Raw genomic sequence first — 144,179 nt, forward strand, 5'->3', positions numbered from 1 at the left:
GGTGCCTGGTGAAGTGTCCTGATCTGCTTTCCGCTGGTTGGTGCTCCCCGTGTGCTCTCCGTGCTCCTCTGTGCCAATCAAGGGGAAAGTGGGTGTCCAGATGTGCTCCAAAGGGTGTGGGCTGTCGGTCACTCGCTGCTTTCTGTGGGGATAGGAGAGAGGGGTTAGTCCAGCTTTGCATTCTCTTTGAGAACCTCTTCTCAGTGCAACATGTGCTGCTTTTCACTGTGCTGGCTGATGGGGAGCAGCTGTGACCGATCAGCCGGTGACGAGGGCGTGCAGGTGTTTTGGTTTGGTTTCCAGGGCGACGCTGATTCCTCTGGGAGTGCTCGTCACAAATGTTAAAGGCCACTGAACAGTGATAACTGTAACAATAACTATATTAATGGCCAGACCAATGCACAATAATGAAACAATAGCGTTAAAAGCTTAATCTAAATCTAAAATGTATTGATTACCTAAACATTGATGTATCCAACTTCTTTATTATACACACACACACACACACACATAGGACACAGGCTTATTTAATAACTGTTTTATTTCCTATTAGGTTTCATGTACATGCTTTTTTTTTAAATTGACTGTTTGTATTTTCTCATTAGAGCGATTTATGAGTAAAAAGATGTGCTGAAATCTGATGCTGTGACGGCTGTGATTTAAAATTAAATTATTATAATCTTAATTAAAGTGAAGATGATTTTTATTTTTATATTCAGTCTTGATTGCCACTGTAAGGTTAACCCTGATAAGTTTACATTTCTGAAAATTATTATTTTTTACATTTACATAACGTTTCCTGTGAATGCACTTCAGTTGAATTCAATATACAGTATGTTGTGTTGCTAAGCAACTATAAACAGCCTACAGCTATGAACTATCAGCTCAGAGTCTAGCCAGCTCTGCTTCTGGAGTGCTTCCCTTTTGAAGAGTTCACTCCAAAACACCTGCCTGCAGTGTTTCACCCTCCTAAGCTTTTGAGAAATTATTTTTGGTTAAGTATTCTTGAACTCTTTGGTTAGCTGGTTCATTGTGTCTAATTGTGGTTAAAGCTAAACTCCACAAGGAGTAGAGTTTATTTATTTATTTTTATACAGCTATGAGCAGGAGGTATGATTCGTTTTGTTTCTTGTGTTTGCAGTGTTTGGTGTCTGTGGGCTTAGACTCTAAAAACACAATCTGTGTGTGGGACTGGAGACAGGGGAAAGTTCTGGCAGCTGCTCCTGGTCATACAGACCGGGTAAGAACACACACACACACACACACACCTTTAGAAATGGTAGACAGGCAGTGTAATGTTCTCTCATTATCTAGTGGACTATACAGTCCTTTAGATTCAGTCAGGATATATTTACAATCACGTTACAAATACAAAACTGACAACTATAAGCGTGTTAGCAAGGAAGTGTTAGGATTCAAGGAGTCTGGGAATAATGCACTGAAATACATTTTGTTTTACATAAATTACCATTGGAACTAATGATGGTACATCCTTGGGGCCAAAACATATATTAGCACACACTTTCCCTGACTTTGTCTTCATTTTCTTTCCTGATTTCTCTGGCTCTGTAACAATCACAGATATAGTTTAAACATTAAATAGCATTTCATTTATACAACCATATAAGTAATTTCTGCACAATCTCCTGAGTTTTCTCTGACTACATGTTTTGCATGTGTTTTGTAACCACAAGTACCAAAGAGAAACTAATATTCTGAGTTGGGGGCATTTAATTACAAAATCTGGGTGGAAAATTGAGAATGGGAATGATAAATTACATATTGTAAACACTACAGTTTATACGGAGCCCCGCACATGACATGCAAGAAAAAATATTAGGCTAAATCGTGTGCACGATTTACTAATTAGTTCCCTCAATGTACTTAAATGTGCACATGATTACTATTGCGTTCCCTCGATTTACTATTTCGTTCACTCGATTTATAAATTGTGCACATGATTTAGCAAATCAAGGGAACGCAATAGTAAATCGAGGGAATGCAATAGTAATCATGTGCACGTTTTAGTACAGTGAGGGAACAAATTAGTAAATCCTGGCACTATTTATTTAATTTTTCTTGCATGTTATGTGCGGGTGTTTTTTGTAAAAACTGTATCTCTTATAGCATTTACTCTTGACTAGCTACTAACATTAGTGTGTTTCGAATCTGTTATACCTCATTTGCATTGCCTTTTAGTGCACCAGTGCTAAACAAGCTTATACGTCATTGAGTTCTGAAATACCTACATACATAATATATTATACAGTACTTTTTTTTCTTTGTTTCTTAAAGATATTCGACATATCATGGGACCTGTATCAGCAAAGTAAGCTAGTGAGCTGTGGAGTCAAACATATCAAGGTACTGCCTTTTCTCTCTTTATATTCATTTTTCCTGTTCCTATATATTTTTTTGGCTTCAGATGGGTCTGTATTGAAATACATACTTGAAATATTGTACAATGTAAATTGCTGTTTGTATTGCATTGTAGTTTCATTATTTATATTTTGGAGTATATTAAATCAGATATGCATACCAGAGTCCCCTAAAACATTTGTGAGTAACAGATTTGGAATGTTAACATTATGAAATAAAGGAAGAGCGGGTTATAATTTTTTTTTTATTATGGATTAATAATTTTTCTTTGGATTAATTTGCTTCAGTTATTTATTTACAGTATAATACATTAATATAATACATGAGCAAATATTAAGAGTCTAAATGTTCAGTAATTTTGATTTCATGTTATCTTTCATCTCTAAGAAGATATTCGGTATTAAACACAAAAGTTTTCAGTTTACTGTCAAATCCCATTGAGAAATCGCAGAAACCAAATTAGCTCTTTCAGAAACTGGGACAAACAACGAGTCATTGAAGCACACCTCTTCTTCCCCTCTTTATTTCTTCAACCTCGGTTCTAAGAAGAACTTGAGCATCTCTTCAGAAGTGTTTGTGGAAGAAGGGAACTAGGACTAGTTCAAAAACATTTGATGCCAGTCTGCTTGATGATTCGTCTGAACGTACAGGGCTGGCCTCCCTCTATCTTTACTGTGAGATGGTTTTAAATGGGTTCAGAGAGTGTTTGATTGTCTGCCACCTACACATGCCTTTGTAAGAAGATGTTCACACATAGAGCAATCTACAGCAACAAAGAGACTGAAGTTGATTTTTAACAATGAGATTTCCAGAAACACAAACAGTGGTGATCATGAGTTTTGCTGGCATGTCTAATGGTGCAAAAATTTTGAAATTTGTTTAACTTTATTCAAATGAATAGTGACACAACTTTGAGTATTAGGAAAATTATTGGAGCTCACATGATCCTCGTCCTGCGTTATGCTGTAGTCAAATGTCTATCTATTAAAAAAGTATATAAAAAAAAGGCAGAGATCTGAACCTTGACCTTACACACTAAATGAAAACTATTCTAAAGATTCTTATCATTAAAGAGTTATGAGTTCACACAATTTTTGTTACAATCTTTGGAACACAAATGAAGATATTTTTAATAGTCTCCCATCATTACTGTTCACCCATCACAAGTTCACCCAACCAAATTTTCAAGCTTCAAAAGCAAGCATGGTTGAGCATGGTTACCATATTCTGTGTGCTTTATATTTTTATGTTGATTCATATGGATTACTTTTATGATGTTGTCATGAACTTTTTGATGCGGTGCATTCTGTAATTGCCTTCTACAAGAATTTGACTCTACAGGTGCATCTCAATAAATTAGAATGTCGTGGTAAAGTTCATTTATTTCAGTAATTCAGTTCACATTGTGAAACTTGTGTATTAAATAAATTCAGTGCACACAGACTGAAGTAGTTTAAGTCTGGTTATTTTAATTGTGATGATTTTGGCTCACATTTAACAAAAACCCACCAATTCACAATCTCAACAAATTAGAAATACTTCATAAGACCAATAAATTAGAATATGGGTGACATGCTAATCAGCTTATCAACTCAAAACACTTGCAAATCCTTCCTGAGCCTTCAAAATTGTCTCTCAGTTTGGATCACTAGGAAGGATACACAATCATGGGGAAGACTGAGAGACATGTCAAGAAATTTGGCTCCACAGACAGTTTACACAGACATTTTGGAGCACTTCATGCTTCCTTCTGCTGACCAGCTTTTTGAAGATGCTGATTTCATTTTACAGCAGGATTTAGCACCTGCCCACACTCACTGCCAAATCACCAAAAGTTGGTTAAATGACCATGGTGTTGGTGTGCTTGACTGGCCAGCAAACTCACCAGATCTGAACCCCATAGACAATCTATGGGATATTGTCAAGAGGAAAATGCAGATGAGCTAAAGGCCACTGTCAAAGAAACCTGGGCTTTCATACCACCTAAGCAGTGTCACAAACTGATCACCTCCACACCGAATTGAAGCAGTAATTATAATAGGAGCCCCTACCAAGTACTGAGTACATGTACAGTAAATGAACATACTTTCCAGAAAGCCAACAATTCACTAAAAATTATTTATATATATAAAAATTATTATTGATTTTATGAAGTATTCTAATTTGTTGAGATTGCGAATTGGTGTGTTTTTGTTAAATGTGAAGCAAAACCATCACAATTAAAAGAGCCAAAGACTTAAACTACTTCAGTCTGTGCGCACTGAATTTATTTAATACACAAGTTTCCCAATTTGAGTAGAATTACTTAAATAAATTAACTATTCCATGACATTCTAATTGAGATGCACCTGTACAAAAATATCTTAATCTTTTAAGTTTCCTCATTAAATAAGTAAAAAATTGCATGCTACACATACCTATTATAACCCAGTGGCATCCCTATAAGAGTCTCTTTCTCTCTCATCAGTTACCATTAAGCTTTGGCTTTAGGTTTCTGTCATGAAGTAATCCAAAATCCTCATGGGCTACCTTTTAATCTTTATTTTGTTTTCTCTCTTTCTCTTTATTTCCCTCTCTCAACTCTTTCCTCAGATCACTGTGCATCCCCTATATCTCTTGCTGTGTCAGTATTTTTCTCTCATACAAGCCACATCTCTCCATGTAGTTAGGATGGTGTAGCAGTTGTCTCACATAATTCCTGAGTCTTTACCCCCCCCCCCCCACCATGTGACATCTGCTCCCCGGGCCCTCGCTCACTCAGCGATTACGACTCAGTGCATGCCAGAGATTTAGCACACTGTAATCCCCCCTTTTCTCTCTATCTCTGTTTGAGAGCGCCCCAGAGAAATGGAAAATCTCTGGCGCCAGATGAAAAGCTACATTTTGTTTGGTTCTTAAATTTTTTTCAAGGCTTGTTAAAGATGGTGCTTCATTTATAAAAATGGGCATACTCTACATATTACACACATGAGCATAATAACTGAAATTAAACCTCATAAGCCCTGACACACATGGTGCTCTATAATATCAGGCATAAACAGAACCTATCGAACCCTAACCCTAACCCTAACCCTAAACACCTAAAAAATAAGATTCAGACAGTAAAACAGTTCTAAAATAATAAAATTAAATCAAGAACCAATGATCTCAAAAATATGTTTGCTGCAGAGGTGTGAATGTCAGTGATGAGGGATAAATCTTGGAAAATCTTGGAAAAAGTTTATTAAAACAAAATTGGAAATGTATTATCATCGGATGCATTTTAGTTGCTAAAATGCTTTTGTATTTTGTGCTACACTATGCCGTTACAAAAAAGATATTTAGAGGGCAGTACACATTTAAAATACTTTTTATGTACTTAATATACTAATGTGAAGTATAGATTAAGTCAACAAATCATACCAGTAGAGTTCAATATTAGCATGTTGAACAAATGCTCTTTGTGAATGTTTGTTAGAGAATCGTAAAAGTTAGGGTAAGCGATTTCAGAGAAGCTAGCAATATAGCAAGCTTAAATCGATCAATGTGAAGAGACTTTCAACCTGTATAACAAAGATATTTTTGAACCTAATCACCTACCCTGCCTTTAAGCTATATTGGTAACAATGAAACTTGTCACAATAATTGGCTAACGCCGCTTTCGGGGGAAACTCATGCCTGTTTTAAGGTTTCATTGAAAAGACTCAAATGAAGGATTTCTGCGTGAATCAAACATTGCAGGTTCTGATTCTAAACATGGATTTATAAATAAAATATTGCTGAGGCACAGAAGAATTTGATACTCTCAGAAATAAAGGTACAAAAGCTGTCACAGGGATGGCTACTAATACTAATAGGTATACTTTAGGTACAAATATGCACCCTTTGGGGTAAATAAGGTACAAATGTTTGAAAGGGTACTGCACCAGTGACAGATTTTATACCTTTTTTCTGAGAGTGTACTGCGAACATTAAAAATAATCTAGTGACACATCTGGTGACAGGATATTTAACATGTTGCACAATACCTACTGCTACTAATACAGTTTATACTGTGTGGTTTTCAGTAAATGGAAACTTGTATTCCATTCCGACAATGGCCATTGGTCTTGCTTGTGTGCGAGCTTTTGACAAATTTCCTGAGGTTTTTGTCCATAGCCTCCAGGCTGTTCTCAATCCACTTAACTGCACACAAGTCTCATGATGAGCCCGTGTGTTTGACTGGAGCAAACCGAGGCAATCTGCTCAAAGAATCCCACTCACTGCCTCCCACCACACACAACATAATCACATCTTCACCCACAGTGCCCAACTAAACAACCATATTTACAACATGGCCATCACAACAGTGGTTTAGAAATCAGATGTGTGACAGGAGCCGCGCACTATACAAATAGATGGAAGTAGATTAAGGTGTAGTGGGCCACCCTGGTCTAATTATCCTTTTCCTTCTCGCAGTATGCTAATTATAGTTGTCTTGGTGACTTTAAGGCTGTTTGATTAGTCTAGATGTGCTGGATTTGAGGTGGCTTGCACACACGAGCAGGAGGCGGCTGTCCCCGTAGAGCGGAAAGACGGGGGGAGGACATGCCTCAGGATGAAAGCAGTCTGCCTCTAATGGAGTCTTGGCAGATGAATAGCACTGACTCATTTTGATTGTATTAAAGCTTTACTAGAGCACAGACCTGCAGAAACACAGGAGCCTGTGATTCACCGTGCCTCTGAATCTCCCTGACGTAATGCAGCCTGGCTATCTGGAGCTGTGCCGTCTACCCCAGTGCAATGCTGCTAATGGCCCAGCGACTTTGTATCTTTTCATTCTCTTTCAGCCAACTTTTTGCCAGATGCCCTGGCGTTCGGGAAAAAAAATCCTGCTAAATTTAGAGTAAATAAAAAATAAAAAAACTGGCTGCTGTGATTACCAGAAATTCCCCATAAAAATGCAGTAAAAGGGTATATATATATTTACTATTTTATTTCAGTTCATAGCCATGTCTTTTAAAAGTACACTTTGAAATAACGTTCCCGCAACGATTTTTGGTGCAGATTTTTTCTCACTATTTTGAGTTTCTACCTCTCTTTCCCACTCTCTTCTTGTCAGATCTCCACTGTCCTATCAAGAAAAACACACACACATTTTGTTTTCGAGATTTCAACCTGACGAATAACATCAGAATTGTATGATATAAACTCAACATTTCATGTTATAAAGTCAGAATTGTGGAATAGAAACATGAAATTCTGAGAAATAAATGTTGCAATCGCAAAAAGAATTCTAAATTATTATATATTCGAAATTGTGAGGAAAAAAAAGACAGATTTGCACGTTTTGAGTATATCTCAAAGTTTTGAGTTTCTATCACACAATTCTGACTTTATAACTCGCAATTGCACATTTGTTTTTATATTGAATATAAAGTCAGAACTGTGAGATGTAAACTTGCACTTGGGAAGAAAAAAAACTGAATTATGAGATTATTTTACCTTGAAGAAATTGGCTTCCATAGTTATTCAATATTACATATAGTTAATATATTTGAGACGTACTAAATTGCAACTTTACCATTACAAATGTAGAATTACTAATTTATTTAAATATATAACATACAAATTTCATTAAAATTACAGGCCCCACTGTCTTGGTTAAAACTTAATTTTTCATTCAATTTAAAATGACGTCCTGTTCCACGGAAGGAACTTAGTTATATTGATTTGGAACATCATGACTAAATATATAATGACACAATTTTCAGTTTCAGGTGAACTATTCACAATGAGTGTAAAGAACCTAAATATCAGGATATCAGCCACCAATTTGATCACACTGGAAATATACAATTCAGAAATCCATGTCTTGTCTTTGACAGCTCAGGTTTTCTTACAGGAGGCTGCTGAGGACAAGGTTGAAAGAGATGAAATAGAGCCTCATGAAACAGAGCTCCAAGGAGAGACACACACACACACACACACACACACACACACACAGCTGAACCAGAGTCAATGAGCCAATTATTATGCGCTGGCTGTGGGAGCTTTCTGGGTTTGCTCTGAACTAAGATCATGCCTGTGCATTTTAATGATGTGTTAAACGAGTGTTAGCATTAGTATGTTTGTGAGCTTTGCGTGCATGAATGTTCTCAATGATCGCAAGGAAATGTATCGATCTTGTGAACAGCAGTGCACCTTTATGAATGCTGCTGTGCTTTCACAGTATTAAGCTCAAGCTTAACTATATATTCAGTAAGGCCTTTCTATAGGCTTTTTGCTATAATAAATTTAGCAGGAAACAGCTATTGTCAGTTATACAAATCTTTACATGATATATTACTGCACGGGCATTGAAATCCATAATAAACCAAATAACTTATGAATCATGTTTCAAACCTAAATTTTGTGCAACAGGAAGCACTACTGTATTAAGAGACCAAGGGCCAGATTTACTTAACAGGGCAAATTTTCATTCTCATTAAAGCACAGATGTGAGTGAAAAGTTTTATTATTGATCTACTGACAATGTGCAAATTAAAGATCACTAATGTTTGACTGCTCTTTTTTTTTAGTAAATTAAGATTTTTTTACTGCCTAAAGTGGGTTAACACTTCATAAAATCAGTATATCTGCCGCACGTATGTTTATGAAATTCACACGTTGTTGATTCATACTGACTCTCAATTGCCCTCAGTTTTGGAGTCTTTGTGGGAACGCTCTGACCCCTAAGCGTGGCGTGTTTGGGAAGACTGGAGACCTTCAGACTATCCTCTGTCTGGCCTGTGCGAAAGACGAGATCACATATTCAGGTGCCTTGAATGGAGACATCTATGTCTGGAAGGGAATCAGTTTATTCCGGACAGTTCAAGGGGCTCACGGGGTAAGTGAGGGAACAGTGTCACTAGAATGACCTCTGTCCCGAGTCACATAGATATCTGCTTTTGATCTTCAAAATATCTCGCCTATCATCATTTTTAGGATAATATGTCTTTATTACTCTGTGATCTATGCTAATATTGCTTTTGAATATGTAATAATAGTCATGGACTTTTATTATTATGTACCAGTCTCTGAGGTCCATAATAATTTAGAGGTAATAGGCTCTGTCTTTGACCCCCTGATCAGAATGCTCTGTTTGAATATGGGTGGATCGTAGACTCGGAAGTTAAAGCTCACTGCTTTTGATTGGCTAACACCTGTGAATGTTTAACAGCATATGTCCTTCACATAAATACTAAATATATCAAATGATCTGTAATAAAAGACAAAGCAATACTGACCACGGAATAAACTCACACTTACTCACTTACTCACACTTACTTACTGTCGTGTCTAATATAGTCATAGTAGTTTTACTAGCATCCTTTAATGTGGAGTACGATTTTTTTTTCTTTTAATTATGTTGACCCTTTAAAATCTGCAAATCTTTTTCTACTTGATTTGACCCTTAGTGCCAGTGCTGTGGTTTAAGTTTGAGAGATTCTCTGATTGTTTTAGTTGTCAAAGACGATCAGCCTCTCAGAGCTCCTTTGTGTGTGTGTGTGTGTGTAGTCTGGTATTTTCAGCATGAATGCATGTGAAGAAGGCTTTGCCACGGGAGGCAGGGATGGGTGCATCCGGTTATGGGACCTGAACTTCAAACCCATCACCGTCATTGACCTCAGGGAAACAGACCAGGGATATAAGGGTGAGTCAAGCCTCTACAACCTCCCAGAATGCTTTACTCTACACTGACATTTATTTTGTTTAATCCATTAAGTTGCCACTTATCTTTTGTTGTTAAATACTCAGGATCCCACAATGCAAAAGGCTTTTTTCTCTAACGGAGCTCTATCTCTTTTCTTCTTTTACTTTTTTTCCCTCTGACTCATCAGTAGCTAGAGGTGAAAACTCAAGAGGTGCGTTGGTCAGAGTGGTCAGTGTTCTTTATGCAGGCTGTCCGCCCTGTGTTATCCATAGCTCTTACCCCTGTTTGTCACCGATCCCAGATGTCTTTATGTATTATCAAGCACCCAAGCACCCTCTCCATCCTTGACAGTCGACAGTGTACATCCTTCAGTATGTTTCAGGATCATGTCTGTTTGCTTCCACAGTCTCCTTCATTTGCTTATTAAGTGTTTATGTGGTGGATCTGTGCAGGCCTGTCAGTGCGTAGCGTGTGCTGGAGAGGGGATCACATTCTGGTGGGCACGCAGGACAGTGAGATTTTTGAGGTGGTGGTGCATGATCGCACCAAGCCTTTCCTCATCATGCAGGGTCACTGTGAGGGCGAGCTGTGGGCCTTGGCGGTTCATCCTACTAAACCTCTCGCCATGACCGGCAGTGACGACCGCTCTGTTCGGTAAGAGCCAAAAACAAACTACGGTAATCCTTAAAATACTTGCAATACTGTGAATAACTTAAAATTACAAATCTCTTTAATGGCTCAGTTGTTTTTCTGATATAGAAAATGAAATACAAGAAGATCCCTTGTGAAAGAGAAGTGCACTTAAAGCATATTTGTAACAGTACTTATTACTGAAGTAATGTACCTTGGAGATTTTTAAAAATAAATGTCTTCTCTTTATTTATTTATAACATTTATTTATTTTGCACTAGCCTATATGTTCGGCCCACAACAGAAATATTAAGGAAGTAAATTAAAATATTTAGCTACTGTATATACCATTATCAGCATTTGAAGTAGATTTGTCTTTCGTCATCTTTGTGCGCTTTTAATGCAGTGTCGGAGGCCGAAAGCGCCGCTAGTTTTTACTTTCACTTTCTAGTGAATCGACTGAGATTGAGAGGTTCACCTCATAATTCTTGTGCAAAGTTTGCACATTGCTTGTGTAATATCCATTGGCTCACCTTACTGGTTTAAAACAAATGTGTACAATATTGCGACATAACCACCCTTGAGTTTGCGGTTGGGGGCAGCGGATTTGCACTTATGTATTCAGGCATAATAACAACAAAACTTTGTGCACTTATAACAAACAAGGTGTGCTGTCTGCAGTCTAACGTGTAAACATTTCAGCCTTTGTCTGCGCTGATCTTCATTTAGACACGTGTAATTGAAATTAACTGTAACTCTGTGAATACTCAACGAAGAGACATGAGAGAGAGATCTATAGAAAGCTTGACATGTCTACTTTTAAACTAAACAAGTGGTAACAAATAATCTGTGATAAAGTAATCCATATGAAAACAACGCGATGTCCATTTTTAACGTCTCCCTTCATTATCTTCTAAAGCGACCACGCCCCCGCACTGAACGCGCCATTCAGATTCTAATGTTTCACTGAATCTTGCGGCTTGAATACGCCCTTACAACAGAAGACAACGCAGGGAGACTGTTCAAGTTTTTTTTTATTTTACTGTTTGCTTCACGATGAGAGGAATAAGACATAATTCACCCCAAAAAGATGCGATGTGGATTACCTCAGGATTTGAGATTTGGATATCCTCAGAAAAAAAGAATGAATCGCTTTATTCAGCAGAGATCATAAACATGAGTAAGTCTCTTTTTATTTTTTTATATACTTGTACTAGTTTTCACATAACGTGTAAACATTTTACTAGTTCGACTTTTTCCAAACTATAGTTCCTGACTTAATGTATAATCAAGTGAAACATTATGAAGTTTCAGTAACAATATACAATACTATACCATTCAAAAGCTTGAAGTAAATAATATAAATATAAAAAATAAATGTAAATGTAACAAATGTAACAAACAATGCTGTTCTTTCAATTTATCCCCCAAAAAACCTGAAAAATATTCTCAGCTCTTTTCAATATAAATAATAATAATAATAATAATAATAATAACAATAAATTATTATTATTATTATTATTATTATTATTATTTTTGTAGAAAATCAAATTGTTAAAAGGATTTCCGAAGGACTGCATGACTGGAGTAATGATGCTAAAAATTCAGATTTGAAAGTCAGCTTTGATTGTTCCTAATAAACTGTTTAACTGCACTCGCAAGTGGATATTAAATTATGTTTTGGCATTATTATTTTGTTCTCACATTCTTTCTTGTAACTCTTCCCTCTCAGCCACACACCTGACAGAATGGCTCATTATGCAGCTCATAATGCGGGTCTTTGGCTTCTCAAGTGTAAATCACAATGATATTCATGATTGTTGATGCCTACTCGCATATGACAAACAAAAACTGTCTTAGAAAATTTTTATCAATATATTTGTAAAAGATTTGTGGGTGGAAAGGAAGAGGACGAGGGGTCAGCTTAACTGCTGATGATATTTTTATTCAATACTTTAAGGCACACGGTGTCAATCACACCAGCATAAACACGCTATCGTAATCACTTCCGGGTTACTTCTTCCTTGTCATCAGCAGTCCTTCTTTCTTTCACCTACTTCTGTTTCTCCTGGCGTTACATACTATCTCCACGCCAATTACTGACACAGGTGTTGATTATTTCCATCCAACCCACTCACTCACCGTTCATCTCCTGCTTCTCTCTCCCGCTGCCGACTTCACTAAACCATGTCCCCTTGCCACAATATTGTTTTCTGTGAGTGAGTAAACAAGATGATTTTCACATCATTTAGAAAGAAAAATTTTAGGCTACAATCTCCAGTTCTCAACAGTCCCGGGAACCAATGTTATGTATGTGTTTTATGGCCTTATTCAAGTGATTTAACATTTTTAGTTTTTCACTAACCACGCATACATATTTTCTCTCAAAAACACAATCATGTACATACATGCTGCTCACATATTATTATAGGCCAGTTTGTGCTTATTACAGTGATATTAGACTTTAGCCATTTAGATGTTTATAAGTAACTGAAAAAAGCACAAATGTCAGGGCATGACAAAACTTCTCCAGGGCCCAAAAATACCCTTAGACTCCAGAGGGTTAAAACATGCCATTTTACTCTCTCAGAATATAAATGTTCTTTCTCCATTTTCTAAACTACTCAGCACAGCAAGAGCACATTACTCCAAACTACACGACCCATAAATCATTTCACTTGGACCTATCAACCTTAGATAGTGATCTTCAGCGATAACTCCTATTTCTCTTCTCATTGATATGACTACGATAAGCGTGTGCTTCTGATGCTGTGTGCAGCTGAAATCAACCAGACACTCATCTCAATCAAAAATATCGACCTTTAAAATAATGAACGTGAACATATAATGCTGATGTATATGGCAAACCCTATTGAAATGCATACACAATATGCTTATTTCATTTAACCTGTTTCATGTCCTTCACTATCGGCGTGTCATCAGAGCAATTACATATGCTCTAAACTGCATTTTTCTCCAGCTCTATAAACACGATGCTAAATGCTGCTGCTAATATATTTAATATTTTTCTCCTGTATACAATGCAAACTGCTAACATAAGTTTGAATGTTGAGCAGAGAGCTTGTTGGCTACCAATACAGGAGAAAACCAATCAGCTGTGCTATGTGATAATGATGTCATTAGGTCAAATTGAATTAGACCTATTGGACAGCGCCATCTGGAGTTTCATGCCAGAATTCTGTATTTAAAATCTATTAACATATTTACTGACAAATTGCTTGAGATGCAGTAATATAAAATTATAATTAAACTTTAGTGCGGGTAGTACTTGTGCACAATGCACACTTCTTAACATTAAGCCTAAAATGTGTTTTAATATCACTGTCGATGAGAATTGTATCATCTTTGAATAATATTGGTCTTTAAAACAAGATTTTCAAAGTCTACCTGAAGTATACTTGCAATAGTTCCACTTCAGCACAATCAAATATACTTCAATATATATTTAGTTGGACTTCATCATTACTTCCACTCAATTAAAGTCCATTAAGTTGTTCCAGTTTAGCAGACTTTAAGTATAACAGTCTATACTTAAACTGTTAAAGGTGTATACTAAAAGTAAAATTGCAGGTTATTTTTATTAAGTACATAAATATATAAATGTATTTGTAGTATAAAATAAAATAAATGTATTATTAATAGATTTTTTAAATGATTTTTCACTAAGGCACATTTGTTTTTCACAAGGGATTACTTATGAAGTTCCTTTTGTACATTTTAGTGGCATGAAAAATGAACAGTAATTGACATTACACACTTCATGTGTCATGAGTCGTAATGAAACCTCTGAGCAATAGTGTATTAACCTCAGATTAGATGAAGGCTATTATATTCAATGCACTAATTTGTGTATCTTTATGGGTTATTACTTCCTCTTTTTCATTTTGTATTGGAGGATCTGGAGTCTTGTAGATCATGCACTAATAGCACGCTGCAACATGGAGGAGCCTATACGCTGTGCTGCTGTTAGTACGGACGGTATCCACCTCGCTCTGGGCATGAAAGACGGATCCTTCACAGTGCTGAGAGTCAGGTGATGCACTCAGGCAAAACACAGCAGAGCAGGGATACTTGTCAAATTTAGCCTACCACAAGCTTACCAAAACTGCGTCACTGCTTATTAATATTTGAAAACTGCTTGCCATGCGCAGCAAACAACATGGAGGAAAAAACAGGAAGTGATGTCATATATATATATATATATATATATATATATATATATATATATAGAAGACCCCTACACACCCTCATGTCCCTCAGTTGTTCTCAGTGTGAAAAGATTGATCTCAAAATAATACAGTCATCGTTAGAAAGGGTTCAAATAAACAAAAATATTGCAAAACCAAAGAATTTGTGGGACCTAAAGGATTTTTCTGATGAACAGCGGGCAATTTAACTGTTCAAGACAAACAAGGGACTCATGAACAACTATCACTAAAGAAAATATCATAGCTGTGGATCATCCAGGTGACAACACAGCATTAAGAATCAAGTGTGTGTAAACTCTCAAACAATCTCATTTTCAGAAATTCAGCTAATATTTTCTCTCGTGGACTGTATGTAAATGTCTTTTTTTGGTAAATATCTTATTCAGGTCAGTACTTCAAAAATAATAATGTGCATTTTGTATGATCCCTCTTATTTTGGTAAAATAATTACCATTTTGCAGATTCTGAAAGGGGGATGTAAACTTTTGACTTCAACTGTTACTAAACTAAAAACTAAACTAAAAGGCAATTATTCTTATGAAGATTAAGGTGATTAAAATACGAGGCTGGTCTAAGACTTTTGGTTACTGCACATTTTAAAAAACAATCAAGTATTCACCAAAATCAAGCATCTATTACTATTACCAGATAATTTTACTCAAAGGCCCCTGGTCACTCTGCACTTTCTAAAAGTGAGCTGTGCAGTTTGAGTATCCCTGGTCCAAAGCAACCTTAAATAAGCAAAATATGCAAATGTGTTAGACCTGTACTCATTTTACAGGGACATGACGGAGGTGGTCCATATTAAGGATCGTAAAGAGGCTATCCATGAACTGAAGTACTCCCCTGATGGAGGGCACCTAGCCGTGGGCTCTAACGATAACTCGGTGGACATCTACGGCGTTGTGCAGCGTTATAAGAAGGTGGGCGAATGCGTGGGCTCCAGCAGCTTCATCACACACATGGATTGGTCCACCGACAGCAAGTATCTACAGACCAATGACGGCAACGGCCGGCGGCTCTTCTACAGGATGCCCAGTAAGAGCTCTGTGCTCTCCTAGAATTATGTATTGCTGCTAGTATTCACGCCTTGGATTGGATAATATAATTTCAACTGATTTTGGTATTGTTTGTGTTTAGGTGGTAAGGAAGTGACCAACAGGGAAGAACTGAAGCTTGTCCAGTGGTCCTCATGGACTTGTGTCCTCGGGCCGGAGGTGAACGGGATCTGGCCTAAATACTCTGATATCAATGACATCAACTCTGTAGATGCCAACTTCAATAGTCAAGTTTTAGTTACAGCAGACGATTATGGATTAGTTAAATTATTTCGGTACCCATGTGTCAGAAAAGGTGGGTCCTCTTTACTCTTGGTTCTCTCATTTTTGCTAGTGACAATCTATCAGTATTTATGCTTACCCAGTTTGCCTTTTTTACATCTCTAGGTGCTAAGTTTAAAAAATATTTAGGCCACTCAGCACACATAACCAATGTCAGATGGTCACATGATTATCAGTGGGTGATTACTATTGGTGGAGCCGACCACTCAGTGTTCCAATGGAAGTTTGTCCCTGAGAGGAAGTCAAAAGAAACTCTTCATCTAGCTCCTCAAGGTGTGAATCTATCTATCTATCTATCTATCTATCTATCTATCTATCTATCTATCTATCTATCTATCTATCTATCTATCTATCTATCTATCTATCTATCTATCTATCTATCTATCTATCTATCTATCTATCAAAACAAAATGCAACTTTAAGGACACTTTTAAAAAGTGTGCATTGTAATGTAACAGTCCAATGAAATGTTTTACCTTAAAGTAGATTACCTTTAAGTCCATAAATCTTTGTTTTAATAATCTTTAGTCAAGTTTTTAAAAATTACACTGTATTGTTATTCAATATTACATTTATAAATCATATATTTCAAGTGTACCGAATTGTGGCTTTAAATGTGTAAGTACAAATATATTTAAAGGCATGACATAAACCTTTTATTAGAAGTTACATTAAAGTAATGCTCGGCAACACATTTTGCAGTACACTTTTACCATATTTTAAAGACAATCAAAGTAATTATGGGATATAAAGATGAAAAACCCTAATAAAACATACATTGCTCTAATGTTCAAATATAAAATTAAAGTGACGGTTAAATATTTCTGAAGAAAACTTGGACAAATGCTAACTGAAGAAATCATCAAACTTGTTCATTTATACGAACTGTCAGAACAAACTGATCTTTTGAAAAATGTAAATCTGAAAAGCTGATCTAAAAATCTATTGAAGAAACAAATAAATGTCAAGGCAATGGCTGTGCTACTAAAATACGTGCTGGATTATATAAGCAAAGCACCGTTTTACTAATGCAAATTGATTCTACTTTTTCTTCGCATGTTGCTGCTCAGTCTACCATGTCACTGTTCATTTTCCTAATGGATTTCTCACAGCTCACGATGGCAGTTCTGTTCCTTAGACATCAGCAGTTTTCTTAGTGATAAATCAATAAAGAGGAGGGGCAGCACTTAGAAATGACGAAGTTACTCAGGGTTTCTCTGGAGATCATGATAAATGGAATAGTTGCTAATTTGTTAATTCATTTATTTGTTTTACTTGAGTGGAATGCATAATCAGCGCAGGAGTTCAATTGTTTTGCCCTTTCTGTCTTACAGAGACATTAGTAGACTCACACAGCGAGGAATCCGACTCGGATCAGTCAGACGTGCCTGAGATGGACTCTGAAATCGAACAGGAGACCCAACTTACTTACCGACGACAGGTTGTTTAATACATATGTTTATCAAAACCTGAGAGCAGGACCTCTCGTTGGTCTAATTTCCTTAACACATTTGCCTCAGTTGTGTGTTTGGGGAGTTTTATGAGGTTTTTTGGTCCAGGTTTACAAAGAAGATCTACCTCAGCTGAAAGAGCAGTGTAAGGAGAAACATCGTGCCATGGCTCTGAAGAAAAGGGAAAGAGCTCCAGCCAGTGGATTGAGGTTGCACTTTATACATGGGTAAGTGCTTCAACAGATCCCAAACAGCATTGACAGCAACTTGGTTTGTTATATGAGGAGCTCTCAATAGTACTGAACAGATAGCAAACAAATCATTACTCTCCAAAATCTGTCTCCCAAACATAAACATAGTGTACAGTTTGTGCACAAACCAGTTACCATGTTACAAACAGCTTGACCACTGTGACCTGCTTTTTTTCACAGATTAAAAAAAAATGTAGTATAACACTTGAATAATATAATATAATATAATATAATATAATATAATATAATATAATATAATATAATATAATATAATATAATATAATATAATATAATATAATATAATATAATATAATATAATAACTTGGTTTTGAAGCATGAATTAAATGTTTCCGGTGCGTTACTACATTGTGTACACATACAAAAGGGTTCTGATGTTTCAGCAAATAGTTTTGACAATTGCACTTAAAGTTTAGAGATTCTACAACTATGCCAAAGCAATTGACAAAAACAAACAAACAAAAAAAAAACCTTTAAATCAATTTTACGTTTATGCATATACAGTTTATGGTTTATATGAGGTTAAATTAAATTTCAAAGCCTATTCAGTGTTAAAAACAATGGCTTTAAATTATACTGCAGCACTGAATGGTTGTAATTAATGGCTAAATTGAAGGGGAAATAGAGACATCAGTAACAGTATTAATATTCATTACTAATAGGCTAATTAAGTAAAAAGCTCATTAAAAATGCTATTAAATACATATTTTAAATATACCAACTTTATGTTGTTTCTACATTTAATTTGGAGATTCAAATTGCAATATAAATATAATATATTAATATGCAATTAACTGTGATTAATTCAGAAAAATATGTGATTATTAGCTACACTTTTTTTTATTGATTGACAGCACTAAATAAAATAAAAGCCAGAAAATCCTTTTTTTAATGCAGAAAGATTAAAATTCAAAGCATGATATGTGTAAATAATCCTATGGGGATTGTAATGGGAGTGATTTAATTCTGAACAGACCACACATCTGGTATAGACACAGTGTAAAGAGGTATTTTTCATTATTTACTTATGCACCTGCAAATCAAAAGTTTATTTAACTCAAAATATGCATAACAAAGCTCTGGCAAGTGCCAGTTTCAGTCCCAAAGATGAACTGTAATCACCCTTAGAGACTTTGAGCAGTTTGCTGTCAGTTCACAGATCTTCTGAAGCTTGTCTCCAGGTTGATTTGTTTTGAAGTTACCGATACTTTCAACATCAGCCTGCCTCTCTGACTCAGACAAAGCTCAGAGTGATGCATGTGGACACCCCCACAGTCTGCCTGATCATTAGACCTATCTGACAGCTTCCAGCTGTGTTCTGGAGAAGATGGTGACCAACGCTCAGCTGTCTCAGGAACCGTGCTGTCTGCTTTCCTTTTCACCCTTTACATGGCAAAGTGAAGGTAGTTAAAACTATGGCCACAAGCTCATGCTTTCCAACAACTCTGAGATAAGTTTAAGTTGGGGGAAGAAAGTGAAAGACTGTCTTGTGCTGTTCTCCAGTGTAGAAGTTGTCTTAGAAACTGATCTGGGTTGGACCCACAAAACAGTTGCCCATCAGTTTTGGTCTTTCAACACTCAAACATGCTAATCCTTCTCAAAAACCCTCAGATCAACTCGATGGCTTGCAATAACAGCCACAGCTGCATTAAGATGAACTTCAAATATGTAGCATTTGTTTCAAATGCATCCGTAGGTCATTAGATGGATTGAGGATTACAGATTAAAGTCTGAGAACAGTACAGTTGTAATTGCAATGTTGCCCAGTGAAGCTGTGCATTGGCTGCTAGAATAGACTTGGATCTGCTTTTAGAGGATGAAGATATGATGCTGAGGAAAATATTTAGATGAGGTTAACTTAATGGTTTACAGAAGCAAGGCAATTTAGGTCACAGAATAAAATCCCATTTGTTGGTCTCTATCTATCTGTCCATTTATTGGAATAAGTAGAAACGACACTAATGCATTTCTAGCGCTGTAAGCGGAGGCTAAAAAATTATGAAAAATGAACATGATCATAAACAATGAAAATGATTTAAGGACATCATGAAATGTATTTAGGCTCTTGTTGCTTTACTGAAGCTTGATATGTTATGCTCTGCAGTTTGGATAAATAATAAATAAAAATGTAAAAAGCTTAGTTGTTAGTATGAAATGAAAAATCACCTTTTGCTTTATTTAAAAATACATAATACAGATCTTATTGAGAAAAATGTATCTGCGCATCATCCATGACCTCATCAAAATTACGTAACTAGATGTTTTCTTGACAAAATGACAGAATTTGTAATAAAGTATAATAAGACTAGTTTCATTCATTCATAAAAAAAACAAAAAACAAACAAACAAACAAAAAAACAAATCAATTTTTTTTTTAAACAAGACAATTGAGTGCCTTATTCAGGGGCTTACTCATGATTAAAAAAAAAACATTAACTTGTTGCCACCTACTGGCTTAGTTATGTCATTACAGAGAAAAATGTTTTGGTAAATGGATTCAGAAGATTTGAAAATCTTCAAAGCTATGGTCGGGGTTAGACATTTGTAATGTGTGTGTGTGTGTGTGTGTGCAAATGTGTGTTTCAGTTACAGAGGTTATGACTGCAGAAGTAACCTCTTCTACACTCAGACCGGTGAGATTGTGTATCATGTGGCGGCTGTGGGAGTGGTGTACAACAGACAGCAGAACACACAGCGCTTTTACCTGGGACATGATGACGACATCCTCTGTCTGGCCATCCACCCCGTCAAAGACTATGTAGCCACAGGCCAGGTACAGTCAGCTGCACAAACATCTCTCTTTGTCATCAATAGCACACAGAGCAGAGATGTTTCTCTACTGAATAGAAACACATCACTTTAGTTCAGCTAATGGTCAGGACATATGAATTATCTGTGTTTGTTTCTTATCCAGGTGGGCCGTGATTCTTCTATTCATGTATGGGAGACAGAGTTTTTGAAGCCATTGTCTGTTCTTAAAGGATTCCATCAGTTTGGGGTGTGTGCACTTGACTTCTCAGGTAAGCACTGTGGAAAAAAGCCCCACTGTGAGGTCATGTCTGGTCTCCTGATTATTGGTGGCAACATTACTATTACTATTGATTAGGGAGTTTATTAAAGATTAAAAGAACTTCATGTTTTCAAGTCAGTTGATTCATCGTAATATTTCATGTCAATTTAATGCATCCTCGATAAAAATTGGGATTAAGTTCTTAAGTTAAAAAATTCCTACTGACCCCAAACTTTTGAATTATAGTGTATATTTTTTATAAAGTTGAGTGAAGAACCAAAGTATACTACAAAAAGAAGATTCTAAGTTTAAGGTTTAAAAAACACATTATTTTTCATATGATGTACATTATTGTTTCTCCTCTATGCCCCGCCTTTCTGAAACGTGTGAATTTTTACAAAGCTCATCAGTCTAAAAAGTGAGGTGTGCTCTGATTGGCACAAATTTTGAAATTTAAATCTCCAGTGTGTTGTGATTGGCTGAATACCTCAAGTGTGTGACGGAAATGTTAAGCCCCTAAACACTGTGATACTGTGTGGCGCGACGAGACAAAACAAATAAAACCCATTAGAAACGAGGCATTCTTTACATCCTGTGGGAACATAATTACTGATTATAATGACTTGTACTGTCTTTTAACGCATTGCATGGCTCTGCATTGCAAGTGCTACTCTACACTTAAAACTTTGAGTCATCAGTGGCAAATCCTTTAAATATAAAAAACCTACTTCAGGAAACAGTCCTCCATAAAATGCGTTGCACACATCTGAATATTTGGTTTGAACTGTTCTGGAACAGATACAACTTAACCACTGATTTCTAGTCATGTCCTCTTTTAGAAGGCCAAACAAAGTAATTTTGCTTACACAGTGAAACACACAGCATCTCCACAACAACGACAACAACAATACTACACTGAGAATGAAAGTCACGCCTTCTTTCGGCTTTATGCAAATATTCCCACGTCATAACGGTTTCAGGTGGGGGGGGGGGGCATGGTTGACTGTTAACTTTTATAAAGAATATCTCTTTGGATTTGAGACTTTAGTCTTTGCAACTTTACAGATCTTCTTTATACACCAAGAGCTTGTAACACTCCAAAGATAAAGGAAAAATTTAAATCGCATCATATGACCCCTTTAATTAGTGCTAACACAATTCAAGCCATATGTGTGATTTTCACATACTCTTCTCATGGGATAGCTGGTTGGCCGCCAATTGAATAGCCCTGCTCTAGGAGATTAAAATGATCCTTAAAATGCTAAAATGAACAAATAGCTCCCCTTTCTGACACATCTAAAATTGTATGACTCATAGTCTGAATCAAAGTATGAATAGAATAGTATCTCCAGTCTGGAAAAAATAGGTCAGCCACCCTTTTGTGTGTGTTGTTTTTTGTGTTAATAGAATCTTATATATATATATATATATATATATATATATATATATATATATATATATAGTCACGGGGTGAAGAACCACTCGACAAGAGGTACGTGAAATCAAAAGCCCCGGAGGGTGGGTTTATTGAAAAGTGAAGGGTGCCTGGTGAAGTGTCCTGATCTGCTTTCCGCTGGTTGGTGCTCCCCGTGTGCTCTCCGTGCTCCTCTGTGCCAATCAAGGGGAAAGTGGGTGTCCTGACGTGCTCCAAAGGGTGTGGGCTGTCGGTCACTCGCTGCTTTCTGTGGGGATAGGAGAGAGGGGTTAGTCCAGCTTTGCGTTCTGTTTGAGACCCTCTTCTCAGTGCAACATGTGCTGCTTTTCAATGTGCTGGCTGATGGGGAGCAGCTGTGACCGATCAGCCGGTGACGAGGACGTGCAGGTGTTTTGGTTTGGTTTCCAGGGCGACGCTGATTCCTCTGGGAGTGCTCGTCACAATATATATATATATATAATTTGTTTTTTTTTTTATAATGAGGCATGAACTGTATTACACTCAGAAGACTTTTTATCTATCTGTCACAGCTCTGAATAGGATTTGTAACAATGGATTTCATAGTGAATTTACCTTAGCAGGTTCTCCATATTCTGATTTCTATATGCATTTGGCAGACACTCTTATCCAAAGTGACTTACATTGCATTTGAGGTATACACACTTTTATTAGTTATTGCATTCAATACCCATGACTTTAACATACAGACTTTGCCACATATTCCTGTTCATTTTATAGATTATTCTTGCTATAAACTGTCCATTTATGCAGGAATAGTCCACGTGGCTACTGGGTAAAACCACCGATCACATTGATTTATTTTTGTATGTATTGATTCTGAAATCATTGAAACATTCTTTGTGAACAGATCTACAATTTGTTAAACGAGACACATTTCAGGTTTAAAATCAAAGGGTCAGGTGTATAGAAGAACTTCTCTTGGCAAAGCTAAAACAGCAGGGCCTCCTAATATCTGTCAATGTCATGAGCCTAAGCATAAATGATTATTCTCATTAGATGCCATCTAACTGATATTTCCACTGGAGCGGTGCTGTCACATTGCATTACTTGAGACATCTTGTTTCCTGATTCGCAGGGTGGAGATGCTATAGACTCATTACATGATATACATGCCGTTATTTAGCTGATCTTGAGTATAAACAGAGCTCTATGATGTCTGTCTCTGCAGCGGATGGGAAGAGGCTGGCTTCAGTGGGTCTGGATGACAATCATACCATCGTCCTTTGGGAATGGAGGAAAGGAGAGAAGCTTTCCACCATCCGGTGAGTGAATAATACCTGCTTTGCTTCATTAAAGTTGTAGTCCAAATGATTTTGCTTGGGGCAAATGATGTGCTAGTGTGCTCCTAAAAGATTTTGGCAGATATAAGCATGTGAAAGTAATTATCTTACAAGAAAATACTCAAAATGACTCAAAAATATCTGTCCAATCTTCCAGTATTACCTATATAATTGACTAGCAATAACTAGAAGCGAATCCCTATTGGCTGTTTAAAAAATAGACAAGCAATTTGATATCTCCCATCCTAAATGTCTGTTTCAACAGAACTAGATTAAAAGTAAATTGCATTCGTCAAACTATTTCTTGGGGATTTAAAAGAAAAGTTGTGCTTTCCTCACCAAGTTTTAATGACGCTTTTTAATACTTTGAAAACTTTTAATACTTTTTCCCAGATAAACTTTCTTCTTTTTTTCATGTTTATGTATGTCATCTAAAATATACTGGCATCAATCCATTATAGCAAATGAGTGTCTCAACACTTCTTCATCACATTATCCTGTTCATCAGTCTCTGTCACAGCATGATCATTATCCCTGGAGAGAATCGTGAAACCCACTGCTATCCGTTTCTCTCCCTACAGAGTGATTTTCATGAAACGGCTGGTTTATGTTAACTGAGGGACTCTTTTATCCTTCTGTCACTACATACTGTGTTAGATGTTAATTCAAATTGGATTTAGTGCTTTATTTATTTGCTGTGTTGTGTCTTTGTTTTAAAACTGGCTTTTAAAATCCCACACAGTGAGCCACAAGGGTCCATAGAAAATTTAAATAAATAAATGAATAACTAAATAGACTGGTCCGAAAACACGAGTCTTGCACATATGTATGCTATTTTATTTTTTTGCCAAAAGAAATAGGTCTCCTTTAAAACACAAGTTTTGCTTTTAAAATCTATTTAAACCATGTTCAAAACATTATTATAACTAGCCCTAAGTATTACACAGAACAGCTCTGGCAAGCATCCACAATGTTCTTGGAATGTGATGATAACATAGAAGTTTTTAAGAAAATGTCGAAGTTTTGTGTGAAACAGTTGTAGCTAAACACTGTAAAACACTGTAACGCACATTCTTTCATGGTTTAGGCTACTGTGGTAATATAATACATAATATACCTGCTCTTAGAGTCTGAAGCATAAGTATTGCCCTGTTTGGATGCTCTTGAGTTCTTAGGTAGTGCAGTGCTCCAGCTGACTTCTCCCTCGGGCTTTCTCTGGTGGAGAGGATGCTTGTGCGGGTGGAAGTAAATAGGGCTTGACAGTGCAGTCACTGCTCAGTGCTCTGCCCGCTTCACATCGGGCCTAATGCAAAATCGCAGTCAGCCACTGTCCCCCTCGCTGTTAAATTCCCCGCCGGCAGTCAGACAGTGGAAACAACACAGCAGACAGGTCAATTACAGCCCTACAGTGCCGATTGTAAACCTTTAAACTCTTTAAAACGATTGAGGGTTGTTCAATTCAACTTTTTTGGTGCCAGCAAAAGAATCCCAAATACATTTAACAACATAAATGTCTTTCTTTTCATTTACAGGGGAAGTAAAGACAAAATATTTGTCATTAAAATCAACCCGTACATGCCAGACAAACTGATAACCGCTGGAGTGAAACACATGAAGTTTTGGCACAGAGCAGGTAAGTCTATGGCTATGTCCATATGAATCTGGATGGTACTTACATTTTAAAAGACTCTCCAACCAAAATGTATTAAGTGTTTTCCAAAATCGCTCATTCAGATGACAGGTCTTGGGGGGAATTTACACTCAAATGCATCAAAGTATTTCTGTATAATTACTGTCTTACGTGACTGCGTCACCAAAGAGCAGCCATGCACCTCTACAAGCAATGACCGCATTTATTGTGTTACGTCTGCTCTCTATGAAGCACAAGTAATTTTTTACATATGAAATGTATTATAATCACTTGCTTGTCCTAGTTTTCTTGGAGATATTTGGGGCCAGTTTATCAGGAAGTAACATTTTTGTTCTCTTTGACTCATTGGATGGAAACAGTGCTATATTCACAAATGTTTTATGCAATATTCCTGTTTTGTGCATACAGTATGTTAAATTTGCATCTTGCACATGCATATTATGTGTTTACATGACATCGGCAACTACTGGTATGGCATGCATAATACAGCATTTGAAGTAATTGAATTGGATCATTTTGACAACATTGTCATCTGTAAATCTTACCAATTTTTAGCATATCTTATCATTATATTTATCTTGGGCAAAGTGAATAAAAGTCATCTTCAAACATCTTCAAAAAGGTCAATTTTTCAGAAAGGCGTATTAATGTATACAAAAAGCCAAAACTTAGAGGAAAAGAAGTGTTTTCAAATTTATATGGATTCGCGTGAACATCTTGTGCATGTCTTTTGGAGTATGTGAATTACTACACTTCCCCAGTCAGAGATCATCTTACAAACCATTGCTGTTTTCAGGAGGTGGGCTGATTGGAAAGAAGGGCAGCATGGGAAAAACCGAAACAATGATGAGCGCGGTATATGGCTGGACAGAAGAAATGGTGTTCTCAGGAACCTGCGCTGGAGACATCTGCATCTGGAGAGAAATGTTCCTGGTGAAAACCGTCAAAGCTCATGATGGGCCTGTTTTTAGCATGCACGCCCTGGAGAAGGTATCAGATTTAGCTTCAAATAGGAAATAAGATTGAGTTACTATCCCTTTAAATATTTCAGAAATATAATGTGATTGTGTTGTTAATAAGGGTTTTGTGACGGGGGGAAAGGATGGAATAGTGGCTTTGTGGGACGACACGTTTGAGAGATGCCTCAAGACATATGCCATAAAACGAGCGGTGCTTGCCCCAGGCTCCAAAGGTGAAGACGTCTCTTGCATTATTTCAAAGACAGTCTGTCTGTCGGTCTATCTTCTTTTATTTTGTTGTACAGTTGTACAGCATTTTTTTTTTACTGGAAAACAAGACTAAAATACTAATTAAGACACTGTTTTTGCTGTTTAGCTTCAACAGTGTGAATAACTTAAATTAAAGCCATTGAGGATAAAAACCTCCATGCATTCTCAAAGTACATTCAGTGTGTTTAATAAATAGAAAAGCCAAGGTCATGGATGGGTGTTTATTTATAACACGTCCCTTCCTGCAGGTTTGCTTTTAGAGGACAACCCCTCCATTCGTGCCATATCTTTGGGTCATGGGCATATTCTTGTAGGAACAAAGAACGGAGAGATTCTGGAGGTGGACAAAAATGGGCCCATTACTCTTCTGGTTCAGGTAAGGCACAGATTCATTTGTTAGATTAGCATGACATGCCATTAATCATTGTGTGTGAGTGTGTGTGTGTGGGGGGGAGGGGGGGGGGTGAGTATTGTGGACTCTGCGAAATATGACTATACAAAGGATTGTTTGAAAATTATTACTGTGTTTTTCCCTAATGAACTAAATTGTTGAAAAATAAGAGGCTTAACAGATTCATGCCTTCCCTCAATTACAGTAAATTATGCACTTGTGAATAAGCCATGTGCATACATTAAAGCATTAAGCCCAAGGAAGCCATGGTTTACAGTCATTTTAGGGAAGTTAATAGGCAGAATGTGAAGTTCTCCAGTAATGTTTAGCCAAAGAGTTACCAAGCAACGCACAGAAGCAGCAAGAAACCAATGCAGCTGTGCAGTAATACTGGTGTTTATAGGTCACGGGTATGTGTTTATAAAGGATTTTACAACTACTTGGCCCGGCAATCATTAGACTAGGACTGAAACTGTCTGCATATATCTTGTGCAACAGCATGAATGTTTTTTTATTCAATTCTAAAAAAGCCTCTTTGATATGTCTGACAACACCTGCTTCTGTTTGTTATTATCAGTGAGCTGGAAATATGTATTACACAACCGTAAAAAAAAAACAACCGTTTAAAAATAGCTTCTAGAAACATATTGTGGCGCAAGGAGCAAACGACAGACACATTGGGGGTGGCGTCAGGCCTCGGAGGGGCTTTTATTAACAGAAAATAAAGCAAAACACGGAAAAAAGTGTCCAAAGGGGGAGAGTGTCCAAAACAACAGGGAATCTGGTGTCTGGTGGAGGAAGGGTCCAGGTAAGGGGCGGAGTCCGGCAGACACACGCGCTCCCCTCTTCGGTCCGCGGTATCCTGGCCTGAGGACTGTGTAAACGGGTGTAAATGGTTGAGGTTCTCGTCCGGACCATGAGTCCGTCTTTGGTGGCGCGGGAATCCCTCAACGCACCCTTCCTGGACTTACGAGGAAGCACAGGGAAGAGACCGGTCTCCCGAGGAGAGGCGCGTTGGGCTTTTAAACAGCGGCGGTGATGAGACTCCATTTCCATCAGGTGTACCCCATCACACACCGCTAGCCCTGGGAGCCTTTCGGGATCATGGTGAAGGGCGGTGATTTAGGACAGGGTGCCGATGATAATTAGGGGGGAGGCAGCTGACTCGTCACACTACATTAAAACCTTTTAGAAGGCTGATGTTTTATTGGTTGATCTTGTGGTTGATGGTTTATATACTATTATAACATGGCTCTGTGGAATACTTGATTCTGATTGGTTAATAGTGCCATCCAGCGGTATGTTATTCCCAGATAACAACCACCAAATTGAATAACACACTGCTCACTCCGCTAACATTGACAGTCTGTTGCTATCTTCTGATCGCAAGCAATCAACCACCACATGTACTGTAACAATTGAAAACTTCAGCATTAATTTAAACATATATGGTAAAAAACTTAAATAAATTTTAGGCGTAAATTTTTTTAGGCGTGAAATAAGCGGCATAATGTACATCCAGCCGGTTGTTATTTCAGAATAAACTCCCTCAGCTCAGACTGATACAAGACCTCTCCACTTGGCGTCAGGGGTTCGGATCACCCTGTCAGGGTTTATTCTGAGATAACAACTGGCTGGATGTACATTGTCCCTTACTTAGTATAGTAATTTTGTATAGTAATATATACATTATAAACATTGGTAGGGTGGTTTCAAGACATTTTTTCTATTGTGTTTAATTTTGTTTGAACAATATAATGTTCTTCAGATGTTAAGAACCAATTTTTTTTAGAAAATTCAGTTTTAAGTGCCATTTGTTTTTGTCTTTGCATAATAAACTGTGACTGTTCTTGTAAATCAAATTTTTTTTCTGACTTGTTTTTTTTTTTTTTTACTCTTTTCTCCTTACCATTGTCTTGCAAAAAGTGTTATTCTTTTCTTAGAAATACAAATCTACTTTTAAAGATCATTTTTTCCTTACAGCAGCACCCGTAAATGACCCTGAGAATGAATGAGTCAGTCAAGTGTCTGTCTCTCCACCTGCCCTCACCACTGAACCACTCTGTAATGTTGTGTTCTGCACAACAGAGTTTTGCCAACATCACTGGAACTAAATTGCTCCAGTTCCACTTCAGAGATGAACAAAATGGTCCGAGGCTGTCGTTATGTAATAAATTGTAAACGGCAGTAACTGCAGACTGGGCAAAACTAGTCATTTTCCAGTATTTCTGTACTCAGACTGCCATGGTTTAGCAAAATAGTTGGTTTTTGGGCAATGATGAAATGTGTGTCTTTCTGGCTTGAGTTTTAGAATCAGAAACAGTGATTAATTACAGGTTGGTGCTTATTGAAGTCATTGTACAGTGGTGTCAAAAGTACTGGCATTCATTACTCAAGTAGAAGTATAGATACTAGGGTTTAAAAAGACTTTTGTAGAAGTTAAAGTATCAACTCAAGCTTTTTACTCAAGTAAAAGTGTAAAAGTACTGGTTTAAAAAACTACTTAAAGTATAAAAGTAAAATTAATGTAAGGGGGAAAAAATGCCATTAAGAACAAAAGCTTAGTCCGCACCACAAGGGCCTATTGTGTACTACCCCACCGCCTCAAAAAACATTTTTCTAAAGGCCATAGGCCATAATGACTATAATGTTATATTAAAATGTTCATGTTGAAAAATTTGGGATGCACTAGGCTTCCTGTTTCAGCCGCATATATGAAAATACAAAAATGGTGTGCACATCCCAAACATCCAATTAGGACACAGGTGCAAGACAACTGAATGATATAGACAAATAAAGAAGTGAAGTCTAAACACTGAAAACTACTGCTCCAGAGGAATTTAATCAAGCAACGTTTCGACCTTCAGGTCTTCATCAGCCGCATATATGCCCATTTAAAATGAATGCACTTTAGTACAATGCAAATAAATCAAAGGACTAGAGATATGATGACTAGTTGCCAATAAGTATTGTTATGGTGCAAAAAGTCAAACTTCAGAGGCTTGTCATCAATAACTTTTAATGGAATGTTTATGTACATCCAAGCTTAGCTGCAGGAATCTGCGAGGGCAATGGACAAGAACATTGGTGCAGGCTTAGTAACAATTACACTTGTATGGTTGTCTATTTACAGTAAACATTATAGTGCTGTCAAAATGAATGATTAATCCAATTGATTAATCAAAAACTAAAACTGAAAAAGAAATCATAATCCTGATACTTTCTTGATTGATAGCTTCTTGTATTTGGTACATACGTCTGCTATGTCCAGTGTTCGGGGGGTAACGAGTTACAAAGTTGGTATAGCCTACTTTTCACAACATTGTCAATCGCATCGTCAATAGAAAACGCTAATTTATTAAAACGTCTCGCTACCGAACTACCTACAGTAGCTTAATTTGTCAAGGACGAAGAAAAAGCACTCATTTGGTAAATGAGTCAGTGAGAAATAATAACTTTTAAGTAGGGTCCAGTGCCTTTTCAATACTTTTAAAACGGTACCGGCTCCTAAACGGTGCCTGAACCAATACTTTAAAAAAAAGAACCACAAAAAAACTATGGATAACTTTAAAGAACACTACAAATATTTAAAATAAATCCATAGCTTGTTGTGCAAGTTGTGCTTCCCTTAATCTAAGGCTAATAAATGTATTTCACAATCTGGGTCATTATTTAATACAAAACCACACATAATGTTTCTACTGTATCTCTGTCACTCACTCTGATATAAAAGTTAACATGAGTGCTGTCTGTCACTTTCTTAAATCAGTTCTGTGAATTACTGTATGGTCATTCTTTATAAAGTAGCAACAATGTCGTTTTTAAAATACAGTACTGTGCAAAAGTCTTATGGAAAAATTAGTATTTTCTCCCCAAAAAGGGTTTTAAGCCAGTTATTTATATCTTTTGCTGTAGTGTGTCAGTAGGAAATATCAGTTTGCCATTAATTTTAATAATAATCTAGTGCGATTTTGAATGCACAAGCAGTCTGACAACGGCAAAATTAATGTTTGGAAATGTAAACTGATATTTTATACTGACACACTACAGCAAAATATATAAATAACTGTCCGAACACCATTCTTTTAAGTGAAAATAAAAGTATATTTAAGTAAGTGTAATTAAAGTATGTGTTCGTTCATATGTGTTAAGGGCAAGATTTTCGCTGGAGGAAATGGCTGTGGTGTGATGAGCGAAAACTTTACAGATGAGAAACCGACTGCTACCTCGTGACCTTTTGTAAACTGTATTTATGACAAAGAACTGCACAGATATGGATATTCTAACAATCTATCGATAAACACATACCTTTTGTCCTCTGTTTGTTTAAGTGCGCATGCGCTGCTCCGTTCGCAGTCTGCGCCTCTGCGGATTGAAGAGCGCGCTGAAAGACGGAGAGGAGACCGGTCTGACGCTGGTTTCATGTGAAATTTAAGCGGACTGACTCTGAGGCGATCGGATACCGGTTCCGTACCCAACCCTACTTTTAAGAAATATATTTTTTGATAAACGAACCCAAAACTGTCTATGTCCTGGCTGGACTGTGATGTGATTTGTGTCACGTGCAGGTGCGATGGATCGCGTACAGACCAATAGGGTGTTGGAATGGTATCTGTTTATACTTCTCATCCAACCACAATCAAATTCACTCCATCCGGATGGCGCGATTTATCTGGATAGGTTTTTTTTTTTTTTTTTTTTGAATGATGACAAGCAGGAATGAAAACAAGCCGAAATGAAATAGCAGTAACAAAGCTATTTTTAAAATGTAAGGAGTAGAAAGTACAGATACTTGCCTGAAAATGTAAGGAGTAGAAGTAAAAAGTCGGCTGAAAAATAATCACTCAAGTAAAGTATAGATACCCCAAATTTCTACTTAAGTACAGTAACGAAGTATTTGTACTTCGTTACTTGACACCTCTGGAATGTTTACCTACTAAATGTTCTGTATTGGTTGGTGCAAACCCTTCTTTGCTTTATGTGAGCTTGTTAATCTATCAAGCATTAGTACGGCGTAAAAATGAACAGAAACAACAACAAAACTCTGCATTTAGAAATCCTTAGTCATAGATTTTTATAGGTCCTACTTGCTGCTAGAAAACATTTGAGCTTGATTGAATTCTTATTTATTGCTCTCCGAAATGCTTTTCCGGAAAACTTTTTATGGATCCCTTGGATGCGTCAGACTAATCTAGGGCAAATTTTCTCAAGATGAATTGTGCCTGCTGACAGAATTGTTTATTTGCATGTAGATTATTTTAGCTTCGGATTTGCTAAAAAGAAACGCAAACTAGGTATAGACTGTGAGGTAGAGAATGCAGAGGATACGGCAGACTATCATGATCTGGTGTACTTTACTAGGACTGTACAGCATCACTCCCCCACTGTGTTCCAGGGTCCTGAATCAGCTATTTAACACCATGTGTCTGGATATATGTCCAGTTATAATGGTCTTCTCCATCATTTGATGAATCACTGCCACCAAGCTGACTAGAAAAATGTGGATGTACTCTTTTAAATTCTTTTCTGGCGGAAAAAGCTTGATGTAATTTGCTAACTTATTGTCTGTCATGAGCATAAGAAAGGAGATGTGGTTGTGCTGAAAAGAATGACAGTTATGGTGATGTGTTAGTATTAAATAATGTGTGTGTGTGTGTGGGGGCATGTTTTGGTGTCATATCAGGACACAACTCTGTATAATGACATGGGTATGATACAGGTATTACAAGGAGAGGGTGACATATGAGGACATAACCCATGTCCCCATTTTTCAAAACGCTTATAAATCATACAGAATGAGTTTTTTTTTTGAGAAAGTACAACTGCACAAAGTTTCCTGTTAGGGTTAGGGTTAGGGGTAGAGTTGGTGAAGGGCGATAGAATATACAGTTTCTACATTATAAAAACCATTACGCCTATGGGATGTCCCCACTTTTCACAAAAACAAACGTGTGTGTGTGTGTGTATGGGCTGTATTTAGGGTCACATGGAGGGTGAGGTCTGGGGTCTTGCCACTCATCCGCATCTGCCACTGTGTGCCACTGTGAGCGATGATAAGACCCTGCGCATATGGGATCTGTCCCCCAGCCACTGCATGCTCGCCGTACGCAAACTCAAGAAAGGTAAGAAGATGCTTACCAATACTCATTAGAATCTGCAACTTTTTCCATGTGTTCAGAGGCCTTAATAAAATATTGGGTCACACTTGCTTTTAATGTGTCCGTGTTGCAGTGTAATTAGTGAGTACTGAGCAATAGTAATTAAGAGTGTGTACTAACTATAGGTTTAGGATTAGAGGTTTGTTTAGTGCTTGTTACTTGTAATCTTGTATAAATAAGTGTTATTATTAGCCAACTATAGTAGTGTAACAAGTACAATTACAAATTTAAATGATTAACAAATATTATTATAAGAACAAAAGTAAAGCTCAATAATCTCTTTAAACCGTATACAGTGACAAGAATGATTTGGAACAATGGGCTAGGGCAGTTAGGGGGGAAGTCGTGGCCTATTGGTTAGAGAGTTTGACTCCTAACCCTAGGGTTGTGGGTTCGAATCTCGGGCTGGCAATACCATGACTTAGGTGCCTTTGAGCAAGTCACTGAACCCCCAACTGTTCCGGGTGTGGGTTCACAGTGTGTGTGTGTTCACTGCTGTGGGTGTGTGTATGTGTGTGTGTGTGCGCACACTTTGGATGGGTTAAATGCAGAGCACGAATTCTGACTATGGGTCTCCATACTTGGCTGAATGTCACATCACTTCACAATGTATTTAACTGATACCCTAAAATTAAGATACTGTACAATGTGGTTTTGCAATTAAATAATTTTTTATTTTATCATTAATTTTCCAAAAAAATGCGTCATTGAACTAGTTTCACAGTTTCACTAGTTTCAGAGTGTTGAAATGTTTTTTTTTTTTACTTCAGTGGAAAAAAAATATTGGTAATTTTCCCTTGTGAAAAAGAAGGGACCACAAAAGCTGTCATCATTTACTCACCCTCATGTTTTTCCAAACTTTCTTTCTTCTGTGGAGCATGTTTTGAGAAATGTGTGTTTTCTAGGTTTATTTCCATACAGTAAATGTCAGTGGTAACCAAAATTTAATTTTTATATAGTCTTCTTTTGTGTTCTGCAGAAGAAAGCATGTCATATAAAGACATGGGATGTATTCCATTCTTATAATATTACAACCTTACAGCAATTAAACCATGCTAAGGGTAACTACTATGATGTAACAAGGAGAAATAACTGTATGACCAGCTACAGTTCTTCACTAGCTTGTTTCTCAGTGACATAAATTTCAAAGCACACATGCATTACTGTCTACAAAACACCCCCCTGTCTGATCATAAATATGCTTATCTATGTGCTCGTCTTGTGATTTGTATTCCAAGCTTAGCATACACAATGCTTGACCTCGTTATGCTTCAGAAACTCAATTTGTGCTGAAAAATATAACTTAAGTGAAGAACACTCAGCATGCAAATTAGCCCTAAGAGTATATTGATTGCCTGAGGGCAGAATCTCTTAAGGGGATGGTTGTAGTTCATTTTTGTAAAGTAACGACTGCTGTTCATACATATAGGATACTCTGAAGACCAGTGATTTAATCAAATAATGCTTGATAGACCAGATCCTTAAGATGAGCTATCGACTCTTCATAAAATCTAATTAAATTATTTTATGATTATTATCCTTAGAGTACACTGGGTCTTTGTATATTTACTTGGATAACGAACAACGAAAACTTATTTGACAGCGATTAGAGGATTGTGTAATGGGTTCAAGAGATTTCACCCGAAAATTTAAATTCTGTCCACATAGACCATTGGGATTCAAAAATTCAAAATTCGACGTTTGTTCTTTCATCTTTCTGCCAAAAACAGATCGATATTTGCTGAAAGCTTCCCCTTTAATTTAGTCTTCTTAGTTTCTCATTTGCATTTCTGCATATTCGAACATGCCATGTTGGAATCAATCAGGTTTGGAGTCACATCAGAGTGTGTAATTAACGACAGAAATTCATGTTATGACCAACATTACATTAATGTTATGGCCGATTTTAAAATCCTATACAATTTTTTCAAATGCTACACATGAATTTAGGGATCTTGTTTTACCTTTATGTTGTGTTTTTGTTGTTGTTGTTCACAGTTGTTTGTTACCTTTGTGGCCGAAAATCGCAAGGCCCCAAGGTTTTCATTTTATTTTTTTAAGTTGAACTTATTTTAAATGCTGTGTTATTAGGACACCAAGTCATGAATGAACTCGCAAGATGCGAGTGTGAAAGTCAAGCATGTCTTTTTTAGCATAATACCATAGAAAAACAATGGAAAAGTGTTCTTTGTGAATGCAACTTTACTTTTATTGTTCGGAAGAGAGCATCGTGAACATTCTGCTGAACTTCTCTTTTTACATTTCACGGAAGAACGAAAGTCTTACAGGTTTGGAACAATGTGAGGTTGAATAAATAATGGGTGGTATTTAAACTAACCCTTTGCTTACTACCCTGGCCATTGTTCGATATTCATATGTGGCTATAAATCTGTGTAGCTGTCATGCTTGATGAGACAGAATTTAACACTTAGAACTTTGTGCAGGTGGGCGATGTTGCTGCTTCTCTCCAGATGGGAAAGCTCTGGCTGTGGGACTCAATGATGGCAGCTTCCTCATCGTCAACGCAGACACTCTTGAAGACCTGGTGTCATTTCAGCACCGCAAAGACATCATTTCAGAAATCCGCTTCTCTCCTGGTTAGTTAACACACTAATATCAGTACAATGGAAATGCTTTGAGTACTGAAAAACATGAATTCTTTCATCTGATCTAGTCAGTATGATGTACATTCACATATGCTAATCTAATAAAAAAATAGTTGCAGGAATATATTAACATATTAATAAGAATATGATAGCTGGGTCGTGGTAAGGCTCAAAACTGAAAAACTGACTTTTGTTACAGTAACAGGCAAGTATTTGGCTGTGGCATCAGGTGATAGTTTTGTGGATATTTACAACGTGATGAGCAGCAAGAGGGTTGGTGTGTGCAAAGGCTCCATGAACTACATCACCCATCTGGACTGGGACAAGAGAGGTGAGATGGATACAGGACACAAACGCTGTATTTCAGAGAGCAAAGTAGTCAAGGGAAGTTTTGCTGCAACCAAGCGACCAGAAGTCATTCATCTTTAGTGTGAGTGGGGGATTTCAGGCAACATGATAGTGATGGATACAATGTATCTGATTCATATATAACTTTATGCAATGTGGAGACTAGTTGAAGTAAAAAACATCTCTTGTGTGTTCTTGTCATCCATGTTCTGTTAATTACTATGGTTAAGAGTATGCAAGCTGGAACACTTAATTATTGGATTTTTCAAGAGATTTTGATTCATTGTTGATTTTACATCATCTTGTTGTTCATGATTTGTTGTATTGTGCAATTGTTCATCTATGATTGAGTCTGATTGAAAGGCCCAATCCCAATTCTACCCCTTAGCTTTTCCCCTTTCCCCTACCCCTCCGTTTCGCACGTTCACGTGAAGGGGTAGGGGTGTCTCGATTCTCTTTTGGTTGGAGGCGAAGGGCCAGATAGCCCTTTTTCAGGATCACACTTCAGACGAAGGGGTATGAATTATCTCGGCAACATGGCTGCTACAGCAAACAAAAAGACACATAAATGTAAGCTTTTTTGGCATAAATAAAGATTTTAGCGAAAAGTAATCAATTGTTTTGTTACATTCAATTGTGAGTTCATATTAATTATCATGTTACTCAAAGAAATGTTTGCAGAAAATCGCTAATATTTGCTAACGTCATATCATTACAGACTGCATGATAGTGCCAGAGCATATGTCTGATCAGGGCGATTACTGCCATAGACATTGATGCAGCCTAATCCCCCCAATAATTAAAAATCGCTAAACCATTTTCTCAAATATTGTCGATTCGATTCGATTCGAGAGAGAGATAGAGAGAGAGAGAGAGATGGAAGTTGCGTGTATTCGCGTCTTTTTAGAGTGAGTTTACTTAAAAACAGCGATTGTTTCCTCTCGTCGCTGGAAAATATAATGTAGCGATTCAGTATTTAAACTGTATTTAATAAAAGTCGTGGGGCAGCGTTGACAAGTTTGTTTTCTCCTGGATGTGTGAGCTGCGTGGCTTCCGATCTATGTTTCATGTCATGTGTGTCAGTAAGCAGCTCATTAACACAGAACGATAATTAAAGGCTCTAATGACCACCAGTATATGTGTGTATTGTAAGAGCTAGATGACGAATGATGGCGTGTGACGTCATGGTAGTGGTGTCCCAATCCTTAGGGGAATATTTTCTCCCCTACCCCTCAACACTCTGTTTTATGGGACAAGGGGAAGGGGTAGGCGGAGGGGTAGGGGAAGGGGTATAAAACAGAATTGTGATTGGGCCTAAGTTTAGGTCAAGGGCAATACAATCTACTGTATGTATAAAAAGTCCTTGAACAGTAACAAAAATAAATTAAGACAGGAAAAAGTTTCGTTACATCTGAGCATCTCTTTTCTGTTTTCTTGTATTAGGGAAGCTTTTGCAGGTCAACACATCGGCAAAGGAGCAGCTATTTTTTGAGGCCCCTCGTGGGAAGAAGCAAACCATTCCTGCTACAGAGGTATGGATCCTGAACATCTCACCGTGTGTCACCCTGAGAGGGGAAGGGCACTCTTAAGGGCAAGAACATGGCCCACTTTTCATTAGCTTGTCTCTAAATTTGGTGGCAGGGAATTAGGCCGTGCTTAAGGCCACGGCTACGTTGGGACAGACAGTGAACGCTTATGTTAATAACTTAAGATTTAGTAAGAACTGACAGTGTTTCTGATCTTCAACTAAGTGCACAGCTTCTGTAGGAGGCATTTTGGCTACAGTCTTTGTTGGATTGAATTGGATTTTAATATTGAAATGTATGCTGCCAATTCATTTTTATTAAAAGCGTTGCTCGATGCCAGTTTTTTGTACAACATACAGCTTTAAAACAAACTCTACATATTGTTCTGGTTAGGCGGACACTTGGTTTTATAGGAATTCAATTAGTTTGTGTTTTGATGATTTTTTTTCACACTGCCTTTCTTTCCTCAGGTGGATAAGATCGACTGGAGCACATGGACATGTGTGCTTGGAAGTTCCTGTGAGGGAATTTGGCCTGTGGTCAGTGAAGTTACCGAAGTTACTTCTGCATGTCTTAGCAATGACAGGAAGTTGCTAGCAACTGGGGACGACCTTGGATATGTCAAGCTCTTTAAACATCCAGTCAAGGTTAAGAATATGTTATTTAATCACTTATTATTACTATCCCTCATACTTCATCATTCATCTAAAAAAAATTAAAATCTTTTTTTAAACTGTGAATTACAAAAGAAGAGATTTAGATATACAGTGCCCTCCACTAATATTGGCACCCTTGATAATTATGAGCAAAGACGGCTATGAAAATAAATCTGCATTGTTTTAATAAAAAAAATCACAAAATTCTAACCTTTCATTGAAGTAAAATAAATGATAGATGATATTTACCATGATATTACAATTTTGTTTATTGATTTTCTTTTATTGATTTTTATTTATTATTATTATTATTATTATTATTATTTTTTGGATCAAGATTCATTTGATTGTTAGATTAGATTATTATGTAAACTCTGAAAAATGATACTTTGGAAAAATATTTGTCACAGACAAATATATTAGTTTTTCTCAAATTATATAACAAACAAACAAACAAACAATATATATATATATATATATATATATAATTATCATTTTTTTTACTTAGTTTAGAACTAACAACACTTTGTTAGTCAATGTTTAATTTAGTTTATTTACTGTGAGTACATTTTATCCTGATGTCTTTTTAATGCTTTATATTTTGTTATTTACTAAAAACTGTACTAAAATTCAGAAACCATGATTTTTGGCTATACTCTATATAAAAATGCACTTAAACAAATGACAGATGTTTAGCCTTTTTTGAGTGCAGGTGGCTCTAATTTGAGATATTTTCATATATCATTTACTTTCATACATGTTAACATTTTCTTGATCTTAATAGGGAAAATTTGCAAAGTTTAAGCGGTACATGGCCCACAGTACCCATGTGACTAATGTGCGCTGGTCACATGACGACTCTTTGCTGGCGTCAGTCGGTGGCTCTGACACCTGTCTGATGATCTGGAGCCATGAGACTGAGGGCTGTCGAGAGGCCAGACAGTGTGACAGCGAGGAGTCTGACATCGAGAGCGAAGATGATGGAGGTGAAAAAGATCATTGATATAGAACAGTTATTACTGTCGTCCACTGTCATCTAGATTTAAAGAGGGTAGCCATCCATCATATGATAAAATATTCATTTAAATGTGTGTGTCATGATATAAAAGTGAGGCGTCTCTCCATCTGTGTAGGGTATGACAGCGATGTAACTCGGGAGAATGAGATCATCTATGTAATCAAGGCCTTATCCACAAACATGCGACCCATGACGGGGGTCAAACCCCACTTACAACAGAAGGAGCCGTCAGTAGATGAAAGGTAAGTTAGGAATGACAGCCAATCATATCAACCATGTCCATATCAACCCTCTGTACAGTTATTTATTTAAAAGAGAAGCAATCCATGCTGCAGCCAAGGTTTTTTCATAATTCTGTACATATATATATATGTACAGAATTATGGAAAAACCTTGGATGCAGCATGGATTGCTTCTCTTTTTTTCATGTCCTAACCTTTCTTTGGCAGCTTAATGGATCGAACAGGGTTTAAATAAGTACAGAATTTATATATATATATGTTTAATATATTTTGAAGGATGTAATATATGTGTTTACACCATATTAGTTATCGAGTGATGTTAGTGATTTAATTTAACTGGATATTTATGCATGGCCGTTTCCCCATTTTTACATGTAAATTACTTTTGATAATCTAGCACCAACTTAAAGTGTATCTTTATTAACATCTATTAATGAAATAGCACTAATAAATTCAATTATATTTAATAGTCATCACCAAATGTTAAAGGAAATTCTATCAAAAAATAAATAAATTCTAAGACCTCAATAAACTCCTAATTTACTGCTTATTAATAGTTAGGTATTTAGGGTTAGGGGTAGATATTGGGTTAGGGTTAGGGTTAGATATAAGGTTAGGGTTAGGGGTGCTGGATATGCTTATGCTGAATATTTGCTTTATAAGTAATAATAATTAGCTAATATGTTAATAAAAGGTCTTCTAATAAACAACTAGAAAATAATTGGTTTCCCTATACGGAAGTGTTAGCATGTATTATATATTTATTTATTTAATTTTTACTAGTACAAATTTTTAATATTGGACATTTATCTGTTTCGTAAAATAGTTGTCTGCTTATTAGAACTTGGGTCCCTTTCCCAAAAGTTGTTGTTATCAACAGATTTCAATGGAACTTTCCACCATAGTAAGCTAATGATGCTTTTGGGATATGCACGCCTGGTTAGATTTTTGATGTGTTGGCACTTTGCATACATGCAGTGTTCTATGCCATAAAATACATTAGCCTGCATTTCCAATAACATCTAAAGACTAATGATAATGAATAGATTTTAAGTAAATTAGATTTTGAAATATAGTAACACTGTCAAAGATGTAGCATGAAATACTGAATACTCTTAGTTATCCACTTATTTCTTCTCTAAACTCTTGTATTTCAAATTCACCACAACTCTAGCACTAATATACTGTGTTGAATGAGCTCATGTTGGTGGCACACTCTCTAAAGCCAAATGATTTACTGATACTATTGGAATACCAAACTATCTTTCCAAAGTGGAACATCAAACTGTCTTTCACAGAAAGGTTTCTGATTAAATAATTGTATCTTTTTTCTTTTAACCATAGAAAAACATTTTGAATTGCTTATTGCATTTACAGTAAAGCACTTACAACGGAGGTCTATGGGCATAGGCATTTCACTGTGATTAGAATACATTCTGTTTCAGGGTAAAACCAGGCTCATAGCCAGCTATGAGGGTACAGAGGTTCGGACCTCTGTAAATTTTTAAAGTTCAAAAATTAAATTTGTTTTCTTTGAATGTCTAGATTGCTGTTCAAAACTCTTTATAGGAGTGTCTGCAAGTTTAGACAGTTTGCAAGAAATGTTGAGTGCTTGTAGTATGAAATGATCCAGCTATAATAAGTGTTTTGGGAATTGTCTTTTTTCACTTAGGTTGACACTTTAGAAAGTTAATCAAGTGGGAAGTTGAAGTTTGGGGTCAGGGATTTCTTTATCTTATCTTATTTCCAAGGATTGTAAATAATGTAAATGTATTGTTATTTATTTATCGGTTTTTATTTGTTTAATAGTAATATATGGAAACGGTGCGTTGCCTGCACTTAAACTGACAGTAATAAAAAAGCCAAAGGTTATTGACAGGATACCACATGTGTTAAGGCAAATGCAAAACAATTTAAGGAAATCTGTCAGAAACCTTATCAACGCTGCCAAAACAGTAGCATTTAACACCAGTACAAAGATTTGTAGAACAAGTAGATTACAGAATAAAATGGAATAGCCTTGGAATAGCCAAGTCTATGCTATTTCATTCAATAGCCTATAGTAGTTACATTTTCACAAAGTCATGCTAAAAACATTAATAAAGAGCACTAGACAAAGTTATCCTCAGTGATTATTAATGTAAACTATAACAGTAATATGTATTGTTGCATGATTAATAAACAACTGATAAAATAATCCACCCTCATCCTACAATACTAACAAATTTTGATGCAATAAATATGGTTTTCCTCCAAAACATCTTTCACAAACATCTACCTGTCTGTCCCTTCATATATATTTAGTGTATATAATGAGTTGGATTTGTAGGGCTTATTATAGTAATTCTCAACCCCACCCAGGACTTCACTCATTTTATAACCACAAGATTCAAATATTAAATTGGCTAACATGAAAACTAGGACCTTACTTACCAAAAGTTCATCCACTGAACATTATGGTAAAAGGGAGCCCCAATAAGTCTGAAAATGAATTAAATGTAGTTATATTAACATCATCTTAATTAAAATGCAAAGGAAAAACTACAAAGAATTGATGTACATCATTAAACTGATATCGTATTTTTGTGTTTATTTATTTTTTAATTACAGCAGAAGTTCTTGGATTTTCTTGGAATAGCCTTCTAATATTTTTTTTTGGACAAAGAGCAATCTTAAAGTACAAAAAGTTTAAAAACCATTGATATAGACTGTTTTACAGTTCATATTCTGTTTCAAAGCTATAGCCACAAGATTTATACATGAAAGGGGTTTTATTTACTTTCTTTAGTTATCTTGCCTACAGATTTCCACTGCAATTGCATTACTGCATATGCAATTTTATTTCTTAAGATTAATCAAAATTGAGATTACGTTGTATCAAAAAGTTTTATTAACAATTTTAACTGAAAAAGGGCATTTTGAACATTAAGAGTTGAACACTAGTTAAAAGCATTGAAAACAATGAGTGTGAATTCATGGAACACTTGTGCTTTGAGTGACATGCTTCCCTCATGTCTGTCTTTTCCAATTTCCCTTACTCCTCTGTCTGTCTCTGCACTCCTCTCCTCTCTCTCACCATGTGAAGGCAGGGCGTAGTCAGGTAAGAAGACCAATGAAAGTGTCATTTCTCCTGCTCTTTGGATGTTTACTATACTGCATGGCAACAGCCATCAGATCCATAAACCTACCATAAACCACAGTCTGTTGCAAAGTTTTGCTCTTATTTTAAGCTCAAGATGGTTTAAAAGCAGGTAATTTCAGTCTTAGAGTAGATGGCACTGCATTATTAAAAGTGCTTTGCTGGCAGATATTGTTGTCATTGCTTTGAAGTGACTTTATTATCGCTCTCCACCGCTAATTATTTCAAGTGTAACGCTGCTTTTTTGGCTGCTTGGAACTTTCCTCATGCTTTGCTCTCTGCACTCTCTCTCAGGACAATTAAAGGATTAGTTCACCCCAAAACAAAAATTCTCCCATCATTTTCCCTCTTGCTGTTCCAAACCTTACTTTCTTCCATTGAACACACAGAGAAATTTTAAATAATGTAGTTGGCACTTATATGCTCCAGTATCCTTGTGACATTAGTGATAAGTGGTTTGGATAGATGGTTAGATGAATGGTTTGTTTACTCTTTTTCATGTAGACTGACGTTTTTAAGCTTCAGAAAATAACGCACAACATTGCAAAGTGTGAGAAACAAATAAAATTTAATGAGTTATTTATTTCAAATTTTTAAGTGTTGTTAAAAGGGGGGTCAGAGGGGTCTTTAGATGTTCAGTTGTTGGTGTACAGGGAGAAGAACAGTGGGGAGAGAACACAGCCCTGAGGAGCTCCAGTGCTGATTTGGGTGCTAGATGTGAGTTTTCCCAGCCTCACTAGTTGCTGCCTGTCTGTTAGGAAGCTGTTGATTCACTGACAGACCGAGGTGGGCACAGAGCTAAGTTAGTTTGGAAAGGAGGTGATTTGGGAGCTGAAATCCACAAACAGGATCCTCACATAAGTCCCTAGTCTGTCTAGATGTTGCAGAACATAATGCTGTCCCATGTTGACTGCATTGTCCACAGACCTGTTTGCCCTGTAGGCAAACTGAAGAGGATCCAGCAAGGGTCCAGTAATGTCCTTACGGTGGGCAAGCACCAGTTTTTCAAATGACTTCATGACCACAGACATTAGAGCTAAAGGCCTGTAGTCATTTAGTCCTCTAATTTTGGATTTCATTTGAATGGGGATTATGGTGGAGTGTTTGAAGCAGGAAGGGACTTCGCACAGCTCCAGCAATCTGTTGAAGATCTGTGTGAAGATGGGGGCCAGCTGGTCAGCACAGAATTTCAGACAGGCTGGAGTATACAATCTGGGCCTGGTGCTTTTTTCCTTTTCTGCTTCCGGAAGACCTGGTACACCTCGTCTTCACTGATTTGAGGTGCAGGTGTGGGGGAGAGGGGGGTTTCAGGAGGTGTAAATGGTTGTGTGGAGAGCTGTTCAGGACAGATGTTGGGTGTTTTTTCAAACCTGCAGTAAAACTCATTCAGATCATCTGCCAGTTGTTGATTCTCCACAGTGCTGGGAGATGGTGTCTTGTAGTTGGTGATCTCTTTAAGACCTTTCCACACTGATGAGTCCTTAGTTTTTCAGAAAAAAATTCCTCTTTGCCAATCTGATCTCCTTTTCCAGTGTGTGTTTGGCCTGTTTATTGACTGAAGTCTGAAAGTCTGGAATTCATGGCAGTTTCACTGGCCAAGGCCTGCCCATGAAGCCATTTGACTGACATCTCAAACAACCAATCACAGTTTGTTTCGTTCATCATCACATTTTGGGGTGTAGAAATGTTGCCACAATAACAGAATAGTGTGTAAAACTCTCAGATGTATTTTAAAGATTCTGTGCAGTCTACTTCCATAACTAATACGTGCTTGATACAAGCGCATACTGATAAGCACTTGTCGTCAGAGTTGTTAACACGATGCTTTCTTTTTTCTTGAGGGGGTTTGGCATCACAGCATTTTTGTTTCCAGGTGGAAAGTTAAAGAACCTGACACACAGGTCTACACAGAAATCAGAATTTCTGCATAATTCAACCAATCCGATGACGACTTTGAAACTTCTTATGCCATATGCGCCATATGCATCAGACGTATAGCCAGCGGTCCGTGTGTGTGAGACTGAGACTAACAGTAAAATTTTGGTTTCTCAGTTTATGACCCCCTTTTAAAGTAATTTGACAAGATGTATAGACATTTTGTGTCTACATTTTAAGTGTATTAAGAAACAGCAATTTCTTTTTCCACAAAATATAAATTTAAGTTCTTCTCTGAGGGACTCACATTAATGTGTCATGGAGAGTTAGATGAACAGCAACTTAACTATTTAGAAGACTTAAAATATAGCACATTATGACATTTTTAGGTAACTTTTTGTGATTTTGAAGCTTGGCATAAGATATTATTCAAAAATGCAACTTTTGTGTTATAAGGAAGAAAGAAAGTCATATAGGTTTGTGATGACATGGTGGTGAGTAAGAAGTTTGGGTGAACTACTTCTTTAAGTGTAAAGAAAATAAATTTTGCTAGTTTTATATAGAACTGGGGTCTCATTTATAAAACTCTCCATAGATTTAATCCTGAAAGTGTACGTACCTGTATGCATAAAAGCTAGATTTTGCGTATGTAGAAAATTACCATATGGACGTCAGAATCTGGGCAAAAATCCCTTTATAAATCCCAGTCAGGGGAAGATTGTGTGTATGTGCATCTCCACCCCGTCTCCTCCCCGATATCACCATATATGGAGCTTACAACGTTTAGTTTTACTATGCATAACCTCATCTGCAAAAATTTCAGTGCATATTCCCGTCCACGTGAAACCATGTTTGACACCGTTAAAGGTAAAATACATATTAAGGTAATAAGGACTATAAATGCCATTTGTGTCACACATACATTTTTTCAATATCCTTGTTTTTAGAATAAATGCATCTAAATATTCATAAAAACAAAACTGTTTAAAATAGTTATTGGATAAATATTTTAGAACAGAGTTGATCTCATTCTTTTAAACTGGCCAAATAGTATTTTAATTGTTTAAATAATTCAAATCAAATTAAATTTATGCAATTTTGCTGATGAGGTGAACATCTTTCAGCTCTTTCTAGTGGAAGCATATAAGTATATATTTAATATATGTTTATTGCAGTGTAAATACAATTGTCTGACTTGGCTCATCACTGACAAAGTATTTTAAAAAGGAAACGTGTAAATCTTAAAGTTTTCTTCAAGTTGTGTCCTTTAAATACAGTGGTAGGCTATTTTTCATAATGTTGTGGAGATGTCTTCACGTGACATCAACACCTCTGTGCAGCAGCAGTTGTACAGTAAGCTATTATCATTAGACCTAGTCAAACCAAATCCAACAGTATCTGCCATAATATTTAATATTTTAAATATAAAAATGTTGTGCTTATCTCCATTAACGAGAGTGGAATATTTCAAATCGACATAAAAGCCAAGTTTAAAATTTTTGTTTGCTTCATTAATTTCATCACTCAAGGAAAAAGAGTTCGTAAGCATGGGTCAGAATTTGCGTGCAGGTGTGCAAATTTTCCCGCCAAGTTTGTTATTATAAATCTCATCTTTTGCATTTTAAGTGGCATACGCCTTTTTCAGGACAGGTTTTGTACGTACGCAATGGTTATAAATGATGCCCCTGGTCTCTTGCTCCACCAGTTCATTGGGCCATTTTGTGCTGTCAAGTGAAAATTATCATGGAAAACATTTTATAAATTTTTATTGTATTTTTTGTTCTCAGTGTCCCTGTGTTGTGCTTCTTTGTTTTCTGGAGCACTTGAAGGAACTGCTCAACTGACACACTTCTAATGTTTTCTCTCTCTGTGTTAATGCTGCTTTTAAAGGGGATCAAGGTAAGACTAGACCGATCACTTACACCTCTTTCTACCTGATATGTTTAAAGTTTAATTTTATTTTACATAAACTTAATTTGCAGAATTTTACAAAGGTTTTAACCAAACGTTTATTGTACACCACAAACTATCACATATTAAACTGACTCAGTTACTTTGTATTTGTATTGGGTTACATGTTACAATGAAAACTTAAAGTGAAACTGAATCATGCCAGATGTCTGGTGTCCTTTTCACCTGGTCAATGTCTGACCTTATTACTGCTAAGACTGATTAAGATTTTTTTGTGTCTTTGGGCAGACCCCCAGTGAGCAGGGCACCACCAATGCCAGAGAAACTACAGACCAACAATGTCGGCAAGAAAAAGAGGCCCATTGAGGTGAGTGATAGGCAGATCAGATCAAATATCATTCATTCATTTTTTTGTGGACTTTCCTTTCCTTTCCTGTCCTGTCCTTCACAGCACTATCCTATCCTATCCTATCCTATCCTATCCTATCCTATCCTATCCTATCCTATCCTATCCTATCCTATCCTATCCTATCCCGCCCTGTTGTGTATTATATTTCCTTTCCTTTCCTTTCCTTTCCTTTCCTTTCCTTTCCTTTCCTTTCCTTTCCTTTCCTGTCCTGTCCTGTCCTGTCATGTCCTGTCCTGTCCAATCCTGTCCTTTCCTGTCCTTCACAGCACCATCCTATCCTATCCTATCCTATCCTATCCTATCCTATCCTATCCTATCCTATCCTATCCCACCCTGTTGTGTATTGTCCTTTCCTTTGCTTTGCTTTGTTTTCCTTTCCTTTCCTTTCCTTTCCTTTCCTTTCCTTTCCTTTCCTGTCCTGTCCTGTCCTGTCCTGTCCTGTCCTTCACAGCACCATCCTATCCTATCCTATCCTATCCTATCCCGCCCTGTTGTGTATTGTCCTTTCCTTTGCTTTGCTTTGTTTTCCTTTCCTTTCCTTTCCTTTCCTTTCCTTTCCTTTCCTTTCCTTTCCTTTCCTTTCCTTTCCTTTCCTTTCCTGTCCTGTCCTGTCCAGACTGGTCCTGTCCTTTCCTGTCCTTCACAGCACCATCCTATCCTATCCTATCCTATCCTATCCCGCCCTGTTGTGTATTGTCCTTTCCTTTGCTTTGCTTTGTTTTCCTTTCCTTTCCTTTCCTTTCCTTTCCTTTCCTTTCCTTTCCTTTCCTTTCCTTTCCTGTCCTGTCCAGACTGGTCCTGTCCTTTCCTGTCCTTCACAGCACCATCCTATCCTATCCTATCCTATCCTATCCTATCCTATCCTATCCTATCCTATCCTTTCCTATCCTATCCTATCCTATCCTATCCTATCCTATCCCACTCTGTTGTGTATTGTCCTTTCCTTTCCTTTCCTTTCCTTTCCTTTCCTTTCCTTTCCTTTCCTTTCCTTTCCTTTCCTTTCCTTTCCTTTCCTTTCCTTTCCTGTCCTGTCCTGTCCTGTCCTTCACAGCACCATCCTATCCTATCCTATCCCACCCCTCTTGTGTATTGTCCTTTCCTTTCCTTTCCTTTCCTTTCCTTTCCTTTCCTTTCCTTTCCTTTCCTTTCCTGTCCTGTCCTGTCTTGTCCTGTCCGGTCCTTCACAGCACCATCCTATCCTATCCTATCCTATCCTTTCCCGCCCTGTTGTGTATTGTCCTTTCCTGTCCTGTCCTGTCCAGTCCTGACCTGACCTGACCTGACCTGTCCTGTCCTGTCCTTTCCTGTCCTTCACAGCACCATCCTATCCTATGCTGTCCTATCCTATCCCACCCTGTTGTGTAATGTCCTTTCCTTTCCTTTCCTTCCCTTTCAGTTCCTTTCCTTTCCTTTCCTTTCCTTTCCTTTCCTTTCCTGCCCTGTCCTGTCCTTCACAACACTATCCTATCCTATCCTTTCCCACTCTGTTGTGTATTGTCCTTTCCTTTCCTTTCCTGTCCTGTCCTGTCCTTCACAGCACCATCCTATCCTATCCTATCCTATCCTATCCTATCCTATCCTATCCTATCCTATCCCATCCCATCCTATCCTATCCCTCTTGTGCATTTTCCTTTCCTTTCCTTTCCTTTCCTTTCCTGTCCTGTCCTGTCCTGCACAGCAACATCCTATCCTATCCTATCCTATCCTATCCTATCCTATCCTATCCCACCCTGTTGTGTATTGTCCTTTCCTTTCCTGTCCTGTCCAGTCCTGACCTGACCTGTCCTTTACAGCACCATCCTATCCTATCCTTTCCTTTCCTTCACAGCACCATCCTATCCTATCCTATCCTATCCCGCCCTGTTGTGTAATGTCCTTTCCTGTCCTGTCCTGTCCAGTCCTGACCTGACCTGTCCTGTCCTTTCCTGTCCTTCACAGCACCATCCTATCCTATCCTACCCTGTCCTATCCTATCCCACCCTGTTGTGTATTGTCCTTTCCTTTCTTTTCCTTTCCTTTCCTTTCCTTTCCTTTCCTTTCCTTTCCTTTCCTTTCCTTTCCTTTCCTTTCCTTTCCTTTCCTTTCCTTTCCTTTCCTTTCCTGCCTTGTCCTGTCCTGTCCTTCACAACACTATCCTATCCTATCCCACTCTGTTGTGTATTGTCCTTTCCTTTCCTTTCCTTTCCTTTCCTTTCCTGTCCTGTCCTGTCCTGTCCTGTCCTGTCCTGTCCTGTCCGGTCCTTCACAGCACCATCCTATCCTATCCTATCCTATCCTATCCTATCCTTTCCCGCCCTGTTGTGTATTGTCCTTTCCTGTCCTGTCCTGTCCTGTCCTGTCCAGTCCTGACCTGACCTGACCTGACCTGACCTGACCTGACCTGTCCTGTCCTGTCCTTTCCTGTCCTTCACAGCACCATCCTATCCTATGCTGTCCTATCCTATCCCACCCTGTTGTGTAATGTCCTTTCCTTTCCTTTCCTTTCCTTCCCTTTCAATTCATTTCCTTTCCTTTCCTTTCCTGCCCTGTCCTGTCCTTCACAGCACCATCCTATCCTATCCTATCCTATCCTATCCTATCCTATCCCATCCTATCCTATCCTATCCTATCCCATCCCATCCTATCCTATCCCTCTTGTGCATTTTCCTTTCCTTTCCTTTCCTTTCCTTTCCTTTCCTTTCCTTTCCTTTCCTTTCCTTTCCTTTCCTTTCCTTTCCTTTCCTTTCCTTACCTTTCCTTTCCTTTCCTTTCCTTTCCTTTCCTTTCCTTTCCTGTCCTGTCCTGTCCTGCACAGCAACATCCTATCCTATCCTATCCTATCCTATCCTATCCTATCCTATCCCACCCTGTTGTGTATTGTCCTTTCCTTTCCTGTCCTGTCCAGTCCTGACCTGACCTGTCCTTTACAGCACCATCCTATCCTATCCTATCCCGCCCTGTTGTGTAATGTCCTTTCCTGTCCTGTCCTGTCCTGTCCAGTCCTGACCTGACCTGTCCTATCCTTTCCTGTCCTTCACAGCACCATCCTATCCTATCCTACCCTGTCCTATCCTATCCCACCCTGTTGTGTATTGTCCTTTCCTTTCCTTTCCTTTCCTTTCCTTTCCTTTCCTTTCCTGCCCTGTCCTGTCCTGTCCTGTCCTTCACAACACTATCCTATCCTATCCCACTCTGTTGTGTATTGTCCTTTGCTTTCCTTTCCTTTCCTTTCCTTTCCTTTCCTTTCCTTTCCTTTCCTTTCCTGTCCTGTCCTTTCCTTTCCTTTCCTTTCCTTTCCTGTCCTGTCCTGTCCTGTCCTGTCCTTCACAGCACCAACCTATCCTATCCTATCCTATCCTATCCTATCCTATCCCACCCCTCTTGTGCATTTTCCTTTCCTTTCCTTTCCTTTCCTTTCCTTTCCTTTCCTTTCCTTTCCTTTCCTTTCCTTTCCTTTCCTTTCCTTTCCTTTCCTTTCCTGTCCTGTCCTGTCTGGTCCTGTCCTTCACAGCCCCATCCTATCCTATCCTATCCTATCCTATCCTATCCTATCCTATCCTATCCTATCCCGCCCTGTTGTGTATTGTCCTTTCCTTTCCTGTCCTGCCCAGTCCTGACCTGACCTGTCCTGTCCTTTCCTGTCCTTCACAGCACCATCCTATCCTATCCTATCCCACCCTGTTGTGTATTGTCCTTTCCTTTCCTTTCCTTTCCTTTCCTTTCCTTTCCTTTCCTTTCCTTTCCTTTCCTTTCCTTTCCTTTCCTTTCCTTTCCTGCCCTGTCCTGTCTTCACAACACTATCCTATCCTATCCTATCCCGCCCTGTTGTGTATTGTTATTTCCTTTCCTTTCCTTTTTTGTCCTGTCGCTACGCTACCCTATCTTTTTGTAGATAGTAATGTATTCTTTAAATTACTTAGTAGTGTTTTGGTTTGTAGTTTGGATGTGGATAGCTTGTTCTATTATCTCCCCTGTTCAGTCTATTAAATGTTCATTAAAGACTGCTCTGTCCCCTCAGTGGTTAGATGATCTTTCTTGCCTGTCTTGTTTGAACTGCAAGACAGTTTCTCCATGCATGTCCTTTCACATCCTGATACTCTGTGCTGTTGTCATGGATATGACCTCAGAGATCGCTCTTTTACTTTCTCTGCAGGACCTGGTGCTTGAACTGGTGTTTGGTTACCGAGGCAACGACTGCCGTAACAATGTGCATTACCTTAATGAGGGGGCAGACATCATTTACCACACTGCCTCAGTAGGGGTCGTCCTAAACTTAACAACAGGTGGGGAGAAAACCCTTAGGTACCTGCCATATGTAATGCATGTTTAATGCATTTTAATGTGCCAGAGTGGGCGTAAATAACAAGTGTGCATTAGAAATGGATTTTATTCATCCAGTTCCTTCAAACAGACATGAAGACATGACAAAAATGTTGTGGACAATCATTGTTTTGTTTTTTTTAACTTCAGCCTGCCAGAGTTTCTATCTGGAACACAGTGATGACATTCTGTGCCTGACTATTAATCAGCACCCAAAGTTCCCCAACGTGGTGGCAACTGGCCAAGTAGGTATGTTTGTGAAAACATTGACCTTTTTCTTCTCACTTTGACTGTTCTGGTATGTTTCTCCTAAAATTCAATAAAAAAAGACATACAGTTAAAGCTTAGAGAAGTTAATCTTGGACAGCCAAGATTGCCTTGGATTTTTTTATTTTTTATTTATAAAATAAATATACACAAACCCAAATAGGAAATAAAACAGTTATCAACTCCTGAAACAATGGTGTCTCATATTTTAGAGCAGTCTATAAAAAAATCTATAAAATCTGTATGTGTGTGTGAAAATATTCAGATGTTAACCTCCTTTGTAATTGTTAAGAGTTAGATTTTTGATCACAGAGTCTGGTTGTTTGTCTTAATTAATTTAATTAAAACATTTTTTTTGAGTATTGGATAGTTTGGTGCTACAACATACATTTATGCACCAGTGGTTTTTTAAAAATGTGTCATTTAAAGTCTTTTTCCTACTGTTGTTATCCTCTTAGGTGATGCTGGTGACATGTCAGGTAAGACATGTCAGGTTTTTTTATATAAATACTGAGTTGCCATGAAACATTGTCTCATACTGACACTGGATTATCAAATCTCTGCCATGCTTCAGAATTGAATTTTTGAATACGGCTATATAACTTTATAAATCTAAGCAACAGTGGACAAAATAAAGTATTTTTGTATTTGCAGCCACATCTCCTTCTATCCATGTGTGGGAAGCCATGAACAAACAGACCCTCTCTGTGCTGCGCTGCCATCATTCTATGGGTGTTTGCTCTGTAAGCTTCAGTGCCACCGGCAAACTGCTGCTTTCTGTGGGTCTGGACCCCCAGCACACCCTCACCATCTGGAAGTGGCAGGAAGGTACAGGTCAAAACACACAGCATTCACTTAGTACTCTGCTTTTATAACAGGTCTGGGATCTGAAATTCTTTTCAAAGGTGCCAAAGTAGCAAGTCGGGCCGGACACACCCAGAGGATCTTTGTGGCAGAGTTCCGTCCAGATTCGGACACTCAGTTTGTGTCAGTGGGGATAAAACACGTGCGGTTCTGGACGCTGGCCGGCAGGGCCCTGCTCAGTAAGAAAGGAGTGCTCAGCTCCATTGAGGATGCCCGTATGCAGACCATGCTTTCAGTGGCCTTTGGAGCTGTAAGTATTCTTCTGTTTCTATATGGTGTTCAGCTCATTTCTTATTTGTTGTTAGAGAGGGAGAAATAAAGGAAAAGTTCACCTAAAATTAAAAGGGGGGTTTGCAGAATTTCAAAGTGGCTCTTTTCCATAAAATGAAAGCAATTAAAAAATGATTACTATTGGTGGGTTTTTGTTAAATGTGAACCAAAATCATCACAAATAAAAGAACCAAAGACTTAAACTACTTCAGTCTGTGTGCACTGAATTAATTTAATACACCAAGTTTCACAATTTGAGTTGAATTACTGAAATGAACTTTTCCATGACATTCTAATTTATTGAGGTGCACCTGTATGTATATATTACATAATTTGGTCACACTTTATTTTAGGGTCCAATTCACACTATTAACTAACCATTAACTATAACTTTTGCCTCAATTAACTCCTTATTTGATGCTTACTTATAGTTTATAAGGTAGTTGTTAAGTTTAGGGAATTGTGTAGGATTATGGATGTCATGCATTATATGTACTTTATAAGAACTAATAAACAGCCAATATGTTAATAATAGACATGCTAATAAGCAGCTAGTTATCAATGTGAATTGGACCCTATACTAAAGTGTTACCAATAATTATATATATATATATATATATATATATATATATATATATATATATATATATATATATTGTAGAAAATTAATGACACATATATTTTTTTAACCCTACACCTATACCTACTCCTCTCAGGAAACTTTCTGCAATTTTAGATATTCAAAAAACTTAATTCTCTATGATTTATAAGTTTGTTTCCTCATGGGGACCCACACCCACACACACACACACACACACACAGAATGAGATTTGATAGTTGAAAAATAACTATTTCTATGTTTCACAGTGAAAGAAAGGCATAAAGTTTAGAAACGAAATGAGGATTAGTAAGTGATGGCAGAATTTGTATTTTTGGGTGAACTATCCCTTTAAATGAATGTGGAATGTGTGCAAGTAGATATTTCTGTATACATGCATACGTGTGCATTTGTTTGTGCACTTGTGTGTCAGAGCTTAAATTGACTAAATCAGTAATTCATTCAAAATATTGTTTATGATCATAACTTCAAAAATGATGTTTTGTATCAGTGTACCAGTGTATCAGTGAACTGATATGAAAATGCTGTGCTTTGCCATGTTTGTGCTGTTTTTCTCTTAGAGGTCACTAGATTAGTGCAGGTTTGTTTTCTTTTCAGAATAACTTGACATTTACAGGTACCATTAGTGGAGATGTGTGTGTGTGGAAGGAACACATTCTAGTGAGAATCGTGGCTAAGGCTCACACTGGACCTGTGTTCACCATGTACACCACATTACGTGACGGGCTCATTGTGACGGGAGGCAAAGAACGACCGTAAGTGGCTTGACCCCACTATCTTTAACTGAAATATTTTGTTCTCTGAATCTGCATGAGCATTCTCAAAAGCTGCTGTTGTAAATGAGAGGATTCGTGTGGGCTGCCCTCTGCAGGTCTAAGGATGGTGGCGCACTCAAACTGTGGGATCAGGAGTTGAAGCGATGCAGAGCCTTCAGACTGGAGACGGGTCAGATCATAGACTGTGTGCGCTCTGTCTGCAGGGGCAAGGTACAGCACTTACACAAAATAACTACACTGAAGAGGATGGGAAATGATGTGTACATATAGTCAGATGCATTTACATTGTGAATGTGCCTCAGATGTAGTCAACAGAAACTCTGTTCAATACAATACAATTAGTCTCATAGATAGATCTTCGGGAGAACAGATAGGTGTGTGTGTATATATATATATATATATATATATATATATATATTAAAAATACAGATACCTACATGCATAAATTATGTTTCTAAAAGCAGCAAGAGCCAACTAGCCTTAGTCAGAAATATCAAGCTGGGTATTTTTCCTGATAAATAGTATGGCTCCCTGTGTGCTCCTCCTTGGTGGTTTAGGGGAAGATTCTGGTGGGCACTCGAAATGCTGAGATCATTGAGGTCGGTGAGAAGAATGCAGCCTGTAACATTCTGGTGAACGGCCACATGGACGGTCCTATCTGGGGTCTGGGAGCTCACCCCAGCCGAGACGTCTTCCTGTCTGCTGCTGAGGATGGCACTGTGCGCCTCTGGGACATTTCAGAGAGGGTAAATTATTTAATGCCTGTGCACAGTGGTTTTTTGAGATACCAGATGATTCAGATGCTCTCTTGTATGGAAAAACAGAAGATGCTGAACAAGGTAAACCTGGGTCATCCTGCACGCGCAGTCAGCTACAGCCCAGAGGGCGACATGGTGGCCATCGGCATGAAGAATGGAGAGTTCATCATCCTCCTTGTTACCTCACTCAAGATCTGGGGGAAGAAGAGAGATCGGCGCTCTGCCATACAAGATATCAGGTGAGACTGATGCTAATTATGCAATGTTTAATTTTATTAACATATTTTTCATTTATCATAATTTCAGCTACTAATTTTTATTACATTTTTTATTATTATTTAGGGCTCAAAACTGAAGGGGTCAAGAGCCCTCTTGTTTCCCTAAGGTTTATTCTTCTTCTTATAGTTTTTTTCAAACTTTCGGGGGTTTTGGGGGAGCCTTAACATACTCAGAAACTCACATTGGAATCTGCAGTCATTAGGACGCTGCAGAGACTGGGACCCACACAATACAGCGCCCCCTGGAACACAGTCAGAAATTTTGAACCATAGCTCACAAATACTTGCATGTATTTAAATGAAACTCTGTACACTTATAGATCTCATTGAGCCGAACAACTTTCCCACTCTATGTCAAAGGCTCCACCCAAAAGGAAGTCAGCTATTCAGGGATGTTTAAAAAAAGCATGCTCTGGAATTTGATATACTCCTCTGAGGACTTTAAACCGTTTGCCTCGAAACTTGGTGAACATGATCTCAAGACATTGGGGATGCAAAAATTTTTTCTTTGTAGTCATGTTTCTACTGCAGAGTACAAAAGTGGAATGAAGTCGCAATTATGAACACTTCCATTTCCATTTCAGGCAGAAACAAAGTTCTGTATTGTTGTTTCTAGGTGAATGTTACTTCATTCTGACATGAACATGGTCTATTGACTTTTTCCTCAGGTTCAGTCCAGACTCACACTACCTGGCTGTGGGCTCCAGTGAGAATGCGGTAGATTTTTACGACCTGACATTAGGACCGCAGCTCAACCGCATCAACTGCTGCAGGGACATCCCTAGCTTTGTCATGCAGATGGACTTTTCTGCTGACAGCTGCTATGTGCAGGTACAGCATGTTGAGCTGTGTTTGTGTGTGTGTGTGTGTGTGTGGTTATTTGTATGAGACAATGTAGTACAAGTGATTATACGAAAGATTATAAGTGGACCACAGAGAACAGTACAAAATAAAAAAAACGGAGGCAGGTCATGAGCCCTTTAATGTTATTCTCTGTTCTTTTTAGCATTAGATCAGTTCTATACAAAGTCACTCACTCTGTCTGCATGTTTTGCTCTCTGCAGTTGTCTACTGGTGCTTATAAACGTGTTGTCTATGAGGTGCCTTCTGGGAAGCAAGTCACTGAGCAAGCAGTGATAGACAGAATAACCTGGGCCACATGGACAAGGTAACGGAAAGCAACACAGCAGCACTGCTGGCATCCCGTGAAATAAAAATGAAATGCACTTCTATCAGTAAAGTCACTGTTCTCAATTGCTGCTGTAGTACTGGTTTGGGTGTCTCTGTAGTGTCCTCGGGGACGAGGTGGTGGGGATCTGGTCCAGGAACACAGATAAGGCCGATGTAACCTGCGCGTGTGTGTCTCACTCCGGCCTCAACATCGTCACAGGCGATGACTTTGGAATGGTAAAGCTGTTCGACTTTCCGTGTCCAGAGAAATTTGTAAGTATGCCCCATTTTTGCTGAAATAAAGTGTTGCTTTGTATGAAAAAATACACTTTTTTTGTGATATGTGGTGATTTCAGAATGGAAAATGAAGATTCTGTCATCATTTACTCGCCCTCATGTTGTTCAAATCCAAGTTTTTGAGTGTTTAATTAAGTTGATTAATATTTTGTTGTTAGTTTCAAATGATTTCGGTTTCGGTTATTTCGTAGAGTCTGTTTGTTTGTTCATTTTAATTGAGGTTTTCAGCTAAGTTTAGTTTTAATGTTATTTTAGTTTTTATTTCTGTTTATATTTCACTTAACATACATGAGTAAATTACCTGGCAGGGACAACTTTCATAAACGAACACATATCATAAAACCTGTACAAATAAAAAATCATCACGCATCCTTAACCATGCTTTGAAACGAATGTCTACAAAATATGATTGCTTGTTAATCTTCGGTAACTTTAGATGAAGCACTAATTTTCATATTAATTGCTGTATCACATCTTTTAGTTAGACATGTTGATAAAATTTTATTTTTCTGTTTCTTATGACTACAGATGTGTACTTGTGCATTTTATGGATTTTTAGACACACTGCTTCTCCTCTGTCCTCTTCTCCTCTTATCATTTTATACAGTTTCACAATAAAATATTTTAAAATATTACAACACGCAATAACAGAACAGCTTTGTCCACATTTTATGGACTTGTGGACAACTTAAATGTGTAACAATGTTTGCTTCTGGTGATCCTATGAATATTTGTACAAATGAAGGTGGGCTTGACTTGTTGAAGGTATTTCATAATTGTTGAGCTTCAATCACAATTTTATTGATTTCTTCCATACAAAGAGTGCAACTACATTGACAAAAGCCCCATCTAGAGTTTAAAAAGAAGATGTAAAAATGCACATTTAATAATTCTAATAATGTCAAATTAAAAGATTAAAGGTTTTTAATAATCTTGCACTTTAAATAAGTGCATGTTTTATTAATTTTGTTATTAATTTATACTATATGGTTTTAAACAATATTAAATGGTTTTACAGCATACCTGCCAGCCAATCAGAATCGAGTATCCAGACAGGCCATGATTTATTTAGTATAAGAATTGTATTTTTGTAATAAATTCTCTTTTTTAAAGTGTGCTAAATTGTACTTCCCTCTCCACAATGTCCAACAGTGCTGTTCCTACAGATAGAAACTACAGACTAATTTCCACGAATGCTGAGAATGCAATGAAAATGTGACAGTACATCACAAGACAGTAAAAAGGGATGTGGATGTGACAGTTCTTGCCTACACAGATCAAAACAATCTCACAACAGCCAAAGTTCAGCTGTTTAATTGGATTGTTTTTTATGTTTATACCTATTATATGTCCTTTCTATAACCATGTGCTGCACACATTTCAGCTTTTTCAAAAATAAAATAGCAATTTGTCTGACTAGAGTCTGTTTCCTCAGGCCAAACACAAGCGTTTTCTGGGCCACTCTGCCCACCTGACCAACATCCGCTTCACCAGCGGGGATCGCTTCGTCGTCAGCGCCGGAGGCGATGATAGAAGGTGCTTGTTTTGTGACTCACGCATCTTGCTGTACTTTCTTTCTTCTTCTTCTTCTTTTTCTGGATCGGCATATTGAGACAGTTTCCTTGGTTTGCTTCACTGTGTGTCCAGTTGTCAGTTTAGTTGGGACACTTTTAACAAAAACTATTTTGTTCTGTTTTTAGACCCTGAACCATAAAATCTAGAAAGGAAAGTGAAATATCATTGTATTGCTTCATTAAATTTTGATAGACCTTAAACACTCACACACAAACACATCTATATATACTATACATATATGAATGTATGTACATGCATGTGTGTATACAGACACAAATAGTATAATAAACAAAGTAAAAACTGTAACACTGTGAAATATTATTAGTTTTCACAACTTCTGTTTAAATATTTTAAAATGTAATTTATTCCTGTGATGCAAAGCTGAATTTTCAGCATCTTTACTCCAGACTTCAGTGTCACATGATCCTTCAGAAAACATGCTAATATGCAGTTGTGCTGCTTAATATATTATATATAAAACTTTTTTTTTGTAGCAATGTTGTCACTTGGTCAATTTAATGCATTAAAGTATTAATTTCTTTAAAAAATTAAATCTTACTAACACCACACTTTTGAATGGCAGTGCATATTCAGTTTTTTTTAAATTGGAATGACCCATGACATAATTAGCATCCAAAATGAACTTTTTGCCATATTGCCAAGTGAAATTTGAATGAGAACATGAATGAATGAACAAATAAATTCATAAAAAAACTTCATAAGTTCTATGAAGAAACAGACATGAAGTAGCAATGGTTAATAATACACTTGATTGCAGAACCAAGAATTACTGGGAGCTGCACTAAAATGAGAATTATAAATGTTTCTAAAATGATGTTGTTACATTTGTGATGTTTCCTTGTGTCTTTCAGTCTGTTTGTATGGCGGTGTGTTCACGCTCCTCACTGAGGGCACGCAGTCTCCTCTTCTCTCCTCAAGCCCAGCTGACAGCACGAGTGAACCGAACATCAGACGGTGGATTTCAGTCTTCACCACCCGTCTGCATGAGTCTTAATGAGCCGTCACCCATACCTGAACTCAACCGTTTCTGAATGATAGTTGGGTCAAGGTGACACTTGACCCAGCGTACAGTATAAGATCCATCAGATGTGTATGTGTTTTACCCCTTTTTGTGTAAAAAAAAAAAAAAAAGAAGAAGATGAAGAAAAAAAAAATCCTGAGCTACAAGTTACAGAACGTACTTTATTTTGGAGAATCAGTGTATCAATGTTTTTAAGATTTCAAATGGTAATGAACTTGTAGAAAGCTAAGTACGATTAGCCTTAAACTACCCGTGGTTTTGTTTATTTAGGTGTGTTTTTCTGTTGGAGATTCTGGTTTTATATTTTAACCTGATCGTTTTCTGTTGGTTTGGTTTTTTTTTGTTTTTTTTTGAGAGGTTTCTTCGATCTCCCGTGGCCTTCTCCCTGAATGTAACACTGCCGTTATATTCTAGGATGTCAGCATGCCAAAGCATTCTATGCACTGTATACTTGACCTGCTCACTGTGGTAGTCCAGTGGTCTGTTAATGTCGATCTTGAACGTGATCTCCCTAAACCGTAGACACTCCTAACCTCATATGCAGCAACTTTAGCTCGATTAGTGAACTTGAGATGTCCGTTTGTGCGTCTGTGCGAGTAGGTGACCGTATGCTTTGATCGAAGTTTAAAAGAAAAAAATGGAAATGCAATCCCTCAGAAAATGAATGAAAAGAATTTGTTTCAATGCTGTCTTATCTGAAATCACTGTTCATCTTGCTGCTGAAGCCTTTTACAACATCACATTCATTCTGGTTCTGAATTTTTTTAGTAGTTTTTAGTTTCATTTTACTGGATTGCCGAGGCTCAGAGTGAACTGAAGATAAGAAATGCAACGTTCTCTCCTTCAGTATCGTTCCGATTGAAAGATATGTGCTTAATTCAGATTTAGATTTTCTTGTTATCAATGTAAATATCATTTGTAAAGACATTCTTTTGTATATTTTTGTGAAATGTTTCTTAAAAGCCAAATTTAATTAAAAAAAGCATATACATATAATTCTGATTGATCATTAAGGCTTAATAGAAATCTGTGACATATCAATTCAGGTTTTTTTTAATATATATTTTTTTCAGTTTTTTTTCTGAACCTAGAAGATTTCTTTAAAATCTTTTGATGATTTTTTGGCTTTGATCATCTTCAGGAAAAACTTTTTCAGCATAAAATAAAGGACACATACTGTGATAACGAACTTCCTTACGATCAAGACAACATAAGATTTACTTACACTCATTATAATGTCATCAGGAAGTATTTTGATTCAATTCTGTGATTAATATATCCTTTAATAATAAAAACACATTACTTGTATTAAATCTGAGGTGTACCTTAAGAAATGCTGACCTATACATTAGAGTAATAGTGTGTGATAAGCTACTGAGAATATTCCTCTCAAGAAGAAGAATCTTAACAGGCAATGGAAAACCATATATTATAACTTATATACACTCTTTTCTATATACAACAATTTTGTTTTTCTTCTATTATCTGTGGTCAAATTAATAGATTGCTCAAATCAGAACCCCTAACATAAGCTTATTATCATCTCTTGGCTGATCTTCAATAAGCACATAGCTATGCATGCACTAACAGCTTCATGTGATGGAGAGAATAAGGGTGTCAGATTTGGACAGAGAAAGATGAGCCGCATGAGCAGCCGTGTTCAGCCTGTGGGTTCTTCAGCACCTGGAAGGAAGAACGGATGAGCTCCTGACTGAAGTCAACGGTGGATCCTTTCACAAACTCCAGACTGTCCTGATCAACTATTATCCCAACACCATTCTTTTCAAACACTCTGGGAAAAAGAACGAGACCAAAATAAATACACAAGAGCTACAAACTTGCAATATCACATCCCTGATTACCAACTGTGGTATGAACACCAAGACCTTAAATTTGGTAATAAAGGCACAAACTAGGGGTCGACCAATGTGCTCAGGGCCGCTGCTGATACAGATTATTACAGATCAAGTAGACCGATAACCGATATTTTGAACCGATATACAGTATATGGCACTTGTAAAACTGAAAATTAATGTCAAAATTAATAATGACAAGGGCTCTGACAAAAACTTTCTTTAAATTATTATTTTTTATTATTTTATGGGCAAATCGTTTTTGGAAATAACCGATATTGATAACCATAATTTTATTTTTATATCTGTGGCAATAATCAGTCAACCCCAGCACAAACTTGAACTGTTAGAAATGTTAGGTCAACTAGATTACCATTAGCAAGTTTAAAAATCGTACCTTTTAATTGGTGATCTCACCTCCTCAAATTTGTCCCAAAAATTATATATATATATATATATATAAATCTAATAAAATAATGCAATATGGTATAAAATGTTTATTTAGCAATTGAAATGTTTTAATTAATTAGTAACACAATTTGTACCAGTCTTATTATTGTTAGCTAACACTAAACCCATAAAAAGTTCCTGTACTCGAAATGAAAAAAAGAAAGGTAACTGAAATAAACAGTAACTCCAAAACAAAAAAGAAGAACAAATCCCGCACACTATCCTGACATGCATGGTCATGGACTGAAACATGTTTATAAATATTTCGATACATTTTGCAAATCAGGATAGTGTGCTGGATTCATTTTAATTTAAAAAAAAAAAAAACTGTTTGAAGTTGGACCTTTTTTGGTTGTTTTTCAATGACATACAGGTGTACAAGGGTGACTGTTAACTGAAATGTAACTGAAATTTTTATTTAATAAATGGATTATGAAAAACAAACTTATTTCAGCAATAAAATAAGGCCAAGGCAACATCTTTCATTTTTATTTAGTTTAAACTCAATGTACTAGAATAATAAACCACTTAATGTACCAAAATAAATAAAATAGAAATAAAAGTGAAAAACTAGAGAGAAATATATAAAAGCAAAAACAAACAAACAAACAAAAAACATAATAGTCGACCATTGTACTCTTTCTATAGCATCTGTAACAAAAGCTTTTGTATAAAACATAAAATGCTATTTTTACTTTTTATATGAACAAATTATTATATACAATTTATATTGTACATAAACAATACTTAAACAATTTGTATACACATTTATTAGAATTGATAAACAAGAAATCTGGATTCACTCAGGTTTACTTAATGTTTATAAACCTGTTATCAGTCATGTCTTAACAATTACAAACATATCTGCAAAACTCATAAAATACATGTCAAACAAAACAGGACATTGACCTCTTGAGGTTGATGAGAAACATTAAACATCTTTCACTGACTCCATGTTGAAAAATAACAAATAATAAAATTGACCTTTATTACTAATAATTAATATTGACCCTTTTCCTCCAAGTCCTTTTATAATTAATTACCTGTCGTCTTAATTTTTAACAGTATCCACTGAGAATCTAAACGGGAATCCTGAACATCCGCCTCCCTCCACTGCTATCCTCAGATACTCCCCCTTTCCCATAATGTGCGCGAGCCTCTGCAGGAATAATAATCAACGGTTTGATGATTTATTGTTGTCTACAATGACTGGTTTATCTGTAACTACCAAACATGTGATCCCTGAAGTATTTAAGCTGCATTGCAGGTGTGATGATCAACCCTTGACACAGGATTGAGTGAGATGGAGGTTGTCAGCTGCTGCTGCTAGAGGGCTTCTGGGGCTCTCCATTGGCGCGCGCTGGAGGCGAGAGGAGATCTCTGAACTCCGGACAACAACAAACACACACAATAACACATGGCTGACACGCACATCATATCAACAGGATTTTATTACAGAGAAAATAACCATAAAACAGATTAAAAAGTTTGGCATTGTATGTTTATGTTAACAGAACGGATAAGTTTGTAAGAAACTGAAAACAAACGAGTAAATAGTTAACAAGTTAGCTAGCTTAAATTATGTCTGTTAAATTCTGAAAAGGAATAGCTACTTATTAATTTTAGGGTAAAAATAATAAATAAAGAACGCAAACATAATGATAATGATTTACCTTTCCAATATTTACTTTTCGGACAATCAGGATTTTTCAGTTTTTAATCGCAAATGCATTTTAATGTTTAATTAAATATGCAGGTTTGATTGACAATAATAATAATAAAAAAATAATAATTCAAACGTGTAATATTTTTGGCAAAAGAAAAAAAAAAAACTCCTGCTGTGGTAGAATCCTGTTTAGATAGAAAAAAAGCTGATGTGTGTAATATTAATTATGACTCAAATATAAAATGTTGCCCAATCAAGCCTCACAGATGGCAGATTTCTGTAAAATGTTCGGAGTCGTTCGTTTGCAGCGAGTGCACAACTTTGGTGACACATTTTTTTTAGCTGTCTTTTTTTACAACAATTGAATTAAATTGCACACTAAACGTATGTAATATTGCAGGATGCCTTTTTTGAGGTATGGGAACATACAGATTCAGTAACAAATGAAATCTCTTGAGCGTAATTAAATCTGTGTTTTAAAACAAAACTATAACTTTAAAATTGTTTTCACCCTATATAATTAAATGTACACATATCTTTATTATTTGTTGAAATTTACATTTCATTTAAACCTTTGAAGAGTAGAGGGACACCGAAACTGAGAAACTTTATTCAGTCCCCGAGCGAGTTTAATTGCCTAATATATCAATACCCCCCATTTATATATCTGGCAACAGAAGGTCCTCCTCGTTTCAGACAATTTCATTGCGTCATTGCTATTGGTTAAGAGTTCGCCGACACTGCGTTTACGTCACGAGGACGCCCAGGCAGAGAGTATTTGATTGGGGAGCAGTCAGTCCGCTCTTGTGACAAGGAGCTGAAGGTGTGATAACAGAGGGCTGAAGGAAGGGCTGGTAAGCAAGCCAATTTAAAAATACTTAGTTGGTATTTGTTTGTTTTTTTGTAAACTTTTCCACTGTATTGCTGTTTCCTGTGTTTTGTGTGTATTCGGTATTAAAGTTAACATCTTCTCTAGGAAGCGCAGAGATTCACTGTCATGTGACTGCGATGTAATGCTTGTGTTTGCACCGTGTGCTGCTTCTCTACAGGTTTATTTGAACCATGGATTATTACCGTGTGCTCGGCGTTGTTTTATTTTCTCTTCTGGCTTACACTAATGCCGAGCAGGTGAAATATGCCGACTGTGGTAAGTACTTCGTTTGTGAAGTTCATATATTTAATAATTCGTTTGGTCTTAATTCCAAACTTTATTTTCCTCGCTTTTTCCTTAACAGGCTCAACAGAAGGAAAAGTTTCTGAGGTTAACATCCAGCCCTGCCCATCACAGCCATGCCAGCTTCACAAGGGACAGTCCTACACAGTCAATGTAACCTTCACCAGCAGTGAGTTGCTTTTTCACATCTAGTGACCCCTCAAATAAACCAGATCTAATGCAGGAAATCAACAACTTGTTTATGTGTGCCCTAGGTGTTGCCAGTCAGAACTGCACAGCTGTGGTTCACGGAGTGGTCTCTGGGATCCCCGTCCCCTTCCATATTCCTCAATCAGATGGGTGCAAGTCTGGAATCCAGTGTCCTATCGAGCCACAAAAAGTTTACAGCTACGTCAACCAGTTGCCTGTCAAGACCGGGTATCCAGCAGTGAGTGCTAACTTCCTCAATTAGCTCTTGTTCTAAAAAATGCTGTAATGTTGCATGCATTCACTTCCTTATTTGTTGGTTTGTTTATTAGATAAAACTGGTGGTGGAATGGGAATTAATAGATGACTTCAGCAAAGACTTATTTTGCATCAAGTTCCCTGTTCAGATTGTGAACTGAAGGCCAACAGTGAACCCAAGACACTTTCAAAGGGATACAATTAAGAACCGAGGCATCTGGATGTGTGCCTAAACACTTTTCTATAGACCTTTTATATGTAATATTGGTATGATTTATTCAATTTTTTTTTCTAACCATGACACATTTAGTCATTTTAATGTATGGTCTTTAATTATGCACACAGTGTCCCTCTAAAGAAGTTGCCTAATCCTAGTTTGTTTCTAAAATTGTATTAATGATTCACCAGAACGAGACTCTAACAAGCAAACCGTGGTCCGTTCCGGTGATTAAATCAATTGTGCACGAACTGCTTTGTGGCTAGACCGATGTTTGGATGGGTCTATTCAGAGTTTCTTTAAACCAATTGCTTGTGAACTTTTTACTTTCATTTTAAATCTGCATATTTAATAAAGATTGCATCTTAAAATAAGCTTTTTTTTCTTTTAAGATCTGTAAATCTGGCGACAAGCAAAAAGCCACATTTGACATGTAGCTATGTATGTTAATGTCTGAATTAAATAAACTATTTTTATTTTTATGACAAACCATGATTGAATTCCGTCTTCGTTTTAAATCCTGGATAACAAAAATCATTCCTACTGGCTTTTTTTTTTTTTTTTTTTTATAATCGATAAAAAAAAAAAAACAACTTTAATCCCAAACTTGTGTGTGTATATTTTGGAATCATTAACTAGATAATTTATTTAAATTCATTACTTATATATTAGTGTATTAATTATAGAATTTTGTAAACATGTAAAGCTGCAAAGTTGTGTGGTTACAAGAAAATGCCGTCTGTACAAAGGTTTATTAATTTGTCCATTTAAAGGAAAGTCCTTTTTTTTTATTTTTTATTCCTGTTTCAGTTTTGTTCTCAGGTAGCAACTTTTATATTCATTTTGAGGTCACCTGTCGTGTGTGTGTGTGTGTACAGTTGTGCTTCACCATGTAATACATGAATTTATGATGATCAAACAAGCTGTAAGAGAAGACACCTTTGTCTTTAAATGATTTCTTATGCTCCTGCAACCTGATTTACTGGCTACAAAACTGAATCATGAAGCCAAAATAACATTTGAATGTGTGCTTTTTATTACAAGGAAACAAAAGCAAGCAACATTCCCTCAGGTACAGAAGTTTTTTGTGCCATGTACATCATTTAAACCCCCTCTTACTCGTTTTCCCTTCTGTAAATTATTAGGATGTTTGGGACTGATATTGAGGATATTGTTTCACAGGAATTTACTAAAAGCAGAGGACCACTTCTGTTCACTTGACCCTATTATCACCATCACAAACCAGCTGGATACACATCAATTTCACAGGTCAAAATAAAAACCCAACATGAGGTAGAAACCCATCATACAACCACTTCCTGTATGCATTTATTTAAATGAATCTCTTCACTTTTCTTTACGCAGCCCTTTCAAACAAAGTCAGAGAACGGCTGCTTTATCTCATTTAGTGCAATTCTGTGCAAGATCAAGCATTTTGTTTTGACCGGTCAATCAATGACTCATTCTACACAACATACAATCTCTCTTCCGGAAAAACAAAACAAACAAAAATCATTTAAAACCATATTTTAAAAACACCAATATTGGACAATACATATAACATGATATGCTAGCTGTTGCCACTATAGAACTATCATTAACCATAATAAATGTCTTTTACTTTACAACAACAAGTCGAGCATTGACATTCATACAAACATGCTGCTATGTAATGTAATGTAATTGCAGTGAAGAAGATTTTGCTCAACTCTTTTGAAAGTAAAAGGCATAACGCTTCTGTTTCAGAGCTAAAATGCACTGTTTTTACCCTTGAGTAAGGTTTAAGAAACTGACAAATGTTTCCATTTTCTTAAAAAAATTACAAATAAAATACTTTGGGGCTGGCAGTGGATATCACCACCATGTTTTGGCTTTTCAATCGTTTCTGCTGATTTCGACAGATGAAGCAACAGATGTGTTTTCACAATCAAAAAGGGAAATTATCTGTAGCAAACAAAAGGAAGGGAAGATACTGAATGTATCGGGATTTCTAAATAACTATCTTGTAGACAGGTTTAACTGATATTAAAAGAAAACTGAATTGTTAGACATGTGAATGGACGTAGTAAGGCATCGGATATGTTTTAAATGTTAATACTTTAAAGAGCCATGCTGCACGGTTGATGGAAGTACAGTATGGAGCTCTATTCGGCAGGACCCAGTTCATCCAAAATCGTGTGTTAACACAAAAGACTTCAGTTCAAAAATGTTCCCGTAGTCCTCACAACAGCACTGCTATTTCTCAGGGTTATTTCAAAATGTTAAATAAAAAAAATTGAGTATTCACCTGGGCCCATTGTGGCATAGCAATGATACCTCTCCAAATAATAGTAAAATACTTTAAAACATCACAAGCAAGTCGGTTTGTCAAATCAACACCAAGATCTGTTAAAACATATCACAGACTAAAAGCTGGAAAGGGTAGCACTGATGCTTGAAGCGGAGAGCGGCACAGGACTTGGATGAACTGTTAGCGAGCAAAGATATTGGGAATGATACTGAAGCCCTCACTGTCCGTTCTGTTTGAGCCTCTCCAGTCTCTGTAGCAGAGCGTTTCCAAACGCTTCTCTGTATCCGGGGCTGAGGGAGTCCAGCAGTGAGTAAACGGTCTCATGATACTGGGAGCTCAAGCCCTCATCCACCTGATCGAAGCCGTGTCCCACCACCTACAAGACAACGAACAGAAACAGAGCCGGTCACACTTGTGATCCAAAACAGACCAAAGAAATGGATGTGTTTGTTAATGAAATTAATGTTGTATGTTATAGGTTTCAATAATATTTAGTCTTTAATATTGTTTATTTTACGGGGATTTCATTGAACCACAAAATATTCCCCTGTATTATGCACCACTGATTTACAACTGTTAACTGATTAAAATCCAGACCACTAGATATATCGACAGCCATATCAATTTAACTATAAATATAGGGCTGTGTATTCTCTAGTTGCTTATTTTCTGAGTATTTTCCAAACATAATTGTTTACCTTTTAAGTTTTCCATGTGGATATCAAAAACTACTACATTATGGCTTGTTTTTTAGATTTATTTATTCACCTTTTGACGTCATCCCAGCATTAAGGCTATTTTCATGGTGATCTCTGAACAAATTGTGGGTGATTTGTAGACGGTACTGACAAAAGTTGCTCTGTATATTAGTATGTTTTGTATTACCCATTAATTTTCTACGGCAACCATTTTTTAACTCAAACTGAGCAATGTTTTTTTTTTATTAAACTTTTCTATGGAGTCCCACACATGGCATAAAGTAGGCTAAATTGTTCGCAGGTTTTAATATTTCCTTCCCTCTATTTATAAATAGTCCGCACATTTTACTATTTCCAATTATTACAATTCTGAGAAATGTAAATAAATAAAATATAAAAACATTAAATTATTTGGTCTAAAATGAACAAAGACAACCAGAAAGTTAGAAAGATTATCTTCAACATTGAAATATAATATAATATAATATTAACTAATATAATATAACATAATATAATATACACATACATACATACATACATACAGCTAGTTTGAAGACTGCACTCCACTTTTAAAAATATATATATTTTTGGATATGCCATATTACCTAACTGATCACCATAGGTAATACATATGACCAGCTGTAACATTTTTTTTAAAATACCATATATCATTTTGTAATGATTTCTCACGTCCATATAAATAATTCCATAGACTGTGCAAAAGTCACAAGAGTTTCATATTTTGGTAGAAAATGACCACCAGAGTTAAAAGCATAGAAACACACACGCACTAAATTTCCTACCATTCATATGAAGAAATCATATGATTTGAAATCAAAACTAAAACTTTTCACTCTAAACGTTAAATAAAATAACTGAAGACCAACAGGGGGTGGTAAGGTTCGTAGATCAAAAGTAGTGGACCCCTCCTCATCCTCATCCCCAGGAACACATCAAACTGTCAGTCTTGAAAGCCTTGTTTTCATGTTTGGCATCACTCACCCTTAACCCTGCCTCGGTGAGCTCCAAGCAGTATCGTTTTCCCTCTCTGGTCTCCAGGTTTATGTAGGCCATATCCAGTCCGCTGGAGAGACTGTGAGAGACGTGCATGTCTGTGACCGCGAAGAGCACATCACTGACCACCGCCTCGGCCTCCAGCCGCATGTCCTTCACCTCCCCCAGCTCCACACAGCGCTCCTCATACGAACACTTCGACAGCTCCTCCGGCGTACAGTCCACCTCCATCCCCTGAAACAGCCATCGGTCATCAGACATCAGAGCTGCGCGTTCACAAACATCTGACGCCGCCTGATCTGATTCAGATCTTGAGCGGGCGCGAGCACGAGCACTGTTAAACCACGTTACTTAGCACCTCTGAAGTACACGAAGTACCATTACTTTATAATTTTTTTTAGTACGAATAACACTTAAGGGGTTAGAAACAAACATTTAACACACATTTAAATGTGTATTGTATGAAGTCATTTGCATAAAGGCAATTTGTAAAGCGTTAGCTTATGCTGACGATAGAGGCTCTCGCAGCGCAAAGGTTCCATATAGCACAAGCTCCCGGTCATAGTAACAGAATAATTGTATGACCACATGAACAACAAGGTTATATGTTATATGATACAGTCTGAAACGGTTAATATGTAGTATTATCATCATTTTATGAGTTACTAACCTCCTCCGGGGATAGTTCGCCAGAACACTTCCGGCTCATGCCGGCTTAGGACTCAAGTGTGTCAATTAAGCGCCGCTGTTGCGCAGCGCAGCTTCTGCGTATCCGCCTCGACAAACGTTACAGTATCTATGATTTTATTGGGGAAACATATTTTTAAAAATATAATAGCAATTATAATAATGTCTATATATGTGATTTAGCTGTATATGAGGATACAAAGCTAGTAGATAAAACTGTGCGGGTGGATGCGCGAGGTTTGGGGGAGGAGGGGCTTCTAGATCATTCTTCAATCTCCACAAATAACAACAGTGCTTAGTTACAGTCCAAAGAACTGAACACAGTTTATGAACTTCATTACATTTCATAACTTCGTGCTATTTTCTAACATTTGACTATTTATTGTTATCATATCATTAAACTATATTCCAGCTTCTCCACAAGTGTTACTTCTGAAAATGGGAATGGATTTGATGCCATAAACATTTATTCCCAAACTTCAGAAAACTCGCCAACGAAACAATGGCAAATGCTTATTAAAATGAATTTATTGATAAAATGAAAATTGATAAGCAAAGGAGAATATATTGCATAATTTTGTCAGTTCAGCCACTTAAATAATAACATTGTATTGTGGCATGTTGTTATCAGTTTGCTGTGTGTAAATACAGTGTAACGAATTAGATCACAGATTTAAAGAAATAGACTAATATAAGACTTGACTTCAGATCATCAGCTAAATCAGTCACAGCATGCGATTTAAGACTACTTACCATAAATAAAGCGATTTTCCTGTTCTTATCAGAAATTCTTCCAGTCTGTAGTGAAAATAACAGTCTCCTGTAGCTGCGTGGAAGGACTGTGTAGCAGCTGTGCAGAGCGGATGCTCGTGAACACACCGCGCGTGAGCGAGTGCGCAGTCACGAGCGTGTTTGTAAACATCATCATAAAGACAAACTGTCATGCTGCTTTCACACCAGCCGACAGCCACTCATAATTTGCAGGAGGACTCCCATCTTCAGTTTAATATATCTGTTATTACCGAGCGACGCATCAGTTGAGCAGAAAAACTTGAATGAAGTTGGGTATAATTGATTGTGTTTAGCCAGCATGCTAGTTCACCCTAAGCCAAATAACAACGGTTAGTCAGCTATTTTGTAATACAGGTATGTTATTTTCCTTTGTCATTCTGAATTTAAATAACTACAGCCGAGACGGTTAAATTGTAGCCCTTTTTGGCTGCTGTGATTCGTGTGACTCCGGGATTTTTCATTGTTAGCAGCCAAATAAACTCACCAACCTTTAGGGAATTGCACAAAGTGTTGGTCATCATTATTAAGTCCTTCACATCGTGTTGAATTACTTGTTTTGCAGATGTGATTTGTTCTGGCATCCACATCAGTTGTATATATATCTAAACTTAATTTAAGTTTGGTGCCTAGGCAACATTATTTATTTAAGTACAAAAATAACTAAAACTAAATAAATCTAATAAATAAAAGAAATATTTCATAGACAAAGTAAAAAACAAAAATGAAAAAATAAAATTAAGTTAAATTAAAATATAATCTAATTCAAAATATCTATAAGAACTATATTTATGTTTCAAATACTACATTTACATTTTACATTTAGTTATTTAGCAGACACTTTTTTTCAAAGCGACTTGCAAAGAGGACAACAGAAGCAATCAGAACCAACCAAAGAGCAACAATATGTAAGTGCTGTGACAAGTCTCATTAGTCTAACACAGTACATGTAGCAAGGTTTTTTATATAATAAATAAAAAAGGAATAGAAAAGGAAAAAATAGAAAAGGAATAGAGAACACTAGAGTTAGAGGTCATTTTTATAAACATAGAGTATGCTAGTATTTGAGTGTCATTTTCTATAATAAAAAGAAAACGAGTAGATGGAACAGAAAAAGAATAGCGAACTTTGGTCCTTTTTTAAATAAAAAGAAAACAAGTCATAGAATAAAAATAGAATCGAGGGGGCAAATGTTAGAGGGTCAAGTTTTTTAAATAAATAGATAAAAAGGAAAACAAGATAAAAAATAACTAGAATAGAGAGTGCCAGTGTTAGAGTGTCAAGGAAGAGATGTGTTTTTAGCTGTTTCTTGGAGCTGGCTAAGGACTCAGCTACTTGGATTGAGTAAAATAACACTGATGGGAATATGTGGAATTTAGTGCATTAAATGTCCTCATTTGTTTCAGTACACACTGAACCCAAGAGACGGTCAAGATGCCATGGCCATTTTCGGAGTCTATTAAGAAGCGGCCCTGCAGGTACCTGCTGCATCGATATCATGGTAATTACCTCCAGGAGAAGCTGAGTTTGGACCAGCTTAGTCTGGACCTCTATCAACGCATGGGCTCACTTGCTCAAGTGCCACTGGACAAATGGGTAAGTTCAGTACATTTTGTGTTATTGACCCTTTTTTGAGTCCAAAATCATACTATCATGCACCCAACCAAGCTGGACACATCATTAAACTGATATTTGATTAAAGATGTCTTACCGGATTCTTTCACTAATGGAATCTGACATTTCATTACCGGATTTAAAAGAGAGTGGTTTTCTTAATAGTATTTTCAACCTATCCTCAAGTAATAATTATATTTCATATTACATATTTCATGCTTCTTCAGTCCCTGAGATCCTGGAGTCTGTGGATGCTTCATTTGAGGTGAGCGAGGGCTTCATCCAGGCCGTATCTCTCACTGTGCCATGGGCCTCACTGCTGCAGGACAGCTGCACACTGGAAGTGAGGGGCTTGGAGATGGTGTTCAGGCCAAGACCTCGAATGGGTAGGAAGCATCTTTGAAATCAGAATTCTTTTTCAGATGGCAAGCCATAATTTTGACAAATGTTTAATTGCAGTGCTGTGTATTCTACAAAATGTACAGTGTGTTTTTTTTTCTCATTTAAAATGTTTGCTCTATAATAAGTTTAGTGATATATTTTTCTATCTAATAATTTTATATGAATTTTAATAAATTAAATATTGAAAATATGTGAGTTTTTTATTTTATTTATCTATCCATTGTTTGATGATTCAGTAGAGGGAGATCTGAATGTGAGCTTGCAGTCATTTTAAAGAAAGGGGAAATCTGATTATGACATTTCAATTAAAATGTACAAACATATATATTACAAATTAATTGTTCACAATAATATCATTATGGTTTCTTTCTTTAGATAGAAAATACAAGGGGTGATTTTCCATTTGATGATGAACTTAATGTTGTTTATATCTATTGTCAATTTATTTTAGCATCAGGCATGGAGCACATGTGCTGGTCCAGCTTCATGACCAGCAGTATGCAGCTAGCCAAAGAGTGTCTAAGCCAAAGACTCACTGATGATCAGGGAGAGAGCTCGCACCCTCTGGAGGGTCTGGAAAAGTTTGCAGAGACTATTGAGACAGGTATACCTCTTCCTGTAGGCCGTAAAACCACTTTAATGTAAGATTTCATTATTTTTTGACTGACTGATTGATTGCCCGATTGTTAAATCAGATGTTGACTTTCAGTGACTGATCTTTTCTCTGTTCTCTCTGTTAGTTTTGAGAAGAGTCAAGATAAGTGTCTTCCTGTAAACCGTTTAAACCAGTGCAGATTGGCTGCTTTAGCGTTAAAGTGGAGCTGACCGTGGTCCTGAAGCAAAATGAAGCCATGCCCGGAACTAAGGTGGGTACATGTGCAGTACCACACAGTTACAAATATACAGTAGCTTTAATTATTTCTTTCTATAAATGTATTGCACAGATAAGCCTGGCTTCCTTTGTTGAAATAATAATTCCTTTAGTGAATGTATTCCAGTATGTTTGGCTCTCATACACTTTTAACTTCATACTCATAATGCACTTGTAACTTCGGTACACACTCCTGTCAATCTGACAAAATGTGGGAACAAATGCAAAAGTTCAATCTTTAGTTTTAACAAAACGTAAACTGATGTGTTTTGCTTTATCTGTCTGACCTTTTCTGACAAAATAAATAAATAAAAAATAAACTGGGATATCTGGCTGCAGTTAACACAGAGAAAGTGTACACACTCACTACATTGAAACAGTTCAAAGCTGGTGGAAAATCTAAATTGATCTTTTGTATGTCCAAGTACATTGTAGGATGACTTATTTTTGAATGGATTTGTCACAACAAAAAAAGGCATGATTTCTTCTTTTTTTTTAATAAAATGTAATGACTGCTCTTTTCACAGCTGGATATTGATGGGCAGTTTGATTATCTAATCATGCTGCTTTCACCACAACAAGTTCACCTCCTACAAGACATGTTTGAGGTTTTCTCTAGCTCAGGTGATAATTTATTTTATTTATATATGATTTTTCCTTAAGGTTTCCTCATTAAATACATTTGGCGATAAATAGGTTCCAGTGGATATGACGATTGCTTATATTAAATTGGTTATAAACAGCCGGACAGGAGTGGTCTGCTATAGGAAAGGATAGGAAGAGTCGGCCCATGCAACAGGAGGATGATTCTCGCCTCCAGATGGAGCTCAACCACTGCCTGAAGAAAGACACCATAATAGTTGCCACTGACCAGGACCTATTTGAAAGTCAGACCACCAGAACGGTATCCAGTAGAGGTTAGTTCAGCACAACATGTATTTTAATTCTACATTCTCTTGTTGAATCGCTGAACTCCATGTTTCATAATTAGTGTTAAATGATTGGTTATGTCAGCATTCATTGGCTTATTATGATATTACAAGTGCAAAAATTTTTGACGCATTCCCTAGACGTGTGGGACGAGTACATGGATGTTCCTAGACCGAAGGAGAAGCAGACATTTGAGATGACACCACATCTTTCCAGAGATTCTCAGCTGACACACAAGCTGCTCCAGCAGAGATGTATGTCTTATCAGCTTTGATTCATGGTAATTGTTGACCCTTATGACTATATTTAATAAATAATAACTCTACCCTATGTGTGATCTCTAGCTCATCCAACTAAAGGCCACTGTGATGAGTCCAGGCCTGAGCTGGTTCTCAGGCTCACAGTGGGAGGTCTCTGCCTGTCTGTCCTCCATATTGACCCGCTCCCACCTCCAGACTCCTCCCGCAGCCATCTTGCACCAATGGCTTCAGAGTTTTTCCGTATTCTGTCTGTAAATCAACTCACTGCTGGGAATTTCCTGCAGTCACGAACTGTCTTCGATGAAGCCTGTCCACATGATCATCTCAGGTAAGTTTTTACTTAGAATTAATTCCAGAATACTATAGAATGGATGTTTAATGTTTTGTTGTCAGCCTTCATTCAAATATCAATAATTTAATTTTAAGTCTGAAGTCCTGACACAGTTTATAGATCAGAGAAACATCCTTTAGTTAAATGGCTGACAGTGGATGTCAGAGATGAGAAGAAGGTGGGACAGTAATAACTTTAATCAGTCTTTAATGCCCTTATTGCGCTCCAATGATTGAGAAATCTACTCTTCTAACTGGTCTAGAAGAAATTTAAACCTGTGGTTTAGTAAAATAACAAAAGCAGCATATCAAGTCACATACAGTATATAATATTTAAGTTAATGTGCATAAATGCAGTGTTTCATCACATTATGGTGTATTTAATTTCTCAGGTACAGTGGATGGAGATGCCCCTGAGTGGAGTGTCAGTCTGCCTTGCAGGACGCGTCCTCATTGGCTTGAGCCTGTGATGTACGCTTCTGAATCTGCTCCAGAGAGGGCGTCTCCCTCTGAAGGGCTCAGATTTGAGTCTCACAGCATGCTGTCTGTCGCTGTTAAAATTTCCTCCCACAACACAGAGCGCAAAGTCAAGGTAAACCAAATCAATGACAGAGATAAATGCTTTTCAAAACAATATACCGTATAAAACTTGAAGTAAGTAAGACTTAAACATTTTCAAATATTCAAAACAAAGAATACTTTTATTCAGGATGCATTTAACGTATTATACTGTATATTCATCAAAGAGTGTGAAAATAAATATTAATAAGCACAACTGTTTTCAAAATTGAGAATAATAAATATTTATTGACCAGCATATGAGTAATGGCTGCTGAATGTACAGTTTGCCATCACTAGAATTAAACTTGTAACTGTATATGTTACACATCTTCCTGTATTTTTAGGAGTTTCTCATAGCCATTGGAATGAGGGGAGTTACACTGGAGCACAGAGTCATGCCTTCCAGTCTGGGATGGTATGACCAGGTAAGAAAATATATATTAAGAAACCTCATGCAAACCACATGAAATAAAAGAACCTTTGGGTTGGTTTTTATCTCAATGATAAATGAGAGTTGTTGAATCAGCTGACTTCTAGTTCATTTATATATGTTACACATTACTGCTTGTGTTTCTCCTGTAGATAGTTGACTTTCTAAATGTGTCAAATGAGCCTCCATCATCTGTGTCCAACCTCCACCTGCATCTATGGAGCTGCTCCCTGGATTACAGGTGATACATTTAGATAGATTCTAGCATAACCTGTACATCTATTTAGTATTTAAAGAGGTACATTTGGACTTTCACAATGGATGCATTTCATTGCATTCATTCAAGTGGTATCTGCAAACAAATGAAGCTCAGAACTAACTTCACCAAAAAGTTTCCAAATTCTTTTTTCTACTTGGTTTTCATTTACAAAATAGTAAACCTAGCTGTAAAAAGTCTTTGTTTAAAATAAATACAACTTGTTTTAGTTATTAGATGTTAAGTTTGTTAGTATTCAATCCTCAGTCCCTACGCACATAATGTATTTGTTCTAATACATGCATTTGTGCTAATAAGACCATTTGGATCTAAAAAACACTTTTTTTTTTTCACCTAGGCCTTTGTATTTACCTGTGAGATCTCTGCTGACTGTGGAGACCTTCAGCATTTCTAACAGTGTGTCTTTAGATCATTCGTCCTCCAGTCTGAGGTAAAAGCTTGAAAAAAATAAGTTCCATAGATTGTTTTGTTTCTGTAACCGAACATATCCTTGTTACTTCTCTCTCATACAGAATCATTTTTTTTCTTCACCCAGCCCCTCCTCCTCAGACTTGACGCACATGCAAATTGCTAGATTGAGGACACCAGCAGGAACAAGCGCACTTGATGATAAATGAAATAAAATAAGCCGTGTTTTCCGCCAACTGGCAGCCCGTTATGCTGAAATACAATTGGTTAATCTGTCAGTGGGTGTGTTTCACAAACCAAAACAATGACCGACATTCTGACCCAGCATGGAAGGTAGCATTTTCTTATGTAGTTTCTTATGCTTTAGTAGAGTCAGAACTTACATACAGCACCTTTACAGACTCCTGTAAAACAGGTGAGAAGAGGCTCCGTGCTGGAGGAGGATGGGGCAGAAACCCTGATGTTCTGATGGAGATTCAACTCTCTAAGGTCAGGGAAACATTTGATCATTTTAATCATCGGATTGCAGACACAATAAATTAACTTTGTTCACTGTTGTTTTAGTGGCATTTATTTAATAATATGTATTTTTTGTATACTTATTTTTGGACTGATGCGACTTATACTCAGGTGCGACTTATATCCGGAAAAATACGGTATACAGATCCCTTATTAATAAACTTGTAGTTGTTTAGCACCTGTGTTGCATACATGCCATTACTGTACTGCCATTTTGAGTGTTTCTTCATGGAGCTCTCCAAAAAATCATTTTCATGTTTATAATTTGTATCTACTTGTTCTTTAAATGCTTTTTACAATTCAGAGTCACGCAATTATGTCAATTCTCACAGGTGAAGAATTCGCCTATAAAAAGCTTAATGATTTAAAGAAAAGTCAACTGTCAGTATACTTAATTAAATACTGATAAGCATAGATTAAACCTTTAGATTTTTTACCCAACACTTAGTTATTAGATTATCATGTTGTTCACGAAGCATATGCTGCTTACTTAGAACTATGTTGAAATCAGTGGTTGAGTTGACAAGTTTTTTTCACAGATATACCAGTTTTAAGCAAACATTAGTCTAACACAAAACAAGTTTAAGAAAAGAAGCAGAAAGATTTATCTTAAATGTCTAGTTTGTTTAGTGCTATCAGTTTTGATAATTCGTCTAACACTAAGTTGCTTTCATGGGAAGTATGACAGCTGCGCAACAGAAAGCCCCTATCTGACTGACAGAAACACTTATGTAGAGAGGGAATATTTTGTTATAAAAATGTTAGGGGCACTGGTTTAAATTGGCTGGACTAACACCGTCTACACCGGCATCATAAAGCAAATATAGGCCATTATAATCAGTATACTAACTCTGTCTAAACATAATGTTGAATCACTGATAGTAAACGGTACCCCATTCTGTTTCTGACATCAACACTTTTGCTACAAATGGATTTGAAGCGTTTGCTTTGATGTTTCCATGAATGTGAATAGCGTCAGTAATTTCAGCTCATCTCGCTGTGAATCTTTGGTGTGAATTCATCTTAAACCAGTGTCCCCCTTCTAAAACTATTTGCTTCCAGTATCCCAGATGTTCTTTGAACTCCCCACTGAGAAAGTACCTTGCAGCAAATTTACTGCCCAATTAAAGTCTTTACTACATTCAAACCATTATTAAGCTTTTTAACTTCCATTGTACCATATAAATAATCAACAAATGGAGAAAGTCTATTAGTAATCTGGCTCATGCATCAAATGGCTGCACATTACTTGTTTTTACCAGGACTGTATATTTAATTTCAAGTATTTCATTGATACTTTGTATATTAAACACATTCTTTGAAAAAAAAAAAAAAAGACTTTTGCATTTAGAAGATGCACTGTGGGAAGAGCGCAATACTTTACATCTGTGTTATCTCGAGAACTGATAACGATATCCCTGCAGGCTTATTTATTTTCCAGCAAGCATATTTTCTGGTGTTTTCTATTGGAGAATGTTGCTCTAGGCTGCTGTATAAATAAAATCACGGAGATCACTCACCTACACGTTTCCTCCTGTCCTAAGGCACAATGAAGATCCTGATTCTGGTGGCGCTCTTTGGGTTGGGTTTGGCCCAGCACAACCCAAACATGAAAAATGGTAGGACTTCCATAGTTCATCTGTTTGAGTGGCGTTGGGCAGATATAGCTCAAGAATGTGAGAGATACCTGGCACCAAACGGCTACGGAGGAGTTCAGGTATGTTTACAATGATTTTCATGGCCCCTGAGGCAGGTAAAATGATTAATTATTAAATGAATAAGAACAAATGTCTTTTGAACATTTTTTGATTATTTATTTATTTATTTGTTTGTTAAAATGGTTCTAACAGATCTCTCCTGCAAGTGAGCATGTCAAACTGTCCAATCCTTGGCATCCTTGGTGGCAGAGGTATCAGCCGATTGGCTACAACTTGTGCTCCAGATCAGGAACAGAGGCAGAGCTGAAGGACATGATCGCACGCTGTAACAATGTTGGGGTAATACAAAACTAAGGCTCATAGCATTGCACCTAATGACAGACAGATGACACGCACAAAAAAGTTGTAGTAGCAGTGTAAGCATTGCATTAAAGAGCTTTGTGTGCTGTAGGTGAACATTTATGTGGATGTTGTCATCAATCACATGTGTAAATCAATTCACGGAGAGGGCACTCCTTCCAGCTGTGGCTCAAAGTTCAATGGCAACAAGGAGGACTTCCCCTCTGTTCCCTACTCTTATTTGGACTTCAATGATGCCAAATGTAAAACTGGAAGTGGGCACATTGAAAACTACCTTGACATTTACCAGGTTTATTTTCCATGTTCTTATCCTACAATAAACAGTATAAAAAGTATACCAAAAACTTTTATGTTCATATAAAGGAACATTTTAATCTAAGTTTATGCATCTTGGACAGGTCAGGGACTGTCGCTTGGAAGATCTCTTGGATTTGGCCCTGGAGAAGGACTATGTTAGAGGAAAACTGGCTGAATATCTGAACAAACTGATTGACCTGGGTGTGGCTGGATTCAGGGTCGATGCCTGTAAGCACATGTGGCCTGGTGACCTTACTAATGTCTACGGCAGACTTAAGACCCTCAATACGAAATGGTTTCCATCTGGCACCAAGCCCTTCATTTATCAAGAGGTATTTCAATTCCTTATTTATCCCATCAACTTAGCTTTCTTGTGAATGTTTAATAATGCATTAACACAACTTTTTATAGGTTATTGACTTGGGTGGGGAGCCCATTAAAGCCAGTGAGTATTATGGGCTTGCGAGAGTGACAGAATTCAAGCACAGTGCGAAACTGGGTACAGTGGTTCGTAAATGGGATGGAGAGAAGCTAAGCTATCTGAAGTATGTAGTAGTATATAATACGTAGATCAAATATATCATTAACATGTTACTTATTCTTAGAATCATGCTCAGTGAAGTTTCCAAGCATTATCAGAAGAGTGTTTTGTCTCAGGAACTGGGGAGAGGGCTGGGGTTTCATGCCTTCTGATAGAGGCTTGGTGTTTGTGGACAATCATGATAATCAGAGAGGACACGGCGCTGGTGGTGCTTCTGTTCTGACGTTCTGGGACTCAAGGTAAAATAGTTATGGCAGTCTTTTAAACTAAAACAGAGTGTGTACTGATTCACTGGTTAAACTGTCAGTTGCTTTTCTCCAAGAAATTTAACATTGCATTTTGCAGGCTTTATAAGATCGCCACGGGGCTCATGTTGGCTCATCCATACGGTGTGACCAGAGTCATGTCTAGCTACCGCTGGGATCGTAAAATTGTGAATGGAAAGGTAGTAGTGCTCTCCAAATTTCCCAAAAACCTTTAGTATTATCACTACACAGATAAATAGAATTCTTAACTCCTCATGAGATCATCCGATTTCTCTCATTACACGTTGACACATGGCACAGGATGAGAATGACTGGATGGGCCCTCCCAGCTTTTCTGATGGATCCACTAAACCAGTCCCCATCAACCCAGACTCTACCTGTGGGGACAACTGGGTTTGTGAGCACAGATGGCGCCAGATCAGGTGGGTGAGTTTTAGTCCTTCTGAATTTGATACTAAAAACAATTCTCCTAATACTGAATTCCTCGCCCCAGGAATATGGTGATTTTCCGTAATGTGGTCAGTGGCCAGCCCCTCTCCAACTGGTGGGACAACGGTAATAATCAGATCGCCTTCAGCCGTGGCAGCAAAGGATTCATTGTCATCAACAATGATGATTGGTGAGAAACTTGCAACACTGAATAATGAATGTTATTATCCAAATTGGCTGATAACCACTTCATAACTGTGTTTAATGGATGTCCCAGGGCTCTGAATGTGACGCTGAACACTGGTCTGCCCATGGGTACATACTGTGACGTGATCTCTGGAGATAAGAGTGGGGGCAGTTGCACAGGAAAACAGGTGTCTGTGGGATCTGATGGACGCGCCACCTTCAGCATCAGCAACACCGACGAGGATCCATTTATTGCCATCCACGCAGACTCCAAACTGTAAATTCAGTCTGGATATAATTATAATAAAGCAGGATCATTGAACTGAAATGTTTTCTGTTGTCTTGTGTTTTGAATACAGAATATTAAAGTACTAAATTGATTTCTTGAAAAATGAAGACACCCATGTTTACAATTAAAACTAAACAAGGCAGACTTTTTGAATTAGAATTTTAATTACGACCAAAACTGTTCTCCTCCTCCTGACTAATTCCTAGTTGTTCACCAATCACAAAAGTCCTCAAATTATTTTTTTTAATATCCCTACAGAAATATTTAAATTCCAGTTGTGTAAAATAATAATTTTAAATAATATAATCAGCCTATACCACCAGTGAAAATATTTAAAGCATAATCAACTCTTGCATCTCTGAGCAATGCAGCCATTATTCTTATATAGTGCACCATATATAATATCTGATGTGTATCAGATATTATATTGTGTTCAAAACCAAGGTGGAGATCATTGCACTCATTCAATGTTACATATTCACATGTACATTAGTTTATGGAGTAAAGCACTGAAATAACTTTAGTTAGGAAAAAAACACATAGGGCCTATACTTGTGTGCATATAGGATTCAGAATGAGGACAGACATAAATAGAGGACTCTGAAAGTGGGCAACTTTGCAGCTAGACTATACAAGAGACAGCAGACTCACAGTGATCACTCCTGTCCTGATTATGAAGATCCAGAGATGCTGATATAAACAAATTTGAAGCTCATTAAAGTGCTCCTGAAAGTAGGTATTCAGTGAGTCAACAGTACTGTATGTCAATGTATGTATAAAACGGTATAAAGCATTCTGTTTATGAAAAGGACAGCATTAGTCAACAGGTGGCAGTCTGGTACAAACAATATGCTACAGAACTGTCAACTGAATCAAAATGATTCATATTAAGGGTTAAATACAAGTTATTGTCTGTAGACAGCGTCTCTGGCATGCTTTCAGTTACCATTACCACAGAAAATAAAACCAAGTTGTTTTAAATACTTGAACGTGTTTCACCTCCAGATGGAGGTGGTTTTATTTCCTGCTAACATTTACCAATAACTGGTTTAAGATAATACATTTAAATGTGTAACAGAAATGCTTCTTGGTGTAAAAGTACAATCAACTATTTATATCTATCATAAGGAATAAGAAAAAAAAAAAAATCACATTTTTTAAGCAAATTTTAAATTCATCCCATCCAGGTAACAGCAGCAGAACTTTAAAAAAAGAGAGACTAATAAATAATAATTACAAATATATATATATATATATATATATATATATATATATATATATATATATATATATATATATATATATATATATATATATATATATATATATTTAAATTAAAAAATAATGTAAATGTGTTCTTTTGCAATTGTACATACTTGCAAGGGCAGATTTAGTGAATTGGTGGCCCCAGGCAAATATAGGAATGGGGCCTTATACATTTGCACACATTTACCTGGATCAACCTTGAGGTCCTTTTTAGTCGTGATGCTTGCTGCTGCACAATGATTCCAAATTGTTGTGTCCAATGATTCTACATTTTTTATGTACATTTTATAATGGGATTCTTGCATTCACATTTAAATTGAATCATTTAGCAGACACTTTTATTATTTCATGTTGTAGACCACAAAATAGCAATTAATTTAACATTGTTATACAAGTTTGAACAAAAAACTAAATACATTTTAAAGGGATAAACCTCACAATTAAACCTTTAAACTAATTTTTAAGAAAAGCCATCAGAAGTATAAATTATTATATTATTTAAAATGGTCTTATTTGGGTGAATTTTTACATTGGTCTGAACAAAAACTGCAGACTGGATTATTGAATCCACAATGCCAGTAGGGTGTGCTTTTGGAACCAGAAATAAAGTGTCTTCCCTGGAAACAGCTGTAAACAAAGCAGTGCTCAGCTCATAAATAATACTTGATGCTTTAGGGGGTAACCTAATTATCAACACCCTCACGCTGAATGACAGTGCAGTGTATTTCTGTGCAGTATATTACACAGTGCTCAGAATCACCTCTGTCTGATACAAAACCTCTTTTAAATGGCTTACTTTAAAAAGCGTATTTGTTCATGTTCCTCTCCACACCTGTGGGTTTTGATTCAGTGCCAACACTACAACACCTGTAGGTCTGTGAGTCTTGCTTAAAGTGTTGATTATTATCTTGTGGCATGTGGTCAGTTCAGTTCACATCCCAACTCAGAAACTTCTTTCTTAAATCCAGAATTTTGCTCCACCCTGAAATCATCATGATGTCACATCCTGTATTAGCATTCATCTAAAATTTGAATCATCATAGAAGATTATAATTTGATCCAGCCAGCCTCTACATGTCATGATGAGGAATATGATTCTGCTGATTCTGACACTACACTACGGTCAAGGTATTCAAACTATCTTTATTAAAACATAATAGAATAACCTTTTAACGTTGCTTATATATTTTTTATGCTCAGTTGCAGGTAACAGTGATGTTTCACAAGCTCCAAGTGTTTTAATGGCAGTAAAAGGGAGTTCTGCTCAGATGAACTGCACACATAAAAAGGATTTTTCATTCAACCAGATGTACTGGTATCGACAGCGTCCAGGACAAACTATGACTCTTATTGTGTTCACAAGCACTTTGAGCACTAAACATGACTATGGTGATTTTGATCCAAATAAATTTCCAGTCGTTAAAACTGTTCCAGAGAAGGGATCTCTGACTGTGAACAATGTGGAGTCAGATGATAGTGCCGTCTATTTCTGCGCAGTCAAACAGCACACAGTGCTGTGAAGTTTGGCAAGAGTAGAACAAAAACAGCTGCCATACACAATTACAGTAACAGTGATCAACAGGGGGCAATGTGATTCCATAAATGTGAAGCCTGTTTAACTAAATTTGCTTTAATATGTACAACTTACTCAAACACTGCCTAGTTAAGAAAAGCTCTGGTGATAATTTTAACGTTTTTTTTTAAATATATATTTTATATTTTATATATTTTTTAAGGGATAATTTTAAGACCCTTAAGAATTGTGTTGGCTCATACTATTACTATGTAGAACAGGCTTTTAAAGAACCACTGCATGTCATTTAGTCCCCTTGTAAATATTTAGGAAAATTAAAAACAAATATTGTGAATAGTTAATATAGATTTCAGGATTTCTTAGTATTTAGTGTTTTATACTTTTGCTTTAATGACAGCATGTGATCAAATTGACTTTACAAGCTCAAGCAAACATGTTTCTGAATGTTGTAGTTCATCTTGAGACTTTATATTGTGTACTTATTAGAACATGCAATTACTAAACCTATTCAAAGTAAAAAACTAAATAATAATAATACATTTTTTAAAATTGTAATCTAAATTGGTAACATGTAAAATAGACTTATTTATTCAAGAAATTAATAAAATATTGCTGAATCAACATAAATACATTGATATCACCAAAACCCAAATGCGTGGATTATGTTATGTTTTATATGAAATTTATCTGGAAATTAACAATTGCACATTATTACTTTTTGCAGTTCAGGTGAGGCGGATCATGAGACTTATTCGAGACACATGATTTTTGGTAATGTGAACTCTTCCTTCAGAATCAATCTCTGACCACATGACACGATGATCAACGTTTATGTCACTGTTGCTGCTGCTGTCCTGGGACTCACAGGTATTATATTTATTTGAATAAAAAAAGTAAACCTTATTAAATTCATATCAGTGATGATGTTTATCCTACCAGAATTTTTTTTTTCTTTTGCTTTCTCTCTTATTTTCTACTCAGGTTTTGTCTTCAGTACTCAAGTTCACCAGAGTCCTCCAGATCTGTTTAAAATGAAAGGAGATGATGCACAGCTTGAATGTCAACAGAGCACATTAAACAACAATGCGATACTGTGGTACAAACAGAACCCTGGCCAGGGTCTGATATTACTGGGACATCTCATGTTGGGGATTGGACAGAGAGAAGACGATTTCATAGCCAACGTTGAACTCAAGGGAGATGTAACTAAAAGCAGTTCTCTAATCATAAAATATCTTTCAGATAATGACAGTGCAGTGTATTTCTGTGCAGCAAGCCCACACAGTGATATAGACAGTCAAACTTTAATACAGAAACTCTCTAGTCTTGTTACTCTTACAGCATGAGCTCTGCCTCACCTCCAGAAGGGCTCAGGATTTGATTGGATCAACATTTGATGATCTGAGACCCTGATACAATGTTCAGCCAGAATTACTGTAACTTGAAGTTTTATGCTGCTGTCAACAAATAGAGGACCTAATGTTACACAGTATTTTCTTGATATCAGTGCCCTCGGATATGACATCATTTCCTATATGAAATGGCTTCTAACATTTCATGCATGAATTGTCATTGAGTACATAATAAAAACATGACTCTATTAAGTGTTTGTGTTTCTCTAGTATGCCTCATAGGTAATTATATATAACATTTTTACTGCTTACATCATTTCACACTGTATATTCTCTCATTACAGCTGCATGTTTTGGTAAAACTGTTTTCCAGTCACCCATTGACCTTAAAATAAAGAACAAAGATGAATCTGCAGTGATGGTACAGTACATACACACAATGGGTCTCATTCATGAAACACGAGCAGAACGAATTTTTGTGTAAATCGCGTGTAAAGTGGTTCTGGCGTAAATTTTCGGATTCATTAAAACGTTCGTATTTTCCAAATGTTAGTTGGTACGAAAGAAATCTACACCTGCTCCCAGTCACGCGTAAATAGTGCGTTTAACGTCTGAACGTTTTGCTCATTAATACTGCAGCATTTGAATTCTTAATCGGGTACATATTTACACAGCATTTTGAAAAAAAATATTATATATAGTAATTACATACGGTTTTCCTTTTCACTTCTGGGACTGTTCGATTAACAGATGAAACTCTATTAACATCGTCTGTAATATGCTGCCAAGCATCCTTTTTTTAGGACCTGATACGCCACTATGTACGCTTGAAAATAAAACGTGGCGTTTTGAATGAACTTCTGATAATAAAACTTCAAATTCTGCAGCTGAGAAATTTTAATTTTCATTCGCTTTTGAAAAGACGTGTTGGAATCATTCGTTTGGTGTCATAATATGATGCTCATATATAGTTGTCAGTCGGATTTAATGGGAGGGATTCATGGTAATTGAGAATGAGCGTGCACGCGCGTCGCATTTACGACTGATTGGAATTCATTAACACACACACACATTTCACTATCACATCTGACGTTTACGAAGTTTTTGTGAATCAGGAGAAGAGTTTTCGGGAAGTTCTCTTTACGCGCAAATCACTCACATATTTACTCGTATATTTACGAATGTTTCATGAATGAGACCCAGTGTACCAAATTATGAACGTATACTTTGGTACAAAAAAGAAATCATGGGCTTCATGTTCATGGGGTTTCTTAACAACCCTGAGCTGGAATTTCAAAACAAGATCAAGTTTGATGGAGACAGAAGAAATAATGGCAATCTGACTATCAACACCCTCACGATGACTGACAGTGCAGTGTATTTCTGTGCAGCATATTACACAGTGCTCAGAATCACCTCTGTCTGATACAAAAACCCTATTGTGATATGAAGCTCATTGGAGCTCCCCCCAAAAATTAAACTAAACCAAGACATATGTTTTAGATATTTGTTTTGTGCACACAGGCTGTGAACATATTCTAAACATAAGGTTCCAGTGGAATCAGAGAATAATAATGATATTCATTCATCTTTACACTTTAATAATAGCATATTGTTAAACACTTAAGATCACCTTTCTGCATATTTCACATATCAAAACAGAGAAAATACTACCAAAAACAGGCACTCTGGTACAAAATCTTGATTAAATTCCACTCTGAATTATTTCAGGGTCTGCCTGCATCAGCATACATATGTGTCTGAAACATTTTTTCACTAGAATATCTGAGATCATTATGATTTCATTTTTTTTTTCTTTTTTGTATATATTCAGTGATTCAAGCATTGATTAACAAATATGGAGACAAACATTTTAACATTTTAATTTCTAATCTTTCTTCACAGCCTAAATGCATGGCAGGAAATTGCAGCAATTACAAAACCTGTGGATAGATGGAGCCAAGGGTCCATAATAGAAATTGTTAAGAAATACTTAGGGGTGGTTATGTTGCAACAGTCATAAAGAGATCAAACTGAATATTTCCTTTCACTTAGAGTGTTTATCTAAATCAACATGTTCAGCATTCTCCTTGTCTTGCTGCTTTGGCTTCCAGGTAACTATTTTATATTAAATGATGCTAATGATTTAATAACATAATTACTTAAAATTAAGTATAATGCACTTTTTATTTCTTTTTACAGGTTCTGTTGTTAATGACGGTGTTAATCAAAGCCCCTCAAATCTAATTAAATCAGAGAGAGACACTGCAGAGCTTGTATGTGAACACAGCATACCATCTTACTCTAGGATCTTCTGGTACAAACAAACACTCAGCCATGGCTTAACGTTTCTGGGATATACCTGGAATAGGAATTCTGTCCCAGAGGATAATTTTAATGAAAAAATCAAACTGGATGGAGATGGAACCAAGAAAGGTTCCTTAAAAATCCTAAAACTTGAAGCCAGTGACAGTGCAATGTACTACTGTGCAGCTAGTTTCCACAGTGTGATGAACAGTTATGCCACAATACATAAAGCTCAGAAAGCATTTAACCACAGAAGCTCTTTGCACCTGCTGAAAGTTTTGGTTGAATTTCCTGCTAATATTTGCATCCTTCTGAATTGGGATGCACACTGTAATGGTAACATTCATGTGGTCTAAATATGTGAACTGGACAACATATAAACTGGTCAGCATTTCATAATAGGCCTATATTTACATTTATTTACAGTGATATAGTGCAGTAATTATGTATCTCAATTAGAAAAGCCAGTTTATATTTATGAATCGAAGGTTAAAAAACGTACAAAAACCTATAGATTAATTTGTTCCCCCCAACTTGCGAATGGCTGATATAGCTGACATCACTTCCTCTCACTCATATCATTAATGCACTGCAGAAGCACTTGGTGAAAGAAATCACGATGAACACATTTCTTAGTTTATCTGTATGCATAATGATATTTACAGGTAATAACAAGCAAATCTGCACTCTATACATTAATATATCCTGTTTTACACTGTTATATACTGTTTTTTTCTCTCCACAGCTGCCTGTCTTGGTAAAACTGTTCTCCAGACACCAGACAACCTCATCAAGAAGCAAAATGAATCTTCTGTGATCACTTGTACTCACAATATACCAAACTATTACAGAATATTATGGTACAAACAAAGTCCAGACATGTTGGGTTTCAAATTGATGGGATATCTTAATTATGATAAAGAGAATAAAGAGCCTGAATTTGAAAAAAAGATTAGGTTGGTTGGAGATGGACAGAAAAATGGCACTCTGATTATCAACACCCTCACACTGAATGACAGTGCAGTGTATTTCTGTGCAGCATATTACACAGTGCTCAGAATCACCTCTGTCTGATACAAAAACCCCTTTTAACCGGCTTACTCTTTTAAAGGCATATTTACAGTTCTCTCCACGCCTGTGGGTTTTGATTCAAAGCCAACACTGAACTCAACAGGCCTAACAAATATAGCAATTAATTAAGAAAAAATAAAAATAAAAAACAAATAAATAAAAACGAACTAACTAAATAATCTCCATATAAGGTATTAAGTATAACATATTTACAAATGAGTAAAACTAAAATATGTTATTGTTTTGTTGTAAAGCAATAATTGTTGGGTTGCACTAATTATTGTACTATCGTATGTCTGTGTTCACTTTTTAAGTATTTTAAATTCTACTTTAACATTCTGTCACTTGCAGTCAGTTCGGGAGGTCACATCCTGTACGGACAACTAAATGTTTATCATTAAAATTCCTGATTTGACCCATCCAGCCTCAACATGACACGACAAGGAGCAATATTTAGAAATATATATACATATATATCATGAATCATTTTACAGCATGAGGCTGTATGGTTAAGACTGCAACCCATTTTATGCAGAACCATTTAGCTAAACACTGATGTTTAAACAGTTTGGTAAGATTTGCTGGCGTCTTTTTCTTTCAATAAATGCCTTAAACAAACTACAGCTAGTCCAGAATGCAGCAGCAATAGTTCTTACTAGAACCAGGAAGTATGACCATATTATCTCGGTCCTGTCCACACTGCACTGGCTCCCTATCAAACATCGTATAGATTTTAAAATATTGCTTATTACTTATAAAGCCCTGAATGGTTTAGCACCTCAGTATTTGAATGAGCTCCTTTTACATTATAATCCTCTAGGTCCGTTACGTTCTCAAAACTCAGGCAATTTGATAATACCTAGAATATCAAAATCAACTGCGGGCGGGAGATCCTTTTCCTGTTTGGCGCCTAAATTCTGGAATAACCTACCTAACATTGTTCAGGAGGCAGGGACACTCTTGCAGTTTAAATCTAGATTAAACACCCATCTCTTTAACCTGGCTTACACATAACATACAAAATATGCTTTTAATATCCAAATCCGTTAAAGGATTTTTAAGCTGCATTAATTAGGTAAACCGGAACCGGAAACACTTACCATAACACCCTATGTACTTGCTACATCATTAGAAGAATGGCATCTATGCTAATATTAGTCTGTTTCTCTCTTATTCCGAGGTCACCTTAGCCACCAGATCCAGTCTGTATCCAGACCAGATTGTGGATCAGCACCTAGAAAGGACCTCAAAGACAGCCGAGACCAGGACAACTAGAGCCCCAGATACAGATCCCCTGTAAAGACCTTGTCTCAGAGGACCACCAGGACAAGACCACAGGAAACAGATGATTCTTCTGCACAATCTGACTTTGCTGCAGCCTGGAATTGAACTACTGGTTTCGTCTGGTCATAGGAGAACTGGCCCCCCAACTGAGCCTGGTTTCTCCCAAGGTTTTTTTCTCCATTCTGTCACCGATGGAGTTTCGGTTCCTTGCCGCTGTCGCCTCTGGCTTGCTTAGTTGGGGTCACTTCATCTACAGCGATATCGTTGACTTGATTGCAAATAAATGCACAGACATTATTTAACTGAATAGAGATGACATCACTGAATTCAACGATGAACTGCCTTTAAATATCATTTTGCATTACTGACACACTGTTTTCCTAATGATTGTTGTTCAGTTGCTTTGACACAACTGGACTTGACTGATACGTGTTGAATGCATAGCACACAAACATTTTTAATGAACATCTGAAGAGGAGAAACTTTTATTCCTCTAATATGCCTCACAAGTAATCAAACACTTTGGGAATGCTTCTGTGTGATAGCATACTAAAGCATGTGTGAAATCAGTCCAATAGTCCAAAAGCACACCCGGTGTAAACAGTGTTAGCTTCTGCTTTTTCTAAAAAGCACTCTGTGTGTACTCTCTGTCTGAAAAGGGAGTCTGAGTGTCTGTGTTTATGGGCCAGTGCACATAAATAGCTCTACAGTATATTATGGTGAGCAATCATAGTGACAACCAGCGTGTTCTCCTTCCCTGCCCATGCTATCTGTGCATTGTTTGTTTGGGAATGGAGCATGTGCGGCCATTTCTCGAAAGGGAGTTGGTTGTGCAGATTTTAAATGGCTGCCACCGCACACACTCTGCTCTCGCTGGCGGGCTTTGAGGAGGACACCCAGGTTTGCGATCCTCATGGTTCTGGTCCCCTTGCTGCCGAGGAAGAGCAGGGATTGAGATTGTGGGGATCACAGATATTTTTAGCAGAGTGGTGTGCAATGGGCTCTACCTTTTCTCAGCCCATATTTGCTAGATCCAGTGCTCAGTCAGCTTAGCTAGGTTTAAGTGCACTTGTTTGCATCTAAAGAGACATTGTATCATCCAATCTGGTTTTTCTTCACACACCATATCACACATATCAGGAGGGACCTTCTGACTCAAGCAGGTGGCATGATTGTGGAGTTATGGGAACTATGGGTGTGGCTTCTGAGGGGGCACAACTCATAGATTCTGGTCTGTCAACTGAGGTTGTTGAGACCATTCTCCACTCCAGAGCTCCCTCCATGAGGACACAGCACTCCCTGAAGTGAAAACTTGATGTCTCTTCACTCTATTGGACTGATTTCACACGTGCTTCAGTACATGCTCATACAGAGTTGTTCCCAAAGCTTTACTGACATAGGGGAACGTCTCGGTTATGTATGCAACCCTCGTTTCCTGAAGGAGGGAGCAGAAACGTTACATCAGAAAGAGACTGATGTATGGGATCTCGCCTGAGAGCCCAATCACCTTCGAGTGGTTACAAAACAAGCCAATGGTATGCCGAGTACATTGGTCTGCGGAATTTGCACCGCGAGCTCCACCCCCCAAGAGTGGGTATATAAAGAACAGCGCGAGCAACTCGCATTCAACTCTCCGCTGAGGAGCTGAGACAGTTACACGGCCGTTCAGCGGAACAGCGATGTGGCAAGGGGACGTAACGTCTCTGTTCCCTCCTTCAGGGAACGAGGGTTAAATATGCAACTGAGACTTTCCCTTTCAGTCCGGCACGTTCTACATTACGTCAGAAAGACACTGACAAATGACTTACTGTGGACATTCACACATGGGATTGCCCAGAAAGGGGAATCACAACACATGGAGGCACCTAGTCCCACACAGGGCTGACCAAAGGGCATGTACGCAAGTGCTGGACATCAACAGTGCTGGAGGAACCCAGGGTTCTGAACTGAGGAACTCACCTGAGGGGAATAGCCCATGCATCCAGTCCGTGGAGTGGAATGGTGCAGCAATAATAGATTATAATAGATTATAAAATCTTGCAAATGTGTTAGGTGTCGCCCAGCCCACAGCTCTACAGATGTCTGTTAGTGGGGCACCATGCGCTAGAGCCCAGGAGGGAGCTCTCACCCCTAGGGGGCATGGCAGGTCTTGATAAGCTAGCACAATAGCATCCACTATCCAGTGCGATAACCTCTGCTTGGAGACAGCCTTTCCCTTCTGCTGGCCTCCGTAACAGACAAATAGCTGGTTTGAGGTCCTAAGGCACTGAGTTCTGTCTATTGCCGTGTTTCCACCGAAATTACCCGGAACATTTGTACCAGGAACTTTTTTCACTAGGAACTATTTTCCCCCCAGACCTGTTGCTTGCTGTGTTTCCACCGTGGTGTAAAGTACCGGGAAGATTAGGCAAATAGACTTGTGACGTAGGTCTGCGAGCATTTCTCAATACAAAGTACGCTGATTTTGAACATGCATCCTCGGTAGTGCGGACTTTGTGCATTCGACTCGGGAGTGTGATGTCCGCGACGACGCAAATCCGGTAAATCTGCAAACAGCAGCGTACTTGATAACATCAGTCAGCTCGCCTTGGCTACTGCAATTTCCCTCACTGTATATTCACAATAAAATGAAATGGGATATCAAACACCTCTCCCTCCTTTCATTTTCATTTAAACATAATAACAGCTGCAGAAATTTACTTAATTCAGGGATATGTGTATATATACAGCCATTACAATGAAACAAAATATTATATAAATTTGCCTTTTTTATTTTCATTTTAAACATATAGATAAATTGAATACTGACCAAAGATAACCTGATAGATTTACCCAAAATGATATTATATTTTATGTTTAACCACTAAAGAGACATCAGAGCCAGCGGCACACATCAGAAGGTCTAGTCGAGGTGAGGCTGCTCTCGGCAGATACATAATCTGGACTGAGCTCTCGCTGATTGCGTGGGTTCCTGCAGTGGAAACACACCAAGTACCAGGCCAAAGTCCCTAGTTCCTGAGTAAGGTTCCTGTGGTGGAAACGTGGCATTTGTAGGTGCGGAGCGCACATACTGTACATAGCAGGGCCAGGGCTGGGTCTGCCAAATTCCAGGGCACGCTTCGTCAACTGAAAATGCCTGCAGGTCCCCGACCCTCTTCACCGAAGCCAAAGCCATCAGGAGCGCAGTTTTCAAAGATAGAAACTTTAGCTCTACTGAGAGCAAGGGTTCGAAGGGAGCCCTCTGCAGTGCTGATGGAACCACTGCGAGGTCCCAAGAGAGAACTTGTTGAGGGCGAGGCAGATTGAGCCTCCCTGCCCCTCTCAGGAACCTGATGATCAGATCTTGCTTCCCAAGAGACTTACCTTCAACAGGGTCATGGTGAGCCGAAATGGCAGCCACACAGACCTTGAGGGTGGAAGGAGACTGCCTTCCTTCCAACTCCCTTCTGAAGAAAGGAAAGCACTGACCTGATCGGGCATTTCCAGGGGTCCTCACACAGTGCAGAACACCAAGTGATGAATAGGTTCCACTTAAAGCATAGGCGTGTCTTGTGAACACGGCTCTAGCTGGGGAGACAGTGCCAACCAGAATGGGAGAACCTTGTATTGAAAAGCCTGCCCCTCAAAAGCAAACTGAAGAAACGGTCTGTGTCGAGGAAAAATGGAGACATGAAAATATGCGTCCTTCAGGTTGATTGCTGCAAACCAATCCAACAAATGAATGCATTCGAAAATGTGCTTGTGCGTTAGCATCTTGAACGGAAGTCTGTGAAGAGCTCGGTTCAAGGCATCGCCCATCTCAGGAATGCCGCTTGGCCTGGCGTTTGGCAGGTTTAGGGGCAGAGATGGGCTGCACCGCCCTTCTGCAGCCATCTCTTCGCTGCGGCCGGGGTGAAGGCTGCTGCTGTGGCCGAGCGGGAGTGGAGGAGGCCACAGGGGGCGCCCTCGGCGACAAGCAGGCTGAGGCGGCTGCACTGGCGGCAGAAGTGGGCTGCAGGATGTGTCTGATGGCCTCAGACTGCTTCTGGGTTGCAGAGAACTCCTGGGCAAAGCTCTCTACCGCGTGGCCTAAAAGGCCATCCTGGAAGACCGGGGAATTGAGGAGCTGAGCCTGATCAGACTCCCTCATGTCTTCCAGGTTCAGGCATAGGTGGCACTCCTAGACCACCAAAGTGGGTATCACCTGACCCAAGGAGCGCAAAGTGACATTCGTAGCCCAGAGAGCGAGGTCGGTAGCAGTGCGCGCCTCCTGCAAAACTCCTGGGTCAGCACTGTCCCCGTGCAGCTGCTTGAGCAGTTTGGCCTGGTAGACCTGAAGGGAGCATGGCCTGCAAGGCAGAAGCAGCTTGGCCTGCAGCTCTGTAAGCCTTGACCGGAAGCGTGGATGAGAACTTACAAGCCTTGGAGGGCAGCTTGGGACCACCATGCCATGCGGTGGCGCTCTGCGGACACAGTTGCATCACAACAGAATGCTCCACTCTGGGAAGCCCAACCCATTCAACTGGCAACCTCAAAAATAATCTAAATGAATCTGCAGTGAAGGCATGTACACAATATAGCAAGCTACTGTATGATCTTATGTTTAGGTAGAACCAGAACACATTAGATTTTAAGTACATTGGAAATCCTTTATAGGAAATTAACAAACTAGAGTCTGATTTTGAAAACAAGAACAGTAGGAATGGAGATGGAAGAAATAATGGCACATTAACCTGCAGTGAATGGGTGTTTCAAGGATACACCATAATATGTTTCTAATAGGCTTTTTTATTTGTTGATAGTTTGATTATGGATAAAATCACATGCCGTTGAATGGACCAAATCAGCATTTCTTCACCACCTCTAAGTGTTTTTTACATACAACAAAGTTATCTAAGGCAGGTCCTATATTAAGGACATTAAAGATATATTAAAGATATAAACTTAATAAGCTTTATATGCTATAAATGAATACTTCTCATAAACGACTAATGAGTATCCACCTGGATTATTAGCCAATTTCGCATTATGATTAAATCTTCTACCAGTTTTTACTGTACCGAGCTTTCTCACATTTAGAATCTTAACGATAGCATAAGTACATACAGATTTTGCCTTAGGACTACTGTATAACGACCTCTGAACTGAATCTATGAAATCTTGAGTCCATTAACTTTCTTGATTGGTGAGAACTTGATTGAGTTGAACAATAACATTGGTTATGGTCTAGTGTTTGCATTTACCCAGCTGAGACTGATAGCATTCACAACTTCTTACACCAAACCAGAATATGAAGATTCTGAACAGAATAAATTTGTGGCCAATAAAATGGTTGCTGAGAGTGAATCTCTGACTGTTAACAATATGCAGCCGGATGATAGTTCCACATATTTCGGTTCAGTGAGTCACAGTGTATCTAACTCTGGGGAGGGCTGTACAAAAAACAAACAGGAGTCTTAAAATGAAAGTATTGATCAATAGGGGGCAGTGTGATTCAAGAAATGTTCAGCCTACTCAAAATGCAAAACAAATGGAGCTGTTTGCAATAAATGATGATGAATCACTATCATTACACCTTCTGTAAACCAAATGCATATCAGTTCTGATATTATACAAAACTCATGTGAAGTTTGAATCTTATTTCTCCCTTTTATAACTCTTTTCGCCTAGGTTTGACTAGTTAGAGCCCAATATAGCTGACATCACTTCCACCAACTTATGTTTCATAACAGAAGCACTTGGTGAAAGAAACCATGTCCACGATGAACACGTTCAATAGAGTATCTGTGTCGCTAATTATGTTGACAGGAAATATAATCAGATATGCACTAAAAATATATATATATATATTTATCATTGTTGCTTTAGTCTAAATGTTGTTAAAAAACATTTTACTTCCATGTTATAATGATAATTTTATTTCAAACATTACTAATCAGTACAATGTTATCTTTCTTCATGGACAGTGACAAATCAGGCAAAAACTGTTCTCCAGAGTCCTGATGACCTCATGAAGAACCAAAATGAATTGGCTGTTATTATCTGTTCTCACAATATACAGAGCTATGATCGAATGCTGTGGTACAAACAGAGTCAGGACATGCTTGGACTCAAGTTGATGGGATACCTTTATGTTGATGAGAATATAGCATGAATTTAAAGACAAGATCAAATTGGAGGGAAATGCAAAGAAAAGTGGCACTCTGACTATCATCAACCTCACACCACAAGACAGCGCAGTGTATTTCTGTGCAGCATATTACACAGTGATATAGACAATGAAACCTTAATACAAAAAGCTCTCTAATCTGTTCTTCTGCATCAGCTCTGCATCACCTGCAAAGAGCTCAAGGTTTGATTTACTGCCGACATTGACGTGAGAACATGTTTCCCTGTATAGTCTTGTTAAATGAATAAAATTATAATTTTATAGAAGCTGTACATGTACAGCAGTTTCTAAAAATGTCTGAGGAATCTCATTTGAGAACAGAATTATCCTACCACATTTTGACCTTATTCAGTCAGTCAAATTAATAGTTTTATACTCATCACCTCAGAACAGTAGAGAGAGTCCTTTCTCCACTAATGCTAAATCTGAATGGCACTGCTATTTCTATAACTCACTAATGTATTCTAAGTGCCCCCAGAGATGATATAACTTTCTTCTAGAAGTGCCTTCCTGCATTTAATTCACAGCACTATCATAAAAAGCAAAGATGACTTGCATCATTACAAGTGTTTGTGTTTCTCTAGTATGCCTCATTGGTAAGCATATGTACAAACCCGATTCCAAAAAGTAGGGATACTGTACAAATTGTTAATTAAAACAGAATGCAAAGGTGTGGAAATTTCACATTTCAATATTTTATTCAGAATACAACATAGAAGACATATCAAATGTTTAAACTGAGAAAATGTATCATTTTAAGGGAAAAATCAGTTGATCTAAAATTTCATGGCATCAACACATCTCAAAAAAGTTGGGACAAGGCCATGTTTACCACTGTGTGGCATCCCCTCTTCTTTTTATAATAGTCTGCAAACGTCTGGAGACTGAGGAGACAAGTTGTTCAAGTTTAGGAATAGGAATGTTGTCCCATTCTTGTCTAATACAGCCTTCTATTTGCTCTTAGGTCTTCTTTGTCTCATCTTCCTGTTTATGATGCGCCAAATGTTTTCTATGGGTGAAAGATCTGGACTGCAGGCTGGCCATTTCAGTACCTGGATCCTTCTTCTACACAGCCATGTTGTTGTAATTGATGCAGTATGCAGAAAATACCATCACCATCAGAGATAAGAGATGCAGGCTTTTGAACTGAGCGCTGATAACAACTTAGGTTGTCCTTGTCCTGTGTAGTCCGGATGACATGGCATCCCAGTTTTCCAAAAAGAACTTCAAATTTTGTTTCGTCTGACCACTTTGCTACAGTCCATAGTATGATTTTCTGGCCTTGACCCTTACGCACAGAGATTGTTCCAGATTCTCTGAATCTTTAGATGTAATTATGCACTGTAGACAATGATAACTTCAAACTCTTTGCAATTTTTCTCTGAGAAACTCCTTTCGGATATTGCTCCACTATTGTTTACTACAGAACTGGGGGTATTGGTGATTCTCTGCCCATCTTGACTTCTGGGAGACACTGCCACTATGAGGCTTTTGTATACCCAACCATGTTGCCAATTGACCTAATAAGTTGCAAACTGGTCCTCCAGATGTTCCTTATATGTATGTTTCACTTTTACGGCCTCTTGTTGCTACCTGTCCCAACTTTTTTGGATAAGTAGCTCTCATGAAATCCAAAATGAGCCAATATTTGGCATGATATTTCAAAATGTCTCACTTTCAACATTTGATATGTTATCTATATTCTATTGTGAATAAAATATAAATTTATGAGATTAAGAAATTATTCCATTCCTTTTTTACTCACAATTTGTACAGTGTCCCAACTTTTTTGGAATCGGGTTTGTAATAGAATTTTGTTTATGTTTATGAATGTTGATTATATGTATTTGTTTTACACTGATTGTATATGTGTATTTTCTCTCATTACAGTTGCATTTGGTAAAACTGCCTTTCAGTCACCTGGTGACCTCATTAAAGGAACACTCCACTATTTTGGAAAAGGCTAATTTTCAAACTTCCCTAGAGTTAAACAGTCGATTTTTACTGTTTTTGAATCCATTCAGATTAAAATAGCCCCTAGCTAGTTTGTGTAGTTGCAATAGCTAGTAATGGGTCGTTCTTGAAAGAATCGTTAATTTTGAACAAATCTTTAATGTGACTCGGGAAGAACGAGTAATTTTGGGGAGTGATTCATTCAATCACACATGCTTAACATTTTATGGTATCTGTACAGCAATTAATTCAACTCTTATGAATCTTTGGGAATAAGAGGTTTGTTCATCATGTGACAGCCACATACGCTAAACCTATGCTGTTTTAGCTGGAAAGAGACTTAATAATAATAACCAACTCTTCATTACCTTTGTTACCACATTCAGTGTTATGGAAAATAACCACCATGACAGAAATTCACACATTTATAAACTGTAAGAAATTAAAAACTAGGGAATCAAAAGGTGAACTAATCAATTCTCCTTCCGGCTCAGACTGCATTTGGTTAAGTTTATGGGGCTGTCACATGATGAACGAATGTCTCAATCCCGAAGACTTGTCAGATAAGAGGTGAGCAGAGCTAATCATATATAATCCATATCTGAGACCTTATGAATGTATTTGTTTTGTATATAAAGTGACTCAAACATTGATTAACAAATGTGGAGACAAAATTTCTTCACACTATGACCATATTCTTTGGTACAAAAAACACATCATGGGCTTCAAGTTCATGGGGTTTCTTAATTTCATAAATGACAACCCTGAGTTAGAATTTAAAAACAAGATCACTCTGGATGGAGATGGAAGAAATAATGGCACTCTGACTACCAACATGCTCACTGACAGTTAAGTGTATTCTGTGCAGCATATTACACAGTGCTCAGAATCACCTCTGTCTAAGGCAAAAACCCTATTATGATATGAACCTCAGGCGCCAAAGGTCCATTATAGAATGGGGCAGTCAGGTGACAGCACTCATATAGATGATCATTTTTATCAAACCAAAATTTTTTTGTTAAGTGTTCTCCTTGTTTTGCTGTTTTGGCTTACAAGGTAACTATTTTATATTAAATGATGCTAATGATTTAATAAAAAAGTTACTTAAAATTCAGTTTAATTGTGCATTTTGTTTCTTTTTACAGGTTCTGTTGTTAATGTCAGTGTTAATCAAAGCCTCTCAAATCTAATTAAATCTGAGAGAGACACTGCACAATATTTATGCGGACACAGCATACCATCTTACTCTATGATCTTCTGGTACAAACAAACACTCGGCCATGATTAACAATTCCTTGGACACATCTGGAATAAGAATTCCTCTTCAAGTACTCGAGCTGCAGTCGCAAAATGCTTTGGAAATTACCCTGTGTTCCCATGCTTTGAAAAACATGTGTAATCCTTCTGAGGAAATCCTGGATGACTTCACCAAAGGGGATGAGATAGGGACCAGGAAATATAAAAGCAGTGCTCCATTTATCCTGCTCTGAGGGGGAGCATGATGAGGATACCAACAAAGATGAATCTGTGGTCTTGGCACCACAGTCTGTACTGTTTTAGAAACTTTTGGAGTTAGTGAATAGAACTGTGGCCAAATTAAACATTGACTGGCCGACTGAAGTGCACGAAAAGCGTCCTTAGAACGAACTCAATGAGGAAGGACAGGGTCTTTCTAAGAAGGAGTATATATTGAATATATTGAATGTTAATTATTTGTGTTAGTAGTATATATTTCAATAATGGGTTAATGTTTTTTGCGTTTACAAATGATTGATGTTTTTTGTGAAGTTTATGGTTTAAAATGGGAGTGTAAGATTGAATACTTAACTGCCAATGGTACCCTCCAATGGTACCCTCCCTTCTTATAGGCCAGGCTCAGAACAGGGGCTTGTTTACCAAATCAGCGAGCGTGCTGCTGAGGTGATGTGAGCGGAACTAAAAACTTATTGTGGATACTTATTTGTACATATTATTTGTTCTTTTATTTTTGTTTTGGTACTTTGTTTGGATTTAGCACTTGTGTAAATATTATAAACATCTCGCCACTGAATAATTTTCCGGCACACTGTAAATAAAAGTCACCTTTCATTTACTTCTACGGGTCAAGCCATCATTTACTTTTTATTTTTCCTTTTTCCCTGGACATAAAACGTCCGGCAGTAGGTCTGCAAGGGTCTACTGCATCACACAGTGGCATTCCAACAATTTCTCCCTCGCTGCTCTCATGGGGCTGGTAGGCGGAACAAGCCCCAGCCATGTACAAGCTCCTCTCACAGAGAAGTCCTAAAATGGAGCGTCACCCATCATACTCCCCTACAAAGAGAACAGGAGATGAGGTGGCACTCCAGGCTTACGTCTTCCAGAGATGTGATGAATCTGAATAGTTTTATTAATAGCAGGAAGGCTTAGGCCAAGAAGTCCTGGCATAATAACTTCAGGACTTCCGAGGCAGGCCCCTTTGGGGAGGAGTGGTACACACCTCATCACATGGTGCCCTTTTCTCCACAGTGCCCTCAGGAGATCGTTTCATTAACACTGCCCCTCCAGTGCTTCAGGGAACACCTGTCTCCAGCAAGTGCAGCTCTCAGCCTCCACCCAGAAATGTAGTGGTTCTAGGGGCCCCACTACCTCTAAGGAGGTCTATGGAACATTTAGAATGGCCATTCCCTACTAGTCTTCCGCTTCAGGGCACCAATTTAGCCATTCTAATTACAACAGATGTCAGTATCGAGAGACTGATTCCCTTAGTAGACTATATAGCAGCATGGAAGCTCCTGCAAAATTTGTCACAATGGTTCCTGCACACTATAGAAAGAGGGTACAAAATTCAGTTTGGGTCTTGAACACCTCTATTCAACGTGGTGTTTCCCACTCTAGTGGGCCCGGAGCAGGCTCTGGTTATGGAATGAGAAGTGGACACGCTTTTGAGGAAGAAGTCCATTGAGGTGGTCCCTCCTTGTGACAGAGAGTCTGGGTTTTACAGGCGGCATTTTTTTCCAAACAACGATGGAAGGGTTGCTTCCAATTTCAGTTCTGCCCCTGTTGAACCTCTTAGTCATGCCGCTCAATTCAAAATACTCACACTCAACCAAGTTGTGTCTCATCACGTTCACAATGCACTGCTCCCTCTGGTTTTCCCTCACTCACTTAGCTCCTCTTGGACTGGATTCTATGGTACAGATGTTGCTGAGGCTGTGCTTATATGCTTTCCCCCCAAATTCCTCTGCTCCCAGGAGTTCTGGATAGAGTTAGCCAAGAAGGAGTTTGTCTCCTATTAGTAGCCCCATGCTGGCCGGGCCGTCCATGGTTTGTGGACCTGGTAGCCCTACTTGAAGACTCTCCATGGGAGATTCTCTTCCGGCTGGATCTCCTCTCTCAGACAGGGGGTATCATTGTTCAACCCCATCCAGAGTTGTGGAAGCTGAGAGTGTGGCCCCTGAGGGGCATTTTTTCAATTCATGGTGTCATGAACATCAGTTAGACCCAGTTAACTGCCCTGTTGGTCCATTGCTGGAATTTCTACAAGATTGTTTTGCCACAGGGTTATCCCCCTCCACTTTGAAAGTTTATGTGGCTCCTATTGCTGCTTACTTTGCCCCTCAGTGTGAGCAGTCTTTGGGGAGGAATCCGTTTGTAACACATTTTCTCAAGGATACAGAGTGATACCCTAGAGTGCCTGCTTGGGATATGGTTGTGGTTTTGGAGGCCCCTTCCAAAACTCCCTTTTGAACCCCTGGGGGAGGTTTCATTGAGATTTCTCACTATGAAGACTGAATTCTGCTGACCATCTCTTCCTTAAAGAGAGTCAGTGATCTCCATCTTTCAGTGGCTCCATCTTGTCTTGAGTTTGTCCTGGCATTTCCAGGCCTTTCTGTATCCCATACCAGGGTATGTCCCCAAAGTACCCTATATTGTTCCCATGTCAATTACTCTTCAGGAGTTCTGTCCTCCTACCTTTCGGGACTCTGACCAGGAAAAGCTTAACTGTTTGTGTTTTGTGACATAGTTTGAGTTCCTGAAGGTGGATGTCACTTGGTTATGTGTGTAACCCTAGTTTCCAGATGGAACAAGATGCTGTATCATGTAGCCATACTTCAACAAGTGTAATGATGATGTAACACAGTTACACAGATGTCACACAGACCATCACTGTCCAGGGTAACCAGAAGCCATGGATGACAGGGGAGGTCTACAGATTCCTGAAGATGCGAAACGCTGCCTTCAGGGCTGGAGATGAGGTGGGCCTGAGAACAGCCAGGGTCAACCTGTCCCGCAGCATCAGAGAGGATAAGAGACAGTACTCCAGGAGGATAGCCCATCAATTCAGGGACAGCAGAGACAATCGGAGCCTGTGGCAGGGGATACAGATCATTACTAACCAATGCACTGTACTGTATATCAGAACAGTTGATACAGGTGTAAGCCGAACTGATAAGGAATATTCCCAGGTGGAATTTATGTCAGTCTATAGACAGCTGATAGCTGAAAACCACATAAAGTATGTTGACTTTGACCTCCGTTTGTAGAAGATTTTAATTATTAGTACATATGATTTAATTAAAAAATTCTGTATCACATCCAGATAAAGGTGATTTTGCTTCCTGCCAACATTTACCAAAAACTGAATTAAAATGCAGTTACAGAAATGTTTCTTGGTGTGTATAATTAAATTGTTTATGTACAAAAGGAGGTTAAAACAAACAGACAAAAAAAGTATAAATTAATTTGTTCCCCCAAGTTGAGATCAGATGAGATAAAGCTGACATCACTTCCTCTCACTCATGTCATTAATGTGTAGCAGAAGCACTTGGTGAAAGAAATCACGATGAACACATTTCTTAGCGTATCTGTATGCATAATGATATTTTCAGGTAATAACAACAAACAAATATGCACTCTATACATTAATATATCCTGTTTTACACTGTTATACACTGTTTATTTATTTATTTATTTTTTCTCTCCACAGCTGCCTCTCTTGGTAAAACGGTTCTCCAGACGCCTGACAACCTCATCAAGAATCAAGATGAATCTGCAGTGATCATGTGCTCTCACAAGATATCAAGCTATTATATTATATTATGGTACAAACAAAGTCCAGGCATGTTGGGCTTAAAGCTGATGGGATATCTTAATAATGATGCTAAAAATAAAGAGACTGAATTTGACAATAAGATCAAATTGGAGGGAAATGGGAGAAATAATGGCATTCTGACTATTAACACCCTCACGCTGAATGACAGTGCAGTGTATTTCTGTGCAGCATATTACACAGTGCTCAGAATCACCCCTGTCTAATACAAAAACCTCTTTTAACCAGCTTGCTTCTGTGAAAGGCATATTTATTTCTCTACACACCTGTGGGTTTTGGTTCAAAGCCAACACAACACAACACAACAGGTCTAACAAATGTAGCAAATAATGAGGGGAAAAAAAGGACGAAAAAAAGAGACTTATTTAGTGTAAAATGATTCTGTAATAATTCTGTTGTAAAACTAATAACTGTTTTGTCTGATAATTCCACCATTGTGTGTCTGTCAAATTTCCTTATCATTTCCTTCCCACTTAAATTTCACATTCTTCTGTCACTTATAGGCCATTTTTTAATTAAAAATTTTGCTCATGCATTATAATGATGTCACATCCTGTACTGCCAAATAAAATTTTTGTGAACACAGATCAAGATTTAACTGATCTAGCCTCAACCTGACATGATGAGGGGTATAATTCTGTACATCCTGTTGCTAGAATTTCAGAATTTCTCCTGAAAGACATTATAGAATAAACTATAATAGAGACCAAAAGTTCAGATTATTACAGAAATATTTTAGTTTTCTTCTCAGTTTGCAGGTAACAGTGATGTTTCACAAGTTCCAAGTGTTTTAATGGCAGTAAAAGGGAGTTCTGCTCAGATGAACTGCACACATAAAAAGGATTCAACATTTGTCCAGATATACTGGTACCGACAGCGTCCAGGACAAACTATGACTCTAATCATGTTCACAAGCACTTACTCCAAACCAGAATATGAAGATTCTGAGCAGAATAAATTTGTGGCAAAAAACAAAAAAAACAAAACGGTTGCTGAGAGTGGATCTCTGACTGTTAACAATTTGCAACCAGTTGATAGTGTCACATATTTCTGTTCAGTGAGTGAAAACATATTGTATCAAACTCTGGGGAGAGCTGTACTAAAAACAGGTGTCTTAAAACTAGAAGTAAGCATTGATCAACAGAGGGCAGTGTGACTCAAGAAAATTTCAACCTTCCTACAAAGCAAAAAAGCAAATAAATAAATAAAATAAAACCATTGGCTGTTTGCATAAGAGATTTTAATGAATGACAATGAATCATTATCTCTCTCCACCTTCTGAAAATCAAAAACATGCATAGTCTGAGTTGCATATCAGGATTCCTCTTTTCTCCCAGGTTTTACCAGTTATGACCAAATATATAACTGAGATCACTTCCTCCTGCTGGTGCTTTTAATTAAAAGCAGAAGCACTTGATGAAAGCAACTATTATGTTCAACAGAGTATCCGTGTTACTAATGATGTTTACAGGTTAGACAAAAATTAAACAAATATGCACTCAAATAAAATCATACGGATTGTTTATACACAACTGCTTTTTTTTCTTCCTACAGCTGCCTGTTTTGATAAAACTGTTCTCCCTGTTGACATAAATAAACTAATTAGATTTGTTTAGTTCAAATCAATTCATGTTCTAATATATCTATGTGCTTATTGATATGACTCGTCACTGCACTTCAAATCCCACATGTGTGAGGAGGAGCATAAATATGCTTTTTACTGAATAAAGCCATTTTTGTATTAGACAGAGGGGATTCTGAGCACTGTGTAAGATGCTGCACAGAAATACACTGCACTGTCAGTCATCGTGAGGGTGTTGATAGTCAGAGAGACATTTTCTCTTTCATCTTCATCCAATTTGATCTTGTTTAAAACTGCAGGCTCACTGGATTCAACCTTATGATAACAGATTCTCCATATCAGGTTACAAACACACATTTTTAGTCAAAATACAGTTATGACCAGTGTATTCAAATAGTCACCATAAAAAACAAAAACAAACAAACAAACAAACCTTGGAACTGTTTTATTTTTAAGTCCCTGTCAATATTTCAGTTTGAGCTATCAGTGATATTTCATAAATTTCTAGTGTTTTAAAGGCAGTAAAGCAGGAGTTCTGTTCAAATGAACTGCACACACAAACATTATGACATTTATTGTGTTCACAACTAATTTCAGATGTGCAAAGTGCAAACTCAGTCTTCTGTGAATAGAAAGAGTTTGTTCTACTGCAAAACTACTCATCAGACACTTTAGTTTGAGTGTTGAATGTGTAATCAACCTTTAGGTCTGTTCTTTCACTGTCCGTGTACCCTACAGATGACATCACTTCCTCTCTCTTGTGCCTATACTTCATCATATCAAAGGTACTCACTTTGTTACAAAGAGCTGACACGATGAACACTTTCCTAATCAGATCTGCATGTCTGTTGTGGCTTACAGGTAATAGTTAAAAATATGTAAAAATGTTACTTCCATATTATCATGATAATTTTATTTTAAACATTTCTAACCAGAACAATGTTATCTTGTTTCATGGACAGTGACAAATCATGCAAAAACGGTTCTCCAGAGTCCTGATGACCTCATAAAGAACCAAAATGAATTGGCTGTTATCGTCTGTTCTCACAGTATACAGGACTACAACCAAATGCTGTGGTACAAACAGAGTCAGGACATGCCTGGACTCAAGTTGATGGGATACCTTTATGGTGGTGAGAATATAGAGTCTGAATTTAAAAGCAAGATCAAATTGGAGGGAGATGCATCGAAAAGTGGCACTCTGACTATCAACAACCTCACACCACAAGACAGCGCAGTGTATTTCTGTGCAGCATATTACACAGTGATATAGACAATGAAACCTTAATACAAAAAGCTCTCTAATCTGTTCTTCTGTACCAGCTCTGCATCACCTGCAAAGAGCTCAAGGTTTGATTTGCTGCCAACATTGGGCAGGCAGCGTTTCAAGCTGTGTGTTCATCCCTGCCTGCGTTACATCTTGGGTGGGCATACACACAGTTTGTGCGTTGGCCTAACAGTTAGAGTGTTGGACTTGCAATCCAAGGGTCGTGAGTTCGAGTCGAGTCTATGGCTGGCAGGAATTGTAGGTGGGGGGATTGAATGTACAGCGCTCTCTTCACCTTCAATACCACGACGAGGTGGTTGACATGGTTGGCATCGATGAGGATTTGTCCCCTCAGTCACCCCAGTATGAGGAGCTGTTGGGTGGTAACTCTGGCTCTGGCCAAGTTGATCATTGATAGTCCTGCAGTGAAAAAGGCTGAACCGCAGAAGAGCAATTTGGAAGAGAGCTCAGGAGGACCGCTGATTTGTCTCTCTGCGCTATCCAAGGAGACCGCCCATGCCATTTAAAGTCTTTTAATGGCAGTAAAAGGGAGTTCTGTTCAGTTGAACTGCACACATAAAAATTATTTTTTATTCAACCAGATGTACTAATATCGACAGCGCCCAGGACAAACTATGACTCTAATTGTGTTCACAAAGCACTTTGAGCATTGAACATGACTATGGCGATTCTGATCCAAAGAAATTTCCAGTCATTAAAACTGTTCCAGAGAGCGGATCTCTGACTTTGAACACTGTGGAGTCAGATGATAGTGCCACATATTTCTGTTCAGTGAGTGAAAGCACAGTGTATCAAATTCTGGGGAGAGCTGTACAAAAAACAGGTGTCTTCAAATGAGAGATAATTATCTATCAACAGGGGGCAATGTGATTCAATACATTTTTTTTTTTGCCTACTCACAAAGCAAAACAAATCAGCACCGGAGCTCCCCAGGGCTGCATTCTCTCCCCACTGCTCTTCTCCCTGTACACCAACGATTGCACATCTAAGGACCCCTCTGTCAAGCTCCTGAAGTTTGCAGACGACACCACACTCATCGGCCTCATTCAGGACGGTGACGAGACTGCTTACAGACAGGAGGTTAAAGAGCTGGCTGTCTGGTGCACTCTCAACAACCTGGAGCTGAACACGCTCAAAACAGTGGAGATGATCGTGGACTTCAGGAGAAACCCCCCTGCACTCCCCCCATTCACCATCATGAACAGCACTGTGACTGCAGTGGAGTCATTCAGGTTCCTGGGAACCACCATCTCTCAGGACCTGAAGTGGGACATTCACATTGACTCCATTGTGAAAAAGGCCCAGCAGAGGTCAGCTGAGGAAGCTTAACCTGCCACAGGAGCTGCTGAACCAGTTCTACTCCACAATCATTGAATCCAGCCTCTGCACTTCAATAACTGTCTGGTTCAGCTCAGCTTCTAAATCTTATTTTTACTTTACATGTCTAATTAATTATAAATATAAATATTAATGTTCTGCATATCAGGTAATAAACACAGAAGGCCAAAATACAGATGTAACATACATTTTGAAGTTGATGTTAAGGCTGTAGGGTTGCGTTTGTGTGTGTATGACTTTTCTATCCCTTGGGGCTTGCCGTAGGCAAGGTTGGGAAACGCACATGTTAACGAGAGCACCCAGTTGTGCCATGTGAGTTGCTTTAGGAGTGAAGAAGAATAAAAGTGCATCGTTCATATAATACTTGCATTTAGCTTTCTTTATTTTATTATTTAAGAAGTGTTTAGGCGAACTCGAGGCATAAGGTCGGTCACACAATTATGATCATAATTTATGTTTTGTTGCAAAACCTGCTCCATTGTTTGGCCAAGGTATTCAAATCAGTTTCCTAATAGATAAATTGAAATGGTTTTATTTTTAAGTCCCTGTCAATATTTCAGTTTTAGCTATCAGCGACATTTCATAAATTTCAAGTGTTTTAAAGGCAGTAAAGCGGGAGTGCTGTTCAAATGAACTGCACACACAAACATTATGACATTTATTGTGTTCACAACCAATTTCAAATGTGCAAAGTGTCTTCTGTGAATAGAAAGAGTTTGTTCTACTGCAAAACTACTCATCAGACACTTTAGTTTGAGTGTTGAATGTGTAATCAACCTTTAGGACTGATCTTTCTCTGTCCGTGTACCCTACAGATGACATCACTTCCTCCCTCTTGTGCCTGTACTTCATCATATCAAAGGTACTCACTTTGTTACAAAGAGCTGACACGATGAACACTTTCCTAATCAGATCTGCATGTCTGTTGTGGCTTACAGGTAATAGTTATAAATACGTTGTGCAAATGATGATTAACAAAAATGTTACTTCCATGTTATCATGATCATTTTATTTCAAACATTTCTAACCAATAAAATGTTATCTTGTTTTCATGGACAGTGACAAATCATGCAAAAACGGTTCTCCAGAGTCCTGATGACCTCATAAAGAACCAAAATGAATTGGCTGTTATCGTCTGTTCTCACAGTATACAGGACTACGACCAAATACTGTGGTACAAACAGAGTCAGGACATGCCTGGACTCAAGTTGATGGGATACCTTTATGTTGATGAGAATATAGAGCATGAATTTAAAGACAAGATCAAATTGGAGGGAAATGCAAAGAAAAGTGGCACTCTGACTATCATCAACCTCACACCACAAGACAGCGCAGTGTATTTCTGTGCAGCATATTACACAGTGATATAGACAATGAAACCTTAATACAAAAAGCTCTCTAATCTGTTCTTTTGCATCAGCTCTGCATCACCTGCAAAGGGCTTAGGGTTTGATTTACTGCCAACATTGAGGTGAGAACATGTTTCCCTGTATAGTCTTGTTAAATTAATTTAAATTATGATTTTATAGATACATGTACAGCAGTTTCTAAAAATGTCTGAGGAATCTCATGTGAGAACAGAATTATCCTACCACATTTTGACCTTATTCAGTCAATCAAATTAATACACAAGTTTTATACTCATCCCAGAACAGTAGAGAGAGCCCTTTCTCCACTAATGCTAAATCTGAATGGCACTGCCATTTCTATAACTCCCCAGAGATGATATAACTTTTGCCTTCCTGCATTTAATTTACAACACTGTCACTAAAAGCAAAGATGACTAGCATCATTACAAGTGTTTGTGTTTCTCTAGTATGCCTGACAGGTAATCATTCGTAATGGATTTTATTTCCTTTTCAGGTACTCGAGCTGCATCGAAAAACGCTTCCATCGTGAATGCCTCCAGCGTGACCGACTCTGAATCATGCGTGTAATCTGACTAATGGATGGGTGAGAAGTCATAGGCGGGTGACGTCACAGACCAGGAAGCTTAAAAGCACGTGTGGCAAAGCCGGCATTTAGCCTCTGTCTTTCAACAAGTGTTCTGTGTGTCTGTACCAAATTCGTTTCTGAGTCTTATTTAGTGTTGTTCGGTCCTTCCAACATTTCAAAAGCACCTCAAAAGATCAAGCACAAACAAAATGGCGATGGCAGGCAGCATTTCGAGGTTTGCGTTCCTCCCTGCCTGTGTTACATCACGGGTGGGGATACACACAGTTTGTGCGTTGTCAGCTTCGAAGCAGAGCATGCAGGGTTGTCTCTGGAGGGATCTGGCACTACATCCTCCAGGGGAGCGTGCTCGACGCTTCACCTGTCTTCCTCCGAGGAGGTTGATGTGGTTGGCATCTATGAGGATTTGTCCCCTCAGTCACCCCAGTATGAGGAGCTGTTGGGTGGTAACTCTGGCTCTGGCCAAGTTGAGCATCGATTGGTCCGCGGTACAAAATGCTGAACCGCAGAAGAGCAATTTGGAAGAGAGCTCAGGAGGACCGCTGATTTGTCTCTCTGCGCTATCCAAGGAGACCGCCCATGCCATTGGGCAGTCTATGGCAGCGATGGTGGCTGTGGAGAGACTTTTTGTGGCTAACCGTTTTAGATACAGTATGAGGGACAAAGATAGTGTCTGTCTCATGGACGACCACTTTGTGTCCTCGGGCCTGTTTGGCGACGCCGTTAATTCTGTTGTCGACAGGTACCAGGAGGATTGCAAACAGGCGGCTGCATTCCAGCGGTTCCTCCCTCGTTGCTCTCTAGTTCCGGCTGCCGGGCGGGTTTTGATTCAAGGCCAATAGCACAGTAGGTCTAACGAATATAGCAGAAAGAAAAAAAGAAAGATAGAAATAAAGAAAGAAAAAAAGAAAAAAAAAAGAAAGAAAAGGGTTTAGATTATGCATATTAGGTAATATATAATTAAAATGAAGTCTAAAATAATAACTAATTAATCAATGATTTGAATTCAAAATAAACTAATTATATTATTGTTTTGTTGTAAAACTAATAATTGTTGTGTTGCACTAATGGCGGGTGTCACTGTTGGACATTGTTATTCCTGCTTCCTGCTGGCCTTGCTGCTGTTTTGTGATCGTAGCTCCATGTAGCTTTGTAGAATCTCTATCTTACTTTCACTCTCTGTTGTTTAAAGTGATAAAATATAATTTAATTCCCACAATATTTCTGATATTATCTATCAATCTAATCTGATTAATTTGATCATTCACTTCCGTGAGTGCAGTGCACCTGCATCACGTTAGCACTCGTTAGCTTGTCATTAGCACTTCCATTCATGCCTATTGCTGTTTTCTTTCTCCTCTTCTCTCTCTCACTACTCTCTAGTTTTTCACAAGTTCATCAAACAACTGTGGTAAGAATCTTTCATCAAGCACGGTGAGTAATGGCTTCTCCTGCTATTGTTATTTGCACCTCTTGCCACATGTACAGTTTATCTTTGTCTGTGATGAGGGATTCATTTATGTGATAAATGCAGAGAATTAATAAGGCTGACAGAGAACATTTCAGAATTAGAAAAATGCATCCATACTTTAATTGAGGACAGTAAGAATGTGAGGGCTCTAGATATAGCTTTGGATACGTCTAGCTCAGGGAGTCCTGTACATTGTTTGGTTCTGGTAACAGAGCCCCCTCAGCTGCCGGGCAACTGGGTGACAGTGAGGCAGCAAATCACAGCTCTTCTGTTCCGACCAAAACTTTAAACAGGTTCTACCCACTCAGTGAGGCACTCACTGAGAAACCTGATGAAAGTGCTCTAGTTATTGGCGATTCTATTGTACAGAACGTGAATATAAAGACACCGGCCACCATAGTCAAATGATTACTGGGAGCCAGAGCGCCTGAGATCTTTGCAGATTTAAAAGTGCTGGCTAATGCTAAACATTAATCCAGTAAGATTGTTATCCATGTCAGCGCTAATGATGTTCGACTTTACCAGTCGGAGATCACTAAAAATAACAATAACATTAACAAACGTGTGTGAACTTGCATGCATGATGGCAGACACTGTAATATGCTATGGTCCCCTCCATGCTTACCATGGTGATGAGATACATAGCAGATTGTCATCACTCAATGACTGGATGTCTATGTGGTGCCCCGCAGAATAACATAGGTTTCATAGACAATTGCACAAGCTTTTGGGGAAGACCGGACCTGTTGAAAAGAGATGGTCTTCATCCCTCCTGGGGTGGTTCCCCTCTTCTCTCTAGAAATGTGGCACATAGTCTTAGAGTATGTACTTGACTAACTGGTGCCCAGGACAGAAAGCAGACAGACTGTCTAAACCGACGATCTGCCTCATGTCACAGAAGTCAGTTAATTCTCAGCACACAGAGACTCTTTCACCTAGATATAACACTGTAGAGACTGTGGCTGCATCCGAAAACTTAGGCAGGCGATTTGCTGCCTTGCTGTCATATCAGGCAATAACTTTGCAGGCAGCATTTGTGCACGAAGGCACCTCACAAAACTGATTTTGGACAGGCTTCTGAGGTAGTGTAATGGTTTAATGATTTACAGGAAAATATAGAGAGCTTTGGTTATAACTAAGTGGTTATTTGATTACTTTAATATTGATTTCTCACTAGAAATGACATCAAAAGTTGAAAATGTTGATTAGAAACATACATTTACACACAAACTGACCAGCGACCGCCATTTTCAGGCATCATCTTTATTTTTTTGCTTAATTCTCACAGAATGTAACGCACAGGATTGTGGGATATCAAAGGCAGCGAAAGATACATATATGCTGCCTTCAAAAACCAATTTAAAGATTAACAATTTAATTGAGGTTTAACAATAAAAAAAAGATGCAATACGGATAAACAAATGATAAAGCTTGGCTTATTAAATATTCCCTTTCTACGAAAGCACTTTTTGTAAATGATAAATAATATGATCACTGATTATTATCTAGATGTGCTCTGTTTGACAGAAAATTGGCTAAAACCCTGATGATTACATTATTTGAAAATGAGTCTACTTCCAAAAGTTAAAGGGGGACATGTTGCTCCAATTTATAACATTTTTTCAGGATTTCTCAGAGGGCAGGCTTCAAGTATAACTGGTTTGAAGTAATGGTGCTTCATATAACATTATCAAGAAAAACAAATGTTAATTATAAATCCCCTGTGATGTTTGTACTGGCTACTGAATACCAGCCACCAGGGCACCATACAGACTTTATTAAAGAGTTTGCTGATTTTACATCTGAGTTAGTGCTGGCTGCAGATAAGGTTTTAATAGCTGGTGTATCCATGTAATATCCATGTTGATAATGAAAAAGATGCATTAGGATCAGCATTTATAGACATTCGGAACTCTACTGGGGTTAGGCAACTCATTGTCAAAATCATACTCTAGATTTAATACTGTTACATGGAATTTATGTTGATGGTGTTAAAATTATGCAGCCAAGTGATGATATCTCAGACCATTTTTTAGTTTTGTGCAAACTTCATATAGCTAAAACTGTAATTTCTTGTTACAAGTATGGTAGAACCATCACTTATACCACAAAAGAATGCTTTGTTAGTAATCATCCTGATGTATCCAAATTTCTTAGTATATCCAAAAGCTCAGAACAACTAGATGATGTAACAGAAACTACGGACTCTCTCTTTTCCAGCATTTTAAATACAGTTGCTCCTTTAAGCTTAAGGAAGGTTAAGGAAAACAAACTTACTGGTACAATGAGCACACTCGCACCCTAAAAGGAGCAGGAAAACAAAACCAGAGGTATGTCGTATTGCTTGGTGGGAAAGTAACCTATCCTACAGAAAAGCATTAAAAACGGCTAGATCTGATTACTTTTCGTTTCTTTTAGAAGAAAATAAACATAACCCCCTGGTACTTATTCAATAAAGTGGCTAAATTAATAAAAAATAAAGCATCAACCAATATCACAGCAGTAATGAGCTTATGAACTACTTTACTTTTAACCCCTTACCAGTCGACTCCCATTTTTTTGGCATGGAGACAGAAATGACATACAAAATAAAAAGGTTTTTACTCATGATTCTTTCTGACTAGATACATAATCAACATTTGTTCACAAAGCTGACACTTCAAAGTTTACTGTTCAGGAATCAGAATTACTCGGACTGTTAGGATAATAGAGATTTATAAGCTCAAATATAAAAACAAAAATAAAAATATTAAAAACATTATTTAAACGTATTAAAAAGAATTTTGATGTAGGATATGAGTTTAGGAACACAGTGTAGCTAAAGCCACAAGTCTACCAAAGCTTCAATTGAAATTTCATAATCCAATCTGTAAAACTGTGAATTTTATTAAATACTTTTTAAGGCCTTGTCATGTGTGTTTTTATAGAAGGCTAATCTGATTAATTTATGCCACTTGTCATCTCTGTAAAATCACACATGCAAACACTCCTGTGTGCTCCGTCTGTGTTTTTAGCTATGAATACTCCCACATTCATGATTCTATTGTTCAACGACAAACGAGTCTTTCACACCTCCGCCAGGTATGACACATTATCTGCATTATTATTTTATCATTATTCTTTAGTTTTTATTCCACCTTTATTAGCCTTTGTGGTGGTATTTCAAGCTTTACAAACCCACCAAGCTGCAATCTCAACCCCTTATTTAACCCCTTATCTATCAAAAGTCTAGCTATAAGAACACAACAAAACATTTTCTTACGACGTGAATTATTGTGACAAAAATGCATTATGAAGAAGAAATGCACCTGCTATTAGTAGCATTAGAGCTAACGTTAGCATCGAGCTACATCAGACAATTTATGAATTTATTAGTACACTTTTACTTAAAACCCACTTTAAACCCTGATCGAGTGTTAGTAATAACATCCTTTTGCGATCACAGGTGGAATTTGGTCATTTACTGTTGTAAAAATATGCTATTTATAGCCTTTTACATCGCTGCACAAGTTAGCATTTCAGATGTACATTTTTTCTATTTTTTATAAAAATGCCCCAGATCTCAAGAAAATCTCAAACCAAGCTTTACTATCATAATCGCGGGTTTATTATTCGGATATTTCGTGTGTACAGAGGTGTATCAGTGTTGTTGTGGGTAGATAACAACCAGAAAGTGTACAGGTACCATGTGACACAATTTGGCGGTGTCCGGTTATGTCACTCTAAAGATTGACAAGCCAAAGGACCAATCAGAGTCTTTCTGACACACAGCACGAGCACACAACACTGCACACACACACAGATAGCTGGGAGAGGCTATTTATCATCAGATCGCGTAAATCAGTGGAAAATGAATAGAAATTACGATTCTGTCTGAAGAAATATGAAGTAACCATAAGTAAATATATCCATATATCTCCGCAGATATGCATCTTTGGTCTATAAATTCTTATTGACGCTGTTCATTGAGTTTATGTGAACACAAACAAACCACTGCAGACGTGACTGAATATGAATGAGTGGTGAATTTCTATTCAATATGTGGCATAATACGGATTTATTATTTTGCCTGACATAAATTACTAAATAACTGTCACTGCAACAATGTTTTATGAAAACATTGGTCAAATATAGAAGCTAGAGACTTTAAACTTCCAATTAATGCACAGTTTGTCCAGATCAAGTAAGAGAGTAATGTTTAAAACGCTGTGAAAGTGAAAAAATAATAAACTTGGGCCGTCGCCGATGAAAGAATTGTATAAACTTGTTAAATCATCTAAACCAACAACATGTATGTCAAAACCTATTCCATCTAAACTCCTAAAAGAGCTGCTTCAAGAAGTCATAGATCCTCTTCTGACTATTATTAATTCCTCACTGTTATTAGGACATGTCCCCAAAACTTTCAAACTGGCTGTTATTAAGCCTCTCATCAATAAAACACAACCTGACCCCAAATAACTAGTTAATTATACACCGATCTCAAATCTTCCTTTTCTATCCAAGATACTAGAAAAGATAGTATCCTCACAATTATATTCTTTCTTAGAGAAAAATGGTATCTGTGAGGATTTCCAGTCAGGATTTAGACCGTATCATCGTTCTGAAACTGCTCTCCTTAGAGTTAGAAACGACCTGCTCTTATCATCTGATCGTGGTTGTATCTCTCTATTAGTGCTATTGGATCTTAGTGCTGCGTTCGACACTATTGACCTCAAAATTCTGTTGCATAGACTTGAACACTTTGTTGACATTAATTAAAGTGCATTAGCATGGTTTAAATCATACTTATATTACTGCCATCAATTCGTAGCAGTGAATGAAGAGGTATCAGTGCGATCACAAGTGCAGTATGGAGTACCTCAAGGCTCAGTAAATATATCATCAGGAAACACGGTGTTAGCTTTCACTGTTATGCTGATGATAGTGTGGCAGTACGAGGAAAAAAAGAGGAGTTTTTTTTGCTGTGTGGCTGGATGGAGGAGGGAAATAAATTAACCGGAAATGGGAAACATGTATGTAAGGAGGAGTTATAGGAGGAACGAAGAAAAGAAAAAAAAAGAGAGAAGGGAAGAGAGAGAGAAAACAGATGACCTGAGACAACCGCCTAGTTGATGAGACTGAAAGCATCGCTGCTGTTTGAGCCAGTCTGGGTCGCTGAAGCGAACGTGAGTTTCCGGGGCGGTCTCTGTAGTGCGGCATGCACTCTCAGCTGCTGGTTGCAGGGTGACGAAGTCTTTGGGGCTGACGAGCGCGAGTGAGCTGCTTAGGTGAACGAACTGTTTAAACTTCCTTAGTGTAGAAGACTCCAACCGACAAAAAAAACAAATGACCATTTTCTTCCTGCCATTATCGGCCCGGGCTCAGCGCTCCTCACAAACACACACTCTACACTAACACGCAAACATACCTGAACATTCAAGCATGCCCATTCATCACATCGCACCAAGGCAAAGACTTTTTCCATTTCCTGGTGTTTGGTTCGATTTAGCATGAAAAGGCTTTTTTTTCTTGTAATTATTATTATTTTTTAAGTGTTGAAGACGTATGTTTTTTGTTTATTTTGAATTGAAACCAAGGTGATCACTGTATACTCTTTACACCATTACACCATCCCCTATGTCCACTTGTGTGCATATTGAAGCTCCCCCAGATGTTGCAACCCCTATATGGCCACCTGTCCCACATCCTCAGGTTACCTATGGTCATCCTTCACCATATGTTCCATACACCCAAGTGCCTTCTAGAACTAGCTATCCTTAATCACATGTCCAGTTTAGCACTCCAGTACAAACCTTTTCTGGGGAAGAGGGGCCAGGCCCCATGCAGCTATGCACATCACCTGACCTTTCTTCTTCTTTCTCTGTGACCCAGCAGGATTTGATTTGTACTCCCAACTCCTGGAAGAGAAATGCACCTACTTACTTCAAGGGTTAAGGTAATTGGGATACACCTCGCCAGCCAACTACCCCTTCCAGCAACGCGGTGTCTGCAGCAGCTACACCCTGGCCATCTATGACAATGGAAGAGAGTACCACCACCGGTTTCAATACCCCAAATCAGCCAACTGCGGTACCGCAACAATTAGTAATACCCATTAGTATTGCCACTTCGAGAGGGAAGGCTATGCTGGATACAGGCGCAAGTTACACCCTCCTTCATGAAAACCTTTGGTCAGAGATTAACCAGCAAATCAAACTTCAACCGTGGACCCTTGGACATCTTTATTTAGCTAATGGTGTGCCAGAAGTTCCATTAGGCTGGATAAATCTTCCCATTATTCTCCATGATAAGACTATCTGAGTGTGGGTGGCTGTCCTCACCTCCAAAGATCTTGCTTATGCAGTGATCTTAGGTTTGAACTTTAAATTCTCTAGTTGGCTGCAGATTAACGTGACAGACAGGAAATATTCATTCAAGTCTGCCCCTAATGAAGACTACCCTTTTAAACCAGGTCAGGCCAGTATAGCGGCAGTGAAACTACCACACCTGGAAAAGAGACAACACCAAAAGAGCATTAAGCAAAGCCTCTCCCTGCTTAGTTCCATTCCTCCACTCACACCCCCATTGCTATAAGGCCCACTTGACAACTTGGATGATCAAGAGTTCATTGACCTGGGTGTAAATGGTGCTCACTTACCACTAGATGGAAAACAACAACTACGGCAAATCTTAGAGTCCAACTCCGAGGTGTGTACCCTTCGTCCAGGACAGACGGATGTTCTCCAACACCAACTCTATATCACTCACCCAGTGCCCATTAAACAGCAACCGTATAGCATGAGTCCTTCAAAGCAAGCTGTTGTGAGAGAGCAGCTGGAGGAGATGCTACAGGCAGGTATCGTGGAACCATCTCACTCTGCCTGGGCTTCACCTGTGGTTCTAGTTCCCCAAAAAATGGTAAAATGAGATTCTGTGTTGATTACCGGAAGGTTAATGCTATAACAGAGAGTGATGCATACCCTCTCCCGAACATCATTGAGATTCTTGAATCCCTCTCTGGTGCGTCCATCTTTTCGACCATTGACCTTAACAGTGGCTACTGGCAGGTAACAATGGACCAAGATAGCAAGCCCATGACGGGCTTCATCACTCCATCAGGGTTATATCAGTTTAGAGTCATCCCCTTTGGGTTAAAGAATGCCCCAGCGACCTTTCAAAGATTGATGGAGACAGTTTTGAGAGGATTGCGAGGTACCATCTGTGTGTCTATATTGACGATATTATAGTGTACTCACAATGCATGGATCAGCACTTCCTCGATCTCCAGACAATTCTCCATCGATTGCTGACAGCGGGGTTGACTGTAAACCTAAAGAAGAGCAGATTTTGTCTTCAGAGAATGTGGTGTTTCTCATCTAAAGCAGTGCCAATGGAGAGCTGCATCTTTTGCAAATTCAGAAAATTATTTAACTGAAGAACTTTAAATTTGGGTATACAAAATTTGTGGGAAAAAAAGAGGAAATCTTAAATTTACCCCAGGGATAAAGTATTACTTTTGTCAAATTAAACTCAAAGTAATGTGGTACCCGTCAAGCAGTAAGTCTTTACAGTTTGACTACACCACCCCCTGATGATGGGCAGGAGGACCCACAAGTCTTCCCTTAATGTAGTGTAGCTTACTCTATATTTTCCCCGCAAAGGGACAGTTGACAAGAGGCAGGTATATAAATGTATTTCAAATTTATTATAATTTAGTTCAAAAAGTGTGGAAAAGTTATTAAAATGGATCTTAAATACTGCTGTACAATTGATGGATTCTGCTCAGTCTAGTTAGGTCGGATCAGCCAATGTGAAACCCCTGCTCAGGTGGACCCTGGTGAGACAAAAATAAATAGGAGACAGCAACCCAGCACCAGATAAAGCATGCAACACAGCATTACCACTTCAGATACCACGACAAAAATCTCACACAGTGTTATGGTAATAAATACACCCCAAACCAAGTTGGATCGCTTGGCATTTGACCCCGGCCTTGTACAGGGATAGCCTAAGCAGAAGACATAGTTGCATGGCATGGTTGTTGGTGCCAGACGGGCCGGTCTGAGTATTTCACAATCTGCTCAGTTACTGGGAGTTTCACGCTCAACCACTTCTAGGGTTTACAAAGAATGATGTGAAAAGGGAAAACATCTAGTATGCGGCAGTCTTCAGGGCGAAAATGTCTTGCTGATGCTAGAGGTCAGAGTAGAATTTGCAGACTGATTCAAGCTGATAGAAGAGCAACTTTGACTAAAATAACCACTCAACCGAGGTATGCTGCAAAGCATTTGTGAAGCCACAACATGCACAACCTTGAGGCGGATGGGCTACAACAGCAGAAAGCCCCACCGGGTACCACTCATCTCCTCTACAAATAGGAAAAAAAGACTAAAATTTCCACAAGCCCACCAAAATTGGACAGTTGAAGACTGGAAAAATGTTTCCTGGTTTGATGAGTCTCGATTTCTGTTGAAACATTCAGATGGTAGAGTCAGAATTTGGCATAAACAGAATGAGAACATGGATCCATCATGCCTTGTTACCACTGTGCAGGCTGCTGTTGGTGGTGAAATGGTGTGGGGGATGTTTTCTTGGCACACTTTAGGCCCCTTAGTGCCAATTGGGCATCGTTTAAATGCCACGGCCTACCTGAGCATTGTTTCTGACCATGTCCATCCCTTTATGACCACCATGTACCCATCCTCTGATGGCTACTTTCAGCAGGATAATGCACCATGTCACAAAGCTTGAATCATTTCAAATTGGTTTCTTTAACATGACAATGAGTTCACTGTACTAAAATGGCCCCCATAGTCACCAGATCTCAACCCAATAGAGCATCTTTGGGATGTGGTGGAACGGGAGCTTCATGCCCTGGATGTGCATCCCACAAATCTCCATCATCTGCAAGATGCTATCCTATCAATATTGGCCAACATTTCTAAAGAATGCTTTCAGCACCTTGTTGAATCAATGCCACGTAGAATTAAGGCAGTTCTGAAGGCAAAAGGGGGTCAAACACAGTATTAGTATGGTGTTCCTAATAATCCTTTAGGGGAGTGTGTGTGTGTGTGTTTGTGTATGTCTAAGTTTAACGTGCATTAATTCAAGTTTATTGATTCATGTTCCTTTTGTTTCTTCTGTGCATTTTTATTTGTATTCATTTATTACAATAAATTACTTTATATCCTTATATAAAATTAGGCTGGGATTCGGTTAACAGCTGTAGCTACCGTTATTCTGAGGTAAAAAAAAAATTACAAGCTAAATGTATATTTAGTAAAGGATTTACAAGCCGCCAACAAAAGGCGTGATCTGTGAGCAGCTGACTGTTAATTCAGTCAAAAAAAAAAAAAAAAAAAAAAGCAGACGAAAGCGGTATGAATAACGAAAAACGTCGCTGAAGTTCACTCTGTACAGTGGGCACTTTACATTTTTACGCTGTTGTGACGACGTATGTCAAGTGACAATGTCAACATGGCAGATGCAGTATGTCCGAATTTCATTCATACTTCCCACATTCATATTATATAGAACATCCTTTTCTAACTGTCAAGTAGTACGTTCAAATTCAAATGTAGTACCCAGTACGCAGCATGCAATTTCGGACGCACCGACTGTTTTCCTAATAAATGTTGTTCAGTTGCTTTGAAGCAATCTTTTTTGTTTAAAGCACTAATATATATATATATATATATATATGACATCATGACCCAAACGAGGGAAATGAGCAGGCAGAAGGCAGTAGTGAAGTTTCAATAAACAAACATTTTATTCAAAGGAAAACAATTACAAAGAAAACAAACATGAACATGTTAAACAGATATAGCAGACCTTCAATGCAATTACCCACAAAGGAAAAATGTAAACAAAAACAATAAAAAATAAAGAAACAAGACCTACAGATGGCCACAGGTTACCTAGACTGTGAAAAAAAAAAAACGGAAATGGCAACCGTGCTCCCACTGCAATCAAGCTCACGGCAATCACACTGCAAGCCTAAAGGGAAGAAAAAATAAAGTGACCAAACCACCACACCACTGCTATCCACCAGTGAAGGCAACCCCGCAGCCACCGTCAGGTCAAAAGAAATCTAAAACAAAGAAACACAACAAACAACAGTATTAACAGTGGGTAATGCAAATAGGACAAATAAGGCAACACTGTAAAATAACAATGTTCTACTTCATCCCTTTTTTTGTCTTTAGTGTGACCTCAGTTCTCCCTTAGCCCACTCCGGTCCAACATCCAACCAAAAAAAAAAAAAGAACACAAACAATCTTAATAATTCACCCTAAAAATAAACGGTAATCGTGCATCCCTGTAAGGGAAAACAACCCATTACTAAAAAGATATTTATAGAATACAAAAGGAAATGACATACCCAAAACATTTTTAAAAGAAATAAAACATTCAAGAAAAATATTAAAATCATTAAAACACATTTAAAACTCCCTTTAAAAAAATAAAAATAATACCTCTACCATCCGTTATTTTGGTTTATGACACTCAGGCAACCATCCAGCCAAAATACTAAAAAAATAAATAAATAACATGCTCAATAAACGTGTTAAATACCCATGGCCACGCAATCATCGGGAAATAAAACCTCCTAAATGATGCATCATATGTTCAACACTCAACAACGTTCCAATATTTGATGTATGACAGCACCAACGATCCTTACACATTTGGTCGATCGCCACCATGCAACATAGACAAGCTGCGACTTCAATTTCAATGACCAGGAAGACGTACAACACACAGAGGGGCAGCGCATTATTTAACATCTACATGTGCAAGACATACTAATCTAACATGTATAATGCCATACCTTAGATCTGCCGTGACTTTCATTCATAAATCTTCAACGGAACAAAGGCGGAAATGAACGAACAAATCTCCTTACTTCCTTTTATAGAACTGAGGCTAATGGGATTTGTAGTTCTAAAACACGCCCCGTTACAATCTACCCCCCTAAATTTAAATCGACGTCCCATCGATCACATCACACTACAACCATGGGCGGAACATTTCATGGGGCCTGTTGTTGAACAGCCCCATCATAGGGAGAGCTAACTGACCACTTATTTGGACTTCGCTAGAACATACTGGCCGAGGGAGACGATATAGATTTGCATGGCATCCAGCTGTCGACCTCTTAGTATGCCTTACTACAACTTCTGGTTGTGACGGCTGATGTTCTTTAGTGCAATCCTCTACTATAGTTGGATAGATGTTCTCTTCTTGAGGTCTAATAACTTTCTCATGAGCAGATGTACACTCAGGCAATAGGGACACAATAACCATGTCCCCATCTTCAGAGGTTTCGTGATGGTCCACTAAAACCGGAAGTCCAGGATCATCCAAGGAGGTATGAGCTGGACGCAACTCACAACGGTGAATATGTCTGAGATTACCTCCTCCATTCACAGGGGTAATAGAATACACTGCTCCATTTCCATCTGGACACCGGACCACCTTATAAGGAGTAGGATCCCAGGCATCTTGGATCTTATTCCTGCCTTTTATGTTATGGGCTCTCTGATACACCACCTGCCCTTCTTGTAACCTTTCATGGCACACCTTAAAGTCATTTAGTCGGGCACGATGCTCTATGGCACCCTTAAGGCGGGTTTGGGCCTTTGGGCCTGGAACATCCATTCCAGATTGTCTCTATGGTCCACTACCCAGTCCACTTCACTGTGAGGGTGATTGTCCAATCCTAACATGAAGTCCAGGGGTAAATGTGGCTCGTCCGAACATAAGAACATAAGGACAGTACCCAGTGGCCTGGTGCTCAGTGGTGTTAAATGCATACACTACTTGGGCAAGATGATCTGGCCAATGGCATTTTTCCTCTGGAGGCAGAGTACGCAACAAGTCATGCATTGTTCTATTAAAAGGCTCACATTGGCCATTTCCTTGTGGTCGATAAGGTGTAGTACGAGTTTTTTAAATGCCATACGGTCTACATAACTCTTGAATGAGTCTGCTCTCAAAGCACCGCCCCTGATCAGAGTGAATTTGTCGTGGTACACCAAATAAGTAGAACCAACATTCTACTAGAACACGTGCCACTGTTGATGCAGTTTGATCCTTTGTTGGGATAGCCTGTGTGAACTTTGAGAATACATCAGTCATAACCAGTACATTTTCAAGTCCATTTGAAGCAGGTTCCAGCAAAGTAAAATCAATGGCCAATATATCCAATGGCCTCTCTGCAGTCAAATGCCCCATGAAACTATGTACTTTTGGTCGTACCACTTTAGCTAGGGTGCAACGCTGGCATTTTTTTACACCATTCTTCAATAAACATACCAGGCCAATAACACAGAGTTCTCACCAAGCTTGCCGTCCGCTCATTCCCTTGATGTCCATGATCATCATGCAGACTTGTAAGGACCCTTTCCTTGAGAGCCGCTGGTAACACAACTTGATAAATTTCCCGATGTTCATCCTGGGGCCAGAATCGCCGATACAAAACACCCTCTATTTTCACCAGCTTCGCCCACTGCCGTACCAATTCAAGTACTTCTGATGACTCAAATGCCCTCTCCTGTGCATCTGGTGGCTTTTGGCGATCCCAATAAACAAGGAACCGGCCAATAACTGAATCAGATCCTTGCAAATGGCTAATATGTTCTCTTGGTTGTTCAGGGAGAGCAGAGATGGTTTCACTTAAAACTTGTTGACAATCATGAGTACAACGATATAATTCCCTTGGTACAGCAGTGGTCATAGACAGCTCAGGTACAGAGGCAGCAGTTTTTCGAGACAAAGCATCAGCGTTAACATTGGAACGTCCAGGTTTATATTTAATCTCCAAATCAAAGTCAGCAAGCTGGTTCACCCATCGTCGTTCCAATGCCCCCAATTTTGCGCTCTGCAAATGACTGAGTGGATTGTTGTCTGTATACACCAGGCACTTCTGACCAAGCAAATACTCTAAACTTTTCAGAGACAGCCCACTTTAGAGCCAAAAATTCCAACTTCATTGAGCTGTAATTCTGCATATTGCGTTCGGATGGTCGTAGACCTCGACTGGCAAAAGCAACTGGTCGATATTTACCTCCATGTTCTTGAGAAAGAACAGCTCCCAAACCTTGGTGGCTTGCATCGATGTCCAAGATAAGCAAGGACTGGAGAATTGGTCAAAGCAGTTTTAAGAATCTGAAATACATTTTCACATAAGTCAGTCCATTTAGTGCCCAGATCAATCCTTGGTCGTCGGCTCTTTTGTCCCCTGATCACTTCTGCAACTAAAGTATTCAAGGGTCCAGCAATACAAGAAAAATTAACAAACCGCCGATAGTAACTAGCAAATCCAAGAAAGGATCGAAGTTCTTGAAGAGTTTGCGGACGAGCCCACTTAGCTACAGTAGATATCTTCTCTGGGTCTGTACTGACTCCTGCGGAAGACACCACATGCCCCAAATAACGTACCTCTGACCGGAAGAAGCAGCATTTACTGAGTTTTATCTTCAAATTCTGTTGTCTCAGCTGATCCAACACCAGCTCCAGTCGATGAAAATTGTTTGACAGTAGCTGAAAAAACAATAACATCCAAATAGAGCAATAAGGACTGGAAACTCTGATCCCCAAAAATCCGCTCCATTAATCTTTGAAACGTACTTGGGGCATTGCACAGCCCAAACGGTATCCTATTGAATTCAAAGAGCCCAAACGTGGTGCAAAAGGCAGTTTTAAAATGATCTGCTTCAGCAACCGGTACCTGGTTATATCCACTAGCCAGGTCCAATGTTGAAAACCACTTTGCTCCCGTCAAGGCATCAAATGACTCCTCTATCCTTGGTAAGGGATAGGCATCCTTGCGAGTTCTAGAATTGAGCTGGTGATAATCAACACACATCCTCAGGGAGCCATCCTTTTTCTTCACCAATACAATAGGCGACGCATAAGGGCTGCAACTCTCCCTAATGACTTGGCTGTCCAGCAACTGTCTAATATGTGCCTTTACTTCCTCAAACTGACTGGGAGGAATTCTACGATGTCGCTGCCGTACAGGTGCATTATCTACTAACGGGATTTCATGATCAATTAAGGTTGTTCACCCCAGGTCACTATCATTCTTAGCAAAAACATCCAAATATTTTATTAAAAGTCTTCTAACGGCCTCCTTCTCAGTCTCTGAAAGTCCCTGCAATTCTAAACCTTCAATGTCAATGTTGGAGGCTGTTGTAATAGTTTGACACTGAACATCATGGTATTAGAGTCACAAGATAAATCTTCCTTAAAAAAACATCTTGATCTGATTGTATCACTACCTCAGCACTAACCAGACTACCCAATCTAATTCTTGATGGTAAATATAGGGGTTCTGTGCTAACATTAACCACTGGTATCTGGACTATTCCTTGAATACACTGCAACAAAGCAGGTGAAATTAACACCCCAGCAGGCAGACCCCCATCATCAATACCTTGTCCTAGAAGAATTTGCCCCAACACAGTCACATCGGTTTCAAAATATCCCACATATGGTATTTCAAGACCATTGGCTGCTTTTAATTGAAGCCAATTACTTTTTTTTTTTTAAGTGTATTTGCTCCTAACTGTCGGAAATACTTCAAAAAATGACTCTGTTATTGTGGTCACCATTGACCCTGTGTCCAATAAACCGGAAATATCTACTCCCCCCATCTGCACAGTAACAATAGGACATTTGCCTACAAGACGTTGTACAATAGTATGGCAAACAGGTGTCTGTGAAACTTCCCTACCCCCCTCCACAGTATGACTCAAAACAGTAGGGGATACTACACTATCAGGCTCCTCCACCAATGTCTCATTCACAGTCACTTGAGGTGACCTAGAGTTTGAATCTATAGGCCAGGGTTGTCGACAATATCTAGCTATATGCCCAACTCGATTACAACAAAGGCATCGTCGTGAACTATTTTGCCTAGATGACGTGACAGAGGACTCATTCTTTTGAGACATAAAGCTTTCAAGACGCTGAGTAAGCTCGTTTATTTGTACTTGTTGCTGCTTTAACATTTCTTTAACTTCTTTTAGCTCTGAAGATTCCTGGAATCTAACCTTAGGTTCAGGCTCAACTACCCTGCCGACTACGCCAACTGTGAAATCATGACCCAAACGAGGGAAATGAGCAGGCAGAAGGCAGTAGTGAAGTTTCAATAAACAAACATTTTATTCAAAAGAAAATATAATTACAAAGAAAACAAACATGAACATGTTAAACAGATATAGCAGACCTTCAATGCAATTACCCACAAAGGAAAAATGTAAACAAAAACAATCAAAAATAAAGAAACAAGACCTACAGATGGCCACAGGTTACCTAGATTGTGAAAAAACGGAAATGGCAACCGTGCTCCCACTGCAATCAAGCTCACGGCAATCACACTGCAAGCCTAAAGGGAAGAAAAAATAAAGTGACCAAACCACCACACCACTGCTATCCACCAGTGAAGGCAACCCCGCAGCCACCGTCAGGTCAAAAGAAATCTACAACAAAGAAACACAACAAACAACCGTATTAACAGTGGGTAATGCAAATAGGACAAATAAGGCAACACTGTAAAATAACAATGTTCTACTTCATCCCTTTTTTTGTCTTTAGTGTGACCTCAGTTCTCCCTTAGCCCACTCCGGTCCAACATCCAACCAAAAAAAAAAAAAGAACACAAACAATCTTAATAATTCACCCTAAAAATAAACGGTAATCGTGCACCCCTGTAAGGGAAAACAACCCATTACTAAAAAGATATTTATATAATACAAAAGGAAATCACACACCCAAAACATTTTTAAAAGAAATAAAACATTCATTCAAGAAAAATATTAAAATCATTAAAACACATTTAAAACTCCCTTTAAAAAAATAAAAATAATACCTCTACCATCCGTTATTTTGGTTTATGACACTCAGGCAACCATCCAGCCAAAATACTAAATAAATAAACAAATAACATGATCAATAAGCATGTGTTAAATACCCATGGCCACACAATCATCGGGAAATAAAACTACTACCTCCTAAATGATGCATCATATGTTCAGCACTCAACAACGTTCCAATATTTGATGTATGACAGCACCAACGATCCTTACACATTTGGTCGATTGCCACCATGCAACACAGACAAGCTGCGACTTCAATTTCAATGACCAGGAAGACGTACAACACACAGAGGGGCAGCGCATTATTTAACATCTACGTGTGCAAGACATACTTATCTAACATGTATAACGGCATACCTTAGATCTGCCGCGACTTTCATTCATAAATCTTCAACGGAACAAAGGCGGAAGTAAACGAACAAATCTCCTTACTTCCTTTTATAGAACTGAGGCTAATGGGATTTGTAGTTCTAAAACACGCCCCGTTACATATAAATAAAGGTGACTTGACTAATAATTTGTGTCTGTGTACAATTTTGCTCAGGCATGATAATGATGTCCTGTACTGCCAACTAAAATGTTTTTCATCACAGATCATGATTTGACTGATCCAGCCTCAACATGACATGATAAGGAGCATTATTCTGTTCATCCTGCTTCTACATTGGAGCCAAGGTATTCAAACTCAATCTCCATGAAAGAAATTAAACCATAATAGAAACCAAGTGTTTTATTGGCAGTAAAAGGGAGTTCTGTTCAGATGAACTGCTCAAATAAAAATAATTTTACATTCAACCAGATGTACTGGTATCGACAGCGCCCAGGACAAACTATGACTCTAATTGTGTTAAACAAGCTCTTTGAGCACAATGTGGAGTCAGATGATAGTCTATTTCTGCTCAGTCAAACAGCACAAAGTCCTGTGAAGTTTGGCAAGAGTAGAACAAAAACAGCTGCCATACACAATTACAGTAACAGTGATCAACAGGGGGCAATGTGATTCCATAAATGTACAGAATGTTTTACCAAATTTGCTGTATTGCATAAACTCACTCACACAAATCAATAGTTCAGCCGTGAAACATTTTACAGATAGATGTATGCAGAATCTTCATTTCTCCACCACCTCAAATGTATATCAGGAGTACTTTACAGTATGTACTACTTTATGCAAACTGAAGCCAGCCTATGAACTTTTCTTGACAGATGGCTGTCATTGAGCTTAACAATACAATTGGCCGTGGACTGATGTTTTTTTCTGAGCTGTTAATATTTCATGTTTCCTGTTTATACTGCTTTCCCCCTGTGCTTTTATAACCTATGATGTAATTTCCTGTTCAGCAATGGCTTGATCTTGAATCTTTTGAAAGGTTGGGACTCACTGTAGACCCCACCAAACTCAACATGACCAGGGCCATTATTTCATGGATTCTGTTACTGCACTGCAGTCAAGGTATCAAAATCTCTTTCAAAATCACAAATACCTCCATAGTAATTGAAACAATCTAATCTTATGTTTTAGCCATATTAAACAGTGATTTTTCTACAGGAGCATTAGGTGTTGACAAGGTTATACAAGAGCCTAAGATTCTTTGGGGACAAAAGAAGAGTTCTGTTCACATGAACTGTACACACAGTATGGGTTCAAGCTACAGACAGATGTACTGGTACAGACAGCGACAAGGACAAACTATGAGACTCATAGCATTTACAACCTCTTACACCGAACCAGAATATGAAGATTCTGAGCAGAATAAATTTGTGGCCAATAAAAAGGCTGCTGATAGTGGATCTCTGACTGTTAACAATTTGCAGCCGGATGATAGTGCCACGTATTTCTGTTCAGTGAGTGAAACCACAGTGAATCAAACTCTGGGGAGAGCTGTACAAAAAACAGGTGTCTTCAAATGAGAGATAATTATCTATCAACAGGGGGCAGTGTGATTCAATAAATTTTTCTGCCTACTCACAAAGCAAAACAAATAGAGCTGTTTGGAAGACAGTTTAATGAATGATGCAGAATCATTATCATTGTCCACTTTCTGTAAATCAAAAGCATGCACAGTCTGAGTCTCTGTATAACATATGTATACACACTCATGTGCAGTTTGAATCTTATTTTACAATTTTTTTCCTGTTCTCCCAGGTTTTACCAGTTAGGACCCAATATATTCTTTCAGTAGAAAATAATATTTATGTTTTGATTCAGTACCAATAATACTGATAAAACTACAGTGAAGTGCAACAACAATGTTAGATGAGTCATAAAGAAGTACTTTTTATATTAGCATATTAATTGTTTTGACATTTTTATTTATTTATATAAATATAAATGTTCTGCATATCAGGTAATAAACAAATATGGCCAAAATACAATTATGATCATAATTTATGTTTTGTTGCAAAACTTGCTACAATGTTTGTCTCTTAATAGATAAATCTCTTGAAATTGTTTTATGTCTGAGCTATCAGTGATATTTCATAAATTCCAAGTGTTTTAAAGGTTAAAAAGTGAGAGTTATGTTCACAGTTTTGCACACACAAACATTATGACACTTATTGTGTTCAAAACCAATTTCAAATGTGCAAAGTGCAAACTCAGTCTTCTGTGAGTAGAAATAGCTATGCTAATGTTGAATGTATAATCAACCTTTAGGACTGATCTTTCACTGTCCTTGTACTGTACAGATGACATCACTTCCTCTCTCTTGTGCCTATACTTCATCATAGCAGAAGTACTCACTTTATTACAAAGAGCTGACAGGATGAACACTTTCCTAATCAGATCTGCATGTCTGTTGTGGCTTACAGGTAATAGTTAAAAATATGTTCTTCAAATGATGATTAACAAAAATGTTTCTTCCATGTTACAATGATCATTTTATTTCAAACATTACTAATCAGTACAATGTTATCTTTCTTCATGGACAGTGAGAAATCATGCAAAAACTGTTCTCCAGAGTCCTGATGACCTCATAAAGAACCAAAATGAATTGGCTGTTATCGTCTGTTCTCACAATATACAGAACTACAACCAAATACTGTGGTACAAACAGAGTCAGGACATGCCTGGACTCAAGCTGATGGGATACCTTTTTGTTGATGAGAATATTGAGCCTGAATTTAAAGACAAGATCAAATTGGAGGGAGATGCAAAGAAAAGTGGCACTCTGACTTTCAACAGCCTCACACCACAAGACAGCGCAGTGTATTTCTGTGCAGCATATTACACAGTGATATAGACAATGAAACCTTAATACAAAAAGCTCTCTAATCTGTTCTTCTGCATCAGCTCTGCATCACCTGCAAAGAGCTCAAGGTTTGATTTGCTGCCAACATTGACGTGAGAACATGTTTCCCTGTATAGTCATGTACAGCAGATTCTAAGAGTGTTTGAGGAATCCCATGAGAACAGAAATATCTAGCTATAGTTTGACTTCATTCAGTCAAGTTTTATACTCATCATCCCAGAACAGTAGAGGGAGCTGTTTATCCAGTAATGCTAAATCCAAACAGCACTGTAATTTCTATAACTCATTTATTGTCAGTCCCTTCAGAGATGCATTTAATTTACAGCACTGTCACTAAAAGGAAAGATGACTAGCATCATTACAAGTGTTTGTGTTTCTCTAGTGTGCCTCACAGGTAACCATGTGTAATATAATTTATTTTATTATTGGTAATGTTTATTATGTGTGTTTGTTTTACACTGATAAGACAGCTAATCATTGTATATGTGTAGTTATTTGTCTGTGGTAATATATTAAACCTTAAAATGACCGTAAAAAACACGAGTTACATTTCAGATACAGGTAAAAAAAACTAAAAAAAACAAACAAAAAGAAGAGGTTTATACTTCACATTTCAGCCTTTACACCATTTTTAAGGGAGGAGTCAAAATTATACATTCTTATATTAATTTACACGACTATTATCAAAGCATTATATAAATTTATTAAAATGTATATCTTAGTGTCTCATTTGTTTTCGATTTTTATAATTATTGTCGATCCATGTTCACACTTACAACTGCATGTTTTCTGCTTAAAAATATTTATCAATTTTCATATTGTCTGAACAAAAACAGCAGATGGGCTGATAAAAAAAAAATACAGATTCAATCTCTGCCAGTGACACTTTTGGAATTGGAGAAAACAGTTTCTTCAGTAACCGCAGTACACAAATCTGACAGCGCCTGACTTCGAAATGTGCAGCGCTCATATTGTCAAACACACAGGTCCGCTACAACCCTTCAAAATAAAAGTTCTATTCATCTTGAAATTATGACAGAAATATAACAGCATTTTACAATGTACTTCAAAGTTAGAATAACAACAATAATATATATATATATATATATATATATATATATATATATATATATATATATATATATATATATATATATATATATATATATATATATATATATATATATATTTACCATTGTTTTCAAGGAATATCATGTTTGTCCATATTTTAACTTTAGCAAAAATAAAAGGAGTTGTAAATTTTCATTTAATAATATTTTAAAACATTATTTTTTTTTTTAAATGAAACATTAGTTCAAATGGTTTAAAGTTTGTTGTAATAAAGGATTTGTTCAGTTCTGTTCACATGAACTGCAGACACAATAAGGGTTCAAGCTACAGACAGATGTACTGGTACAGACAGTGACAAGGACAAACTATGAGACTCATAACATTCACAACCTCTTACACCAAACCACAATATGAAGATTCTTAGCAGAATACATTTGTGGCCAATAAAACGGTTGCTGAGAGTTTTTCTGAGAATTTTTTTCTGTTTGCTGTGGAGTCAATAAATCTGTAAATATGATTTAAAGATGAATATCAGACAAAAATACAGAATGTCACATTTTATTAGTGGGTGATTCAACACAAAGATGTTTTACCAGCTAAGAAGATCAATACTTTTAGAGTTTCCTCTCCCTATCTGATGAGATTATAAGTATTGGAACAGTTGCATCACAGGTCTTTCGGAGTGTTCAGCTGTGTTCTGTTGCATTAATTCTTTAGATATTAAAAGCAGGGAATGTGTCGTATCAGTTTTATCCATTGCTTTTGCTTTCTAAGTCTTGCATTCAATGATGACACACACAAACCAGGATGAAGACGAGGAAGCCAATTAGAACTACAGGAAAAACAAAGGGCATGAAGAAATCAAGAGTTTGGAAACTACCGGCGACATCAGCAACCAGTAGAGTTTTGGAACAGAGTTGATGGACAGATAAGACACAGATTAACTTTATCTAAGTGATTGGAAAGCAAAAGTGCGGAGAAAAAAAGGGAACTGCAAATGATCCAAAGCATACAATCTCATCTGTAAAGCTTGGTGGAGACGGTGATCCACCTTAATTTATGTTTTGTTTTGAAAACTTGCTGTATTGGTATTCAAATAATCTCCAAAATAAATCTCTTGAAATTGAAACTGTTCCATGAAGATGACATCATTTCCTCTCTCTTGTGCCTGTACTTCATCATATCAGAAGTACTCAATTTGTTACAAAGAGCTGACACAATGAACACTTTCCTAATCAGATCTGCATGTCTTTTGTGGCTTACAGGTAATAGTAAAAAAATACGTTGTGCAAATGATGATTAACAAAAATGTTACTTCCATGTTATCATGATCATTTTATTTCAAACATTTCTAACCAGAACAATGTTATCTTGTTTCATGGACAGTGACAAATCATGCAAAAACGGTTCTCCAGAGTCCTGATGACCTCATAAAGAACCAAAATGAATTGGCTGTTATCGTCTGTTCTCACAGTATACAGGACTACGACCAAATGCTGTGGTACAAACAGAGTCAGGACATGCCTGGACTTAAGTTGATGGGATACCTTTATGTTGATGAGAATATTGAGCCTGAATTTAAAGACAAGATCAAATTGGAGGGAGATGCATCAAAAAGTGGCACTCTGACTATCATCAACCTCACACCACAAGACAGCGCAGTGTATTTCTGTGCAGCAAGTTACACAGTGATATAGACAATGAAACCTTAATACAAAAAGCTCTCTAATCTGTTCTTCTGCACCAGCTCTGCATCACCTGCAAATGGCTCAGGGTTTGATTTGCTCCCAACATTGAGGTGAGTTATCTTGTTAAATAACATGCACACAAAAGAGTGTTTGAGGAATCCCATGTGAGAACAGAAAAATCCCACCACATTTTGACCTCATAGTTAGCCTCCCAGAACAGTAGAGGGAGCACTTTCTCTGGTAATGCTAAATCTGGACATTATTGAAAAATATACACAATTTAACGATTTTAAAATGAATACACTTTTAAAGGATTATTATTATTATTATTATTATTATTATTATTGGCTTGGATGATAACAAGAGAAAACCATTACTGTTAATTATGATTTTCTCTTTTAACCTTTTTTTTTTTTTTTGGAATTTCTATGACTCACTAATTTTTTGTCGGTGTCCCCAGAGATGACATAATCATTTCCAACTAGAAGTGTCTTTCTGTATTTAATTCACAGCACTGCATGTTTTGGTTTCTGCAGTGATCATATGTACACGCAGAGTACCAAGCTACGCAGAGCCACGCAGACCACGCAGAGATCGTAATCTTTCCTTAGAAACCCACGTTTCTAGCATTTGTAAAACTGCATTTTTCCATCTCAAAAATATATCTAAATTACGGCCTATGCTCTCAATGTCAAATGCAGAAATGTTAATCCATGCATTTATGACTTCAAGGTTAGACTATTGTAATGCTTTATTGGGTGGTTGTTCTGCACGCTTAGTAAACAAACTACATCTAGTCCAAAATGCAGCAGCAAGAGTTCTTACTAGAACCAGGAAGTATGACCATATTAGCCCGGTCCTGTCAACACTGCACTGGCTCCCTATCAAATATCGTATTGATTTTAAAATATTGCTTATTACTTATAAAGCCCTGAATGGTTTTGCAACTCAGTATTTGAATGAGCTCCTTTTACATTATACTCCTCTACGTCCGCTACGTTCTCAAAACTCAGGCAATTTGAGAATACCTAGAATATCTGACTTTGCTGCAGCCTGGAATTGAACTACTGGTTTCGTCTGGTCAGAGGAGAACTGGCCCCCAAACTGAGCCTGGTTTCTCGCAAGGTTTTTTTCTCCATTCTGTCACCGATGGAGTTTCGGTTCCTTGCCGCTGTCGCCTCTAGCTTGCTTAGTTGGGGTCACTTCATCTACAGTGATATCGTTGACTTGATTGCAAATAAATGCACAGACACTATGTAACTGAACAGAGATGACATCACTGAATTTAATGATGAACTGCTTTTAACTATCATTTTGCATTATTGACACACTGTTTTTCTAATGAATGTTGTTCAGTTGCTTTGACGCAATGAATTTTGTTTAAAGCGCTATATAAATAAAATAAAGGTATGTTTCATAATTTATAACCTGTCAAAAGTAACTATGACATTGGTAACAGAGAGATGTTGGCAGTCAAGTTAGCACTGGAGGAAAGGAGCACTGGTTAGAAGGGTCAGGTGTACCTTTTATAGTATGGACCGATCACAAGAACCTACAATATATCAGAACTGCCAAAAGACTCAACTCTAGGCAGGCTAGGTGGGGTTTTTTTTCAGGGGTTTTTGACTTTTCTCTCTCTCTCCGGGTTCCAAGAATATCAAACCCGACTCCTTGTCTCACATTTTTGATCAATCTGAATGCCCGCCCACTCCCGAGTGTATTTTACACAAGACCCTAATTGTCTCCACTATCAGGTGGGAGATTTAATTGAAAGTAATGTTGGCCTTAGAAAGGGTAACGCCTCTGCCCGATTGCCCACCGAATCGGTTGTTTGTGGCAAAGGGGTATCGGTCTGACGTCATTCAGTGGGGACATTGTTCCAGCATAGCATGCCATCCAGGTGTTAACCGCAAAAGTTTTTTGCTAAAGCAACGATTCTAGTGGCCATTAATGACTCGCGACATCCGCAGTTTTGTCTTGGCTTGCTCGGTATGTGCCACTGGTCAAGACTTCCATCGACCCCCAGATGGGTTACTTCAACTGCTGTCAGTGCCTTCGAGACCCTGGTCCCACATCGCACTGGATTTTATTACCACCCTCCCACACTCCCAGGTCAAGACGGTTGTTTTGACGGCCGTTGACCTGTTCTCGAAGGTAGTTCATTTTATTCCCTTGCCTAAATTACCATCTGCCAAGGAGACGGCAGTAACTGTTATAGATCACGTCTGTCGTTTACATGGCCTCCCAATGGACGTGGTTTCTGACAGGGGTCCCAAGTTTTGTAAACTACTGGAGGCGAGTGTCAGTTTATCTTCGGGGTTTCATCCCAAAGTAATGGACAAACCGAGAGAGCCAACCAGGATTTGGAGAGAGTTTGGTTTCCAAGAATCCTTCCAACTGAAGTCAACAACTCTTGATGGCGGAGTACGGCCACAATTCGTTACCAGTGTCATCCACTGGCCTCTCGTCATTTGAATGTAGTTTAGGTTACCATCCACCACTTTTTTCCAGTATGGAATCCGAGGTCGCGGTCTTCTCCGCTCATGCGTTCATGAGCCTGTGAGACTCTTCTCTGGGTGGGGGCGCACACCAAGGCTAAGGCCGATCGCCACAGGTCGAAACCTCCCGTATACATCTTTGGTCAAAAAGGTGTGGCTTTCTACTAAGAACATTCCTCTCCGATCCGTATCTAACAAATAGGCGCCTTAAGTTATTGGCCTGTTCACTGTCACCAAGATCATTAGTCTGGTAGCAGTCTGACTCAAACTTGGGAGGGTTACAGTCCAGAGGAAAGAAGTTGGGCTCATGCTAGGGACATTCTGGATTACTCCCTGCTCGATGATTACAATCGACAGGTAAGTCCGTAAAGGAATGGCAGGAGGCATTCCTAGGGGAGGGGGTACTATCACAGTTCATGAATTCACTGCCTCTCTCTCATATCAAATCAGTAGTGCTCCTTGTTTTGTTGAATTAAACTCGATTCATTGCTAGCACTAACAAGAGAGATACATATATATGGGACTAAGTACAATGAGACTTTATTTATCTTTGATGTTATAGTCCTATTATTATAGAGTAAAAATCTTTTTTAAATCACACAACATATATTTAAAGTATATTTATAAGCAGGCCGTCATAATATTGGTTGTATGGCAGTGGTTGCTCTTTTTAATACTATAAGTGATGATGCTTTTCAGTATTGACATTCAAAAAATCTTAACATCTGCAAATCGTTCTGTAGGAGAAATTAATTGAAACCTTTTTAAATAAAACATACACATTTTTGATTAAGGTACTGCATTAAAGTACTTACATTTTCTGCAAGTATTTTAATATTTGCTACAATATCTCAAAATTGTGAGGAAAATTTCTCTTGAATCTCTACATGCATGGCAGGAAATTGTTGTAAAACCTTTGTGTAGGAGGCGCTAAGTGTCCATAATCAAATCTGTAAACAAATTTCTAAGGGCGTGGTCATGTTGCAACACTACATCGAAATGAGGAATTATATCGAACTGAATTTTTTTCTTCCCCAGACTATTTTTCCAGTCTAAACCAACATGATCAAAGTTATTATTGTCTTACTATTTTGGCATACAGGTAAATATTGTATATCATAGTTAATAATATAATTAAGCAAAAGTAAAAGTTTTCATATTTTCATTTTAAATTTAAGTTTAAGTTTCATCAGATGTCTTAAAATCTGACTGTATTTTTTTATTGTAAATTTCAATGTATTTTTATATAATAATAAAAAAATTCTACAGAATTACTCCTGACCTTTAAACTCGATTTTATATTAAAAAAAATTGAAAAATGCAAACTTTAGGATGTGTTAAAGCACTAAATAACCTGTAGATTGATCATTACTTTGACACATGAAACAAGAAAAACAACACGACTAATAAAAAAAAAATTACCGCTTCAATAATTTACGTTTTGTACTCGAAAACAGTTTTACGGACCTAACTTCGGGAAACGATGAGGAAATCACATGATATTTCTCAGCTCCGTCAATGATTGCATGCTGAACATGCTGTCATAGCTGGGAATGCAAATGCAGAAAGAGGCTCGGAGAAAATCGCTTTGTTACTTTCGTCCCGTGTTACTTTCGCCCCGGTTCTCCACTATCAACCTACACCATGATTCTCTGGTACAAGCAGCACAAACAAGCCCTGAATTTACATTACTAGGATATATCTGGAATAAAAAATCCAGTTGGAGGGACATGGAACCAAGAATGGTTCCTTAAAAATCCTAAAACTTTGAAGCAAGTGATGTCAGGTATTGGTAAGGGAGGAACTCAGGTGCAGACAGGGATTCTCAAAACAAAGGGTTTATTAAATACAAAAAAGGGGAAAACAAAACCCACGAGGGGGAAAACAAGGGCTAGGGTAAACACTAAATAATTCTCCAAAACACAAAAACAAGGTAAACAAAGACTGAACACTAACTACTAACAAACACTCACTGCAGGACAAAAGACTTCAAGGAGTTTCCAGGACAAGGTACAATCACAAATGACAATGAACCGACGCAAGACAGAGCACACTAGGAGATCTAAATAGGGGTACTAATCAAGACACGACAGGTGTTACAGATAGGACAATCAAGACACGACTAGGTTAACAAGGGGGGCGGGGCAAGGGAACGAGACAACACAAGCACATGGCCCAAAGACAAGGCCATGCGCTTGTACACAAAACAAGGGTCTGTCATGATCCTGCCTCAAGACTAGGAAAAATCAAGGACACGAGGGCAGGATCATGACAGAACCCCTCCCTTAAGGAGCGGCTTCCAGACGCTCCTCAAGGGAACATCAAACACGGGACATGACTGACATGACAGACTGGGACACAGACACAAACCAACAAGACATGACTAATAATAACAAAGGCAAACATGAAAACACAATGGCAGGGTTAGGGTGACAAATCAAAAAAAACAAACAGGGAAGGGGAGGGGGCGGGACCACAAAGTTCATGGGGGACAGACCAGGGCGGGGGGGGTGGGGTAGGAATCTTAGGAGGACAGGATGAAGGCTGACGACGGGGGGTACGGGCAGGTCTGGGTGGTGAGGGGCGGGGAGGGGTCTCAGGACAACTGACAGGGGACATGACAGGAGCAGACAAGGGACGCGGGGCAACACTTACGGGACGCGGGGCAAGACTTACGGGACGCGGGGAGACGACAGCTGGACACGGGGGAACAACATCTACTGGACACGGGGGGACAACATCTACTGGACACGGGGGGACAACATCTACTGGACACGGGGGGACAACATCTACTGGACACGGGGGGACAACATCTACTGGACACGGGGGGACAACATCTACTGGACACGGGGGGACAACATCTACTGGACACGGGGGGACATTAACGGGACACGGGGCCACATCAACAGGACACGGGGCCACATCAACAGGACACGGGGAGGCAACGGCTGGACATTTGGGACTTCTGGGGACAGGGTCAGGGGACAAGACAGGACTGACGGGGATTTCCAAAATTTGGACAAGACGGGACAAATAATCAGAAAATGCTTTAGCAGCTAGGACAATTGGCATCTCCTTATGAGATGAAACCGACTGTACAAGAGTCTTTGCTGCAGAGTCGGCCGCGGCTCTCTCCTCCGCTCTCACGACTGCCGACTTGCATACAGCTTTCTTTCCCGGCTCGGGCACGCTAGCGCTCACCACTGCTGACTCGGACACGCTCACTGCTGCTGGCTCGGACACGCTCACTGCTGCTGGCTCGGGCACGCTCACTGCTGCTGGCTCGGGCACGCTCACTGCTGCTGGCTCGGGCACGCTCACCGCTGCTGGCTCGGGCACGCCCACCGCTGCTGGCTCGGGCACGCCCACCGCTGCTGGCTCGGGCACGCCCACCGCTGCTGGCTCGGGCACGCCCACCGCTGCTGGCTCGGGCACGCCCACCGCTGCTGGCTCGGGCACGCCCACCGCTGCTGGCTCGGGCACGCTCACCGCTGCTGGCTCGGGCATGCCAACGCTCACCGCTGCTGGCTCGGGCACGCTCACTGCTGCTGGCTCGGGCACGCCAGCTCTCTCCGCTGCTGGCACGGGCACGCCAGCTCTCTCCGCTGCTGGCACGGGCACGCCAGCGCTCTCCGCTGCTGGCACTGGAGGAGACAGGGTCACAGGACCGGCAGGCCCCCTCTTCCTCCTCTTCCTCCTTGGGCGCGGTGCAGAGACCACAGCTGGGTCAGAGGCGGGTTGGGGGAGTTCGGTCTCTGGCAGGGCTGACTCCGACGATTCCGAGGCAGACTCCCACGATAACCGTCTCCCTCGCTTCCCGGGGAGACCGACGGGTGTGGGAGGCACCTCAGGACTCTGGGGGGGGCTTGCCTGATCCCCCAGGGTTGCCACGGCCAGGACACGACCCTCAGGGATCGTTGGCAGCTGGGTAGGTGGAGGGGACCTCTGTGGCTCCTCCTGGGAGATGCTTTCCCACAGCCGGGCATAATTACGGAGGACCCATTCCCCCTCAGGCGAGTATGGGAGGGTGACCCCCTTCCTGTCGGCGGGGGATGACGTCCAGCACAGCCTCCGGAACTCCGCCTGACGCTGAAGCTCAGAGGCCCTCCTGCCTGCTGAGTTCCTTGGTGGTCGGTTCATTCTGTCAGGTATTGGTAAGGGAGGAACTCAGGTGCAGACAGGGATTCTCAAAACAAAGGGTTTATTAAATACAAAAAAGGGGAAAACAAAACCCACGAGGGGGAAAACAAGGGCTAGGGTAAACACTAAATAATTCTCCAAAACACAAAAACAAGGTAAACAAAGACTGAACACTAACTACTAACAAACACTCACTGCAGGACAAAAGACTTCAAGGAGTTTCCAGGACAAGGTACAATCACAAATGACAATGAACCGACGCAAGACAGAGCACACTAGGAGATCTAAATAGGGGTACTAATCAAGACACGACAGGTGTTACAGATAGGACAATCAAGACACGACTAGGTTAACAAGGGGGGCGGGGCAAGGGAACGAGACAACACAAGCACATGGCCCAAAGACAAGGCCATGCGCTTGTACACAAAACAAGGGTCTGTCATGATCCTGCCTCAAGACTAGGAAAAATCAAGGACACGAGGGCAGGATCATGACAAGTGATGGTGCAATGTATACTGTGCAGCTAGTTTCCACAGTGTGATGAGCAGTCATGCCACAATACATAAAGCTCTGAAAGCAGCAGTGCTGCACAATTAACCACAGCAGCTCTAAGCACCTGCTGAAGGTTTTGGTTGAATTTCCTGCTAATATTTGCATCCTTCGGAATTGAAAACTTCAACAGTTCATACTAAATACATGCAGGTAATAATCAGCCATCTAGTATTGTTTTGATACATCGTATCATTGAATTTCATTTGATTTTATTCATTTATATTTCTTCCTACAGTCAGTATGCGTGTTCTCCAGACTCCTTCTGATCTCCTGAGGAAAGAAGATGAGTTTTTCTGAGATGAAATGTTCTCACAATATACAATATACTAACATGTCACAGTGTTACAAACAAAGCCAGACCATCACGGACCTTCAACTCTGGCTCACATTAATGTTAAACAAGAAACCACATGTACAGTATATGGCTCTTGATTAATTTATGTTCAAATTATGTTGCACTAATCACTTTTAAATGTTATTGCATTGCTCAATAACAATTCAGAATTAAAATGCAAAACACAGACCACTTTGTTTACTTCTCAGTGTTTACTTTGCACAGCTGTATTTACTTGCACAATCAAAACACCATTATTTAGTGCATCTACAGTATATATCATTTGAAATATAAATTGGGCAAATGGCTTTTGCTACACAAATGTTGTTAAAATAATAGTTTCCATATAAATCATGATTATACAGATTTGGAGCTTAAATGAGGGTATGTAGATAATAGACTAAATTTTGTGACAAACCATCCCTTTAACTGCTTCCAGCCATTCAGTTTCCATTGATTTCCTCTTTGCAGATATTATTTGATAAAGCAAGCTTCTTTGCATCCACACATACTTATATTTGCTCTGCTCCTGTAGTTGTGGATTTTGAACACACCCAGAATATTCTACACCCCTTTTGATGTAATGAAAACCCAGATTCAGTGGTAACACCTCTCCGGTTAATGACAGCTCATAAGACATGTCACATTTAGTCTTGTAAAATCAGAAATGGTCATGCTGTTGGCATTACGTATATTGAAACCAAGTGCAAATATGAATCCAGGGTTAGTTTTTCTGATCATATCACTTCAGTGGATCACAGGTATTTGAAAAAATCAACAAAAAAGCATTGAAATCAAATCTGATTTGCACTCATGTTTACTGTTGAGTATTCTTATCTGTATATTCCATACTTCTTTTGTCAGGTTTTGCAGATGTAAATGCTGTTACACAATCTCCAAATGTTATGTTACCTGTTAAGGAAAATGCCAGTCTCATCTGTAGTCACAGAAAAGGTGATACTTTTAACAGAATGTACTGGTTCCGCCAACATCAAGGACAGACCATGGAGCTCATAGTGTACACAACAAGTTTTGACGTGGTGGAATTTGGAAAGCTGGAACAAACGAAATATTCAGTCACTCATAAATCTCCTGCGCAGGGTGTTCTCACTGTGAAGAATCTGGAGTCTGATGACAATGCGCTGTATTTGTGTGCCGTGAGTGAACACAGTGAAGCAGAATCATTTCACAGATGTACAAAAACCCCCTTTTTAATCTGTCATGACAACTGATATAAAAGATCACACAGACAGATGGCACTCGTGTTCAACACATCCAGTCTGTCAAAATACAGCCTTATAAAAGGACTTACTGTAGATCTTTATGTATTTTGCAACTCACAGCTCACTGAGCACATTCTTTTTGACACATTCCGTTTAAAAATAACCAAATTAATAGCAAAACCCGAATACATTTTCTTTACAACATGCCTTAAATGTGACTGGTTGTGTTTTCTATATAGACACTGCAAGATCACCCATTAATTTCGTAAATGATCACAAAATTATCTTTACACATTAGGTTGAAAAAAATTTTTTTTTATTTTTTTTGTATGACTATTTTGTATGACTATTTTACTTTTAATTATTTCAACTCAAATATGACACATGAACAGCAGGAGGTGGTGTTAACCCTTTCTTAGGAAACCCAACTTACTATTACAGTCATCAATCACACTATGGTAATAAGAAGGTGACGTGAAGGTTGATCCACACACACATCTCTTCTTTGAACATTCAAGTGAACATGATCAGGACTGTCCTCAGTGTTTCTTTTCTCATCTGTCTCTCAGGTAGAAAATATTTGACTATGCTCATCCTTCCCATTTTTTGTGAAGTCATTGTTTAACACACTATTTAATAAATAGCTAAGTATTGCTAATATATATATATTTTTTTTATTATTCTTATTATTAAAAATAAAAATGAATAAATAATTATTCAATAAATGTATTATGTATGAAATTATTAACATGTTTCCAAAATTTTTGCAGGTTTTTCCAATAGTCAAGATATCCATCAGACTCCCAAAGACCTGATCAGAGATCCTGGACAATCTGAAGACCTCCACTGTTCTCATAGTTCATCTTACGATGTCATGCTCTGGTACAAGCAAAAACGTGGAGAAAGTTTGGAGCTGCTTGGATATCTTTTGGGTTCTAGTGATTCAGTTGAGGATAAATTCCAAAAAAAATTAACTCTGGGAGGCAATGCAAATAAAAACAGCGTTTTGAAACTAGAGAGACTTGCATCCGATGACAGTGCTGTGTACTTTTGTGCTGCTAGTATTCACAGTGCTGTGGCTTCCCTTCCTCCTCAGCAAAAACCCTGGTGTATTTCTTCACCACAGTGTGTAAACTGTATACCACCTCCTATAAGTGAAATACAAAGCATAGATACATTTATAGCCAATATTAAGGCCAATTGTAATAAATGTTAATAATTTCAGTTAAGTTATGTTATAATACTTTATGTTTGTCTAAAGAAATACATCATTAAAAATAAATAAATAAATGAATATTATAATATATATATATATATATATATATATATATATATATATATATATATATATATATATATATATATATATAAAACCAATAATTTTCTTCTATTGACTACAAAAGGGGAAAAATTTCTTTGTTATGGTAACCTTTTCCCCATTCAGATAAAATGAGAAAAAACAGATCTTTAAAAACTGCACAGAAGCATTATAAAACTTTTCTTTAAGGTGTCCGTATGACTACTTTCCAAGACCAGACCAGCCAATTAATACATTTGCAGCCTGATATGTATATGTATATATATATATATATATATATATATATATATATATACATTTTTTTTTTTTTTTTGTCATTTGGGCTCCATAAAAAAAAAAAAAAAAATTATGTATATATATATATATATATATATATATATATATATATATATATATATATATATATATATATATATATATATATATAGAGAGAGAGAGAGAGAGAGAGAGAGAGAGAGAGAGAGAGAGAGAGAGAGAGAGAGAGAGAGAGAGAGAGAGAGAGAGATTTACTGGTTTAAACATCAGTGAGTTAATATATTTTAAAATAAATAAATATGGTAATTCATTTTATAGTTTGAAATATGAACAACAGAGGGCAGTGTTTCAATTGCAAATATTTCAGATTTTACCCAGAATCCCGTTCTCTTTTTATTGGCATGTAATAGCACACATCACTTTGTTTTTAAGGAAGAGTAACTTCTGTCAACATGAGTCAAATTCTGGTTAAATTATTTTTTGCATCCTCTATTTGTTCTCCACTCTGGATTCAGGGTATGCATTGCTATTATTATTATTTATATATGATTAAATAATAATAAATGTACAATTATTAAATTAAATTATATTAAATATTAAATATATAACATTCATTCACTTATATGATAATAGCTAAAGTACAGTACCTCACAAACCCAATCTGTTTAAACTGCCTCAATCATTTCAACCAATTTTTCTTTTATTTAAAAGTTTTATTTTTTATTTTTTGTAGGTTCCACTCTGAGTGATAAAGTTGTTCAGAAGCCTCGTGACATGATAGTGAATGTTACAGATTCTCCAGAGCTGCAGTGTTCCCATAGCATCTCAGGCTATGACCGTATCCTGTGGTATAAACAAACCCAGAATGGACAGCTCGTTTTTTTGGGATACCTCCTTGGCACAGTAGTTCAGTTAGAACCTGAAGTCCAAACAAAATTCAGTTTAGGTGGAAATGGGAATAATAATGGCAAATTAACCATAAAATCCCTGGAGTTTAATGATACTGCCATGTATTTCTGTGCAGCATATACACAGTGCCACACATGTGGTCTATCATCTTTACAAAAACCTGCCGACAGGCTACATTTGACTACACAATGCTTATCAACTCACATTTGAATTGCAGTTGTAATGTTTCATGATTTAATCTGCATAATGTGGATTTCCATGCAAACATCTGCTGAGTCTGATGTCACATCCCGTGTCTCTTACTTCAAATGACTTCTGTTCAGACTGTAAAGTAGACTGTTTGAATATTTTCCAAGTCAACTTTTAAGCCTCAAAAACTGTACAGAAAATTCAATTAACTGCTCTAGAAATGTTCCGTATGACTATTTTCCAAGTTTTTGAAGCAATGCT

The 144,179-nt window shown here is 38.1% G+C and overlaps 5 protein-coding genes and 1 pseudogene across 10 annotated transcripts; 4 read left to right on the top strand and 2 right to left on the bottom strand.

Moving 5' to 3' along the window:
• Positions 1-971: 971 nt before the first annotated feature.
• LOC127976120 (echinoderm microtubule-associated protein-like 5) lies at positions 972-60,068 on the top strand. The gene is made up of 43 exons (XM_052580282.1): positions 972-1,240; positions 2,296-2,364; positions 9,041-9,226; positions 9,898-10,033; positions 10,221-10,244; positions 10,486-10,687; positions 14,580-14,717; positions 15,674-15,930; positions 16,033-16,245; positions 16,338-16,505; positions 17,567-17,673; positions 17,792-17,910; positions 20,539-20,725; positions 20,867-20,972; positions 23,587-23,680; positions 25,231-25,331; positions 26,146-26,339; positions 26,430-26,541; positions 26,827-26,954; positions 32,950-33,091; positions 35,572-35,724; positions 35,933-36,064; positions 37,525-37,613; positions 38,078-38,254; positions 39,048-39,249; positions 39,397-39,523; positions 42,609-42,623; positions 46,428-46,436; positions 46,737-46,815; positions 50,990-51,119; positions 51,307-51,405; positions 51,882-51,902; positions 52,078-52,251; positions 52,329-52,537; positions 53,774-53,931; positions 54,048-54,162; positions 54,510-54,698; positions 54,777-54,949; positions 55,657-55,819; positions 56,053-56,156; positions 56,278-56,431; positions 57,891-57,991; positions 58,903-60,068. Exons 1-43 carry the CDS (start codon positions 1,100-1,102, stop codon positions 58,937-58,939), a joined length of 5,634 nt encoding a protein of 1,877 aa, XP_052436242.1. The 5' UTR covers positions 972-1,099; the 3' UTR covers positions 58,940-60,068.
• A 621-nt stretch (positions 60,069-60,689) lies between these two features.
• Positions 60,690-62,726, bottom strand: LOC127976000 (iron-sulfur cluster assembly 2 homolog, mitochondrial-like; annotated as a pseudogene).
• Positions 62,727-63,774: 1,048 nt separating this feature from the next.
• On the top strand, positions 63,775-65,353 carry LOC127976117 (NPC intracellular cholesterol transporter 2). The gene is made up of 5 exons (XM_052580277.1): positions 63,775-63,895; positions 64,091-64,188; positions 64,277-64,384; positions 64,470-64,642; positions 64,734-65,353. Exons 2-5 carry the CDS (start codon positions 64,104-64,106, stop codon positions 64,818-64,820), a joined length of 453 nt encoding a protein of 150 aa, XP_052436237.1. The 5' UTR covers positions 63,775-63,895; positions 64,091-64,103; the 3' UTR covers positions 64,821-65,353.
• A 536-nt stretch (positions 65,354-65,889) lies between these two features.
• LOC127976118 (GSK3-beta interaction protein) lies at positions 65,890-70,444 on the bottom strand. Of its 2 annotated transcripts, XM_052580278.1 has the most exons (4): positions 70,319-70,437; positions 69,549-69,674; positions 68,867-69,112; positions 65,890-67,542 (listed from the first exon to the last, which is right to left on the bottom strand). In XM_052580278.1, the coding sequence occupies exons 2-4, from the start codon at positions 69,585-69,587 to the stop codon at positions 67,384-67,386; spliced, it is 444 nt and encodes a 147-aa protein (XP_052436238.1). In that variant the 5' UTR covers positions 69,588-69,674; positions 70,319-70,437; the 3' UTR covers positions 65,890-67,383. The 2 variants fall into 2 exon arrangements, with proteins under 2 accessions (XP_052436238.1, XP_052436239.1); XM_052580279.1 differs by lacking the exon at positions 69,549-69,674 and having other exon boundaries at positions 70,319-70,444.
• Positions 70,445-70,477: 33 nt separating this feature from the next.
• Positions 70,478-75,326, top strand: LOC127976113 (autophagy-related protein 2 homolog B-like). Its single transcript, XM_052580276.1, has 10 exons — positions 70,478-70,711; positions 71,761-71,950; positions 72,196-72,354; positions 72,822-72,974; positions 73,111-73,236; positions 73,769-73,865; positions 73,985-74,158; positions 74,312-74,425; positions 74,516-74,759; positions 75,154-75,326. Exons 5-10 carry the CDS (start codon positions 73,222-73,224, stop codon positions 75,176-75,178), a joined length of 669 nt encoding a protein of 222 aa, XP_052436236.1. The 5' UTR covers positions 70,478-70,711; positions 71,761-71,950; positions 72,196-72,354; positions 72,822-72,974; positions 73,111-73,221; the 3' UTR covers positions 75,179-75,326.
• A 1,309-nt stretch (positions 75,327-76,635) lies between these two features.
• amy2al2 (amylase alpha 2A-like 2) lies at positions 76,636-81,021 on the top strand. 5 transcript variants are annotated; one of them, XM_052580266.1, is made up of 12 exons: positions 76,636-76,770; positions 76,838-76,926; positions 78,512-78,673; positions 78,807-78,953; positions 79,066-79,263; positions 79,373-79,603; positions 79,683-79,816; positions 79,929-80,051; positions 80,158-80,257; positions 80,379-80,500; positions 80,572-80,697; positions 80,785-81,021. In XM_052580266.1, the coding sequence occupies exons 1-12, from the start codon at positions 76,764-76,766 to the stop codon at positions 80,972-80,974; spliced, it is 1,629 nt and encodes a 542-aa protein (XP_052436226.1). In that variant the 5' UTR covers positions 76,636-76,763; the 3' UTR covers positions 80,975-81,021. The 5 variants fall into 5 exon arrangements, with proteins under 5 accessions (XP_052436226.1, XP_052436227.1, XP_052436225.1 ...); XM_052580267.1 differs by having other exon boundaries at positions 76,667-76,770; positions 76,853-76,926; XM_052580269.1 differs by having other exon boundaries at positions 76,756-76,770; positions 76,853-76,926; positions 78,501-78,673.
• Positions 81,022-144,179: the final 63,158 nt, after the last annotated feature.

Source organism: Carassius gibelio, chromosome B17 (genome assembly GCF_023724105.1).
Source record: "Carassius gibelio isolate Cgi1373 ecotype wild population from Czech Republic chromosome B17, carGib1.2-hapl.c, whole genome shotgun sequence".
NCBI classification, from domain to species: Eukaryota; Metazoa; Chordata; class Actinopteri; order Cypriniformes; family Cyprinidae; genus Carassius; species Carassius gibelio.

Coding starts and splice junctions, on each gene's coding strand:
- LOC127976120 (XM_052580282.1), top strand. CDS start 1,100: ATGAGCAGGAGGTATGATTCGTTTTGTTTCTTGTGTTTGCAGTGTTTG. Junction 10,245..10,485: donor TAGAGGTGAAAACTCAAGAG/GTGCGTTGGTCA, acceptor GGATCTGTGCAG/GCCTGTCAGTGCGTAGCGTG. Junction 25,332..26,145: donor GAAGTTTTGGCACAGAGCAG/GTAAGTCTATGG, acceptor TGCTGTTTTCAG/GAGGTGGGCTGATTGGAAAG.
- LOC127976117 (XM_052580277.1), top strand. CDS start 64,104: ATGGATTATTACCGTGTGCTCGGCGTTGTTTTATTTTCTCTTCTGGCT. Junction 64,189..64,276: donor GGTGAAATATGCCGACTGTG/GTAAGTACTTCG, acceptor TTTCCTTAACAG/GCTCAACAGAAGGAAAAGTT. Junction 64,643..64,733: donor TCAAGACCGGGTATCCAGCA/GTGAGTGCTAAC, acceptor TTTGTTTATTAG/ATAAAACTGGTGGTGGAATG.
- LOC127976118 (XM_052580278.1), bottom strand. CDS start 69,587: ATGAGCCGGAAGTGTTCTGGCGAACTATCCCCGGAGGAG. Junction 69,113..69,548: donor GCGAACTATCCCCGGAGGAG/GTTAGTAACTCA, acceptor TGGCTGTTTCAG/GGGATGGAGGTGGACTGTAC. Junction 67,543..68,866: donor TCACCGAGGCAGGGTTAAGG/GTGAGTGATGCC, acceptor GTTGTCTTGTAG/GTGGTGGGACACGGCTTCGA.
- LOC127976113 (XM_052580276.1), top strand. Junction 73,866..73,984: donor TGAGGTTTTCTCTAGCTCAG/GTGATAATTTAT, acceptor GGTTATAAACAG/CCGGACAGGAGTGGTCTGCT. Junction 74,159..74,311: donor CAGAACGGTATCCAGTAGAG/GTTAGTTCAGCA, acceptor CGCATTCCCTAG/ACGTGTGGGACGAGTACATG.
- amy2al2 (XM_052580265.1), top strand. CDS start 76,687: ATGCTGAAATACAATTGGTTAATCTGTCAGTGGGTGTGTTTCACAAAC. Junction 76,927..78,511: donor TGGAGATTCAACTCTCTAAG/GTCAGGGAAACA, acceptor GGCACAATGAAG/ATCCTGATTCTGGTGGCGCT. Junction 79,817..79,928: donor GAGAAGCTAAGCTATCTGAA/GTATGTAGTAGT, acceptor GTTTTGTCTCAG/GAACTGGGGAGAGGGCTGGG.